The sequence below is a fragment of the Alosa sapidissima genome, chromosome 9, assembly GCF_018492685.1.
Source record: "Alosa sapidissima isolate fAloSap1 chromosome 9, fAloSap1.pri, whole genome shotgun sequence".
Taxonomy (NCBI): domain Eukaryota; kingdom Metazoa; phylum Chordata; class Actinopteri; order Clupeiformes; family Clupeidae; genus Alosa; species Alosa sapidissima.
The window spans coordinates 2,796,923-2,939,444 of record NC_055965.1 but is presented as its reverse complement, the minus strand read 5'-3'; the positions used below and the strand labels follow the sequence as shown (position 1 = coordinate 2,939,444).

At 43.1% G+C, this 142,522-nt stretch overlaps 9 protein-coding genes and 1 long non-coding RNA gene across 23 annotated transcripts in view; 4 read left to right on the top strand and 6 right to left on the bottom strand.

Annotated features, from left to right (window-relative positions):
* nfil3-3 (nuclear factor, interleukin 3 regulated, member 3) overlaps nt 1–8,044 on the top strand; it is an 8,981-nt gene extending 937 nt beyond the window's left edge. The window contains exons 1-2 of one of the 4 annotated variants that reach the window (XM_042103889.1): nt 4,810–4,973; nt 5,902–8,044. In XM_042103889.1, coding sequence (XP_041959823.1) covers nt 5,958–7,229 — 1,272 coding nt within the window. In that variant the 5' untranslated portion in view covers nt 4,810–4,973; nt 5,902–5,957 and the 3' untranslated portion in view covers nt 7,230–8,044. Of the gene's footprint in view, nt 1–4,809; nt 5,224–5,901 lie in introns of those variants that run through there. The other 3 variants (XM_042103888.1, XM_042103887.1, XM_042103891.1) reach the window with 3 other exon arrangements.
* A 6,045-nt stretch (nt 8,045–14,089) lies between these two features.
* nfil3-5 (nuclear factor, interleukin 3 regulated, member 5) lies at nt 14,090–24,330 on the top strand. Its single transcript, XM_042103835.1, has 2 exons — nt 14,090–14,482; nt 19,974–24,330. Exon 2 carries the CDS (start codon nt 20,562–20,564, stop codon nt 22,356–22,358), a length of 1,797 nt encoding a protein of 598 aa, XP_041959769.1. The 5' UTR covers nt 14,090–14,482; nt 19,974–20,561; the 3' UTR covers nt 22,359–24,330.
* A 10,045-nt stretch (nt 24,331–34,375) lies between these two features.
* LOC121718786 lies at nt 34,376–35,742 on the top strand. Its single transcript, XR_006034015.1, has 3 exons — nt 34,376–34,618; nt 34,723–34,833; nt 35,674–35,742. It is a non-coding gene; the product is annotated as an uncharacterized LOC121718786 (long non-coding RNA).
* Nucleotides 35,743–39,288: 3,546 nt separating this feature from the next.
* On the bottom strand, nt 39,289–53,548 carry rgl3a (ral guanine nucleotide dissociation stimulator-like 3a). Of its 5 annotated transcripts, XM_042103819.1 has the most exons (19): nt 53,406–53,548; nt 52,731–52,842; nt 51,730–51,916; nt 48,094–48,383; nt 47,442–47,486; nt 47,035–47,204; nt 46,690–46,853; nt 46,331–46,579; nt 45,792–45,895; nt 45,472–45,556; nt 44,654–44,728; nt 44,049–44,135; nt 43,779–43,811; nt 43,458–43,579; nt 42,968–43,060; nt 42,672–42,807; nt 41,907–42,206; nt 41,524–41,638; nt 39,289–41,277 (listed from the first exon to the last, which is right to left on the bottom strand). In XM_042103819.1, exons 3-19 carry the CDS (start codon nt 51,898–51,900, stop codon nt 41,123–41,125), a joined length of 2,394 nt encoding a protein of 797 aa, XP_041959753.1. In that variant the 5' UTR covers nt 51,901–51,916; nt 52,731–52,842; nt 53,406–53,548; the 3' UTR covers nt 39,289–41,122. The 5 variants fall into 5 exon arrangements, with proteins under 5 accessions (XP_041959753.1, XP_041959754.1, XP_041959751.1 ...); XM_042103820.1 differs by lacking the exon at nt 53,406–53,548 and having other exon boundaries at nt 51,730–51,920; nt 52,729–52,977; XM_042103817.1 differs by lacking the exon at nt 53,406–53,548 and having other exon boundaries at nt 52,731–52,977.
* A 3,286-nt stretch (nt 53,549–56,834) lies between these two features.
* On the bottom strand, nt 56,835–69,505 carry odad3 (outer dynein arm docking complex subunit 3). 2 transcript variants are annotated; one of them, XM_042103851.1, is made up of 14 exons: nt 69,291–69,505; nt 68,723–68,844; nt 68,528–68,605; nt 68,197–68,379; nt 67,809–67,844; nt 67,514–67,615; nt 66,976–67,101; nt 66,647–66,769; nt 65,917–66,063; nt 65,608–65,768; nt 64,679–64,835; nt 62,238–62,387; nt 60,970–61,054; nt 56,835–57,307 (listed from the first exon to the last, which is right to left on the bottom strand). In XM_042103851.1, the coding sequence occupies exons 1-14, from the start codon at nt 69,367–69,369 to the stop codon at nt 57,177–57,179; spliced, it is 1,680 nt and encodes a 559-aa protein (XP_041959785.1). In that variant the 5' UTR covers nt 69,370–69,505; the 3' UTR covers nt 56,835–57,176. The 2 variants fall into 2 exon arrangements, with proteins under 2 accessions (XP_041959785.1, XP_041959786.1); XM_042103852.1 differs by lacking the exon at nt 67,809–67,844.
* Nucleotides 69,506–72,437: 2,932 nt separating this feature from the next.
* slc44a2 (solute carrier family 44 member 2) lies at nt 72,438–91,798 on the bottom strand. 5 transcript variants are annotated; one of them, XM_042103805.1, is made up of 23 exons: nt 91,710–91,798; nt 91,399–91,462; nt 83,006–83,054; nt 82,796–82,869; nt 82,536–82,620; nt 82,233–82,317; nt 81,792–81,905; nt 81,073–81,133; nt 80,773–80,902; nt 80,506–80,589; nt 80,111–80,223; nt 79,647–79,778; nt 79,268–79,367; nt 79,074–79,166; nt 78,807–78,891; nt 77,597–77,859; nt 76,857–76,951; nt 76,503–76,606; nt 76,182–76,255; nt 75,972–76,042; nt 75,743–75,831; nt 75,448–75,532; nt 72,438–73,229 (listed from the first exon to the last, which is right to left on the bottom strand). In XM_042103805.1, the coding sequence occupies exons 1-23, from the start codon at nt 91,761–91,763 to the stop codon at nt 73,129–73,131; spliced, it is 2,205 nt and encodes a 734-aa protein (XP_041959739.1). In that variant the 5' UTR covers nt 91,764–91,798; the 3' UTR covers nt 72,438–73,128. The 5 variants fall into 5 exon arrangements, with proteins under 5 accessions (XP_041959739.1, XP_041959740.1, XP_041959735.1 ...); XM_042103801.1 differs by lacking the exon at nt 72,438–73,229 and adding an exon at nt 73,514–75,007; XM_042103806.1 differs by lacking the exons at nt 91,399–91,462; nt 91,710–91,798 and adding an exon at nt 90,672–90,860.
* A 3,835-nt stretch (nt 91,799–95,633) lies between these two features.
* gcdha (glutaryl-CoA dehydrogenase a) lies at nt 95,634–100,732 on the top strand. Its single transcript, XM_042103876.1, has 12 exons — nt 95,634–95,753; nt 96,284–96,398; nt 96,586–96,618; nt 96,721–96,861; nt 97,014–97,076; nt 97,370–97,540; nt 97,833–97,962; nt 98,886–99,102; nt 99,295–99,398; nt 99,520–99,645; nt 99,797–99,957; nt 100,173–100,732. Exons 2-12 carry the CDS (start codon nt 96,296–96,298, stop codon nt 100,244–100,246), a joined length of 1,323 nt encoding a protein of 440 aa, XP_041959810.1. The 5' UTR covers nt 95,634–95,753; nt 96,284–96,295; the 3' UTR covers nt 100,247–100,732.
* Nucleotides 100,733–108,477: 7,745 nt separating this feature from the next.
* On the bottom strand, nt 108,478–110,401 carry acp5a (acid phosphatase 5a, tartrate resistant). Its single transcript, XM_042103919.1, has 5 exons — nt 110,203–110,401; nt 109,699–109,898; nt 109,482–109,606; nt 109,038–109,380; nt 108,478–108,909 (listed from the first exon to the last, which is right to left on the bottom strand). Exons 1-5 carry the CDS (start codon nt 110,291–110,293, stop codon nt 108,646–108,648), a joined length of 1,023 nt encoding a protein of 340 aa, XP_041959853.1. The 5' UTR covers nt 110,294–110,401; the 3' UTR covers nt 108,478–108,645.
* A 2,049-nt stretch (nt 110,402–112,450) lies between these two features.
* Nucleotides 112,451–129,428, bottom strand: ilf3a (interleukin enhancer binding factor 3a). Of its 2 annotated transcripts, none has more exons than XM_042103815.1 (20): nt 129,306–129,428; nt 128,383–128,538; nt 127,999–128,119; nt 126,210–126,394; nt 125,126–125,288; nt 124,862–125,000; nt 122,899–122,990; nt 121,302–121,397; nt 120,937–121,048; nt 120,754–120,851; nt 119,931–120,039; nt 118,871–118,984; nt 118,543–118,751; nt 118,186–118,350; nt 116,532–116,675; nt 116,140–116,268; nt 115,777–115,870; nt 114,716–114,778; nt 114,272–114,614; nt 112,451–113,268 (listed from the first exon to the last, which is right to left on the bottom strand). In XM_042103815.1, the coding sequence occupies exons 2-19, from the start codon at nt 128,493–128,495 to the stop codon at nt 114,337–114,339; spliced, it is 2,424 nt and encodes an 807-aa protein (XP_041959749.1). In that variant the 5' UTR covers nt 128,496–128,538; nt 129,306–129,428; the 3' UTR covers nt 112,451–113,268; nt 114,272–114,336. The 2 variants fall into 2 exon arrangements, with proteins under 2 accessions (XP_041959749.1, XP_041959750.1); XM_042103816.1 differs by having other exon boundaries at nt 118,543–118,748.
* A 1,449-nt stretch (nt 129,429–130,877) lies between these two features.
* ptger1a (prostaglandin E receptor 1a (subtype EP1)) lies at nt 130,878–134,237 on the bottom strand. The gene is made up of 3 exons (XM_042103906.1): nt 133,927–134,237; nt 132,407–133,314; nt 130,878–132,074 (listed from the first exon to the last, which is right to left on the bottom strand). Exons 2-3 carry the CDS (start codon nt 133,271–133,273, stop codon nt 131,805–131,807), a joined length of 1,137 nt encoding a protein of 378 aa, XP_041959840.1. The 5' UTR covers nt 133,274–133,314; nt 133,927–134,237; the 3' UTR covers nt 130,878–131,804.
* Between the last annotated feature and the right edge of the window lie 8,285 nt (nt 134,238–142,522).

Sequence of the window (142,522 nt, the reverse complement as noted above, 5' to 3'; positions counted from 1 at the left end):
TAATGCACATGCATCCATACTGGTAAACACGAGGCAAAAATTAAATAGAAATAGACATACGCGTGCCATTGATTAAACACAACCACTCAAAATTGATTTCACTTGTTTCAAATGATGTGACAAAACCAATATAAGCCAGTTCAGAGATCAAACAGGTTGTTGAAGGTGGGAATGAGAATGGATAGAAGAAACTGTGAGAGGACGAGGACGAGTGCATATGCGAGGTGGGGGACGAGGAGGAAGGGGACGATGGCAAAAAAGAGGATTTTTATTGGACACTGTAGTACAGTGCATTGCAGGTAGTTTACTGTACAATACTGTAAACAAATCGTATGGCCCTGAACATTGTGCTTTGTTTACAGTACTGACTGCTCAATAGATTTTGACTGGTTGCAAGTTCATATCAACAAAGAACAAGAATCAAAGGACAAGTCTGTGAGATGCAGGTAGTGCTGGGCGGTATACCGGTTCACACCGTATACCGGTGTATATTTTCGTTATGATATGAATTTTTAATATACCGCCATACCGGTGTATTTGATTACACAACGTTTGGAACGCTGCGCCGCGCGACAGTGTTTCAGACGGGACTTTTTTCACATGCACGCATGATGCCACTGCGAGGCATAGTGAGGGTAAACACAAAACACCTGAAGTATGACCCTTAAGGCTTAATTTCTCCTTAGATAAGAGGTTTATTTAAGGGTGTTGCACAGAATACCTTAAATTGTTTCTTTAGTTAAAGGGACACCAGGCAAGCCTGATGCTTTTTCTCTACGAAACTCCCCCTCGCTCGGTCTGAAGCTCTTTTCCTTTTCTTTGCATCTTCCGTCAAGGGTTTTCGCTGCTTCTTCGCCGGCTCTGCCATTATACACACGTTTGCAACAATCGCTAGCGTTTCGTTAGCCTCCCTCTGTGCTGTGGATGCAGGATGGAAACTGAAACTGCTTCGGTCGCCGGGTACGATACACTGAACTTGCAAGCGGGATATTCTTCCTACAGGCAGTAGGGGCGGGCGAGAGAGTCTTCATTCGCCCTGTAATGAGTCATTTAACCATATACCGACTTACGAAGATGAGTAATTAACACGAAAACGTTGCCTGGTGTCCCTTTAAGGAAAAACGTTAAGGGATACTGCGCATTGAAAGGGATTTACCGTCACGAAAATTCTATTGAGATTGTTCAACAGCTGGAGCTAGCTGGCTAGTAGGTGATGTCGTTAGTTAGCAACCCACCGAACACAGTGAAGTTTAATGAGCTTATCATTCATCTCACCTTAAGAATATTCGCTGAAATTATCCAGGTATCAAGTAAAGCATGTGATAGACATGCACTGAGCAATACTAGCTGGCTAGTTAGAAATGATCCTGACTGTCATCTAGGCACCAAAACGAACTTTTTTGTTAATGTTTTGCCTAGTGAACCGAACCGAAGCTCATGGCAGGCTAACAAGACATCCACATCCACATGAAGTTAACGTTAGCCTACCACTAACGTCATGTAAACCACACAATAACAATAAGGCATGTTTCTGATAGGCCTATTTGACAGAGTAAGCATATTAGCAGAGAGGTTTCATTTTAAATTGTATAATTTTCAAAAAAGTATAAAGTTGCACTACTTTTTGTATTGGTTTTATAGGCTACAAGATGTTTGTGAAATTTGCACAGTTCTGTAAAAAAAGTTCTGTATTTGACTGCAATTGTCTTTGCATTCTGATTAGATTCTTCATTAGAATCATGAGTGGCTCTGTAAACAGCATCATTTTCTGGGGCCATGCAAATCTGCTTTACCACTAGTGTGGAGTTATTCTACATCATGACAGTAAAATAGACCATCCTTAGTCAATGTACTGCAGCAATTCCTCTCTCAACCTGTAGAAAATGCTGAACATCTGATTATGCATGGAAAAAAAAATACCGTAATATACCGTGAAACCATAAGAATTTAGAAAAATACCGTGATATACATTTTTGGTCATACTGCCCAGCACTAGATGCAGGGTACTGTAAAAATAGGGGTACAAGGAGGAGGAAGAACAAAACGTGCAAAGAGCAAAGCAAAGTAGTATTTTCTACTTGATGTTTTCGTTCATCAAAAGACAATGGCGGAAAAATATGACATTTGTTTTGAGATTAAAAATGTACTTCTCCCTGAAAACTATATGTTTTGAACAATGTGTTTTCTATTTTCTGGTGTATTGTTTACTGACTGCTTGATAGTGTATATTATTTTGATCACTTTGTTTATGATTTGAGAGCAGTGTTTGATTTTGAGCACAAGTAAAACTGTTTTGAAGCGAAAGTTTGATTTTGAGCACAGGTAAATCTGTTTTATATAACTATAAGTATATACTCTTTTGATCCCGTGAGGCAAATTTGGTCTCGCATTTATCCCAATCCGTGAATTAGTGAGCACACAGTGAACACACAGTGAGGTGAAGCACACACTAATTCCGACGCAGTGAGCTGCCTGCTACAACAGCGGTGCTCGAGGAGCAGTGAGGGGTTAGGTGCCTTGCTCAAGGGCACTTTAGCCGCTTCCTACTGGTCGGGGTTCGAACCAGCAACCCTCCAAGTCCGAAGTGCTAACCAGTAGGTGGAATAGTTTTGAGGTGAAAGTTTCATTTTGAGCACAGGTAAAACTGTTTTGAGGCAAAAGTTTGATTTTGCAAGAGGAGTCAGAGGTTTTGTAAATAGTGCTTGAAGCTGAGGTTTTGTGTTTAATGTTTTAAGAAAATGGAGCAAGGTTTCAGAAATTGTGTTTTAGCAATTGAGAAAAACTGTATTTTTGAAAATTGTGTTATCAATATGCCAGGGTAAATGCAAAGGGGTGCAAATAGCATACATTGATATTTGTACCAGACAGGGTATTCATAGAAGACATTGCTGTGTGCACTGGGGTACGAATAGCATTTACTTCTACTGTAATTGCACCAGGGTACGAATAGCATACACTGCTAATTGCACCAGGGTATGAATAGCATACACTGCTAATTGTACACGTGGTGCAAATAGCCTCAACGTTATCCACTGGTTCATGTGTAGTTTATTTGACATGTCCTGACATTTAAAAAATCTTGACAACTTTATTGTGTCCGTGCACTGCGTGTGTTTTAGCAGAGAGGAACATGTGTTGACTATTCTTGGCTTTTCTCTCATGATAAGTTGTCTGAATTTCAGCTGTGAGGGTACAAAAAAGCTAACCTGACTCTCGCCAGATGAGTCTGGGATCGATCCATTGGAGTGGTGTTTCAGAAGGCTGGGCCTTATCAAAAATCTTTGCATATGATTGGATAAGCCACTTGTCCATCATCTATTAATGTGCTACTTCAACCACTTACATCAAAGCCAACCCGTGACACTGAGAACAGTCTCACAGTCGCTTCTACGCTACGTCACATCTATGAAACTCCCGCCCTGTGTCCTGATTGCCTCTATCATAAAATCTGGTGCCGAAATCACTCTCAACGGAAGCGATCCCAGATGGATGTGAGTGGAGCTAGGCGGAACAAAATTCATCTGGCGAGAGTCAGGTTACAAAAAAGCCACCATATAAGTACATTCTCAAATACTTTCCTTTAGCTTCAGCTTGGCAGACCTGGGAGATGATAGGCTGCCATGACATAATTGTGACTCATAACATAGCATTCTATCAATCTACTTGACTAAACTTGGTAGCCCCACCAATTTCTCTAGTTACAGCCACCCATTACTACATATCCACATGTTACAGATCCAGACAGAATATATACTGAAATATCGTATAGAATGCAGTAGGCCATTAGGCATCTGTAGGCCTACAGGTATCGGTTCAAATGTGAAAGGTGGGAATAGGTGATTTTTTAAAAATGGAAACCTTCTCGGCGAACGTTTGCGAACACTTGCAACACATTATTGCATCACAACTTAACAACCAGATAGGCTGCCACTATGTGCTGCCAGGCCATGACTTCACTGTGACCCGGAACACAGCATTCTATCAATCTATTTGATTGATCTTGGTAGCCTAGTTGACTGAACTTAGCAGTGGTAGGTGATGATTTTTTTCCACACTTTTGAAACGGTTTGTTCTCCCCTGCATAAACCTTATTGTGAGAACATAGAAACATTCTAGGAATAATGAAGCCATGGCTTACACTTAAGCTGTACAATAAAGCTGCCTAAGTAATCTCATATAATTTAACAGTATTAGGGGATTAGAAACTGTAAACAAGAATCATGTGTTAAGAAGCATGCAAGAATCATGTGTTAAGAAGTAGCCTACAGCAAAATCTAAAGACAATTATTCTTTACAACTTTAAACCACAAACAGCTCAGAGTCGTACCTGTGGAGGTGTGTGTGTGTCTTATTGCAGTGCAGTGTTGTAAGGTACATTATTACATTATCACAATGGTGTTGTGAGATGATGTGAGAACATACATGTTGACTTCGCTTGCTCTTGAATGGCGCTTAAGCTGCAAAGCGATGAATAAATTCAAAAACACCCTTCTGTTCTGTTCACCCTTCTCTTTCTCTCAGGGGTAAGAAGTGTCAGCTGCATAGTCCTTTTTATGTTCGCTAATGCAGCATTAGCAGACTTACTATGTCTGGTATCATATCATAACACTGTTGCTCTAGGACTACAACACACGCATTTGCAGCAATACAATAGTGTTCCGACACTGTGTCTGAATTCAGGCGTGGGCTAGGCTGTTGAAGATTTCAAAATACTCAAAATGCCTATAGGACTATGACATCCTGTGTATGCGGCTGTGGAGAGTTTGTTAATTACATTCACACATATAAAAGCTAGTCGGAGTTCATGCGGTGGGTTGTTTTGGCCGAAACCGACTGTAGCCTATAAGAAGCGTGAAACAAAATAATTTGTGACGCAACTACTGGAAAGGATTTGAGCTTTACCGTGACTGGGTGGTGCTTTTGAACTGCGAGGCTGTCTCCAACAGTGTTCGCTCTGGCCCAGTTCGCATAAGGTGAATGTGCGACCCTAACTGAACCTGCCGGAAGAATAAAACACAGAGCCTGGCGATGCGATAGAGCCCACGACTAGCAGAAACCAGTACGGTCGCACTGAGAGAGCAGCAGACAACGGTCGTCTACAGATCGTGGACTTTTAGGTTAGCTTTTTAATACGTATTTTTTTCTTGATGCGCAACAGTTTAAAACTAATACAACGTGATGTTGTAAATAATATAACACCATAAAGGCAACGGATCTCTAAAGGTAAGAGAGGCTTTGGTGTAGCATTTTGGAATGCATTTAAATTATGAGCTACTGTAACATTGACTTTTCAGTTACTGTCATTACCCAAGATTTAAAACTTTCGTTATGTCACAGACACTTAAACTAAGACACTTCTAGGTCAATTCGTGTGTCTCCATTTTCATTAATTGTCAGACTATGATTAGACCAATTATAAACTACCTGCCCGAATGTTTAAATTGCATGTGAATGCGCAACATTAATGTTGTAGAAAGGAGTTGTAAACTGACTAATTCACGCACAGACGTGGGACCGCTTCGCTGAACGAAGTCTGCACTTCACATTGGCGTCCCGCATTCGTCACTGACTGTATAAATCACTTGACTCTTGAGTGAAAAAAAAAAAGCCCAGAGCGGGTTTTAGCTTTATACACAAGTCTTTACATTCGTTCTTTCTCTGGAAAAGTAGATTTCATGCGCAAGCAATCTTCAACTTCATAGCCTGCTTTTTTACTATTACTGTCGCGTAAAGACGGGTTTCCTTATATTCTGATATTTCTTACCAGTCCATGAGACCAGACAGCTGAAATACGTGAAGCTGTTTCATAGCATTATGTTGTTATCTTACATAATCTTAAGGCTAAACAAATTTTTATGACCAGCTCTCTCCCTCACTGTCTTTTAAATTTTCTGTCACTAGGTGGAGCTATTGTCAAAAAGAAGGCGCATCAGCAGTAAACAGAGGTTGCAGTATCCATGAATATGACATTGACCGGACCACCGGTGATGGGAGAGCAGGGTGGTGTGCTCCAAGAGCTTAGAGGGAACTGCTCCTCTCCTTTGAGTAGAGGCATGCTGGAATCAGCTGGGGAAGTGGAGGGAGCTTTGTCTTTTACAGAGGAGGCCGTGTCCATCCTCACGTCCAGCAGCATGCTGGTCCGTTCCTTACTGGGCCGCTCGTCCGGGCTGAAGCGCAAAGACAGTCCAAGCCCCAACAGCCTGCGGCGCAAGCGCGAGTTCATCCCGGACGATAGTAAAGACGACAGCTACTGGGACAAGCGCAAGAAGAACAACGAGGCGGCCAAGCGCTCGCGCGAGAAGCGCCGCGTCAGCGACATGGTGCTGGAGAACCGGGTCATTGCGCTGCTGGAGGAGAATGCGCGTCTGCGGGCCGAGCTCCTCGCACTCAAGTACCGCTTCGGACTGGTCAAGGACCACAGCGACGGGCCCGTCATGCCTCTCACAGCCACCCCCTGTGCCCAAGTTCCCACGACGCCCGCCACCACCCAACGTTACTACCATCACTATCCAACACAGCAGCACCACCACCACCAGGCCCTGGCCCCTCAGCACATGGGTGCCTGCAGCACGCGAGGGGCCCGCGACAGCATCAGTGCGGCCGAGGACTCGGGCTTCTCCACGCCCGGCAGCTCCAGCGTCGGCAGCCCCGTGTTCTTCGACCACGGCTCCGGCGACACGAGCAAGGCGTCGCCGCGCGCGGCCGGGGAGGAGCGGAGCTACGAGCCGCCGCCGCCGCCCTGCCCCCCGGCGGTGCCCGACGGAGACGTGCTGGCGGGGGGCCACTGCCTCGGCGAGCCGGGCCGGCGGGGCGACTGCGGAGCGGAGTACATGAAGAGCCTCCCGCACAAGCTGCGCTTCAAGATGCCCGGCGCCAGCGAGGGCCCGGAGACGGCGCAGGGAGACGCCTGGACCGGCCCCGCGCCGACCACACACAGGGACTCCGTCGGTGAGCAGCCAAAGGGTCAGTACGGCTACGGGGCATCCGAGGGGCACGCAGTCTGGCAGCAACATCCGCAGCAGCAGCAGCAGCATTACCCCTGTGAGCAGCCTCAGCCAGGTCTCTTCCCCAGCGGGTACCACCCCACAGCCCCACAGCCACAGACAGACTCCCAGCAGCAGCAGCAGCAGGATAACAGCGGCCTGCGCGCGCAGCTCAGCTCCCTGAGTATGGAGGTGGCCCAGCTGAAGAAGCTCCTCTCCCACCAGCTGCTCACCAAGCTGAGCTGAAGCATTATGGGTGTAGGGCGCTGTGGCCACAAAGAGCACCTCAGGACAGTAATCAGGAACAGACAGGAAAGCTGAGCACTTCTTCGACACCACAACACCCCATCTGTCCTCAGACATGCTTATTTCCACTCTGAACTCTCGCACTGTGTTTCAATTCACCCTGGACCCTCTGCCCACAAGTATCTATAACTGTGATCAGTTTTTAAATCAGCTGTAAATCACGTTCACGTTGTAAACAGATGTACTGAGCACTGTAACTGTTCCCCTGGGTAGGGTCTCAGTATTGGTTTCCATCACTGTGATTTCACTGACCACGATAACTGTGCATTCCATGAAACTCTGTGTTGCCATCAACATTAAACTGAAGCCTTACTGAATCTGTACATGGTCACATGAGTATATTACTGAAGTATTTTCTTTTTCAGTATCTTCGATACATATTTGGTTCATTGCCAGCAAGCCCATAGAAGAAAATATTACTTTAAATTGCTTTAAAATTCATATCAGTTTACTTTTTGTGCAATGTGCATGAACCTCATCAATATGTAAAAAAGCTTGAGATGTAATATTTGGGCAAATCTCAGCCTGAACAGGTTAATTTGAAACACTGAACCCTATTCTCATGCATAGTGGTGAATCCATAGCAACATCATCTTCTTTATCAGCTTTTTGTGAGACATAGCTTGGATACAAGCCCATTCACACTGCTAAACAAGTAATTTGTCTGCACTGTTTTTCTATATATTTAACACATTCTGTAAATTGTGATACTGTTTCATGTGACATTTTGTTTTAAATAAATGTTAAATATGAAATGGTTGTCCTATTTTATTTTAAGGTAATCATGAGTATAGGCCTATAAACTTATTGATATGCATTATGATATGAAAAAGCTTTGACTTTTTAGCCTAAGTTTTGCTGTCATAGGCTACTGATTTAAGAGTAAAGGTAGTCTATTTAGGCTACATTGTGTTAAGGGAGCCTATTGAATCACTTCGGTTTAATTATAACATTGAACTACAGTATGGTATTTTGCTAGTTTGATGACAGTAAACTGTCTTTCAACAGTTAGGTGGTTTTTACTCCCTTGCTCATCCAATGTTGAGCAAGAAGAGCCATTCACAAAGTCAGCGTTTCAAGAGCTATTTTAGGCTGCACAGTTAAGGTTATCGATTCACAACCCTACTCCTGCTGATCAAGTGAAATGTTTCAGCTCCAGTCAGAGACAAAGAGAAGACGACTAGAAACCAGAATTACCTCTTGTTATCGAAAAATCTCCTGTGATTGCTCTATTTTCCTCCATGTGTGCAATATTTAGCCTAGGGGAGAGTCGGGACGATTGAAACGGGACGAATGAAACAATCCAGTTTTCTCCGAGTGTAATGATGATAGACCGACGTCCTTCGGTCAAAACATAGAGCATGTTAACCTCCTTCTATCAGCCAAATATCTTCCTGCTGTCATTTTATCACAGAGTTACTGGCGATAAACGAGTTTTGATGCGCAAAAGTAAACTTCATTAGCGGTTACATTTTTTCGATTATCAATGAGTGTTTTTCATTTAAAGGTTCGACTTAATGCTTATTCAGTAGACCATTTAGTGTTCTCCACAATCCCAGACTTTCATATCGCATGCTTGTTTACATTGAAAGCAAAACAAGCTATAGAGACATAATGTCTGTGTCGGGACGATTGAAACACGTGTTGAGACATGGAAAAACAGTTTTAGGAAGATGAAAATACATTTGGGCCCACTAGGCAGGGGGTCGAGTTGTTATCCGGAGACTGACGGCCGGTGGGTCGTTAAGCCTACTTATTTGGATGTGCAGTGGCCTAACTCACGTAAAAACCTAGTGAAACGACATTTTCAACAATATAAACATGATATAAATGGGAAAGCTTACCGTTCTAGCTATAAACATGGTAAAATCATCCACAGGGCATGATATTTCAAAAACCGCTTCATACACGCTTCACGATGATGGCTATGAGTTGTTAACAGACATGCAAGACGTATAGCCCTGCAACAATCTATCTAAAATAAAACCTTTTGGGAGTAGGCTACCATTCATGATAGCCTATGTAGTAAAATGGCGAAGTTGTTTGACGTTTATATGGCTTAAACTGTATGTTGCATTCGTCCCCTTATTAGTAGGGCATATGTGTCTAATTTGGGGGCTTGTGGGATTCGCATGTTAATTTTTAGAGTATTATATCTTTGTTCTAGGGGTTCTTAAGAATAGAAAAAAACATGTCTCCGTTTTTTTTTAAGGTTTTGAAGGACCCAAATCAAAGGTCAAATTTGTTGTTTTGTCCATAAAGCTCACATTGCTGGTATTATAGCATAGGGTTTGGTGCCAAAAAGCAAAGATATTGTACAAGGTAGTGTGCAAAAGTGGACCACGTAAACAATACAACATTATAAAACTTTTTTTAGGCTGATAATTGATCTCTTTAACAAGAAATTGTGCCTAAAAATTGTCCGCTTAAAAAAATAATACTTCAATATCAATTCATGCCTATTAGTGTGCTTGAGTGTAGGCCTAGACTGCTCTGCCAGTTCTTGTCTACACCCATTCAGAGCACAAAGTGCAGAAATCTCTGTTAAATCAAGTTTAATAGACTTTGCTAGTATCAGCTGAAGTCTGTAAGGCCTTCAGTAGCCTATTTAAGTGTGAAGAAAAGAAAGGGTAAAAGGATCAGATAGACAAACAGACATGTGAGTGTGTGTGTGTGTGTGTAAGAGAGAGAAAGAGAAAGAGAGACACTAGTGACAGTTGGCTGTTTAGCTGGCAGTTATAGAATTTAGAATATCGAATAACCTGAAGCACATAGTGCTCTGTTCTTCATGGTTGGTGATATTAGTGACCTTCTAGCCTTCTACATTTGAGCAAGCACATTTTCATAATTCATGCATGGTGGCACAGTCTAGTTAGGTTATATTCTGAGGTGTGTCTTTCTGTTAGTCAGGTGATGGCACACATATTCTAAAAGAAACAGATTTTGGGCTATGTATCCAGTGGCAGAATGACCCATCACTAGAGACATATGCCAAATTTCTTGTTTTTGTCCATGAGAGAGTATGGAGATTGGTGATCACAGATCAGCCAACGATTACAATGTTACAGTGCAGTTATTTTACAACAGAACAAAGCAGTTTGGCACAGGAACTGCTACAAATCCACCTGGAACAGTGAGAATCTGCAGCATGCTAAGATTCACTACTAGAAATCATGTGAAGCAGGTAGGACTCAGTGTCTTCAGAAAAAAGATGGTAGACCATCTTTTGAACCTGCAGCAACACCTTCAACTGCATCAAGTCCATCTAGAGGGACTTTGTACACTTGTTCAGCAGCAGCTGCTACCAGCATAGATAAGTGCTTCTTCTGTCAGAAGCAGACAAAAGAGTGTCTTCATGAGGTGTCCTCTTTCAATGCAGGCAACCAACCAAGAGATATAAGTAATATTTTGAAGTCAATGACTTTTAACAGGTAGCCAGTGTAGAGATGCTAGGATGGGGGAAATATGTTCATATTTTTTGTGTGTGTGTGAGCGGCTGCATTTTGTATAAGCTGTAAGCTCTTTAGACAGGTATTATTACAGCCAGCGTAATAGCATTGCAATAGTCTATCCTTGAGGTGACAAAAGCATGGATTAATTTCCCGGCATCTGGTAAGGATAAGGACTTCCTTATCTTTGAAATGTTCCTTAAATGGTAAAATTAAGTTTTGGTGATCTGTTTTATGTGATTATTTAGTTATAGGTCCTGGTCAATTATAACTCCTAGGTTTTTAACACTTGTGGATGAGGTCAGTGGAAGATCACTATATGTAGCCTGTGATGTGGATAGGATATCCCTCATATTTTTAGAACCTAAAACCTTGACTTCTTTTTTATCTGAGTTAAAAAGCAGGAAATTATTCGTCATCCATGTCTTTATATCTCTTATTCATGTGTCAAGTTTGGCTAACGGGGTTAATTCATCAGGTTTTATGGAAAGGTATAGTTGTGTATCAACTGCTAAACAACAGGGGCCCCAGTACTGAGCCTTGAGGCACTCCATATTTTACCATAATCTTTGATGATGGTAAAGAAGGTATGATCTAAACCAAGCAAGTGCTGAGTCTGATGCCTATCAAATTTTCAAGGCTAAGTAGTATGTCATGGTCTATGGTGTCAAAGGCAGCGCTGAGGTCCAGAAGGACCAGTATTGATACAAGGCTAGGTTTTTTGAGGGTGGGCTTAATAACAGATGTCTTAAACGACTGCGGTACATGCCCTGATAGCATTGAATTATTTATAATCAAGAGCAAAACATTATCCAGGAAGGGGAGAGCAGTCTTAAGAAGGTGTGTAGGAATAGGGTCTAGTAGACTAGTTGTAGATTTTGATTAGCAAATTGTGGAAGTGAGATCTAATATGTTGTGTATATGTAAATGAATTAAATGTTGTTCGAAGTCTCATCTGTGATTCTGTTATGTTTTTGCTATCTTTCAGCAAGCATGTGTATTTGGTGAAACTGATTGGTTATTGATCTTATCTCTAATTGTTTGACATACAATCATAATACTGACATCATACTGTTGAAAATAACTGTTTTGTGAACTTTATTCAACATAGCCAGTGATTTAGGCGAAATGTATGGTGTTAATTACAGTGAAATATACAATTATACAAAATAGGGTTGAAACAGGTAAAAAAAAATGGAGACATCATTTTTCTCCATGTTCAATGATCTCTAAAGACAGTCCAACCACTCTCCAAAAATTAACATTTCAAACCCACAGAAACCATATAGGCCTGACTATATGTTGTTTCAACTGTCCCGACCAGGAGGGACGAATGAAACATTACGCACGTCCCACTTTTGTTGTAATAATTCCTGAACGGTTTTGTTCAAAGCTGAAAATGCATCTGTATTTGACAGAGGACAGATGTAGGTTACTAGTGACCAAATGTTAGCTTTCAGTGTGGTACGATCGCTTTGTAAATTACGTTTAATTAAAAAGTGGTTCAACTGTCCCGGCTCTCCCCTACTGTCACTTTGGACGTTTCACCGCAATTTCACCTTTGTCCACAACACGCCTTTCCAATTGCAAATAGTAAACACTAGAGGGCGCTGAAATATCTGTACATATTGAGACCCCTTCCTCCAGAAAACAAACAATGGGTGGAGTGATTTTATGTTTGTCACTATATTTCACTTTTTCTGTCTCTAGTAAACATGCATTTCTGTACATTTTGCATCATTCAGAGCCAACATTAAATTGCTAAAAGAAAATCCCTCAAAATCCCTTTGAGAAAATCAAAATAAACATTTGTGAATGTACTTAAAGCATACAGATAGGCGCATTTCTTCTGGAAAAGTGTGTGGCTTCCCCTGTAGGTACTTAAATAATGAACCCCAATGCAAGGGCCTGCCTAAACATCTCAGCACAGCAGCAGAGGCTGCCTTCAGTCCTGCTGGTGGTGTCTATGATAATCCATGTTAAATAAACACACATTGGGTCCTTTGTGTGCCCCACTACCCCATTTCCACCCCCATCTCTAGGAAGGGAGAGGGGGGCAGTTGCTAGGCAGGCAGCACAACGGTTGCCAAGGGAACCCTTGCAGATGCAGACAGGGGAGGGAGTGTTGGGGGAAAGAGGGAGGGGGAGGGGTGGCCAAGTTCAAGGCCAAGGCTTTCAATCTGCGCTGTGTCCATCAGCATGGAGACAAAAGGGGAAGGAGAGAGACAGACAGACATCACATCACTGCCTATGTTTTGTTTGAGATTTGGTCTCCCAGTAAAGGGCTTCTCCTTGTGTAACAGGAAACCATGTCTGTGTGAAGAAATGGGTATTCACAGTCTTGAGTGCAGTCACGTGATAGATCCATATGAGGCCACTGACAGCAGAAAATGCACCCCGTCTATGAATGGCTCAGAATGGGGTCTGACTACCACAGCAGGGGGTACAACTAAAGCTAGTGGCCTCTGTGTGATGTCTGAGAGAGAGCCAAAGAGCTCAAGCTAGAGAGGGAGAAAGAGAGAGAGGAGAATCAGCCACAAACTAAATCAAAATTCTGAGATATGGCTACTGATACAAAATATATGTGTATATAAAAAAAAAGTAGTCTCCTCTAAGCTGCATCTTTATGATTTGGAAATGGTATTTGGCAGACACTTTTGTCCAAAGCAACAGTAGGCTATACGAACACATAGTTAAAATAAATATCACTATAATGTCAATATTTTTACAAAAAACTTTATTGCTGTAAGGAGGGCTGAGGACCTTTTGTTTTCTACCCTTGACTTTGTATGGAAGACATTTTTGCTCAAGGTCAAAAAATGAATATGCTACCAAAAATGAAATGTAAAAGTAGGCTACTTTATTTTTTTTTTTTTTTTTAATGTCCTGTGAACACAGATTACATTATTACGTAATAACCAAATATTGTATCCCCACATATTGTTTATCTATTTCCATCCAGATATTGTATGATTAATGTCCTGTGCTGACTTAGATTACATTATTGCGTAATAACCAAATATTGTGTTCCCACATGTTGTTTATCTAACATAGTGTTCAAATACTAGTTTTGAAAGGTGTAGTGGCTTCAGAAAATCGGAAGCACTTTGTTGTAAATAATGTGTTACGTAAATAACCTACGCCAATAATGCATCATCTACTTAGTCTACTGAATATGCGTGCGCAAAAGCGATATTAATGATCTAGAGTTTATGTTTAGGTTCAACTCATTCATGCTCAATTTAGTTCTATTCTATAACGTGTGCCCTAGTAGCCTTCCCTATGTCTGGAGCTGACGTAACATTAATACCTACTACTCCGTAACTCCGTCTCTCCTCCTCTCCCCTACACTACCTCCTCACGTCTCATCTCATTTCAACAGGGAGGGGTAAAGACGAACGGTGGGGGCAAACTGAGAGCGCGCGGAGAGAGAACAAAAACGTGACTAGGCACCTAAAGCGTTCTGTTATGCAACTACTGACCTACTAACACACATTCAACGACCGAGAGATAGAGGCGTAGGAAACTAGAGCAAGACTCCGACATAACATGAGGACTCAGACCAAAACTGGGAGACACGACAAGCACTAGAGCCAGCATCACTGACTGAGCCGGTGAGAGAGGAACACGCAGCGTGTAACGTTTCCAGCCGGAATCTGAATAAGATCGCAGGATATAACAACTTCAACTCTGGAGCAAACTCTTCTTGAAGGATTTTCTTTGGAATCATCTATTTACACCGAGGTGGGTTTTTATATTATTAACGAAACTTCAATCCATTGTGCTTGCATGATCTGATCCTTTCTGTTCCTTGCCTATTAGGTGAAAAATCGCATCACCTTGCGGCGCACACAGACAAGGCAGCGTGTCTAGGTTATTGTTCATTTGGCAACTGACTTCAGACAGTAGAATCGTGTGTAGCGTGTCTTAGCCTATGTCAGCATAAGCGCATCTCATACACAACATAGAAAGTAGACAAATGTCGGTGTCTATTTGTTTAATAAAATGTTGTTATACAGTATTTCATTGAGCGCTGTTGAATCTTGGCAAATCGCTATACTCTCATTGTCAAGGCGAGGCATTTCCCCCCACATTTCAGCCGCGTTTTCCGGCGGGTGGGGGTAGAATTCCTTGCGAAATCAAAAACGTTTTAGGGGGGTTGGGGTCGGCTGACGGTTGATGGTCGCAGGATGAAGCTAAGTCCATATTTGGAAAGGAACCTGTTCTTTACATCTCCAATTGCATTACTAACCTACTTCATGTCGGTAACCTACTGACCCATATTAGACCGCTTAATTGCATTAGGCTTATAGCTAACCTTTGGGAAAGGGTTGTGACCTAGTTCTAAATAATCATACAACTTATTTTTATTATTATTTATTATTATTATTATTATTATTATATTCGTTATTATTATGTATCTTACATGTAGTCTATGTCGATAATTAGGCTACCTTTGTCTTTGTTAAGTTTTGAATTGGCTTAAAGTTTACTATGAGACATGGACCTAGCCTACTGGGAGTTTGGCCAGGCCTGAAGGCGGGGAGTTTTGTGTTATGTTGCAAGTCAAACAACTGGACACATTCCATGGGTTTCCTTGAGACACTTGCCCGGCTTGTCACGTGTAGCCCTATGTAGCCGTTAACTTAAGTGGCCAGGAAAGGAAACGTCCTACATCATGCCTCCCTATGATTTGCTCTTTACCACGTTGTCCTCACCACACATCACTTCTCTTGAAAGTTTCATATGATATTGTTGCGGTTGAGTCTCCGTTGTAATTTTGTTGCATTTGACAAACTATATCTGGCACACATCGGACCTTCGGCTTCAGTGTTACTTGGCGTTTGACTTCTAAACGTGGTGAGGATTCAGCCCGTAATCCTTGCTTTATAGATGTTAAAATGCTCTGCTTAGCATGCTTTTGGCGTGGGGCATACGAAACTTGGGTGCGGTGGCGGTGAGTCACTGTGGACTTCAATTTGATTTCAGCGGAGCGATGGGGAGTTGCAGAACATAAGTTTAGCCTACTACATAGACACGTAGGAAACCATTTGAATCTGGTATGTCCTATTCATTTTAACAAGGGTAGGCTATGTTTGGCTTGATCTTGACAGACATTTCACCTTAAGTTCTTAGGAGACAAAATTCATATAATCATTTGATAGTGGTGAAAACGTGAAGAGAACCAGTGTCATGAAGTTATGTCGTGTATGTAATTTCCAAGTAAAGTCAACTACACAAAAAAATGCCTTTTCACTTTAAAGAGCAAAGAGAAAAGATGCCTTTTCGTTTAAAGAGCAACATTTTGCACACATTCTGGAGTACAAAAATATTTGAGAGATATTTAAGAGACAGATAGGCTAAGAGAAAGAGCATGCAGTCATCAGGTAGTTTTTTTTTTTTAAGTTTGAAAAGTATTTATTTGATTTTACTAACATTCAGAAAGGTTGCCAGGGGTTGCATAATAAACATGATACTGTTTTGGAGATGATGCATGCAGCTGTTTGGGACCCCAAATCAGCTCCAACTATTTGCCTGAAGGAGGGCAGGCTTGAGGGGGGGGCGGGGGGGGGGGGGGGGGGGGGGTAAGCTCTGCTTGTCTGAAAATGTAGGTCAAATCTGTAAGCACCATGAGGTATTAGGCAAGAGTTTTTAACTTGTCTCTCAGATGCCACACCTGTACATTAAGCCTATAGCAAAGATTACTAACCAATTATAGTTTATGCCTTCATGTCGTGATATATCAGTTATGGAAAGAAATGGAGGACGCAATGTGAAGAAGGTGACTGCGTGCAGAGCTCTGTATATGTATATGTTAAGGTGAACAACTCCAATGGAAATAACTCGCCACTCCTTGAATAAGCATGTCAGGAATGTGAACAAACTTTTTGACCAACTTCATCCAGTGAGAGAAAGTAGCAGGACCCCTTTAATTAAAATTCAAATCATATAGTCTGGTTGGTCTGGCACTGTGTTTGATAAATATTGCAGAGTGACTTCATAGAATCTTAATTATAGTGTGCTTTGCATTTGCTGGTTTTGATGCTTGGGAATGTGTTGACAGTTTGACACTTCTTCTTAAATACTTACATACTCTACTGCATTTATCCTTGAGCGTCAGCGGTAATAGGAGTCACAATTGAATCTTGTTTGACCTTAAATTAATTTGGTGCCCTTACTTGGCCTGGAGAGAGGTTACACCCTGTGGTCCCGACCCTGTGACTGGGCCAACACATGTGGAATGGTCTCTGTTTGTGTATACTGACGGAGAACTGAGCGTTACTTTCACTGGCCCTGAGCCTGGGTTTTCCTGGACTGCGGTCCCCCTTTCTGAGAAGATAAAGCTTGCTGTGGAGTGCAGCGCTGCCACGTGCAGGGGAGCGGAGCATGTCTGCTGACATTCCACAGACCAAGCATCACGCTGTGGGAAGACGGTTATAGAACAAACAGCAGTCAACGGCACCTCCATTTGCCTGTGTCACCTGATAGCCCAGACCCAGAGATGCTGAAATGCGTCTGTTTGTCTGTGTCAAGCACTCAGGGGGTCTTGATAAAGAGCTCATGAAAATGAACTCCGATGGGTATGGCCTTCTCTTTTAAGTGTGAAGAATTTGTCGGTTAGTTAACTGAGAACATTGCTATTGCACCAGAATTTGTCAATGTGATTCTTAATGACTCAAGATACGTGATGGGGCTGATAGTGCTTCGTCTGAATTAGGAAGCCGTTGAGGTCCGAAGCCTGTGAGTTCTAGCCGTTTGGTGTTACACAACAGTGAACTTGGCCTCGTGGCCGTTCACAGAGACACACAATGTGCCGGAGCATCTCAGACACTGCAGAGTCTTTGGCTCACAGCTTGAATTGGGCAATGAGGTGACGTCAGCTCTGCTGCACCCCACCCCCCACTAACACCATCACTAGCGTTAACGTACGTTTTCATTTTTTTTATCACGGCATAAAATGGAAATAAAACAGAGCATTTGTTTGTGTCCAGGGATTAATAGATGGTATGATTCATCGCTTTGTAGAATCCGATATCTCTTGCTGACGTTCTCCGTCTTTGACTTTGTGTTTTTTCCCCCAGCACTGCAGTGCTGGTAAAATTCCTCCCCTCTCCACCAATTGAAAACCTCCACTCTTTCCCCAACCCCCTCCCTCTGTCTTTCGCACACGCACACGCACTCCCTCCCTCCCTCCCGCTCTTTCTCTCTCTCTCCCTCACTCCCTCTATTTTTAGAGCACACTCTAATTCTCTCTCCACCTAGCCTGCTCCCTCTCTTGCAGTAACACTGACCTAGTTTTCGGCGCAGCATCAAGACTGAGTGCAGTGTTTACTGTGCAGCCCTAGTTTCTAGGTCAGTGGGACATAGCGCCATACTTTCCCTCTCTCTTTCTCTCTCTCTCTCCCTCTCTCCCTCTCTCGTACCATGTTGCTTTAGTGCTGTGGAAACTGGCATCAAATGCAGCGCTTTGTTTCCCACGTTTGTGGGCTTCACGTGTAAATCCTTCCCCTTGTGTTGTGGATTGGTAAAAATAAACAGGCACAAACAACACAAATAGCTTGAATAGAGATTTGTGATTGGAAGGCCGGTGATGAGACAGGAAGCTCTTTCCATGCTTACTTATGTTACTAAAAGGCTTTCCAGAGCATGGGAATAAAACCTATTCTTCCCAGCCCCCCACCCCACCCCACCCTACACAACACATTCAGTGAAGAAAGGAAGGCTTTGTGGTGGTAAGAATAGGCTGAATTAAAAGGAAGGCAACACAGATGTGCCATGGCTGTCTGTGAGGTTATGTAACTGTGTGTCATACTCCCAGGCTGAGGGGAACATAGTCCTGATAAGACTATTCTGGACTATGGGGTAAACAGCAGAATCTCTATCGTACACTTACACACAGAGAAAAAGGTATAGGGTTGGAGCACATGGTGGTCATGGAAAAGGAATTTTATATTTGGTGTCTAAATTTATGTTTATCATATGATATGATGTTTATCATAATTTCTCATTTAGGTAAATGTTTCAGAATTGCTTTATTTTTGGACCTGTTTGCATTCTGGTGTAATAGTTACATAAATAATACCAAAAACCCTGTCTGAATGAGGGGCTGTTGTTAAATAACAGAGCCTTATTGAAATTTGTCTTAGTTAACTCAGATATATGGATTCATTTTCTTTTAATAATAGAAAGACAAAAAGGATTTTGTGCTTGAACCATGGAAAGGCAAGTGCTGCCAGGTGGAAATGAGATCCCAGCCCCTGATAGAGATAGATAGATAGATAGATAGATAGATAGATAGATAGATAGATACTTTATTGATCCCCAGGGGAGTGCTGATTGTGTAACACCTCTCTGACATAACAAGACGGACTACAGTACTTGGCTTCAGCTGCAGAGTGCTCAGGAGGATTTGGAGTTAAATCACACTGGAAAAAAAGTTAGAGACAGGCCAGCCTGCGTCCTATCCAAAGGGCAGTGTGAATTAGAGTCAGTATATTACAACAGAGTGGACTGAGCTAGTGGCCAGCTCAGACAGAAGAGGGCAATAGTTTAATGTGATAGGTAGAGTGGCGTCGTTCAGTTTTTTATGGAGGGGAATAGACTGCATAGAGGGTTGGAGGATTTAGATCCCAAAAAGGAGACACCGGGATGCCCTACTGTCCTACCCTTTCTCTCTCTCTCTCTCTCTCTCAGTCTCTCTCACCCTTTCTCTCTCTCTCTCTCTCTCTCTCTCTCACTCTCCTCTGCTTGGCGCTGCAGCTCTGGCGCTTGGTCAGGTGCCTCTGGTTATGTGACAGTGCGGTGTCTTACACAAGAGTGGCCCAGCACAGCACATTCCCTGCCCTCCCTCTCTCTCCCCTGTGCTGGCGCCGGTGACCTATATTCCTCTAAAGCCCCTACACCAGAATGAAAAGTAAAACACAGAGTACTACTCCTACTTCAACAACCAATTGTCTGAACTTCCTTTCAGAGTTGTTTTGTCAGTACATGATTATTACACAAGCAGTCTTTTTTTTCATAATAGCATTTTGCTCTGTTTTAATGTTGACACTGAAGTTTTATGGGGCTACGACTTTAACTCTTTACAGTTGCACCAAAGTGTTATATACTGTTTGTTTTACCATGTAACTAATAGATACCACCAAAGGAGATCTGTGGTTGTCCTTGTTGACTTTTAAGCCATCGGCATAATTTCTTATAATGACCAGATTTTCTCCTTTTTTTGTGTTTACAGGCTTACTCCTAGTGAGCGAGAGGGTGGTGTTGGCCCGGGAGACTGATAAGCTGTGGAAAAATCCTCATCCAGACACACTGACCTACTTCCTGTTGAAGACACCTGAAGCCTTAGGTCACCAGCCTTGACAGCACGTCTCTCAAGATTTGCAAACAAACAGAAACCTGCTTCAGCCGGAGTCCAGGAATTCCTGCAGACTTGACTTGACCCAGTTGTAGTGGTGGGAAAACGGAAGAGGATTCACATCAGCTCACCCTGAGGGGAGAAGAGCTCTTTGTTTTCGAAGCTTGGACTCTTAAGATTTGATAAATGAGGGAGGTTTATGTTGAGTTCCACCTCTTCCTCATCTTCTTGGCCAGTTTGGACACTTGAAGAATCTGAACTGAACTGTAACAAAAGAACCCAAAAGGAGCACTCATATCATTGAGGGTCCTCCCCAGAGGAACATAAGGACCTCAAAGTAATTGATTGATTCTACCTTGAAGAAAATAATACCAACCACAAGACCTGATCAATTTACCACTGATATAAGTTTATTTCAATGCCAGCTGAGAGCTACAATTCCCAACTGGCCTATATTGGAAGACAATGGAAAGCCTGAATCTACACGTCCAAAACACCAGTGAAAATTTGGAATCTTTAGAAACATTTTCAACGTTCAGTGAGAGCAGTATACCGTCATCCGAAACAACCCCAGGCCGGCGCGGGGCCAAACCCAAACCGAACATGACTTGCAGAAGAAAGCGTGAGTTCATCTCCGATGAGAAAAAGGACGCCTCCTACTGGGAGAAGCGGCGCAAGAACAACGAGGCGGCCAAGCGCTCCCGGGAAAAGCGGCGCCTCAACGACATGGTGCTGGAGAACCGCGTGATGGCCCTCAACGAGGAGAACGTGCGCCTGAAGACGGAGCTCCTGCAGCTCAAGCTGCGCTTTGGCCTCATCAGCACGGCCTCCTACATGGAGAAGACGCAGCAGATCAGCACCTCAGCCGCCGCCGCGGCCGCCGCAGTGGCCAACGCGCTGGCCAACAACGGCACGTCCACGGGCTCCAGCACGCCCTCGGCCAAGCCCTACTTCTCCAGCAGCGGCTACTCCAGCGCCTCCCAGATGATGATGAACTCCGACTCTTCTGAGGCCGAGCAGTCCAGCCGGGGCGACCGGCAGGTCCTGAAGTACTCCCCCCGCGGCTCCCTGTCCGACATGTCCGACGGGTCGTCTCGCAACAGCCCCGAGCCTGCCGCTTACGAGGTCAAGCACGAGAGCACGGGCATGGACATCAGCAGACTCGAGGCCAGTGTCATCAACGGCATGTTCAACGGCCATCATGGCCTGAGCGGCATGCACTCCCACCACCCGCAGGACATGGAGCAGCAGGACGCAGTGGCCCCTCCGGCCCAGAGGAGCGTGATCCTGTACCGCTCCAGCAGCGGCTCCTACTCAGCGGACGGCCAGAGGGCCGAGGAGATGGAGCAGCAGCCGGACGGCCAGGCCCACCACGCCGCTCAGCTCCGGGCCAACGCGGAGAGCCTGGAGACCATCACGGAGGTGGCCAAGCAACTGGCGAGGAAGTCTTTGGACTCCCCGACGTACGGCGAGTACGGCAGTAGCCAGATGGAAGGGGTCTCCGAGCAGGGGCCGCAAACGCATCATCAGCAAGTGAGCAGTACTCAAGGGCAGTACGGGGCTCAAAGCCAAGATCACAACCCAAACACCTTCGCCCCCAACCTTCTCCCCAGCAGCGAGGAGGGCAAGACCCACCTGTACCACCGCCAACAATCCTACCTCAACACCCAGGACGAGGAGCCACCAGTGCTAACGTACGAAGGCGGCCCGAGGGCCGAGGCGCACTACCCTGAGAACTCCTCAGGCAAAGACACTTCCTCCAGTGACGGAGACCCCCGGAGCTCAGACAGAGAGGGCTCCACGGACGACGAGTCTCCGTCCTCGTCCTCCTCCGACACGGGCGGCTATCAGTGCATGACCACAGCCCACCAGTCCACCCTGTCTCCCACCTGCTCCAGCGCGGCAGGCCAGAACGGGGAGTGTCAGTCGGAGGTGAGGACCACCGCCCTGCCTCACAAGCTGCGACTCAAGTACAGAGGGTTTTCCAGCTGTGGAGCGCAAGCCCAGTTGGACATCGCCTCCGCCAACTCTCCCAACCCCACCTCGGCGTCATCGCCGAGCCCTGCCCTGCCCCAGCACCCATACCTGGCCCTGGCCCAAATGGGTCACCCGCAAGGGCCAGTCGCCACCAACGGTAGCCAAGAGGCAGACAATGGCTTCCCGGAGATGGTGAGCACAACGGAATCTCCCAGCCGAGAGGCGGAGGAGAAAGGGAAGAAGAGCTCTGGTGGCCGAGGAGGGAGGAGCAAGAGGCGCGAGTGAAGGAGGAGAACTCTGGGACAGTCACTTGTGACTTCCTACCATTACCAGACTATTCAACCAATCCACACTCAACACCAATGTATAATAGTCCATCACTCATCCTCCCATAACTGAGGACAGACATTACTGACTAGTTCCTGGACTGTGATTTTGGATGCACTGTGTCATGTTTGGTCCAGACCCTATACTTCTCTATTTCTGACAGAGACGTTCAATAGCACTTATTGGGTCAGACAAGGTATTTTCATTAAAGAATGGGAGAGATGGAACTCTTTTCAGTTTAATCTGAGATTCATGGTCTGAAAAGCTCAAAGCTAGACAGGAAGGTTTCTCCTCCTGCTCTGCAGTGATGACCTGAGGCCAGCAGGACTCCAGTTAAATCTGGGATGAACTCTAAAACTGCTGTGGTCTCAGCTCTCTCAATAGGTGGCACTTAATATTTCTCAATGAGCATCATTGGGGGACCAAGTCCTGACGAGTTCCATTTTAGAGGGAAACAAAAACATCTCTTCCATTTCTGATTCACTTTCCTCCTCAACCCCACCCTTTGCCATTTTCAAGCACTTGGATTGTATATTACTGTGACATATAAATTTACAAATATTTAAAATATATTTTAAGAAGAAAATGAAAAATCAAAAACTACCAAAAAAGAAGAAAACACAGGAGTAAAAGAGAGGGAGCAAAGTTAAAAAGGTTGTCCATTTGTTCGTGCTGGAGTTCTTGTACAGTCCTAACCTGTTTATTGTAAAAATGTATGCTTCCAGTTTATTTTTTTTATTTTTATTTTTTCAAAACACACACAAAGGTTTTACAAGGTATTTGAATGTGCCCATGTTCTGGCCATATATAGGACAAACCAAACTGATTAGATGTCAGCTGCTCAAGTCCCCGATTAAAGTGAGAGGGCTTTTTGAATTTGCTCCGTCACCATTGACGAGATATGAATACAAATAAGTACATGAATCAGGAACATTTGCCACTCATCTTCTTACAAGTGAAGGCGTGAAGACACACTTGACACTGATTCTCGAGTGATTCTTCACAGTTTGGTTGTGGCTGCCGACACAGGAATATGGCCTGTGTAAAAAAAATAAAAACATATCAAGATGTTTCTCTTTCTCAGAGATCCGGTTTCAGAAAAACCTTGATACTACCTCAGTAGAGCAGAGTTGTGGAGGCGCGGAAGGTACTCAAGTGTCTTATGTGGTTCACACATGGCATATGGAGTTTGGCTCTCCATGCCACCAAATTTGATTGGCCCAGATTTATTACATGGGTGTTTTTATTATAACAAGGTCACTTATTCGTACATATATAAATATATGTATGTTATCTGGTGTTTGCCATTATTGACCATTATTGGGTCACTTACTCTTTTAATTCTCAAAAGGTGCCTCTCTGTCTGTTGGACAATTGACACCTCTGTGTAGCGCCCTAGTCCCACTGTAGTGTTTTATCACACCGGGATGCTAAGTGCTAATCCTGCACTGTATCATTCGGTTTGTACAATCTGTGTTTTAATGTTTCGCTTTCAGGTGCCTGCCACTGGCCATTGTGTATAAATGTAAAGTTTTCTCTCTTGGATGATGTTATAAGGTTTATTTTATTCTATTATTATTATTGTTATTATTATTATTATTATTATTATTATTATTTTTATTTTATATTTCATATTTCACCATTATAATTTTTGTTAATGTATTTTCTGTCCCTTTGTCTTTACCATCCACCTATTTCTAGAATGTGATTTTTTATGTCTGTACACCCCGACCCCGAGCCCTCTATGTACACCAGTGTACTCCCATGTAATGTGTGTTTGCCGAGTTTCAAGAAAAATGGAAAAGAGCTGAACGTGTGTTTGGGTTTTTACCCTGCACAGATGTGTTTGGAAGGACACTAATGTTCAAAATGAAAGATAGATGACAGAAAAAGAAGAAAAAAAACAAAAATAAAACATTGAATTTCTCTATCTGTGTGTCATAGATTTCTTTCATACGCTTCCCTGAGTCTGATTATGTCACAATAAAATCAGCACAGAAACTTCTCAAGAATCACTTCAATAAATAAGCAGCACATTGTGTCCAGAAGTCAAAGCACAGCATCAGGTCTCTCCTGATGGCCGAGCCGGCCGGCTCCTCCTGGCATGCAGGATTAATTGAAATGTGAGGAGCATCAGAATGACACATGGGTACATAGAATCCCAGCAGGGCTCCGGAATCTTCTGTCCCTGACATAACACTGCCCTACTTACCCACATCACACAAGCAGCCCAGGAGCATGAATGATGGCATACATAACTTTGCACGCACTCACTTCACTTTTTTTTATTATAATAATCCCCTGTGGGTCAGAAGCCAAAACAGAACTGATGTTTTGGAGAGGTCAAGATGTCCGTGTTACTTCATGTGCGTGTGTGTGTGTGTGTGAGACATGGTGTTATAGAAATATTCAGTGTGCAGACGTGCCATGGAACGTCGTGTATGTGAACACCTTGCTCCTAATGAAATAACAGCCCCACCAGAGAGGGAACAGGGCGCTCCAGCCTGTGAGCTAGTGAACATGCCCGTGCAATAAATCCCATTGGCAGCGTGTGAGGGGAAACGGAAAACTTCAAAACAAAATTGCCAACTCCATTTCATAAGGCTGTCCAAACGAGTCATACCACAGCACTGGGGCCGTGTTATGTAACCACCACAGCACTGGGGCCGTGTTATGTAACTGAGCTCACAGAAGGGGGGGAGGGGGGGAAACAAAACAAAGGCAACATAGTTGGTAGAGAGACCTTGGGTCAGGTTCTTTCATTGTAGATTAATAATTTACTTAATTTGGCATGCATGAAAGTGTAACTTCGTCATTATATATGCAACACCGCGGTAAGGGAGCAGGAAGGTCTCTCTTATCTAATTGTTTTCATCTCTGCGCTACAGTGTGCATGTTATCTAACAGTGTGGTTGTATCACTCTTGCGCTGGGTTCATAATTATTCCTTAAAATAGAGCCGATTAATTGATGGAATTCACTGGAACTGACATCACTTTATGTCAGCATGTTTTCATTAGCACCGGTGGAGCTCTGGTCTCGGCAGGAACAAAGGGCTGCTTGTTGTCGCCACTGCCTGTAGCATGTGGACACGACCGCAGCACCAGTTGCCGTGGCACCCACAGAACAATGGCAAGGTGACATTCAGTGACAGCCGCAGTGCTTCCTGAGCAGTGCTTTACTTCTCTCTCTCTCTCTCTCTCTCTCTCTCTCTCTCTCTCTCTCTCTCGCTTTCTCTCGTTCTTTGTCTTTCTCTCCTTCTCCCTCCCTTTCTCTCTTTCTTTTCATGCGTTTTTCATCTGTTTGGATCCTACAGAAGCCTGCGAAAGCAGGTCAGGGGAAAAGTAGGTCAATGCGGAGGGGAGGAGAGAGAGATGAGGAGCGGTGAAGAGTGAGGGGTAGAGGAAGAGGGAGGGGAGGGGGCCAGGGGATGTACGTCACAAATCTGCCACTGCAGACAAACGCAGGCATGTGCTGCTGTAGTCACGCTCAGGTTAGCATGCCATCCATCCTGCAGCCTGAGAGAGACTCCGCAGCACAACAAACACACCTTTCCCTTCCCAAGGAACATGATCAAATGACCTTCAAATGTCCTTTAGATTCCGAGATATTTTACAATCCATAAGCATAACATAGCCTAATAATATTATACATACTCATTGGAGTGACGGTGAGTCGTCCAGTAGCTGGAAGATTGCTGGTTTAAGCCTGACTCCTCCTGACCTTGTCGAAGTTTCCTTGAGCAAGACACTGAACACCAAATCCTGATGTGCTGACTGGAACCTTGCGTGGCAACCTCTGTGAATTTGTGAGTGATGGGGTGAATGTATAAATGCAGCCAGGTGGGTGAGTGATGGGCTGAATATATAAATGTATGAATGTGTGAGTGATGGGGTGAATATATAAATGCAGCTAGGTGGGTGAGTGATGGGGTGAATATATAAATGCAGCTAGGTGGGTGAGTGATGGGGTGAATATATAAATGTATGAATGTGTGAGTGATGGGGTGAATATATAAATGCAGCTAGGTGGGTGAGTGATGGGGTGAATATATAAATGTATGAATGTGTGAGTGATGGGGTGAATATATAAATGCAGCTAGGTGGGTGAGTGATGGGGTGAATATATAAATGCAGCTAGGTGGGTGAGTGATGGGGTGAATATATAAATGTATGAATGTGTGAGTGATGGGGTGAATATATAAATGCAGCCAGGTGGGGGAGTCGGCTATATAAACACAGTCCACTTACCATTTTGTTGTTATAACCTACACAAATATGGATCATTTGGCCAAAGCAACCACACCTTACACATTTTCCTATTACAACCTGTCTATGGGTGTAGTGCACTATCATGTCAGAGGAGGATGTTTCCTGCATTCCTTAGTCCACGCCCCATCCATTGTGTTTACATGCTAGTGCTGCCAATGATGTAACACAACCAAAACACACAATCTGCTCAGGCAGAAAAACAGGCTGCTCTGCCCATTCTGCGCTGGCTGGCTGTGAGCTTTGTCTTACGAGCCTGCATGATTGAAACGCCACAAAATCCAGCCAGTTCACTCGACTTCTGTTTCCATCTGGATGATCAAAGAGCAGCCAACAACTGCTTCTTGTCTCACGGTGTGCTTTCCAAAACATGGCTTGTTTCGACCTCACTCTCGCCTGGCCGCCAGTCTCCTGTTTGTACTGTATGTGATCAGCGTGATCAGCTGAGAGTGTGGTGTGTGATGAGATGACAGCCGGTGCCGAGCACAGCACAGCACAGCACAGCACAGCACAGCACAGCACAGCACAGCACAGCAGAGCAGAGCAGAGCAGAGCAGAGCACAGCACAGCAGAGCAGAGCAGAGCAGAGCAGAGCAGCAGCACCAGGCTTCCTGATCAACAACACGGCAGCCGCCTGGGTTACGTAACCATGCTGCTGCAAATGTAGGTCAGGGGGGAGTGGGAGCAGATGCAAGACTCTGTGTGTGTGTGTGTGTGTGTGTGTGTGTGTGTGTGTGTGTGTGTGTGTGTGTGTCAGAGAGAGAGAGAGAAGGAGATGAAAAGAGAGAGAAAATAAGAGGGAGAGATAGAAACGGTGTCATAACAGGCTGAGTGTACATGTTATGCAGCAGAAGTTTGGAGCAAGAGGGACATCAATTCTAATGGGAACAGTTGGAGCCCTGTCTTGTATGCCTTTCGCCCCTTCCACAAACTCTGGTTTGTTCTGGTTTCTCGGTGTGGTCCTCTGTAGCCGTGCTGTTTCACGTCTATGGTGCTGGTCTCACGAACACAATGTAAGGCTGCTCTCCAAGCACCCAAGTGACTCCTTTAGTCCCAATTCATCACCAAACACGGCATAGTAATACTTCTCACCGCCTGGGAAAGAGAATTTGATCTCAATAATCCTGATAACTCTGTTGATATTACTGAGATAGACACCCAGTCAAGAAGATTGACATTCAAGACATTCATAGACCTTTTGTTGTAGAGATGAGATTACCAACCTCAATAATAAAAAGTTATCAAGCCCTTTAGCGAGCACAAAGCCACAATGAGACTTGATAATGACATGGCGAGTTCCTCATTTAGCTTCTTATATAATGCAAATTTCTCCAAACTGACATAAGCTGAGGTTCACTGAGCAACAGGCCTGAGTGTCATGCGTTGTGTGACGTTGTTGTGCAAGCAGCATTGCTTATTCATACTGGTGATGCGCAGGGCAGAGCACAGCCTGTGTGTTTTCCTGAGACTCCGCGCGAGTGTTATGTAAGTGCAGTTGATTCACTCACTCTATTTTCTGTCCCACACGGAGGTGATCGCCACAACAAAATGGAATTAGCATGCAGTTCAAAAGGTGCTCGGCCAGGTTGCCGATAAGACGATATCAAGAAGACAATAACAGATTAATTACTGACCACCGATTGCTAATAATTAACTCTACAAATGATCTCAACTAATGATTTAAGCATTACAATGCCAGGGAGCTGTTTGAACTGAATTTGAGAGTGGTAAATAAACCTCTGTTGACATCAGAAATGTGAGCACACCAGGAGAAAGAAAAGTGAAGAAAACTGTCAGTCACTGACAAACACACACACACACACACACACACACACACACACACACACACACACACACACTAATATCGTTAATACACTCTGTCTGGAAATGCGATAGTGGAGGAGCGGCGATATGGAGGCCGTCAGGTTAGCCTGTCTGCTTTCTGAGCTGCAGGTTTGGGGCTGATGGAGCTGTCTGGCAGGCTGTCCCTGAACTGGGCCTGTCCCGCTCTGCTGAGTGGGTCAGTCGCACCCTCGGCCCCTCGCACAGAGAAAATTAGGTCAATCTGAGACAGAGGGCACTGGAAAGGAGGGCGGCAGGGGGGGTAAGGTGTGTGTCTGTGTGTTTGGCGCGGGTGGAGGGTAAAAGGTGATGCCAAAAAGGAAGATAAAGAGAGAGAGAGAGAGAGAGAGAGAGAGAGAGAGAGATGGAGCAAGCAGACAAAGAAAGTTGACCATGAGGAGGGGCGTGTGGAGTTGAGTATTGCAGGGGCAGAAGTAATGTCTGAGCAACGCTCTGCTACAGAGCCCCGGCGCTGACCACAGCCCAGTGAGGTCAGGCCAGAGGCATGCAGCCTGGCATCTGTGATGAGAGAGGGCCAGTGGACAACCTCAGACTATTGGGCTCAAACTCCCACCCGCATTGCACTCTGAGAACAAAAGAGACGCAGACAGAGAATAATCTGCACAAGTTAATGTGGAGGTGCCCTGATCCCATTACAGTGCCTGAGGCTTGTGCATTTCCATCGACCCAACCTTAAGTAATGAGTGTGATTTGTAAGTTGTAGGGGGGGGGGGATCAGAGTCAGGTCACAGCAAAATGTAGGTCAGCCCATCCCCTCGCCTCACCCAGCCGCCCACACAGCTCTGTGGCTGTCAGCAGTCGAAGAGCCTGCTCCCTCTCCCCTCTCTCTCTCTCTCTCCCTCTCTCTCTCTCTCTCTTAAAACCTCACATAACCTCTTTTTCTTTCTCTGTCTTTCTCTCTCTCTCTCTCTCTCTGTCTTGGTAACCAGTCCACAGACTTCAATAACACCCCATCTCGTATGTCAAACTTGTGGGTTGGAACTGTAAAGATTCCATCACTGTTTGACAGAAGTAGTGCAGTCTTGGCAGTTTGTTTGCCCCCCCCCCCCCCCACACACACACACAAACACACACACACAAACACACACAAACACACACAAACACATACACACACACACACACACACACACTCCCCCAGCTCCAAACCCTTTCCTCATGTTTAAGAGGTCGAACCATGCCCAAGAGAAGGAATGTCAGCCATATAAAACCACTCACTCTTCAAGTTTGGATATCTTTAAGCTCAACAGGGAGAGTTTCCAGTCAGCCTGTTGCCCCATTTATTGTGCATCTTACTCAGAGCATGACTGTCTGATGCATCGGAGGAATGTGGACCTGCTGACCGATGAGATGTGGGGCAATTTCAAAAAGGAGCCCTGGGGGTGGGTGGGAGGGGGGTTGGGGGCCTTCCAGGGGGGGGGGGGGGACGTTGGTGGATGGGGTAGCAGAGGAGCTGTGTGTGTGTGGCCAAAGGAATGTGTTTCCCATCATCATTGGATTTCAACACTCAGTCAGTTGAGCGGTAATGTAAGCTGAGCAGCTTGTGATGCCCTGCGTTTATTTTTACATGCCACAAGTGCCCAGCATTCACATATGAGGCCTCCCAACAGACACCAGCCTCAGCCTGCCGCACATCCACCTTCAGCCTGCCACACATCCACCTTTACTGCCTCCCAACAGACACCAGCCTCAGCCTGCCGCACATCCACCTTCAGCCTGCCGCACATCCACCTTCAGCCTGCCACACATCCACCTTTACTGCCTCCCAACAGACACCGGCCTCAGCCTGCCACACATCCACCTTTACTGCCTTCATACCACTTGGAATTCATCATGGATCTATTCCATTCTATTGCTGATATTAGTCACGTGGTCCATTACGGTGAATATGGAGACACGTGACCTTAAATTGTAGTGTGGCAGTTACTGTGACACAACACACACAAACACGACAGTGCAAACGCACATGCACACACACAGGGGCAACTTTTATTCCACATTACGTCAAAACAAGGTCAGCTTTTCGCTTTAGAAAAAAAAAGGCAAACATGCTCGCTTGCCCTGCCCCAACAGGAGGATATGAATAACATCACATGCACAGGGATAAAAAATGACGCAGGTGTTACGTGATGAGCCAGCCGGTGGAGGGCTCGTCCATGCAGAGTGGCCACTCCGACTGGATTCATGCAGAGTGAGATTTGGGCCAATGGCGCAGTGAGTGGAGTAAAAATCAGTAAAGTAGGGCACCCAGTGGCTTAGGATGCCTCATCTGCTCATCTGTCCCATGTGAATATGAAGTAGGCCACTGGAGTACCAGCGCCTCTATGAGTCAGCATCCAGTTATGCAATACAAAACAGCCTCCAGTGGTGCTACATCCTGTGTGTGTGTGTGTGTGTGTGTGTGTGTGTGTGTATGTGTGTGTGTGTGTGTGTGTGTGTGTGTGTGTGTGTGCCTGCCTGCACACGTGTGTGCATGTATGTGTGGTCTGTGGTCTTGTATGTGTGACTTTTAGTGTGCGTGTATGAAAATATTGCCATGTGAGTGTATTGGGGGGACAGTGAGAGAGAGATAGGGAGAGAGAGAGATTGAAAGAGAGATAAAGAGAGAGAGAGAGGTTGAGAGAGAGGAGGCTTGTGGCAATAAACATACTTATAGACATCAGCAGTTCCTTCCTCCTATTGCACCAAATTTAAAAGAGAACAGGAGCTTTCATAATAATAATAATAGTAGTAGTAATAATAATAATAATAATATAATTTACTGTTGCAACATGAATTACAGTACATAATGCTTATTATGTTGTGTTCAATATAATACATACCACAACACAGCAGAAAAAGTGCCAATATTGCTGTTGGGGTCAAATCCTTAACATCAGTATCTCAAAGAGTGAAGGGTCAACTGCAGTGCTCAGAAGCATGATTAATGTCTCATAAGTAATTAAATGATGCCTTTTGTGTACAGATGGTAGTCAGACTTTCATCCACGGGGTACAAAATATGTTGTCGCTCAGTGAGTGCTTTGTATTTTTCAATAAACTTCATATTCATTTTGACATACCTTGATATAAAAGAAAGAAAATGCGGCTACAATTTACTTGACAGTATCAACATAAGAGTCACATAATGTTTCTGTTCTTAAGTGATATTTGTTTTTTTGTCATAACAAGTTAGGATTAGGATTAGGGTTAGGTTTAGGATTAGGGTTAGAGTTAGGTTAGGGGAACAAGCTAGGGTTAGGGTTAGTGTCATGACAGTATCATATGAATGTCATGTCACTCTTATGTCGATACTGTCAAGTACAGTGTTACCGAAAATGATGTTTGCTGACCCTATTTTCCATCTGTTCCATTGATATTTGTATGATTTAGACCCAAAAAGCCTTTTTATTTTCATGATTTCTTGATGTCACACTAAATGATATGGTGTCACACCATGTGATAAATCACACCACAGAACAATCTGTTAATGCAAATGTGTAGCCTATTATGTATTTCACAAACAACAAAAGACAGTTTAAGACAGGTATATCACGTAACCCTTTTTAGGGTTTTCTCTTCTCGATGGGGAGCTTCAATCTGAATGTTTTGTAGTTCCCCTTTGAGTTTATTCTGTTCATATCTGTTTGAAAAAATCTATTTGCCTTCGACCTTTCTCCTCGGACCTCCAGCTCGAAATTGTTCAAAGCTTGACGTCATCGAGGATGTCTCATTTATCTAATTGCATTTATCTAATTGGCCGATACGCTAGGAGATATGAGAGCATCCTATGCGGAAGCATTATGAGTCAGAATTGTGCGATCATTGGCCCAAGCTGAAGGTGAAAAGTTCCCTCCCACGTCTATCAACTTTCGGTTTCAAAAATTCGTAGGGATTTATTAGCGACAATAAAATAGTAGATAGTCAAAGAAAATATCTGCTGGAGTTATCATCAACTACCATGCAAACTTTAAAAATAAAAAAGTTTGTTTTGTTCACACATATAAGCTATAGTTTATAAACAATTATAAACAACTTTAACCCCTGTTGGTTGTTGAGAGAAGGATGTTGCAAAACCTCCTTAACATTATGGACAACACCTCACATCCACTGAATGAACTACTGGTCAGACAACAAAGTGTTTTCAGCTGGAGGTTGCTTCAACTTCGCTGTAACAAGAACCATTATAAATCATTCCTGCCCACTGCCATAACTATTTACAATAACTCCATTTGATTTCTCATATAGTCTCCTTTATTCCTCCATCCTCCTATCGTTCCTTCCTCGTTTCCTTCACAACAATAATTAGAAGGAGGGGTTAGGACAGGAGGAAGGAAGGAAGGAAGGAAGAATGGACAAAAAGACAAATGATCTGCAGCCCTGGTAAACTTTCAGTGTCCTGAGATGTTATTATACTTCCTGAATGAAAAAAGACCCCCCTATACCAGACAAATGCCACACCATATGATATTGATTTTTGGGACAAAATCTTTTTGTTCAGGGCTGATTCAAAATATCATGCGCGGACTTTTAAAACTGCAGACTTACAAGTAGACATCTGTGGTATTAATATGTACTTAAATAAGGGGAAAATATATTCATTTTATTGGTTTTATTCAAAATAAAACTTTGTGAAATGGGCTTAGGACAGTCACCCCATATGGGCTTTTCTTGGTTTGGCTGAAAATTATGAAAAACAGGAATATGACTTGCATGAATGGTATATATAAAACAGTTTTTTTTCTGAACAATATCACCACATTTATTTGTAGATTCAGAGCTGCCAGCCCTCACGCATTGGATTGGCGGGAGAGCGCGTGGAGCCAATCAAATGAATGATCATGAACAGCCGATGCACGAGAGTTGGCAGCTCTGCAGATTAGTCATTTTTTTACTTTGACACTCAGGACCACAAAAAGCCATGTCACGTCAACCGGCCATATGTGTGTGAGGTATGTGGCCCATAAACTAGCAGCAACTCAGCACGGCCCATTAACCCGATTACCACTCCCAGATTAGCATTAGCTAGTCCCCTTCCATCTGTTCCCCTGGGGATACAGATACAGTTACCTGTTGTCAACAACCTGTGACCCTCCACACACATGCACATACACGCACGCACGCACGCACGCACACACGTACACACACACTCTCTCTCTATCTGTCTCAGGGTGCAGTTAACATATTTTAGCACTGAGCAAACACAACAGCCTGAAGTGTCTCTGTGAAAAAAAATGACTCAAACCATATTATATCCTAATCATACACTAAACATACCGTCAGTAAACACCATAAACATGGCCTCTAGTCCCTTGTCATGAACTACCACTAGTTTTCAATCATCCTTGAATCAATAGGATTCATTTAGCAGAGATGACTTTTTAGCTATGCTGTCCAAAAGGGTGATGCACAAACCTCTGTAGCAGCTGTTTCTGCTGAACAAAAAACTCCTGTTCTCCAGCCTTACACACACACAAACACACAGCAAGACAGACAGACTCACACATACACACATGCACGCACGCACGCACACACACACACACACACGATGGCCAATGGGTCTTTCAGTTGAATGTTTATTGGACACTTATTTACCCTTCAGTGTTGCTCCAAATCCTTGATTGAACAGTTGTCAAAAAGGTCAACTTTCTGACTGCAAAACAAACAAACAAAACAAAAACAATAACATTGTGACACCTCAGGCCACATCATCTGATGCTGGCCTTTGACCCCGCAGCCTTCTTGGAAGCGTCCCTCCTCCCTCGGCGGCAGGGAACAGGGCCCATGTGCCGGGCTGCTCACATGTGCTCGCACTGGGGGAGGGTTTGTCACCGGAGCGACTCCTTGCCTGACGACCGGGGCCAGTTATGTAAAGCAGCGCGATCCTCGCGCAGGACGCCTAAGGACAAGTCCCCACACCGGCCAGCTCATGTTTCAGCCCTATTCCCTCCCAACTAGTCGCTATGGCACAGGGACAAAGTGGGCTTCTTACCGGGGGATAAGCGCTTTGGAAAATGAGATGAAATGGAAAAGAAGATTGAACAAAGAAAGTAATGCGAAATGGGTTCAATCACAAATACCAAGAAAAAAAAACCTCCCCCAACCAACAAATTGTGAGCAGTGTGGTTTCCTTTGACTTTTTTTATCCATGCAGTATTGTTGGTTACTCATCTGCGTTAGCTACATCAACAGATGTGCATTGCGTTTGTTTTTCCAGCTCTCCAACCACATTTAGAGCATACACATGATGGCCTGCATCCACCCTGACCGCAGAGAGCAGACTTTGTAGAGGAGCTCGGAGAGCTGCACATCAATCCAGTGACCCCGGGTAAGGCCACATTAACTCATTTTACAGCCACTCAGGGACCCAACCACACACAATAAGCAATAAAGAGACTTGGCTTGACATATCCATTTGGAGGAGTGGCCACAAAACGTACAAAAAAACATATTAGGACATATTTCACAACAAAACACAAAAAACAACAACAAAAGACAGAAACAGTTAACAATCAATGGATTGGAACATACCTCATAACCTATTAGATGCATTGCTCTTTCAAAATACACTGACAGACCTAAGTTAGGTTATTAGGTCACCGCTGAAGCGGGGAGGGAGGAGGGGAGAGTGATGCCACGTGAAGGAGGAGAGTGTGTTTCGAGAGCTCATGTGCCAGGGGCCAGCGTGGAATTGGATGCATGTTTTCAGTTAAGAAGGATCACTGTGGTCTCCCTCTCTGCCTCATACACACGCGTGCACACACACACACACACACACACGCACACGCACGCACACGCACGCGCACGCGCACGCGCACGCGCACGCGCACGCGCACGCACACGCACACGCACACGCACACGCACACGCACACGCACACGCACACGCACACGCACACACACACACACACACACACACACACACACACACACAGAGGGAGAGAGAGAGAGAGGGAGAGAGAGAGAGAGAGAGAGAGAGAGAGAGAGAAAGGCTATACAATATACAATCACACCCTCTCTCTCTCTCTCACACACACACACACTTCAAACTTTAAAACGAGGCCTCCACATGACCCATGCTAATAGCCTCTCTCAGTGATTAATTCCATCTTACTGTAAAAGACTTTATCTTCCCACTCTTTGTAATTGGCTCTCCCTCTCTCTCTCTCAGCCTTGTCAGCATCTCACTGCATGCTCAGCAGCTTCTGGGAACACTCTCCCTCTCCTGCCCCGACCTGACGGAGCTGTGATCTACTCCACACCGTCACCGCTGCCACCCCCCGCCCCCCCCTTCACCCGCCCCACCGCACTGTGGTTTCTAACACTTCCCCTGCAGACGGAGGATGGTGCGATGCCCGTGGCGCGTTCCAGACAGCCGATGTCTCGCAGGGTGCAGCAGGAGGCCGGCCGCCTGGTAGGCGCGTGGGGACGGTGTGGAGACACGGCCACTTTCACTCACACCACCAGCGTCACGGCCTTTGGCTGGCATTATGAGAAGCCTCGAATGGATTCATGTAAATTATGTTTTTTTTTTCTCAAAATAAACACACACACCATTCCTGGGGGCGAATACGAGTAATTTCACCTGTGGTGGTTTAAAATGGTGATTTATAAATGCCGTCTGTCTTTCTCCCACCTTCAGCCCACAGCAGATGAATGTGTGTTCGTCTGCTACAGCATCCAGCTACGAACATTAAAGGCTGCGTTTTCTGGCCAAGCCATTTTAAATTCTAAATTATATTCCACCTTCTCTAATCAGGTAAAGAGTTGTTTTCTCTCTCGCTTCCAGCTGCAACCCTCCTGAAATAGCACAGTAGGTACTCATGACAGGTTCCTGGAAAGTGCTTGTGTGTGTGTGTGTAATGTGTGTAATGAGAGAAGACACTGCTGTTCACAACAGGAGGTTGTTTGTGAAAGGCCAGGGTCAGCGCCACCGTGCCCAACTGATTAAGTATCCATTACAGGAGGCAGACGCAGAGCTGACCCCTGCCACTGGCACCTGACCCAGGATCAGCTCGCACAGGGATTGGGTTTGTCTAACGCGCGCACGCCAAGTGCGTCAGTCGGCCGGCCGGCCCCCCCTCCGAGGCGGAAGGGCACACGGCACCGTTCCTCCGTGTCAGGTCAAAGCGTCTGGGTCAGCGGTGTTTGTACATCCCCCACATCCGCCGTACTGACCTTTACTGACATTCCGTATTTGTCACCGGGCAGACGGAGCCTGACAGTCTCCAGGAGTTTTGCTGTCACTGGGGTTTCATAGAAAACAGACACCTTTCCACGATGACCACAGTTGCACCAGCCATGGCTCCAGAATAGGGGTGTGCAGAGTTTCTGCCCATTTCTGTGCAAGGCTCGTTTAAGAGCATCACTTTGTAGTGCCGCACAACTCTGCTGAGACATGCTCCATCTGTTCTGAGAGGCGCTAAAGTATCCAGTGCTTGTACATACTGTTCAAGACTGCTGTCCAGAAGGATATTGGAGCTGGAGCTAGAAATTATATTTAGAATTAAACAGAAATATCAAGGCACAGATGGCATTTTGCTCGTCCGTCACCTTCAGCAAGTCCATCATGACTTTATTAGATAAGTAAGACAAGGACAAAGGAAAGGAGCAGACAAAGAGCATTACATACTAGTCTCATAACACACAGCTGCCCTGACCTCTATGGGTGAACAGTGGAATTACTGTCCTCTGTACTGGAATATTGTACAAGGCTGGCCTCTTGTGGTGACAATGACAGACACCACTCTTCAGCTTGGCAAATAACTAAAATGTATCATATGAAATCTCTTGTAGCCTACAGAAGGAAGAAGGATGGCAGTAATAATAATGATGGGGACACTGGATATTTGGCCATTGAGATTGTCAAATTGTGGGGAAAAAAGCTGAGGAAGAGTAGAAGCAGAATTGTGGGAAAAATGAGGAGTCAGTGCATCACCCTATAGTAGTAGTAGTAGCCTAGTAGTAGAAGTAGTAGTAGCAAAGTCCTTTTAGGCAAGTCCCTCCACTCGGCGGCCATATTGCAACGCTTTTTGGGCACTTATCGGCATCTATTTCGGGCCAAACTTCTCAAGGCTTCACAACACCAAATTCCCTCCAGTGGCGAGATCACAACACATTATTGACACAATGTATTCACAACACACCACATGATTGGCATGATGCAGAGCCATATAAAGCTTACCTTTATATGGCTCTGGCATGATGTATTCACATTTCGGCTTTTGGCGGCGGAAGGGGCGGGATATGTGTATGTAGACAAATGGCCATATTAGCGTTACAAAACGAACCCCATGCATTTCTATGGAGGATTTTTTGAGTGCTGTGTTTCCTCATTAGAAAGTCTGTGGTAGTAATAGTAGGTGCTATTACATATGTCAAACCACCTAGATATAGTGGGGGCGGCACAAAATGGGGCCGGGGGGGGGGGTGCTTCATGAACTGGAACGGTTTGGGGGGCCTAAACGAACGTGCTGAAAATAACACAACTTTGTGTGTTGTTTTTTAACACATCTCTATGTCCAAATAGGGACAACACCAGTTTGCATAGGCATGTTTTTTTTTCAAAATAAAAGTAAATATTTGAAATACATGCACATTTTTGTAGGTTTGGCTCATATATTTTGGTCTGTTATTTACATAGGAATATATGTAGGAATATATGCATATTTTTCTATACCTGCCAAACGTAGCATTGTTTAATATATCCTGGGAGCACAAGGCAACCAAATGGACATGTTGCAGTATCCTTGGGATTTATTGCTTTCCCCATCTTGCTGACCACTTAAAGACGTATGGTACACTTAAATGTGTTATGAGCTGTTAACTGTGGATTGGCTGTGCAGTGATGGAACACATCAATGCTGGTATTAATATCGGCCGTGTTTTAATATTTTTTATTTAAAATAAGGGCTCAACACACCATCTACAGTTCAAAATCAAGGTCAGTGAGGACTCAACTGGTTGATACATATCAACATGTTGACATTTATAGCTCCTGTATTGTATCCTCTCCCCCCTCGGCTCTTGGGCACTTCGGTCATTTTTTTAAATCACGTTAAGCTCAGGGCTACTGGTGAACTTAGACTTTGATATATAAGCACTTGCATGTTCACACACACACATACACACACACAAGCTTTTTTTGTATGCATGAATTCTGTGTTAACAATAAATCTTGTCCATGCTACACTCTCATATGCAGGGCTGGGAAGATCACAGACAATACAATAAATTGGGTCAATCATTATGAAATCCCTTAAATTCTGAAAATATATCCTGGTTGATAATCTAATACCATTACCAACATATTTCTTGCCGTCAAGGAAACATAAAAGAAACTCCTAACTGGTGAAATGATCCTTTAACAGTTTAGATAACATCAAAAATACTCACAATGTGCAGGTGCTCGGCATGAAGTAAGGGTTCTAAATTCCAGAACAAATATTTTTGTTGTAGTCTTCAATACAGTAACACACGTGTCTGCCCTGAAATTGTCAAAACAATTGTAGTCCATCGTTTTTCTTGTGTGTGTTGTTTATCATGTTAGTTACTAATGTATTGTAAGAGCTGCAACTTGCAATTGAATAGTCCTTTATAGGCATATAGCCTACTTCTCCTATATGCAAATTAACACACACACACACACACACATAACAGGTTAGGACATGATGGTTTGAACTTGTGATTTGCAATTTCAGAATTAAGAATTTCAACAACAGAACCCATTGTATAACCAATATATTGTACCTAAACTATGTTGAATACAAAAGGCATGAGAAAAAGATGTTATATTAACTTTTATTTAATATTTCATAGTTTAAAATATAGGCAAGAGTGCTTGAAATAATTTAACCTTACACACAAACCATTCAGACATACAGTTACTACATACAGTACACAAAGCCTTGCTGGCATCCTGCTGGCATTTGAAGTAGAAGTCCTTTGTGCATTTGAGAGACTTTAACCGTTTTAACCATGTTTGCACGTCACTTGCGCGAATTTGCTTCACCACCGCTGTTCTATATCTGACCACACGGAGCTCTATTACACAATCATCTGGCTGACCTCATTCATGATTCCAGCGACCAAACATGAACACTCAAAACACATGTCCAGTATCGCTCAGACACATTCCTATGGTCACTCTGCTTCTCCGAGTCACATAACTTTAGATAAACTCATTATGGTCACTCTGCTTCTCCGAATCACATTACTCTTTAGATAAGCTCATTATGAGGCATCAGAGAACATACATTTCTAGCTTGTGTTGGCTTTTTGTCTGAAAACAAAAAAATCCTTCATTAAACACAAAATCCTTCATTAAACACAAAATCCTTCATTAAACACAAAATCCTTCCTTAAACACAAATGGAATGAACTTGAACACACACAGGACAGTGCTGCTACCTCGTTAGTTATAGGTTAGTCCACCCTGTGTTAAGAACCTCCACTCGTTCACTACAGAGTGCACAAGTAATGGTGGATGTCCCAAACATAGGTGTGCATGTCCTGCTCATTTATACTCATGTTATAATTAAAGTTTAAAAAAGGTCCTCAAAGCATGAATTTCATTAGCTGACAGACATAAACAAAAACATCACATTCGCAAAAACGATCGCATTCACATTTCGCAAACATACTTCTGAAAAATTAACACTGAAATGTAATGCCATTAAAATGAATTAAGACTGAAAAAAAATCTAGTCTCAAACATTTTTCGATACTTATAAATTTCTCTTCAATTAACCGTATATTTATAATTCTCAGTAATAATTATTAGCCTAAAAGCAGTAGCATATTGCAGGTTTGTGTTAGAGAAAGGATCAAAACATTTTAGTCCCTCACTGGACCATCAGTCTGGTCACACAAGCAGTTCCCATGATTCCTTTGCTGGTCTGCTTGTTTGCACTCTCTCCGGCCGACGGTTGTGTGGCCAAACTCACTCCAACATTTGCCCAGTTGCACCAGAGTTCACTGCTCATTTCTTTGTCCTTTGAGGTCTTTGTCTGTGTCCCATCGCTAAGGTCCGTCGCATTGCCTATTACAAAGTGGCAATGTGCCTGCTGCTTGGACCACACTGTGGGAATCACTGCAGAGTAAAACAGTTCTCTATAAACTAGACCTCGCTTCACCAGAATGCTCTTTTCACTTCAGATCACGAGCCACTCCTTCACACCATCCACTGAGCAAACTGCAGAATGAGAGCAGCTAGTGCAGTGGTCTGCCAGCAGTGTACTAAAGTGCTGAGATGTTTATGGGGATCATTGCTGAACAGAGCCTTGTCCTTTTTAATAAGAACCATTCCGACTTGTATCCTTTTCTGTCGAATTCCAAAGTTAGTTCCCAAGAGACTTGTGCCTTCTTCTTTTTCTATTCTTGTCATTGCACGTTTCCCATGTCCTTTCCTTTCCTTCTTTGTGAGTGTGAGATCTGAGCATTATCTGATCCCTTACCTGATGTTTTACACTAAACGTTTCTAACTATGCACAGTGTGCACACAGCTGCTCAGGTAGACAGATGCGTGCGCTCCTTCACCACATGTAGTTGCACAAACGAGCAGCAGGGGGTGCTCCTGAGCTATAGTGACCACTAACGGCCGCCCTGACAAGCAGTGGCGTTCACTTGCCGTGCCGCCATCGGCCCACAGCGCCGGGGCTAGAGGAGGACCCCAGAGTTCTGCTGTGGCTCCGCCAGCGCTGCCTGAGCACAAAGTCGTAGTTGGCCGACGTGCACATGGCGTAGAACACGTTGGCTTTGTCTGGGATCAGCAACTCTGGAGAAAAGAAAAACAGGAGGCCGTCAGAGGGAGCAGAGCTGAGCTGTTAATCAGAGCTATCAGAATGCCTCTGGGTGAACACAGAGTTTCTGATTACATATTAATGATTTCCTTTTCTTCTCAACGCATGCTGACTTCTAGTTGGCCAAGAGAACCAGTTCCACTGGATTGGTTTGCACTCACTTCCTCTATCAAAGGACTGCTGGGACACAGAGCTGTTGTTCTCTGGTCGAGTGTGCTCACCTTTGTCCTGGGACAGCACCTGACTAAGGCTGAAGTCATGGCAACTCATCCCCTCCAGGTTGTGCTTCTCCAGAGCCCTCTGGACGACCTGTGCCGTCTTATCCTGACTGGTCAGCTGGGGACAAAAACATAGCCATAGATTTAGTCCAGGAAAACTACCTCACTACGGGGACAGCAGGAAGGTCAACGCTAAAATTCAAATCAACGTCAATCCACAGATATTTATGAAGCCTATTGAGGACACCATTGTTCTGAGAGTAGAAACAATGTATTGTAGAACCATTCTGACCTCAGGAGGCTTTATAAATATAATGTACGTTTATATACAAACAGCTCACCATTCCTACAGAGAATGTAAACACGACATTCCACACTGGACTCACCAGGATGCTCTTGTAGACGTTGCAATTGGTGCTAAACTCCACGCTGACCCTGACGATGCAGGAGTCGGCCACCTGCTTGTTGTAGACCGGATGGGTGGAGGCGCATGGCGGTGGGGAGGCAGAGGAGGAGGAGGAGGAGGAGGTGGAGATGGAGGAGGAGATGGAGGAGGAGGAGCTGTCGGGGCTGAGGGGGGTCAGCTCGGCCTGGGAGGAGCTGCAGGAGGAGGTGGACGGAGTGGGGGACGCAGATGAGCACGGGGTGAAGTCCTCAGCCACATTCTGACAGGAGCTGGACAGAGACTGGACAAAGGGACACACGCAGGATGAGCACCTGGTGCTACCTGAACCTGATGTGTCATGTTCCAGAACATCTAGTGTGAGCACCTGGTGCTACCTGAACCTGATGTGTCATGTTCCAGAACATCTAGTTACTCATACATGATACAAACACTGTTTTAAATGGGTTTTACTCCCTGTATTAGCTAATGTGCCATCTGGTTGTACTACCCTTTGCCCTACAGTACATCTGGTTGTACTACCCTTTGCCCTACAGTACATCAGCTGCTGCACACGGCACAGAGCAGTCCTATCAGGCCAGAGTCTCAGCAGAACAGCAAACACTCTCTCAGAAACATGCCAAGGACATCAAGATTCTACTGGCGCCACTCAGGAGCAGGTCAAGACCCAGTTCATGAAACTTTACGAAACAGAAGTCTACTCTGGGAGCTTCACATCAGTTGTGAAAAAGCTGTTCTAGACACATGCCTGGAGTTTGAGTTGGAGCGGCGTGGAGCTAGGGCTGGACAGGTCCTCCATCTCCGAGCCGCTGGAGCCGGACGAGGACACGCTGATCTGGTCGGCATGAGTCTTCCTGCCCGAGCCCTCACTGTGGCTCAGGAACCTGGAACAGCAACACAAACCCTACAGTTACTCACAGAGCACACACACACACACACACACAGCTACAGTACACTGAGTGAGGGGATGTCTTATTTGTTTTATCAGTTGCATCCTCCAATGCAGGTGAGGTGGCAGCGCAAGCATCTGCTTGGGACACTTACGAGGAGATCTTCTTGGTGAGGAGGCGGTGACTCCATCTGGGAGAACCAGGACAGGGGTCCACTGGGGGCTCCAGGCCTCGAGACAGCTCATAGCTACCAACAACAGAGGAGAGTGCCATCATTAAACTATCAAGCTGTTAAGCAGCGCCAGATTATGGAGCAGAATGAGAACATACAGAGGTGTATTAATAATAAATAATAAGTTTATTTTATATAGCGCCTTTCTCAAACCCAAGGTCGCTTTACATAGTAGGAAGGCAAGGAAACACAATAACAAACAAATAAAACAATACAACAAAGACAAGTTATCTGTATGGAGCTATGTGTTGGGTATTAGAAGTGCTGCCTTGATTTACAGCAGTGTTTCATGGAGAAAAGTTGTATGACTAACAACAGTATATAATGGGACACAACACTCTGACATGACACACGGGTAGAGTAGGTCATCATAGCAGTGGTGTCCCTCATCCCTTCCTGCCAGTAGCCGTACCTCTGTTGGTCAGTGAGTAGACTACCCTCGGTCAGCCAGGAGCAGATGTGGGGGTGCGGCTTCAACCTGTAGTTGGAGCAGGAGGCCTGCAGCTGCCTGATCTGGGCGAGGATCTCAAACTCCTGTGGACACACACACACACACCAGCGGAGACCGCTATAAACATGGCTGACAGCATGTGAGCCTAGAACTAATAACTTGCTAACTGCTCTTGTAAATGCCATAGTGACTGACTGCTGTATGATTTGTTAGGGCTGCGTGACGCACTGGGTCTTTTCTGTTCTACAGCCATGAAGGTGAAACACACAGAACAGCACTTACCCTTCTCCGCTTCTCAAAGTTGATGAGTCCGCTCTGTCAATAACAGACACCCAGAGATGAGATTAAATACACAAATAAGTAAATATCTATTAATTTTTAATATATATATATATATTCCATTTGGCCTCTCTGCTCACTTTGTCCATGACCATGACTCAACACATCATGGGGTGATGTAAGTGTGACAGATCAGATAGGTGACAGCAGAGATCATGAGGAAGGCTGCTGTACATGTGGGCACTGACAACAAAGACGTCATGCTGCGCTCACCTCGACTGTGTCCATCAGCGCCGTGTCCAGCATGGTGAGGACGGTTAGGTAAGTGCCCAGGTAAGGGATGATTCCGCTGCTGGTGCCCTGTTCCAAGGGTCAAACAATAACACATTAGCACGATCACCAGACACTATTGATACGCAACACCACAGATGGGTTATTTACCACTACACATACCCTCTCGATACAATTAATTTAGTATGGCCTGAACTAATACAACTTCCTAAGACACTCATAACGTGAATGTGAGGGTAGTAAAAACTGATTATTTGCGGTCATGGTGTCATTAGAGGACACTGGACTTTGGGAATGTCTGCATGTGACTTTTAGAGAAGCCGAAACTCTGTCCAGGACTGAAATAAATCACTTCTTTTCAGAGTTCCTCTTTCTTCTCCCAGAAGAGCCTCCATAAACCTGCGGATTCTGCTTAACTGGCATAATCACTTTTTCTCATTTCCCTTTGGCTGCTCTGGCTTCAGTCCAATAAGGAACTCTGTGGGCTGGTTTTATTATGGGTCTAAAGTCTATACTTGTGCTTAATATTAGACAGTAATATAGATGATAAACGTTTCACATGAACGCATATGAAAATAAGTACTCACAAGCTGCCTGGACAGAGGACAGAGTTTGGGGGACTTGGGAGCAGCAGGGTTCTCCTCTGGAGACTGGCTGCCCTCCTGAGGGAAGGAAAGTGATTGGTTATTTATTTTCATGTCCAAACAACTCTGACCTCTGACCTTGGCAGCATGACAGTCTCAGGACTACGTATCCACACGTCGGAAATTACCTGTCAAGTAGTGTTATAATCTGACATGTAGTCAAGTAATTGTGTTGGGTGTGAGAGGAACCTCTGGTCTGGACACAAAGAATAAACTCCCTCTGCACAATAAACTCAAGCTCATTACACTCCTTTTTATGTAGTGCGTTATGCTTAAGTACTTAAAGAGGACCTCATGTTTACTCAGGGCTCGAGCAGCAGGTGGTACGGCCTGAGGTTGGTCCCATGTGAAAGTTGCACTGTAAATAAAAATCAATCTGAAGCTGCACCCATTCAGCTGCAGGTGCCTATTGAAACAGGCCCTCCTTCACAGGTGTGCGTGACTGTAATTTACTCCCTTGGTGTCTCCCACACAAACTGCATGAGACATTGATGTTTGATTGCCTCGGATATACAATGAGGCTTTTATGGTGGGATAAAGTATGGACCGGGCTGCATGTGAGAACAAGCTTATCGTTGTTCAAACACTGATACCGGTCCTGCGGCATCGGAAAAAAGCAACGCTAGGCCATTAGCTCCGGCCGATGACGTTAGCGCTACGCCGATGCGGTAGACAATGGAAAGTGCTCGGCCAGAGAGTTGTGGTTCCTCTCGAGCTCTGCTTTGTGCACACATTAAGATGAACATGTGGGGCATACTGACCTCGACCAAGATCTCCCTGCTGGTCAGCACACAGTTCTCATCAGGGAACGTCTCACACAGCTGATCAAAGGCTTCAAGGCTCTCCCTGCAATGACAAGTGGACACAGCACTCATTACAACTTTGAAACTTTTTTTTAGTTCTGCCATCAATCAAATTATCTTTATATAATTGAAAGGAACTTTAAAAGAGCCTTTTTGGGAAATAAGCGTATTAGCCGTCTATCCCAGAGTTAGGTAAGAGGATGGCATGTACTCTGGGCTAATGCGCTAATTTCCCCAAAAGCTCATTGCCTTTGCCACACCGAGGTGACCTACAGTACCTGCTGACCGCTGCCCAGGTCCTCTTGAGCCTGTAGACTGCATTAGACTGCAGTGCAGATAGGATCGCTCGCAAGGAGGAGAAGTTCCTCAGCTGCCTGCACTCCTGAAGTTCCAGAGAAACACAGACACACATCAGCCACTGGTCACACAGGCAGCTCACACATCTGCACCACTCAGATGGATCTTTCAGATCAATCAGTCATGGTGATGTCCAAAATATCAATCACACAGTATGTAACATAGCAACCAGTCATGGTGAAGTCCAAAAGATCAATCACACAGTATGGAACATAGCAACTAGTCATGGTGATGTCCAAAAGATCAATCACACAGTATGTAACATAGAAACTAGTCATGGTGATGTCCAAAAGATCAATCACACAGTATGTAACATAGCAACTAGTAATGGTGATGTCCAAAAGCTACAACCTCTATGGAACCATAACTCATTTCCACCCTGGGATCTTCTCAAGCTATCAAACATTGCCTTTTCTTTTTTCTGGGGTAAAACCAGACAGCACTGGCGGACGGTACTGACCTGCGCCACAGAGATCCACTTCTCGATGACCCTGGCCCTCTGTGTGGGGCTGCTGGACGAGCAGCGGGGAGAGGCGCCGGGCGGCGCAGGGGGGTGGCACAGCAGCGAGGTGATCACCCGGTTGGTGACGGCGTTGAACTGGGCAATGGTGGCACGCACCGTTGGGGCGATGTGGCGGTTCTCCTTCTTGTCTCGCTGGGACCACACGCACCCCACACAGTGGAATGGCACCACTTTGACAAAGAGCTTCTAGAGGAGGAAGAGAATGGGGCAGAGGTCAGCAAGAAGGAGAAACAGAGGTCCAGCCCAATGAGAAAAGGAAGAATAAGACTGATTAGCTTGAAGGCAAAACCACTCACGGCGTCCAGTTGTGTTAGCTGCATTGCGATGTCCTGTGCTGTGAAGTCCATGAAGTTAAGTGGTAGATCAGTGGCTCTGACCTCGCTGCTCAGAACCCCCGATCCCTCGTCTGGTGTGGCTGCGCTGGGTTCAGCTGCAGTGGCAGCAGTGCCGGTCTGGCGATCTGTTAACAACAATCACAAGCTAAAATCAATCACAGTCCAACCGTGTTAAAACAACCCACTTAATCCTGCACATGCAGGTCAGAAACTCAGCAGTAAAAGGCTCATCTCTATAGACGTAGGAAGAATCACTCCCTATATAAGAGGAACCTACTGACTCCAGATCAGTTTCAGGCCACATACCTTCCTCTAGGAACTTCTTGAGGAGGGCCTTAGCCTGGCAGGCGAGGCGGCGGAAGCAGAGGCGGTGGCGGAGGTGGCTGACCAGCAGCCTGAGGGTGGGGTGCTGCGGAGGCTCCCGCAGGTCCTCGTGGAGCTCCTCCAGCCACATGTGGATCAGGGGCAGCAGGGGACTGTTGGGCAGGAAGCAGACCAGTGACCAAACGTCTCAAGACAGATACTGATTAGGGTCAACTTGATCTGAATCACACTACAGAGTCGCTGTTCTTATTTTCAGACTGTTGGGGAGGAAGCAGACCAGTGACCAAACGTCTCAAGACAGATACTGATTAGGGTCAACTTGATCTGCATTACACGACAGAGTCGCTGTTCTTATTTTCAGACAGTTGGCCAACATGGCTTCCACTCACCTCCGGAGGCAGACGGTGTTGTCCAGATTAACAACCATATCATCCCTGCAGAGACACACATAGAGAGGTTTCGGTTGACTTTTGCAGATGTGGTTTTGTGATTCTATGAGAGCTGACTGGTATGAGGATGCTTAAGGCTGCTTGACTGGTTTCTAGCAATGTGACCGCTGACATACCAGCCAGCCATCTGTAACAGAGGAGACCTGGCAAGTGCTCTTGTGGTGGTTCTGTGCGATCAGAATACTTCTGAAAAGCCGGTCATGTGATTAAAAACCTGTTGAGTACCTTTGTCTTCCCTTCCACGGAATTCCAAATATTAGTGGGGTGACTAATTTCCTCCTCCTTCAGATAAATATCTTTCGCAATAATATGGATGTTCCCACACATCATTAAAAATAAAGTCTTCATTATTTCTGTGATATTATCAGGTTTCTATTTTGAAGGTTTTGCGTTCTACTTAAAAGTAGGGTAACTTCTTTTTTTTTTTTGCTAAACAGTCACAAGTACAACATTATACTGAAAAGCACATACCGGTATGTATTAAGGTCTCAAGTGCACCCTTAATAGTTTTCCATTAAAGTAATATTATGTTGATAAATCAGCACTGGATTGTGTCCAGATCATAAATGTTAACTCTTCCTTATGTTCTCACCTCTGGAAAAGCACCTGGATGAGGGTGCTGGGCTCGGTGAAGGCTCGGTAAGTGGATAGGAAGATGCGGCTGTAGTCGGGGTCCTGGCATTCTGGATATAGTAGTTGGTCCACCAGGCGGTCTAAGGTGGCCGCCTTGACCCTGCGGACCTTATGGGTGCGGTACTGAACACAGCTGAACACGGGCTGGTCCTCTGCTGGTTCCGTGGGTGACTGGACAGGCTCACGGCGCAGAGTGACCCCATATACAACGTTGTCTTCCACCTCATCAGCCCACTCCTGCACAGGATCCTGAGGATGAAGACAAGGAAGGAAGGATAAACATTACTCATCCCACACTCCCACGATACCTGGTCCAGGACATCTTCTAGGCTGCACCTTTGACCTATATGGTCATATGATCATTAACTGATTTCACACATAATCATTTTAATATGGTTGATAGACTGTAGGTGTGTTATCATAACAGCACCCATCGTCATATTTATGGTTCAAGACCTTTAGCCCTCCTATTGATACCTTTTCGTGCTACACTGACAGGGTCCACAATTTGTCCATATGAATGGAGTGACTGAGAGCTTTTAATTTTATAGCATAACCAAGACCTAGAGAATCGCTTCAAGTGACTCACTGAGGTCCAATGTATGTTTTTTTCATATTCCAATAAAAACAGAAGAAAAACACCTGATGCTATTTGATAGGGGTGTGGTATATAAAAATATTTTACAGTTCTGGTAAAAACCAAAGCCTTTCCGCAATAGTGCTGGATGAAACAGATTCCTGTATGGAGGCCATTTCCTTCTTATTATTTCCAGTCATATTGTCCATGAGGACACTCAGAGCAAAGTATTTGGATTACAGCTATGGAGAGGTAAGACTTATGCCTGGCTTTCAGCAGGTACCGGATACATGATCACACTTCAAATATCAGATTGCCAGACCCTATTTCCAGAAGTCCATGAAGAACTAGCACTGGGGCTTTCAAATACATGAACAAAAATTCTCCAAAATTATGAAAAATAATTAAAAAAAAAAAAACAACCTTATACTTTCCATGAACAAACACTGATATCTATCAGTCCATCAATCAATGTACAAGTTAAAGCCAACCAGGAAAGGAAACTCTGTTAAGCAAGAGGACAGGGCAATGGAATTTCCAAGCCAGATAAAAGAATGCTTCTTCTTTTGAGACATTGTCTTCCATGGAATCAGCAGAGAGGAAAATCCCCCTTCATTAAAATACACAGAGAAGATCTTCACAAGACTGCACACTCTCTGGAAGGTGCATTATTTGAATTATATTCAGCTAAACATCATCCCAAAAATTCCAATGCCATTCCCAGTTCAAAACATCACCACTTTCATTAAGGCCAGTTGAGAACTGCGCCTCAGGCGAGTAGATCAGGTTTTACAGTTTCAGTCAGCTGAAAAGCTACCGACTCCATTTCCCCAATGGCTACTGCACACATACAGTACACTACTTATGGCCAACTGTGATATTGGTAATAGTAATATATATAATACACATAATATTATGCAGGAAAGTCCTACAATTTGTTCTACAATATGTTTGATTTTAACAATACTGTCTGGAGACAATAATACAAGGTCTAGATGGATGCACAAAGTAGCCTAATTTCCTAAAGTGAGCCAATGAGCTTTGTTAGAATATAATACTCTGCAAATAGCTGCTATCTGCTGCAAATAGATGTTAAAGTTACACAGATAACAGTCTATTGATTGTGCACTTAAGCTGTACTATGCCTACATAATACTGTAATTTTAGATTAATCTAAAATTAAATCATGCACGCATCTAAAGTTTTGCTGAAAATACCCAAATGACAAAAGGGTAGCCTAGGCTATAGGGGAGCGCATATTTCCCTGAATCTTGTAGGATCACTTCATGCAGGCCTCTACAATCACTTTTATTACATTTAAAGGTGCCCACGACATTACATCAACTAGCCTATATTAGTTGATAAACTAATTATATGGCTACGTAAATATTCACCATCGTAAGTTGACATTTCCCCATAATATCTTCGGGCACCTGGAAATGCCTTTAAATACAGGTGAGTTGTTTACGGATTCATGTTTGCAATGTAGTGTATCCAAAATGAAGTTCTTTTGCAGTTCAGTTTAATCCACGTTAATGAAATCTTGAATTACAAGTTGTTCGCTGATGTCAACTGACGCACGGCGAAACCGAAATCCCGTTCCGAAAATTAGCGGCGTTCCATTGCATTTTGACCAGAAAAGCGCTACTGTCAGTGTAATTCTTCTAAAGTTAACGGGGTCCTGTTTCTTTGGCAGTCCTTGTACACAACACTCTTGCCCAATGCTGAGACACACTTAACAGTTTCACACTTGTTCACCTGCTCAATGACTGAGACGCCAGGTGGGAGGGACTGGAAACCCGACGAAGTCGACGTTAAACGACGATTCAATAGAATGGGTGGATAAGGCGTGGTAGCCAATTCAACTGAAGTTTCATCCAGGGTAAATACTCCAAATAGACCAAACTATCGACGCTCCCGTTGTCAGGGAATTTAAGTTCCTTAAAACACCAAGACATCTGTGTGCATCTGCTTAAACATGTTAAAGATAGGATTGCACAAAAGAATGTGCAGTGACCTGCCCTTGTCGGCTATGCGACAAAAAACCTGAGTTTAAATGTATTTATCACGTATGTAAGACTACCATGAAACTCAGATAAGAGTGATGTCAGGAGAGAAGAGCTCTATGATGTCCTCTGATGGACACAGGTGTCAACCTACATTTGCCTATAGTGATTGTGCAGGTGACAGCTGACAGGGGCGTGTTGTTTTAAGGATCACCCCACTGATGTCATCATGAAGATATGTGCTCATCATGGGTCTATTGTTAGCAGGAAAAATGAAAACAGTTCATTCACGCTTCAGACAAATGTAAGGTTACTGGATGAATTTATAGGATTAATAAATAATGTATTAATAGTGCTAATAATGTTATGCATTAGCACTGTTTTTTTTTATTCACCACAGGCTCTCTTTACACAGATGTAGTATCTTTTGGTTGATTGATGGTTTACCACATGCTTGATCTGAGTAGCCTATCTTATTTTAGGTCACATTCTTCTTTTTTCAGTAATAATTTCTCCGACACACAATAGAAAACACAGCAAAGCCACAAGATGCAGGTGCCTGTCTTGGGTAAATTTCTCCTTCCTGGAACGTTACTTCCTTAGTGACAGTGTATAGCTTTCTCCAGTCTATTTTAGCCTGTCAGGCATCACTGAGTGTACAGTCTGGGTGAACTAAGTTCAAAGGTAAAACCATTTCCCATAAATTGTCAATTACTTTCCAGTAACATACTTTCAATAGCCTATATAACCATCACATGAGAAATAAATAAATATGTCTATTGATTTCAAGAGAAAGCATGACATAGTAGCTTGATTAAGATAAATTATATAATTTCTGAGGAGATGCTTTGAATACTGATTGTGAAAATAAGAAGTGATCCAACTCAAACAACAACACAACAGCAACAGGTGAAAGATGCAAGAAAACACTGTCATCAATATGAGTCATTATGGCAGAAATGTTGCAAGTCTACTAACCCAGACAGGAGGACACTTGTCAGGAAGGACACACCTGGTCATTTTGTTCGGTGTCCAGCAGCTGGAAGCTCTGGAGCCACACCCCAGAGTTGACATCCACTGGCTCCTCCATGTGGGGCCCACCCAGACACAGCAGCCTTCTCATCTGGCCCACGCGAGACCGCCGAGCCTTCTCCCCACCAGACACGACCAGGACGGACCTCATGCTTCACCACCAACACCTAGTGCCAGAGCACACGAGCATGATGATCTAACAGACACCGTATACCATCTCGAGTTGTACTGAGCTATATAGCTATATATTTATATGTATATAGCATACAGTACTGAGTATATAGAACAAAACGTATCCATACATTCACTTCATTCATCTTTCATTAATTCTTAATGCATTTCTCCACTCCTATTTTTCCTTCTGATATGTGATCAATTATTTATTCTGTGTATGTGTTTACGGCACACGGCTAGCACGTCTTCCTCAGAAACACCCAATATGATAACAGTGTGTGACTCTCCCATTAAAACAACACCATCTCTACAGTACACAACCTGCTGAAGGTGTTTACAGCAAACTAATGATACGTTGCTGACTTAAGAGACAGAGTAAATGGTCACCACAATGATTTGCAGGTAGACCTCAAGTGAAATTAGTTGACTGTGGAGGGGCCATCAGCATGAAAAGAGTTTTCCAAGCACCGACACAAAAGTTTACCCAAGCAGAATAAACATTTAGTTCTGACTCAATCACATTTATTAGTCTTGCCCAGATAAGATATGCTTGCATGATAATTGCATAAGGGCGTCATGTTTGTTGATTATGATAAATATTGAATTAAAAAAAGAAATTAATTCCAATGGTTTTACACTAAGTCAATCCCAGATTTTCAGACATTATTTATGTTCTTAATTCTTATGGTTGAAAAAATATACTTTGTCCTCATATTCTGTAACACAAAAAAACATTGGTGTTTTTTTAATACAGAACACAACAAGCAACAAAAAGTCATGAATAAGACATGTAGTCAGTCTACTTACAGTGATGGATTTGGTTTTCTCATGAAAAAAGTCAATGCCCCTCTGCAGTAACGTCTAGTCCACCGCTTTCCATATCGTTTGGGTTCATTCCTTGAGCAAGACAGCAAGGCATCTGAGGAGGCACAATCCAGAGCATAACAAAGTGACACTGTGATTGACTGAATGTGGCATTGACTGTTTCTTGTCCTGTTGTGTTATGGGGGTTCAGTCCTGTGGAACCCCTGCCTCTCTTGTTCGCGCTCTATGCAGCCCCTCTGTTGTGTAATGGCAGAAATTAGTAAATTATCTCCACAAATGTAATGGCTGTCACAAAACATTATTCCGCCTTGCACTGAGAATTCATTAACCTCGAATAACCCCCGCCCCTCTGTCCCTACACCCATCTATCCTGTTTTCCCCTTTGATACACTACAATGTTAACAAAGCAGTGTGATAAACATGCGCTTAGACTAAAACAATTCATTACTTTCAATACTGTCATAAAAGTATTTGGGTTTTAACTCTATTTCAACAATACTACAATAGTAATAGATTGTTCATTTTTTGTAGTTACTTCCAAAAGGGCTGTTTGTGTGAAGGCTAGGCCTCAATTAGGCCTAGTTCTGTCTGTAGTGAGGAACTGGATTGCAGTAACGCAGGAATGGTAGACTTGGAATGCATATGACTTCTTCTTACCCTTAACTCTGTTTACTGGTTTGCGCTGGCCTTCTTCAGATATGTCATCCTAATCACTCATCGTACAGGCTACCTCTCACTCTGGTAGCTGAGGCAGCTAGTGTAGCTAAACAACTGACCCGCCATGATTCAGTGTTACATGGCAATAGACGACTGCGCACAATGAAGCTACAATTAACCTAGGCTACGCATTGTAGTCACTTTAATGGCCAACAATATCCATATCTGGATAGAGAACTTGATACAATGTGGCCTTTCATGTCCAACAGTTTTAATGTGAACTTGGGAATTTGCCGTTTTTGTCACTTGAAAGCTGCATATATTTCTTTCATAAGCGTCTTACACTATATTTTAAGAAAATACAGTTGTTTATTTAGGATTAGTGAATGTATGTTTTAACCTTTGCTGTGGCATCCGTGTTTGTCACACATTCCGACGGCAAAGCACATGAACAGTTGCTGTGGGAAAAACAAAGTAGCCACGGGGGCGGTCCTTGTCATTCCAAAGTGCCTTGAATGCACCCTTAGACTACAGGAAGTTGTGAGTTAATGAAGACTTTCCAGACCCACTCTCAAAATTGAGACACGGTCTGGTGTCAAAGAGGCTATCCTCAGATTCCTCACAGCCAAACTTGGTGCAGACTATTGTGTTGATCCAGGGAAATCAATACAATAGCAATCTGACTAGTCGGACAGGTAAGCTATTTTTGTCAAACTCACGTCAGTGCACCGTGCGGTATGACGTGTGTTGCAGACGCACAGGAGAGCTAAAAAGGTCATGTCAGGATTACCCAATTAAGGCCCGCCCAATGAAGTATGTTAATTAGACTAATGGAAATATTTTGTGTCCACACAATTTTGGGAAGTGAACAGCGTTGCTAGGTTACAGGAATTGTTTTATATTTAAGACCATGGCCTACTGAAATTAAATCCCCTCAATGATTCCACTATTTGGTTCAGATTGAGTGAATATGATGTTTTTATATGATGACTCACTCATCATATCACTCATCGCCCTATATTTAAATAGGCAATTTATATGTATCCTTGGACAGTGCAACCAAATAACTGAGCCCTTTGTATATTTGACTGTACAGTTATAGGCTACTTGCCTTTGTTTCACCTGCTCACTTTTTTACCCTCCATTTATCCCTCTACTGGGAAGGTTAAAGGCAAATGAGGCCCTATTGAGGACAGGGCCCAGCTCAAATTTTTTTCCGTCACCTGTGTAGTGTGTTAAAGGGTCAGAAATGGGCTCAACCTTGAGACAAAGTAAAACAAGTTAATAGTGCAAGTTATATAAACGGACAAATGAAGTCTGTGAATGGTGTATGCCCACAAAACACACACACACACACACGCACACAAAAAATGTGTACTTCCTGCATCAGAGGAATGCTCTTCTTGATCTTGACCTTCAGCTGGTTGTGTAACGTCTTTTGTATTTGAGCCAAAAATACCACCCTTCCACCTGCTTATCAAAAGTAAACACCCAACAAACTGCACTCATTCACCTCTTCCTAGACAACACAGACGGTTCACTCCAGAAATTTGCATGGTTATTAAACATGTGGTTATAAAAGACTACATGAGACTCACAATGGAAACTCAAGTTTGAGTTTGGCCTACGGGTATACTCATCACAATAGTCTTTGTACATTCATTGCAGTTTCTCATACTTATTTAAGTCTTAGAGACAATCTGTGGATACCTTTCCCTTCACACTAAATAAACACTTTGGTTGTCAGGGCATAAGTTAAAATGCTGTTAGGTTGCTATGGCACCAACACCCTGACACTCCTGCCACTTGAGCCCATGGTCTGCACTCCCAACTACTCAATGGCATAAACAGCACACACTCCTTCAAACATACACACACCCACACATACTCACTCAAAGACTCACACACCCATACTCATGAAACACAGAACATCTTATCCCAGTGACTCAGAGCTGACAGAAAACCCCTTTGTCTCTGATCAGGCAGCTTATGTAACTGTGTCAGTCAGAGTCACCAGCTACCATCCTGTGCATGCGAGAACACCAGTCATTGGGCTCAAAGAGGAACACCAGGTTCTGTTCAGTAGATGAGGACACAATAAACCAATGCAACTGTTATGTTTTACATCTTCAACATGTGCATATGGATTGCATGAACTTCTAGAAACAATTACCAAACCAATTACCATATAAAGGCCATTAAATTCAAGAAAGATTCTTATTTTCCCTAATATGCATTATGCATATTAGGGAAAATAAGGATCTTAATAATCATAATCCCACATCATCACATACCTAGAGATTGGCATGGGTGTTATTTCAGTTAGCCTATTAGCTGGTTTGATGCTCATTGAGCTCAATGCAAATCAAACCAGCTAATAGGCTAACTGAAATAACACCCATGCCAATCTCTAGGTATGGTGATGGGTATGTGATGATGTGGGGCTATTTTAATTCCAAAGGCCAAGGTAACTTTATCAGGATGCACAGTATTCTGGATCCATGAAATAACTGGCCTTTAAAAATAACTGCCTGTCTCTATGGGAATTTAACATAGGGGTGCCAATACTTATGACCCCTGTATTTTAAGGAAGAACATTTATTTATTTATGATACATTATTCATTCACTAAGAAAATTGGTGTCCTTATAGATATTTCCTCATTTTTCACTTAAGGCATTAAGATCAATTTCCAAAAGATGATTTTATATTCCTCTTTTCAGTCAACTTTAGCATGGGTGCCAATACTTTTGGCCAGCACTGTATATATATATATATATATAAACACATAGATGAATACCAATCAATGCTTTTGTTAATGATTAATCATAAGACAGACTAAAATCAAAACACATGAACAGAACATTTGTGTTGTGCCACTATAGCTGGAGACCTTCTGTTGTCAAAATACAGTCAGTACTCTGGAGTGCATTGGACTTGAGTGACGCGGCCTACAGAGGAGTTGAAGTGAAGTGGAACAGAGCAGAATGTTTAACAGGTTCCAGGTATAGTGAGGTGCAGGTGCTGAGGGAGTCTCTTTGTCCTTCTCAGCTGCTCACTGCATAATGTTGGACGGCCTCAGGCGACAACAGTCAGTGGACTGCTGCGAAAGCATGCAACTCTCAAGCCAGTCAGAATGACATGGAGCCACACTGTGGTAACACACAGCGTTCTGAACAGGGCACAAGACCCATCTCAGTTTTTATTATGTGTGTGTGATGCCACAGTGAAATACAAGTTGAATACATGTACGCCATCTTCTCTCTCTCTCTCTCTCTCTCTCTCTCTCTCTCTCTCTCTCTCTCTCTCTCTCTCTCTCTCTCTCTCCTGCCTGCCCCCATCCCACATCGACCATGTTTAGACTCAAAAGACTCGGTGATCATACTTAGAACTCCTCCAGTCAGAACAGAATGATCTCACCTGAGTGTTGTCATTTTCTCACTGTCATTTATTCAGCTGTGTCATGTGCAGGTGATAATGAGGAGGTAGCATACAGTGGTTTATGGAGATACAAGCAATCGGTGCGTACAAAAGACTGTGTCATGACACTGCAGTGGAAATATTACATGTCTAGGTCTAGACCCAGCATACAGACATCTGTTCTAAGGAAACAAAATTACGTTATACTTCATTGCATCACACTCGGTGGAGTTACTACAGCTAGTTGAAATAAAGAGCCTTCTGTGTAGAGGAGGAAGGGACGTGAGATCAGATCTGTCTCTGAGCGTTGGTCGAGCCATCATGCAAACCATCAGGCCGTAAAAACCTGGGATCATAGCTTGCCCTTCTTCTTCTTGGGACGTGGCTTCCTCTTGGTCTTGGAGTCAACGATCAGCTGAGACTGGCGCTTGAGGGTGGTCCGCGTGATGATGTCACTCTCGTCATTCCCGCTGTCCTCCTCTTCTGTTTGTAGCGACAATAAAAGAGAAAGAACAAACAAGTGAGGGTTTTCAGGAGAAGCAGTTAGAATGGCAGATATGCTAAAGGCACATGGAGGGTTTTCAGGAGAAGCAGTTAGAATGGCAGATATGCTAAAGGCACATGGAGGGTTTTCAGTAGAAGCAGTTAGAATGGCAGATATGCTAAAGGCACATGGAGGGTTTTCAGGAGAAGCAGTTAGAATGGCAGATATGCTAAAGGCACATGGAGGGTTTTCAGGAGAAGCAGTTAGAATGGCAGATATGCTAAAGGCACATGGAGGGTTTTCAGTAGAAGCAGTTAGAATGGCAGCTATGCTAAAGGAACATGGAGGGTTTTCAGGAAAAGCAGTTAGTATGGCAGCTATACTAAAGGCACATGGAGGGTTTTCAGGAGAAGCACTTAGTATGGCAGCTATGCTAAAGGCACATGGAGGGTTCAAAACTCCACTTGGAACAGCTTGTACATGGTGTGCGGAGGTAGAGATTAACATTAACAGCATTCTGTGACCGGGCAACATTCCACAAGGCATCCAGCCCTCACTCACCGTCAACACGCTACACTCACTTTGACTTTTGACTTTTGACTTTGTGATTGCACATGAATGCTTTTAGACCCATGTGCAACAGCCCTCTGAAGGCTCTGGCATGGTCCTGCGTCACATTTGCGCGTGTCCAAGACGTGCGTCATTTTTGCCGTGGACGTGAAGCATACTCCAATTTCTGCTGTCCTGAATGCGCGTTAAATTGTTACGGTTAGCGCCTGCGCACTACGGATTAACTGTGATACTCTGCCCCACCAACTGGGGGCGGTACGTCGAGCCTGAAAGTAGGACACAACCAGCAAAAAAAGCCTGAAACGCCTGAAGAAAAGAAGAACTTGGGATGTGCGAGCACTAAACGAAGGAAGAGCTGATGAAGGAAAAAGCACCACGAGTACGTTCGCCTGTCTGCTGGGAAGTTTGATAAGCTGGCCCATCGCATCGCTCCATTTATCATCCACCAGAACACACACAGCACACCTGTTGGTATAGCTGAGAGACTAGCTTAGCCTACTTGCTTATTAGGCTACTTAGCCTGTAGCTTAGTGACTCGGTGCTGCGAGGGCAGCAATATTGGTGCGATACAAAGTAAAGACATTTTTCTGAACACATGCAGCAGTGTCATGGTAAGAAAGAGTTGTGCGTACAGATGTCCTCAATTAAATTTGTATTGAGTCTTCACACCTGCCTCATACCAAAAAGTATGAACCAAAAACCTGTAAATATGACGTGTCAATAAAAGTTTTGAAGTAACTATTTGTGTTCATAATGTATGTCTCACTGTGATAATGGGTGTATTTAGAGCGAGCGGTAGCCTAGGTTATTCCTTCAATTATTATTATGATAACATTATCCGGTGTTGACAGGCGAGTTTCGAGATTGAGTTCAGCATTGTTCAGGAGTAGGCTAGGAGATAATGATTGCACCTGGGAGAGGTAGGCTACATTCCCTTTATTATTATAATCACTATTGATAATGCATTATATAAGGAACAGGCGAGAATGCATCTCGATCAGCAAGTGTTACATGGGTTTCGCCTGAGCGTTGTAGATAGATACCTTTAATTGGCTCTGGGTTTTGCGATTTGATTTCAGCATACGCTCATTTTTAAAAGATGCATTTAATCCGAAGTCATGTCAGCTCTCTATGCAGGGAGTAGGGCTGTCACTTTTATTCGAACATGACGTGAAATATCCGTAGTCGAACTATAAATAAACTATTCGGTTTTTAGTGCTGTGTAGCGCATTTCCCGGTGTTGACAGGCGAGTTTCGAGATTTGAGTTCAGCATTGTTCAGGAGTAGGCTAGGTGATAATGATTGCACCAGGGAGAGGTAGGCTACATTCCCTTTATTATTATAATCACTATTGATAACGCATTATATAAGGAACAGGCGAGAATGCATCTCGATCAGCAAGTGTTACATGGGTTTCGCCTGAGCGTTGTAGATAGATACCTTTAATTGGCTCTGGGTTTTGCGATTTGATTTCAGCATACGCTCATTTTTAAAAGATGCATTTAATCCGAAGTCATGTCAGCTCTCCATGCATGGAGTAAAGGCTGTCACTGTCTATGATTAGTTTTATTTTATTGTTTACCATCTCATTCAGTGCTATATGATCCAGGGCTCATGACCAAATCAAGCCAATATAATAGCCAGTAGCCACAATGAGCCCATGCAGCCACCCTGTTTCGACAATCAAAGGTAACGCACAGAACGGCCAGCAGACAGATAATTACGTCCCCAACTCATCTAAAATGTGGTGTCTTGAAATACTTTGGGTTCTACACCATAGATGGTAAAGTGACCGTTAAATATAATGTTAAAGAATGTATCTGTGGATTGTGGCTTTACATCGGTCGAAGTTGACTCCATGTCGTGGTGTCTCACGTAACTCAAAGCCAGGCAAGCTGAGGACAGGCGCTCTGTTCCATCGTCGTTATGGTAACCAAACAAGTCTTCTTCTGTCTAGGTTTGTTTCTACGTTTAAGTGTTGTTCTTCTATGTGGTCCACCTACTGGAGGGGAGTGTTTACAGCAGTTCCGTTTCACACATGCGCAGTCTACGCGTCACTTTGACGCGCGGTCTTAAATTTCGGTCGACTCAAAGACGCGACACATGCTGTAAAAATGACGCAATTCTCGTCACGCGCTCACCAGTGCCGCGTGCGCGGGACGCAGACGCGGGACCATACTTTAGGCTTGAGAACATCTGACATCTTGGCATCTGGTGTTTTGTCGAGTGAAAGCCTCGTCGTTTGCATACTCACATAGTTCACACCTGATGTGCGACAGACTGGCTGAGAGACACGTGAGACACTCCTACAGCCACATTAATCACCGTACCTAATTAGCACCTGCGCTGGGCTGGGAACACTCTACCAACACTGAATCACTCAACATGTGCATAGCACAACAAAACAGGCGGCTTCAATTTGATGTCTGTTTCACGGTCAATTACAGCAAATGGTCTCAGGGGATTCAGTAGAAACCAATGCCTTACAAGCAAAGTTGTACTTTAGAAAGAAACATGTTGAGGGCTTGAATTTGTCCACTATTCGTTTGCTATGACTGGAGAATACAGATGTTTGTCAGGCCAAAGAGGGAACCTGGAGTTGTATGTGTGCGTGATGAACAAGGTCAAGGCATAAGGCTGCATTGAGTACTGAGAGCCCTGATTCAGTCGCACCCATACATTTTACAATCAAAAAAACTGCATTTGTTGTGCAGTTTGAGCAAGAATTTAACATTCCACCTTCTGACCAGGCCCAGGTTGGATTTCTGGCATTCCACCTCCAACCAATCAGGTTGGACGTCTGGCATGTTGGAAATGTTTCAACAGAATGCTTGAATTTCCCCTGGGGATCAATAAAGTATCTATCTATCTATCTATCTATCTATCTATCTATCTATGTGTTGTCTTGCAGTGTGAGCACTTTGAACTTGCAGCATGAGCACAGCACTCACAACCGACTGAAACGTGTGGCGTTTCAAGTGAGGAGTCGTGTCTGTCTTTGTGTTTCAGAGAACAGCAGAATGTGGCTAATGACCCCAGTGAGTGTGTGCACATTTGTGAGTGAGCAGAAGGTGTGCTGGGGGCCACTGACCGTCATAAGGATCCTGTCTCTGGGTTTCAGGCAGCTGGATGCGGGTGTTGTAGTTGGGGAGCTTCCCTTCAATGCTCGCATAAAACTGCAAAGATTAAGAGCAAAGGCAAAACACATTTGATGCAATGGACCAAAACATTGGGTGAACAGATTAGACACAAACTTACATTTCAAAGCACATATCATGATTCTGGCAAATGTTTGTTGTGATTTGAGCTCAATTAAATTGTGCAATGTGTTGATTAGAACAGCATATAGCTAGTCCAATGTGTTGATTAGAACAGCATATAGCTAGTCCAATGTGTTGATTAGAACAGCATATAGCTAGTCCAATGTGTTGATTAGAACAGTATATGTCTAGTCCAAGCCACGTAGTTTCCCAGTTACAGAGCCTGGACTGCACAAATAGAATGGACAACTAGTGGACAAAAATACACTGCCCAATCTCTATTTAATCTAGTAAAGATATTTTTAGCCAACAGTTTTTTATGATTTCATACAGCACATATGCAAATGAAAAATACATTGGCAAAGATACTGACAAAGATATGTTGGAGTAAATACACAAGGTGGAACAGCCTTCTGCTCACAATGAAAACAATAACATTTGCTATCATATCAGGAACCTCTGTTGAGGTCTATAAAAGACCTAAATGCCCACACCTTGTTGGTCTGATAATCTGAACATAATACCTGATTAGCCTGCTTTGCACACAAATTAAACTGAAACTAAAACAAACTGAAACTGCAGGTAAGATGTACAATACAGTACAGCTCAAAACTTGTAGAAACCAGTATAACGTTTACAGAAGAGACACAAAGGATTAAAGGACAAAGGACTAGATTAAACTGGTTCCAGTTCTCTGAGATGTTTGAGACATCCTTGCCAAGGTCACTGACGTTTTTAAGATCTGAGAAAGCTGAGCAGTTCCTCAACAATAAGACCTGCACATTCACATGTCAGTCTGCAGTCTGCCACTAAAGAAAGCACATTATGATACAGGGCGCTAATGAGGCATTCATGGTGTGACCAACATGCAGAAACAAGCCCAGTGAAAGTTATCTGTATCCTGCTTAGTTGAAACATAGCCCAGACCTGTACCAATAATGCAAATTGTACACACACGCACACGCATGCACGTACACATGCAGGCATGCAGGCACACACACACACATACACACACAAATGCACATACACGCATGTACACACACACACACACACACACACAAACGTGTACATTCGCATGTACATGCACACACACACGTACGTCTTCCTCCTCCATCTCTTTGGTGAGGGTCGCCAGGTCTTTGCCCTGCAGCTCCTCCTGTAGCAGCTGAAGCTTCTGCTCTGCCTGGGTCAGCAGCTCCAGCACGTAGTCCTCTGAGCTGGCGTCCAGCAGCGGCCGCTCGCCCTCCGCCTACAGCAGCAGTGCAGAGCATGAGCACAAGGGACACGTGGCCCCAGGGAGCTATTAGATACCACTGAATCAGCTACTGAATCAGCTAATGAATCAGCTACTAAACCAGCTACTAAATCAGCTATGCTACTAAATCAGCTACTGAATCAGCTATGCTACTGAATCAGCTACTAAATCAGCTATGCTACTAAATCAGCTATGCTACTAAATCAGCTACTGAATCAGCTACGCTACTAAATCAGCTACTGAATCATCTGATGGATGATTTGAAAAACGCTAGAATAAGAGAACGACCTGACAAGTCCATATAGACCTTCACAATAAGCAGGGGATGTTTTGTGGGTTGTATGTTTAAACTGGATGCTTAAAAAAACATATCTTCCAGTCATGCAGGTAGACTTAGATAGGTATGGATAGTGTATGTTGAACTCTGATGGTGTATGTTGAACTCTGATGGTGAGTCACCAACTCTATCACTTATAGATTTAAACAATCCAAAAATGTGTGTTCAATGTGAGTGCCAAAAACGTAATATTACGTTTTTAGGTTTTTTTTTTAATTACGAAACTAGACACTCTAACACACCTTATATGTGATTTTGGGAACTCTGTGATGAATGGAAATGAAATATATGATGATCGAAAACTCATGAAAACGCAAGATCTGGACATTTTATCTGGACGTTTGATCTTAACTCGGCTTTTGATGGTTGCCGCTTTGTTTCGAATCAGTCACTGATTAGCAGAGCCAGACAGTAACGGAATACATTTACTTGAGTACAGTACTTGAGTACAATTTTGAGGGATAAAAAAAAAGGAAAAAAGAAAAATCTCGGAAACCCTCAATTTGTCGCTTCAAGTGTTTCAATTACAAAATAGTATTTTGTATTTGAAATACGTATTTTAAATACATGTATTACAAATACTGCCCATCCCTGGCAACATGGTAAAAAGATGAAAATGACTTTTACTGATTTTACTTCCAATTCGTTTTACATTCTCCAAGGTATTAACATTAACATTTTTCATAACTCTATGTAGGACGTTTCTGTACATAAATGTAAGCACTGTGGCAGTAGTAATGCAATATTTAGAAAATGTAGGCTACTCTTGTACTCTTGATACTCAAGTACTTTTAAAAACAAGTACTTCAGTACTTTTACTTAAGTAGACATCTGACTGTTGTACTTTTACTTGTACTTGAGTAAAATTTAGCAAAGGGTATCTGTACTTTTACTCAAGTAATAAAGCTGTGTACTCTGTCCGCCTCTGCTGATTAGCCTATCAGTGACATGCAGGCCAGGTCAAAATCAGGTCATTTATTTTCGTGGGTTTATCACTAGGTGGCAGGTCTCGTTAGATCTCTTCCCAGAAACTTTGCAGGCAACACTTCTCAGGTCATAAAAGATGCAATATCTCCATTTCTAAAAAAAAAAAACAGGGATTTTGATGAAAACTAGCCACTGTTTAGCTTGGGATTTCTCAGGAACAGAGGCGTGTAGAAATACACGGTTTGCACAGAATATGCTGTGGCTGTACAAAAATCATCAACAATGGTCTAGATTGCTGGCACTCTAGGACAAAGCTTCCGAAAACAGCTTGGCATTCAGTTAAAGGAGAATTCCGGTGTGATATTGACCTAAAGTGTATTGAAACATGATACCGAGTGTGAACGTCTCATAGCCCATCTCGGCTTGTCCCCTGCACTCCAAAATCTGGCGCTAGTTAGCCGATGCTACCAACAGCTTTTTCAATAGTGGTGCTTCGGCATCGGGCTAGCCATACAAATAAATCACTGTTTTACACCCATTTACGAGGCTCAATGTATCTCCACACTTCATTGGTAGACTTCCGAGGGGCCTGACATTTAAAACGAGACATTGAGAATTTTTAAAAAGCACTGGTAGTTTACTTACAAGACGATTTATACAGACAGTATCTTCACGAAGTTTAGCGTTTGCAGCCTTGAATTTAGTCACGATAAGTCGAGCAACGAGTAAGAATGAACAGGTATGATAAGGGATCAGATTCCAAAAATAATTCAGTGGAAATGCATGGATTCCAGTTGCTGCTACTGGAAGAAACTGGAATCCATGCATTTCCACTGAATTATTTTTGGAATCTGATCCCTTATCATACCTGTTCATTCTTACTCGTTGCTCACCGGAATTCTCCTTTAAGGTGAAATTATTATTACTGTGACAGTGATAGACTATGACTGTTATCACTGGTACGCTACGCCTGCTAGTCTGAATGGGTGTAGAGAGGAGGTACGGGGGATGTGTGAGGTACCAGGTGGATGTGCTGCAGCTTGTCACTGAGGTGCTCCACACCAGCATGCACCGTGTTGAGGGTGCGGTTGAGCCAATCCAGGTGTTCTTTGGCCACGTTGCGCCGCTGCTCCTCCTCCTCTAGGTGGCGCTGACACTCCTCCAGCAGCTGCTGCTCACTGCCAGGGGGAGAACATAGAACACATCAGCAGGGACCAGCCAGATCCCATCAGCCTATACAGCAGTGACAAATAAACAACAAAATCCCTGCAAATCTTCTCTCTGTCTGTACATGTCATTCTATTCAGCATTCATGTCTCACTATCTGGACTCACTGTGCTGTCTTCATGTCTTTCCAGATACCCTAAAGCTACAGACTACACTGGTGGCTTGAGGAGGTATTTTGAATGTGGAAAGCCCTGACCCAGTGAAACTAACTGGAGCTCAATCAGGGCTGCTGGAACCCTGTAAAAACCTTTGATGCCAGACACTTGTTTATACGGTCTATGGACACGACCTCTATGTGTATCGGAGGCGAACTGAGCTAGCGTGCTAGTTGCCCATGTAAATCCTCACAGCCCTAACCTTAAGAATGTTTCTAACCGCTGAGTTGGGAGCCTGGGCTTTTAGCTCAGTGGTTAGAACGTTCGACTCCCATGCCGGTGTGTGTTGAGGTGGCGGGTTCGAGGGCTGTGAGCAGTGGACGAATTACGATCTCTGTTACAGTGGTGCTGTAACCCGGATCATGCGAGTGAGGATTTAGGGAGGTGAGTGTAACGGAGGCGAACTGAGTTAGCGTGCTAGTTGCCCATGTAAATTCTCACAGCCCTAACCTTAAGAACGCTTATAACCGCTGAGTTGGGAGCCTGGGTTTAACGCCTGGACGAATTACGACCTCTGTTACATATGGACCCAACACTTTTGTGTTATTGTTTGAGTGTGAGCCCTGACCTGGACAGCTTGGCCTCTCCAGAGTACTTGGTGTCCTGGAAGTGCTTCTGGAGCTGGTCCCTCTGCTGCTTGAGCTGCAGCAGCGCACTCTCATTCTCCTCCTTCAGCTCCTGCAGGTGCCTCTGGGTGTCTCCCTGGGTGATGAACCTCTCCACCACCTCCTGCACACACACACACACACACATACACACACACACACACACACACACACACACACACACACACACACACAGTTTCAACACTGTCTCACACACACTGACATCTGACGTGTGACATGATCAACTTAGTCCACTTGAGGAGAGTCCTCACCCGAGTGTCGGTGACCCCGGTGGCCTCTCTGATGCGGCGAAAGGCCTCCTCGAACGTGGAGATGGCGTGCTCCTCCTCCCCGATCCCTGTGGTGCTGCGCTGGGCCTCACTGCTCAGCTCGTCTGGCTGCATGGCTGTGCGCTGGGCCTGAGAGGTGAAAGGTTAAAGGTGAGGTCACATTTTCAGCAACATATCAGTGGCAGAGGCAGCATCAACATATATCATCATATCTGTAGCAGAGGCGGTTTCCCAATGGCCTATGGCAGTGTTTCTCAAACTTTTTCAGACCAAGGACCACTTAACCAATAATAATTTTTTAAAAATAATGGACAACCTAGCTAAAAAAAAAAACAGTAGACCTACTTCAGTATTACACAATAGGCCTACTCACTGAACCACCTTAAAACTTGTCTTTGCACCATGCTTATTGTGTCAGAAGATTCATATGATTTAAAGTGGCATAGCTTACATAGGCTGCAGCTTACAGTGTTGCAGAACTGTTTGGATTTATATACAAGTTGGTTCAATATTGTAAACAACTCATCTATTATATTTTACCACGTCTGCTCGCGGACCACTTGGGATAGCTTGCGGACCACCAGTGATCCCTGGACCACACTTTGAGAAACACTGGCCTTCGGCATCTCTAAAGTAAGGTGTGACTGAGGCAGTGCGGGTGATGTTCAGTAGCGCTGCGTTAGTGGTGTTGGTGTCCAGTGTGCTGCCTCACCCTCCTCTCAACTCGCTCAGCCTGGGCCCTGCGCTCCTCCGCCTGTTTCTTGAAGAAGGACAGGATGCGCTCCCTCTCCCTGCGCTCCCGATACACCTGCTCCTCCTGACGCTGCAGCTCCTCCTGGAGAACACACACACACACACGTGCACATTAGGCGGGGACCACACGTCAACCTAAGACCTTGGCTCCACAATCAAGTGAGCCAGTTTAGTTTGCCACCATTCTTCTTTTTGTCCATTGTTCGATAATGACCGGACTCAATTTCCTCTGTTTGCTACGGATGTTTGCTCAAGCCAACATTAAATGAGATGCTGCAGGTGACCTACCTTAGCGGTCTCCTTGGACAGGACTGCATCGTTGTTCATGACCTGCAGATCCTGCAGCTCCTGCTTCTGTCTCCTGATCTCGGCCTCCAGACCGTCCAGCTGGGACTGGAAGGTCAGACTCTCCTCCTGAAGAGAGAATGGGAGATCCAGGAATGGGGGGCACATATTCATTCCTAATGAAGCATGCCAGTAGATCACACAAAAGATGCATTCTGTTGTAAAAAAATGTCCTTGTTTTTTTACATAAACAATGACCTGTTACCTAAAATAGAGACATTGCATCGCGACCTACCCTTTGCCCATAAAAAGGAGATTTCATATGTGTTTCAACTTATTTCACAGTGCACTTACTCTGTGACTTAAATCATTACAATAAAGAAACAAATCATTTCACAAAATGTTTAGCCAAAATGTTTAGCCAATTACAGTCTATACTGTCTCCATGCTAGGATGGGATAGCATCACCAATAGGCTCAGCTTCTAGTCTCGTTTTGCCCTGCAGTGCATTCATCTGCATGAGCAGCCCATGTCAAATTACCTGCAGATGGGTTTTGAGTTTCAGGTAGCCCCGCATGATATATTCAGCTTCCTGACACTTCAGCTGGGCTTTCTCCAGACGGTTCTCAAGCATCCGCAAGTTCTGGACAACACAAATGAGCATGAATGCATACACACATCCACACTCTCATGACCTCCCCCACCAATCCATCCACACACACACACAAGGGACATCATGCAATCATCTAATGAAACTTCTACATGCAACAGGAGGCTAGCTAGCTAATGATAGGTGGTGAGCATTGCAGACCATTTGGGAAAAGGGGAAAGATAACCTTTTGGGGATGTATCTCAACGGAATCCCCTTCATTCTGTTGGATGAGGGTAACATGTCAATGACAGTTTCTAGCACAGAAATAACACATAAAACAGTCCTTCAGGTAAATGTGTATAATGGAAGTCGACGTGTGGTGTTAGTCACTGGTCTGAAGAATAACTATTTTACAATATGAGAGTAAACAAGTTTGGGTCAACCAGCAAGATAAGGGATTTGCGCATACACATGTATTATGCAGCTGATTTTCTCTCTGCGTTTCATGGCATGTGTATGTGTGTGACAGTGAGGGAGACAGAGAGAGAGAGAGAGAGGAGAGAGAGAGAGAGGAGAGAGAGAGAGAGGGAGAGGTCATAGCCTGGGAGTAGGTGAGCAAGCCCACATGCTACCTTCTCCTCTTCCTCTTTCTTGCTCTGTGCTCCACTCTGCGAGCGCTTGTTCTCTGGCTTCAGGCTCTGGTACTGCAGACGCAGGTCCTCCAGGCGCTTGAGCTGTGTTTGTGTGGTGTGTTTCAACGCATTCAGCTTCTTCATCCTATCACACACTTTCTGGTCCAGAACTTTGAGTGCCTCCTGTCAGTCAAGACAAATATACAGTATATCCATCAAATGCAGTATATTTATGGGGAACATTGCGGAACTCATGGTTCTCATTTAAAATCGCTACAGTAGCATTTTTAGAGCAATTTCACTGTTGAAAAAACAAAAATCTACAGATCACCTTCCCAGACATATTGCGGTAGGCAGCTCTCTCCGTTCCTCGGGTTTGGAAAGCTTCTTTTATTACTTGCTCATCTCCCTGGGGGAAACAAACCAGGTGTGTAATCAGAATGGTCACACTTTTTAAAACGTTCGGCCTAAGTTATGTGTTTTTGTTGAACATTGAGTGCTGAAGAAGTGCCATTGACCAACATACTGCAAGGGCTTCTGCAAGTTTCCTGTGAAGCCTTTTGTTGTCCTGCCTTAACTGGAGAACGGTTTCCTTGTTCTTTCTGATGGAGGACTGAGAACTTTCATAGTATGCACTTCTGTCTCCCTCTGCAGGAAGAAAGAGACAAAACAATTTCCAGCTGTTCCAAAAATGACAAATCCTCTATCTATCAGTTTATTTACTTGTATTAATTACAAATTAAAAGGCAAGTCACCTTCTTTCAACAATAGCTAAGAAGACCAAATATGGCCTAACATAACTGCATTAATTTGAGCTATTTAGACTGCTGGCAATACGAAAACATCAGCCAAAGGACAGGCCTGCGATAATGTTAACGTCATCTTATTCAACGTGGAGAGGCAATTTAACTGCAAATGTGTGCAAAACTTGAAAGTCAGATAGAGCTAACTAACATTCAATTAATGATAACATACAGTTATAACATAATATGTAATATTTCTGTGAAATTAGTAAAACGCCTTGGCTAATGTTTGCCAGCACATAGAACGACAGGTACACATGACATAGAACTAGCAGCTAGAGTCTAACTTACCAAGCAGTTGAATTTTCCTCTGGAGTTCAGCGATTTGGTCGTGGATTGGAAGTTTAATAGCATCATAAGAACCTGGCATTTTCGAAAAAAATCTTAAAGCACAACGTAGATATAAGCCAAACGAAAGACTTTACAAAAGTAATGTTAATTTAGCAAATTGCTAACGTCTGTGTACGTCTCCTGGAGTGTTTGCTGTTCACACATAGTAATTGTGTGTTACCTAGCAACCGATGCAAAGATATCTGAGCATGCTCTGTGTGGTTTGCTGGTTCAGTGGAAGGCGACGCGTCATGGGGATTTAGGGCTACACCGGGAGCGCAACTGAAGTTCCACAGTATTTACTTATTCGAAACATGTGTAGAGCACACCATTTTACATATTTTTATATCAGATTTTTTTTTTGTTCTTACTTGTTTAGTGTGGAAGTAGCTATGTGAGATCATTTATAGCAGCGGTCCCCAACCACCGGGTACCGGGCGGGACATTCCTAACCGGGCCGTAGCCTACGACAAGAGTTTTTAAAAAAAATGCAAACTCAAATAAACTCAATTTAATTCGCAATAATGTCACATTCGCAATAATACCCACTGACGATGGTGAGCCAGATACCTCAAAGAAAAAGAAAGGGTCATTCAACACGAAATATGACGAGTCATATTTAAAATATGGTTTCGCAGAGACCGGTGACTCGCATGCACCAAGTCCTTTATGTGTGGTATTTGGCGATAGGTTGTCAAACGAAGCAATGAAACCATCAAAGCTAATTCGACATCTAGAGTCCAAGCATCCTACACTTAAAGTGTACTTAGGCTACATTTAAACTATACAATGCTCAACTGACAGCAGCACCAAACAGTTACTGAATTTGCCTATGTGTAAAGAGCTAAATTACCTAGATTGTAGTAGACAATCACTGTATAGGGCAACTGAAACAACACAAAATAAATAGGGCTGTTGCTGGAAATATTTTATTCCTGTAGGCTATACTACATTGCTGGTACATTTTGGAACATTATAGCTACATTAACTAATTATCTTTAATGTCTTCCAGTAGCCTATCGTATAGGTTACCGTATATTAGTTGGCTTGTGCATGAATATGACTTGATGTTTTGTAGCCTACATTTCCGTCAGTCTACAGTCTTTTAGCACATCTTCACCATGATAATTAACCCTTCCAAGATAGAACACTTTCGACGCTCAACTTTGAGAGACCAACCACCACTCATGCCATCGATGTTGAATTTTGGGCGTCTGACGGAAATTGATCAATCTGACCAACAATTAACATCGATTTGACACTCTTTTGCTGTCCGGGGTTGCAAATCATTCATTTAGAACATTTAAGTTACGCTGTTTCGAATCGTATCGTCTTTTACATGAGAGATTCACACCCCTAATGTTCACACATGATAGATGTAGCGTCAAGTTCACGTTTTTCACATTTTTAAGAGATCGTTACCTTCACTGTTCATACATAACTGGAGCTAGTTCTTTTCAAGTAATGCATGCACAACACGGAACACGGAACCCCCGACCCCCCCCCCCACCGGTCCGTGAAAAAAAAAATGGGAATCAAACCGGATACATAAAAGGTTGGGGACCCCTGACTTAGGTTATGCTTAGGCCTAGCTTAATTTTTTCATTGTGTCTCTTCAATACCTTAACTATAATTGACACTTTGAATAGGCTGTAACATATGCTTAGGCAAGACTTACCTTACCTTGCCTACTAATGAAAAAGCCAGAGCCATGTATAAACATTTACCACAGACAGACAGAATACTCTTGAAAGAGTATGATGTTTGCCAGGCTGGGAGATTACTGAACCTCTCACCACCCCACCCCTCAACATCAGCCCTGGCATTTCTTTTGTTCAGTCAGTACCACATAATCTAGTAAATCTAGTAACCTAGAACATGAGTCATGACTCTCTGGTAAGGCTTCAGTAGGCCAACTGCTCAGTGGTTGTCCATAGGCCCAGACAAAAATATCCCGGCATATTATCATATGATAACCTCTGCAAAGTGGTATTTACCATGGCTTTTATATCTATACCCTATTAAGTCATGTCATATTGTAGGCTACAGGTCATGCAGCAATGCATCCAAGTGTGTAGGAAAATGGGACATGTCTTAATTAATGTTCTATCATAGAAGCTATAGACCTTTGGAAAAGAAAAGGTTTGTGCTGTTTAATGTTTTCCCTTAATGGCACAGGGCCGTAATAGCTGAACTCTACAAGGAGTGGAGGTGAGACCTGTGAGTATGGCATTGCAGTAGTCCAGACAGGTAGAGATGAAGCAGTGGATGAGTGAAGTAAAGTATACTTTGTCCCCAAGAGGAAATGTTGTCTTGGGCTTCACGATAACTGCATCACAGACATACACAGCTCATGCATAAGGCAATTACAAAAACAACAGTTACACATACAGCCCCACACCACCACAGTTACAACAAAAGACAACTCAGTCAGAGCTGCACACTGGATAACATATAGGTAGCCAGCTATCTATCATTGAACATCTTTATGGCAGTTGGAATAAAGGAGTTTTTGTATTTATTTAATCTGCAGTTTAGTACTCTAAAGTACTACCTGATGGTAGGAGGGCAAACTCCTCGTACAGGACGTGTGTGGGGTCTTCTACAATTTTCAGTGCCTCCCTGAGGACTGACTTGTCATAGAGTGTCTGCATGTAGCCCTGGTCTGGATGACCTACAATCTTCAGTGCAGTTTTGACCAGATGCCCCAACTTCGACTTTAACTTGAGGATGGATAAGGATTTCGGTTACTGAGTCTGATAGCGAGGATCATAGTTTTGAGATGTTTCTCAGGTAGAATGCTGATTTTGTGATGTTTTTAATGTTTTAATGTGGGACTGGAATGGCGCCCAGGTCCAGGATGATATTTAAAAAGTAACAAAAAGACAGGAAAAACTGACAGAAAAAGAAAATGAGTGATTATATATACAATATATATATATATATATATATATATATATATATATATATACACACACACAGAGAGAGAAAGAGAGAGAGCAGCAAAGGAGGCATGACAAAATGTTGAAATCATGAAGATTCCATTTGTTTGAATGTGAATAAAAAAAAAACAGGTTTTCTGCCAAAAAAAATTTAGATGGCTACTCATTTTATCAGACATTGTTTTTTTACTTCTGTTGGTGTAACAACCACCTTGGGGGGTATCACTATTTGGTCTGGTTCATGGACAACTGGGCTCAGATAAGAACAGAACATTTCCTGACAATTCAACAAACACTTTATGAAAACAGTGGATACATTGCACTAGTATGTATATAACTATTTCCCAACACTGTACACTTCCACTTTCACACACACACTTGCATCATATATACAATACGCTGAACATGTAATCTCTTTGTTGTAAATTGGAACATGGCTTACGAATATAACAGAATAGTCTTATACAAATAAACAATACTATGACAATACTGCATGAGCAAGTGTAAAAAAACAGATCAATTGTGTTGAAATTTAAAAAGATGTTACCTCAAAAATTAAAAAGTGACAAAAAGCAATATTGAACATTATTTTTTAAATGATATTGAAAAACAAAACAATATTCACATAGCCCCAGAATTGCATGCATATGTGCAGAATTGGAAAGCATGCCAACAGTTAAGCTATGAAATATACATTTCTACAGTATAGCTTTCTGCATGGTAGGAGTGGTATAGTGTGTGTCAGGGTCACACTGTGGTCAGAGATATAACAAATGATCTGAAATGTTTCCAATCAGTGCAAGGATGAAGGAGGAATTGTAATTGATCAATCCCTGAGCGAAGTCTATGGCTAATGTCTATTTGGCCTTCTCATTCTTCTTCTGCAGAGTCCCGAGCAGTTTCTCCGACATGAAGTAAGGCCTCTCTGCAGTGCCATCGTTGCGTTCCAGGTCCTCCACTGGGAATATAACACACACCAAATAAGACACAAACTTCTTCCCAGCGTACTGTATTCATACGGAATCTCACTCACTCACACACACACACACACACAAATACAGACAGACCTACTGATTCTCACTGCTCCCGCAGAACTTACCTTTGATATTACATTTGGCGAAGGTACAGCATAGTCTAGATCTAATCTCAAAACGCAATCTGCATTTCCACTTTAGCTACAGACAACAGAACAAGAAGGCCATAGGAGAGTTATGTGTATAAAGGAAAGCCAGAGAGAGTATGTTACAGTAGAAGAAAGATGCGTTTTAATAGAGCACTAATAGACCATGTGACTAACATGCAATAAAGAGCAAAAAAGACAGAGGTAGAAAGAGACAGATAAAGGCAGACGAGTGTCCAATTTCAGTGGTCAACGCCATCTATGATCCCAAGGCAAAAAAGTGGTGTTTTCTTCAGATCATTACTTGATTGGAGCAACAATAAGCACAATACTTAATCCATACATTTATATATACAAACCAACAGGCTTTGTTAGTGTATATACCACAATTTCATACAAAAGGACTACACCATTTGGCGTCAGCTGGTTTCAGTGTAAACACAGGAGAACTGGATTATGCCTTTTTTTTGTACCTTTTGTAAACGTAGCGTCATTAGATTAGTGCACTCTAGAACACAATTAAGACATCCATCAACCTTTCACAGAGAGTAGGCACAGATCCAGCACCAGAAGTAAAAATGTACATCCTTCACATAAAACACTCTCACATGTGTACGAGTGCACACACACACACACACAAAATGTTAACAAACAATACAAGTTGGTTTTGTACCAACTGTTCTATAACTTAGCATGTGGTTTTCGGGTCTGTTCTTTTATTTAAAAAGGCTCGTCATCATGCCTCCCCAAATGCCACAGTTTTAGAGTCACGAGATTGTAACAAGGCTGCATACTGTCATATACCTAATAGTGTACTTAACATAGGAACAAGCTCAATTCTGCAATTCCCAGTAACCAGACTAGACTAGAAGACAATGCTATTCTGGTCCTACAGCTACTCAGAGTGGCAAGCTTATGGCGTTTTTACCTTACCCATACAAGAAGTGTTGATAGCTGGACATCTTTTTACATTTGGCTGATACAGTACATACCAGTCTACACAAACAGCATACGACAGCAAGCCATTTAAATAAGATATATCCAGACTTTTCCCTACGCGCCTGATAGTGTCATATCCCTTTGAAAGTCAATGACTCACGACCGATTCTGAATTCATTCCTGAGGCGTAAGTGGGGTGTCCATTTCTTGCGGGCCATTTTCCTTGGGCTTCTCCTCTTCATCCTGCTCCTCCTCCTCCACGGCCGCCGCTGCCACCGCTTGAGGCGCCGTCTCCGTCTCCTTGTTCTCCTCGGACTCTGCGTCCAGAATCCCGTTCTGCAGAGGAGCGGCCTGCGGCACGGCGGTCTGCGTCTCGGGCTCCGACGACAGCGTCTGTGGCGGCGGCGTGGTCTCCTCGGCCGGCGCCTCCTCCTGGGTGAGCGGCTGCTGCTCCTCCTCCTCGTGCGTCGTCCTCACGGTGGCCTCCTGCTTCACCTGCACCTCCCCGTCTTGCTCCACCTGCTGCAGCGGGGTCTCCTCCTCCTCCATCGGCACCGCCGTCGCCGCCGAGCCCTCGTCTGGCTCGTCCGGTTTGGTCTTGGACAGAATCTCGTGGAGTTCGGGAGACATGAAATACGGCCGCTCCGTGGAGCCGTCGTTTCGCTCCAAGTCCTCGCCTGATGAAGCGTTTTCAATCGCCGCCATTGGAAGCGGGTGCACGCATGCATTGGGGTGTGTGAATGAGTTAGGGATCGGGTTAGTAGAAAAACATTGAGGGAACAAGACAACGGAGGGATAATTATAACAAAGGAGGTAAGGAGTGAAGGAAACAGAAAGGGAGAGAAAGAAAGCAGAGTCAGAGACACAGCAACCGGGCTGTTAGGGGACAGACTAAGCACTGCAGTGGGGCAAAGTCACAGTGCCCTCATTTTGGGCTCTCAAGTGAAACGCATCAATGCTAAAACAACTGCTAGCTTGCTACGCTAAATATGTTTCACTTCTCTTTATTACTTTTAGCTGTCTAAGATATTCTGTGTATGTTTTTCATATGATATTGTTTCATATGACTAATAACAGGTCAAGCACCCAGACAGACAAATGCGAGTGCATTACTTACAGAAGCACAGGAATAGTGTGTCCACACACATGGCATACACACTGAAGAAGCCATGGGCAATCAGATAGGAGCCGAATACTATGGTCTACAATAACAAAAACAACAACAACATGAAAACATCATTACACAACACTGTTGGAAAATCACATCAGCTTGTAAGAGCCAAATACATTTGGACTTTTGGGATGAACTATCTGATGAATGTGATGAAGGTTTCTGGTTTTCCTTGCAATGGGAATTCAAGAAACATTTAGGCCAATCTAGCCATCAAACCAGATCGACTCTAAAGCCTTACCATGATTGGGACCCAGTAATAGTTAAGGTTGGGGGCTGCATCCTCGATGCCCTTAATTCTCCCAGAGAAAAAGAAGAATGAGCAGATGCCTGGACACAAAGGACAGGAAACAGAGCAATGCGTTACATGACAGCAAGCACCTTACATTTTTTGCAGATTAATCAGATTAATCCACCTGGATTATGTGTGTCATTTGTCATTCATTTTATTCAATGCATGTGCCACTTACCCACAATTCCAACAATGAGCAGCTTGCCCAAGAAGAGGAGGAAATCTGTAACCTTATCAAGCACTGCCACTCTGCAAGGGACAAGATTCATGTTTTAGTTATGGGTGCATTCTTTACAGCAGACATAGCTCTATAAACCTGCATGATAACTCAAAATTGAGAGAACTTATAATTAAAAATTCACTATAATTCAATAATACCATAATTCACCTGACAATGTTCCTCATTAGAAGGAAGAAAGCATCCTTTGCTGCTGTGCAGAAGTTCTTGCCATATATTGCCACCTAGTGGAGAAAAAAACAACAACTGCAACCATGTGCACCAAAGGCCTGATGGAAACACTGACCATTCCTTCCAAATGTCATGCACGCACACACGGCATGTTCTCTGAGGACAGCACTACAATAGTTCCGTTTGTAAAGCACCAGAACATAGAGGGAGGAGGTGACGTCTAAAACTAGAACTCAGCAAGGACTCAGCAAAGAACTCAGCTGTTCTCCAAATGTGCACAGTCAAGGGTGTTCCACTTACCATGATGTAGGCATTTCTGTTCAGGAACTTGATGAACTTCTCCAGGCACCAGAAGCAGCACTTCATACAGCTCAGCAGGAATTTGGCAAACCTATTTTGAGCTCCTATTGGGGAGAGTTATAAAAAATAAGATGAGTATGAACTACTGATAAAAAAATCCTCCTCCTAGTCACTCGATATACTGATTTACATTCACAGTTACTGTGGCTAATAATTTTTGTCTGATGCAATTAACAATGGTATATATATATATATATATATATATATATGTATGTATATATTTTATTAGTACATTGAGCTGAACTTCATGCATGTATCACAGAAATCCTCTCAGCCCATCCATGGCCCCCTGACCTTTCAGTTTCTGGTCCAGATACTCCAGGATGACCCTGATGACCTGCACGATGGCCAGAATGAGGGAGCCGAACGCCAGAGAGCCTGTGTGGTACCTGCACGGGGGAGGGAGGGGGGTAACTGTCATGAGTGTCAGTTTTCCTGGCTCTTTTTCTGACCACACCCTTTACCAGCTGTGATGCTGGTGGTGCTGGCCATAGCGTCAATTATTCATGTCCATATGATCTCTGCTAATGTTTCATTGATGACTCTTTTGTTCTGAGTGGCCAAACCCCATTTCTCTTACAGAGACAAAAAGATTGCCTTCACAGTCCAACAAGCAGCGACACGTCCACACGGTAGCTGACTCCCGGAGCACCATGCTTGTTGTAAAGCTAGCCGCCACAGTTTTGGGTTGGGCTCATGATTTCCTCTAAACCATTCCCTTCTCTCTTCTCTGAAGTTGCTCTGCTCTCATAACACATCTGTACAGCATACGATGCATAACGACGCACACACACACATACACACATGCTCTGCTCTCATAACACATCTGTGATGCATACTGTATACACGCACACACACACACACACACACACACACACACACACACACACACACACATGCACTCAGGCACAAACACACACAATCACACACGCACACACGCACACATACACACAATCACACACACATGCATGCACAAACACACACACACACACACAAACACACACACACACACAGTACGGTATGAGAGTTGGTACCTGAGAGCCCTTCCCAGTGAGGCGCATATGGGGAAGGCAGGGATGTCCTCTGGCTTCTTAAAGGCCCAGTAGTACGAAGCGAAAGCCCCTGCTAGGGTCACTTGCCCCAGTGCCGTTACAAAGTTGGCACACCAGAAGAAGAGGAAGAGGTTGTAGAACTGGAACACGATCAGGTACTTGTGGTAGAGGGTCTCTCCGCCGTAGAAGGCAAACTGGCACTCAGCATCTCGACACACATCTGTGATGTTGGAGTCCTTGAAGGTCTGGAAAGGGTCGGGTGGAGACACGAGGAAGTGTTTAGTTATTGTGTTAGTCTGACCAAATCCAAACTTTTTAAATGCATGTAAACATGTTAGTCCGGCAGAAATCAGAGCTTTTTCAGGGTCAGGTGGAGGTTTTTCAGGTAATCAGAAAGGAGACACAGAGAGGACTTCACCCAAACAAGACAAGCAAATGTTGACTAGACCTTAAATACCTGACTTGAGCCACACAAGCAATTACACTAATTAGAGTTTACTACTAAGACTTTCAGGATCAATACAGATGTGCTGTCCCTTCATGCCTTCAAGATATATAGCCAATTGTGAAACACCTCTTTGAGGGAACTGGCAATAGTGAAGCAAACTCTGAGGACGGACTTGCTTACTCTATTCACTTTATACAACTGTGTAAAAACAATACAATAGTTGGGGTTGTGGGTCATAACAAATAACATCACAACTGCTGATCTACCATCTGTGAATATGCATTGATGCAAAACAGGAGAACCGCACTGGATAAGATACTGAATTACCCAACTTTATCCAGCCAGGAGAAGCGCACTGGATAAGATACTGAATTACCCAACTTTATCCAGCCAGGAGAAGCGCACTGGATAAGATACTGAATTACCCAACTTTATCCAGCCAGGAAGAGAAGCAAAAAAAGGTAGCAACAAAAAAATGCCAACCAATTTCCATAACCAATAATTAACTCCAAATAGAAAACAAAACAAATTTGTCACAGATAAAATCAATTATTAACTCAAAGTCACAATACACAAATCACAGTATCATAGATGTGGCATTACATTGTGGCACGGCAATGCAGCCTCTGTGTTATTTTATTCTGAATAAAATGTCAAAATAGAAAATGCTGAGTGGCCTGGTCTTCAAAAATGCTCCATGCAAGCGGCTGAAGGGAGTGGGGTTTGGGGGGGGGGGGGGCTTACCTTTGGGTCACAACGCTCCAGAGAGTGCGAACACTCACTGGTGTTGAACACTTTATACACGGCCTCGTTGGAGGTGGACAAGAAGCTGAAGGAGTGTGTCAAGGAGTTTTGCCACAAGTGACCGCGACCAGAACAGAGCGCTTCAGAGCCCTTATTTATTTCCTTGTTCCTGAATAAAGTGCAAATGAGCGGTCAGTGGGAAAACCCCCTTAGACTCATACCCCAACAGTATGGGAGGGAGGGAGTCGGACAGGCTGAAAAGGATACACAGCAGTGACCGCCCAGTACGCAATCACCAGGGACAGCAGGAAGAAGGTCAACAGAGGGTAGACCAGCGAGGACATCACATGACCGACGGCCCTGGAGGAAAGGCGGCGGGAGATAATGAGTGACCCATCTGTGAGAGACACGCTGAAATGAATGAAACGGCAGTTTCCGTGTAGTTTGCATTCAGCGCTCACCTGCTCGCTTCCTTAATGAGAGCGATGGCGATGAGAATTCTCTTCCTGAGGAAGATGAGGAGGATGATGATGACCAGCTCCACGATGGCCAGGATGATCACTGAGACATAAGGAAGGAGACGGAGAGAGGGAGAGAGAGAAATAATAATAATAATTATTATTATTATTATTATCATAGGGAAATGAGATTGGGTTGAATGGAAAAATGCAACCAACAAGTATTATATTGGTTGAAATGTTAAGAACCAGACAACATTGGATGTACTATCCGTAAGTAAGCAAGCGAGAGTAAAGTGCTCACTAAATGCTAGCCAGGTCTGCCGGAGATATTAAGTAGTGTAAGTATAAGTATTATACTATAAGAAAGTAAAGTGCTCACTGAATGCTAGCCAGGTCTGCCGGAGATGCAGATACACAGAGAAGTCTGTCTGCAGGCCGAGGTCGCGGATGGTGACATCAGCACCAGGAGTTCCTTTTAGAGCAGCGTATTCCAGGTAGCAATGGATAATCCCTGGGAGAAGGATGGGAAGGTCATTTGTGATGCACTGACATGCACATTTATTCATTTAGCAGTCATCCAACGTGACTTACAGTACATAGGTCAATTCTATTACAAGGGACCACATTGTCCCCAGAGCAATTTGCATTGGTCAAGGGCACAACGCTGGAAGCCGGGAATTGAACCCACAACTTTTTTTCAGGCTACTGCATGCTAGCCCAGCTCCTTAACCACACTACCACCGCCCATGCTTGGATGTTTACGTTGTCCACATTGTCTTGCACTTTAACACAGTTACAATACTCTCTCTCTTTCTGATATGTTTGATGTGGACTTCAGTTTACCGTAAAAAATGACGACGATGACCATGGCCATCATGACCCAGACCATGATGCCTGCCAGGAAGCGCAGCAGCACGATGAAGATCAGACTGACGACCATTGCGATAACGAGACCGCTGCAAGGAAAAGGGCTCAACATTATGAGTAATATCTACAGCAATATAAGCAATACAACGCCACATAGTAAGATGAAATGTATGTATGCAATCGTATGTGATTCCTACAGTGTAAAAAATATACTAGAAACGTAAATTGTTTTAACAGATTTTTAAGAAAGTCACCACTAAGGTTAAATTGGTTTGTTTAGATCCTGTGAAATTGCTACCTTGGCAACGCCACGTCATGGCTTCAGAACTCTATTCTCTCGTTTTGTGCTATGCATAAAAAAAAATGCTTACATCAGGATCCAGTGCCAGGACTGAGTGTAGTCTTCAAAGACCCTCATGAAAACCTGTCGTGTTTCCGTAGCAATGTTTGACTTCCTGTAAAACACAATTTTGCTTTACTGTAATATGGATAAAGTGAATTTGGTAGTTCAATGCCTGAACCATACTGTAACTCAGCAGTGGGCTGGACAGGTTCTGTGACATGATGGAGACTGACTGGCACAAACTGGCTTGGTAGACAATCCTAAGGTAATACTGGGACTTGGGAGCAACACTTACTTTGTAGCATCCAAGAGATCATTAGCATTGTGGGTTACATCGTTCTCATCCATGTAGCTGGTTGTATTCTCACCGATGACGACGACTCCTCCCATCTTCGTCCCCAGGTCTGGCAGGCAGCGGCGAGAGACTGAAGCAGGGCAATCAATTTGTCATCCAAAGTATTTAAATCTTGACAAATATGTTACACACATAATCTACCATGCTTGCTATATAAATGCAGAAGACACAAAAGGCACATTGTTTGAATGAACACGTCACACTTGTTAAGTGCTCAAGAAAATGCACACGTAAACGTACAGTTTTTACTTGGAAAGATCATCCCAGGACAGAGGCGATCCCTCAGAATCTCTGTGACACTCTGAAAACAAGAAGGAGAACATCTAGTGAGTTACGTTGAGATTCTGTCCTTGAATATTACAATAATATATTATTCATTTTTTTCGATTGTTTACACATAAAAAACTGGTACTTGAGACACAATGACCACAACATGTAGCTCATGCACCAACCCCCTGAACCAATTCTGCTAAACTACAAGCCGCTTCCTGCTTTACACTCAAATTGCACTTCTAAAACACACTTTTTTCACAACACTACACACAATTCTCTGCATTTGGCACAATTTTCATGAAGAAAATATCAAATATCTTGTTTTCACAAGGAACACACTGCCACACTGTTTTCCATTCATCATAGTGTTTTACATTGAGCACGTCAGTGTTCAACTGGTTCTTATAAATGTCTATTCATTTGATGGTTTGTGTGTGTCATTTGAAAACAAAATACCATCTTGAGAAGAAATAACATTGTTTTGAATGTACAGTTTCATTTTGCAGGAGAATTGAGGGGTTTTGCCCATTGTGTGTGTGTGTGTGTGTGTTTTTTGATTTGTGTGTAAAGTTCTGAGAGTATTGAGGCATGCTTTCAGAAAATGTGTGTAAACAATCGAGAAAAACTGTAACATTAAAAGGATAGTACAGCTCAGTGAGAAGGGAATATCATTTCAAAATACAAACCAGCATGGACAACTCTGTATTCTTGCAGAACTTCGTGTAATAGGCCATGTCGTCAGGTTTAAGACGTGCATTCGCCAGCGTCAGGAACTTATTCGGACATGATTCCACACAAATCTGTCCAAATACAAAGAACTTCATTTTTATTTCAGGGTACAAATACACAGTGTCACACTGTATACACACTGAAGCCAGTTAAGAAAAGGATATTTTAGAATGACTAAATTGTTTGTTGACAACAAACATTAGTTTAGCAATGGCAAACAAACATAACAGTGCTCTTTTTCTCTAAACACTAACTCAATTCAAACTGACTTTAATAGGACTACTTTCATTTAGATTGGCACACAAAAGTGTTTTTATTCCCTGTGGAACCCTCTTGGTGCATTGGGGGAAATGCATGGCGGGGTGGGAGTTAGTGGTCAGTGTGTGGTGGGAGCTGACCTGTGTGGTAGGGCACTGGAACTCCAGGAGCGTCAGTGGGCTGGCACACTTCAAGATGTTGAAGTAGAACAGAAAAGGCTTCTTCCTGCAGGAGCAACACAGAGGGACATGTCAGAAGAGGGTCCTCACCAGTCTATTCAAGCACACACATTACGCACTGCAACAGTCCAGAAGCAAAAGAGTAAGAGTTTCGTTGTGAGAGAAATATGTGAGAGCTTGAATATATATATATATTAAAAAAAAAAGAATCAAAGGCAATATGACATATGCTGCATACATGGAGGGCATGAAGAGTGAACTTACTCCAGGTCAGTCCCTGCCTGCCCACAGAACTGCCCTGTGCTGTCGGTGGGGTATATGACTTTACGAGGGTCACCCCTCGACCAAGCTACAAGGAGAGAGAGAGAGACGTAAGTATGTGCAGTGTGCTTGTAATCTGGCCCTCTACAGGACAGTGTAAGAAAAGCACTCACACATACAGTATAATTCGTCATGGCCATTTGTCCATCTTGGCCACTGATTAAATGTCTCATTTACATCTAGACATAAGAGTGAAACCTTACCCAGAATTCCCACGCCAAAGTAGCCCAAAATGGCCAAGATGAAAAGGATGCAGCACAAGACGTCTGTGCAACCCCTGTCAAGGAGGAAAAGTTCATTGTTTGTTAAAAATATACAGAAGAATGCAGAAGACAGCAAAATGGTTGGATAGGCTACATATGGTATACAGTAATATGAGTAACACACGCAAAACAGAAAAGTCTCTTCAGTACCTGTTATGAATAGGGCCTTTAAAAGTGGGGTCAAACTTCCGTGGGTCCCCTATGGAAGCAAAATGATGAACATTGTTTACATGGTCTTGTCCTGTGTATGTGGGTGTGTTTGTTTGTGAGAATATGAGCACGGGTGTTTATGCTTTCACATCGTGAGAGCTTTTGGCATACCATTCATTTTCTCCTGCCAAGACAGACATGCCTAGCAACCCACCATATTGCAGCCTAACAATCAGTATCGCTGCCTAAGCTTATTGGACGTTCATCCAGCTCTATGCAGTTACAAGGTCAGACACCATTTGCTTAGCAGATGAGTGATGATTAAAAAAGCCAAGTTTATATTTAAAAGTAACAGTTAATTTTTAATTGGGGGCCGAGCAGCGAAGCTGCGAAGGCACCCATTGTGTTTCTTAGTTTTCTTATTATTATAAATCCTCTGCCATTGAAGTCTATGGCAGCCCATAGAACCGTCTGGTGAAAAGTTGTGAAATTTGGCACACTAATTAGGCAGTACCCCATGATTAATTTCAGCAAGTTTTAAGTCCGCACCCCGAGCGCTCTAGCGCCACCAACAGGCCAAAGTTGGACATGCTTTCACGCACGTAACTTCTGACCCGTTGGCTCGATTTTGAAAAATGAGCTATCCTTGGAATCCTTGGACCAAGCTGAGTTCAACACACCCTATGATGTCAATTGTTGACCTCTATGTTTAAATCACAGCAAGTGTGATCATATCTCAGTCAATCTTTTATTTTTGATGTGAAACTGATGACAGCAAGTTCCATCTAGTTCATTCTAATGTGTGCGTGCAAGGGTGGGACGGGGTGGGATGGGCAGAGGCGGTTGCGGCGGTGGGCTGGCTGGGGGAGGGGGCGGCGACACTCAGCCCTGGTTCAGCCCCACAAAATCAGTTATGTTTTGATGTGAAACTTGACCTTGTAACTCAGCCAATCTTGGGTTGTATGGCATGGAACTTGCTGTGACTGCTTAACCCTTAAGAACGTACCGTCACACTGGTGTGACGGCCGTTAACTATCCTTAAAAGCGTACCGTCACACTTTTGTGTTTGGAATGTTGCTACATAAGTATTCTAATTGCTGCTTAACAATGGGCTACCACTGGTTGGCTAACATGGGCTGACATTGTACATTCTCAAAGTCAAAGATGGTCTCTCGCAAATCACTTTGCCACTACCATTTTGTTATGTCCACATTTTGCAGATCTAGTTTATATTATGATTGTGTGGTTGGGCTATACATGACAAAATCCACTGAAGTGGCAAGTATTGGGAAGACGTTTATTTACAGGAGGCTACAAATGTTGCTAACTTCACTGCCATTTATTGCCATATTTCTGAATGTCAGTCATTACACCAAGCACAATAAAACAAGCAAAATTAGTGATTTTTCTAAATTAAATGATGATGTTATTCAGTGTTTAGTCAAATCTCATGGCCACTGATAAGATGAAAATCAAAATGACCGCGAAATGTACGGAATGCTGGAAACAAACATCGTTCATTCACGAGCTATGTAGCTTTCAGTAACGCACGGCTCAGGAAACATAGTTTGCTACATTCATGACATTAAAACTCGCACAAGAAATGCGCATACATCTTTATCTTGTCCCATTATAATCACAGCTTTATTTGCGCAATAGCAGTGCATCCATCTAGTCCGTCAATGCAAAACATTACAGCAACCGGCATCTCGAAGTTCATTCATCGTTCATTCATCGTAGTATTTACAGACGCTATACAATTTCATCGATAATATTAGTCATGGCACATTTGAAAAGGCGTCAGCTTACTGATGAAGAGATCAGGGTTATTTTTACATCTAATGACGACTCTGATGTGGACATTGAACATCCGTCTGAGGTAAGAGCAGAGATATTCGCGTGTCCTGTTATCCTCGTGACAATTGTAACACATTGTCAGCGCGACTTAATTTGCGAAATCACGTGCATGCATGCAACACATGTGATCACATGATGAAAGCATGTGTGGTACTTTGCAATATTCACGGGAAATAAAACAGACCAGGGGCCTCATGTACAAAGCTTGCATACGCACAAAAATGCTGCGTACGTCACTTCTCACGCTCACGTCCGGATGTACGAAGGCTGACTTGAACGTGAGAATGTGAGGTCCTCCACGCAAACTTCATGTCTGGCGTAGGCCTACGCACATTTCCAATGTGTATCGTCAGTTGGCGACACTTAGAGGCAATGCAGCGCAACAACATTAGTTGATCGCGAGTCTAGGCCTTTATTTGCACAGTATATTGTGAAACGTGGGTTATTAAAAATGATAACACTTCGAAAGTAGGCCTTTGTGTCTATATTTAAATGGACATACAACATGCGCAAATTGTACTAAGTTATGCAACAACCTATCTAATGACAACTGTAGACTTATTAGAGGATCAGAATTAAAAGGGAATGTGAAACCTAGCCTACACAGAGGCGATATTTGGTTACACGATTGTTGATGACTGGCTTATCAAACATTTCAGATTTTGAAGAGCTTTCCACAAAACAAATGGGGTCGGCTTCACGCATTTGCCCATGCCTTAAAATGTGCCGAGTGTTTTCCCTTCATATATCCGATAGTTTTTATTTGAAAGAAATACATATGGGACAGGATCATGCATGTGAATAGATAGGCTGACTATAATAAGCGTGAATATAAGCTATTTCCCTTAGTGTGATTGACTGCATAGGATACTTTGACTTTCCTCGAGTAAGCATTCGCATTATTGTTGTCACACTTGTGTGCAAATATAGGGATATGATCCAGAAATCGTAATGTTGTGGCGATGTGGCCTGGATCGACTTTGTTTATTCCACCTCGAGTGCGCGATGCGTGGTAGCCTACTTGGACACGATTCATTTAATGTTTTTTTTAATTAATGCAGTTGTAATGGTTCAAATGCATCAAACCCAGTTATGCGAACCCTGTCACCTACTTGCAGACAGAACAATAATTCTGCCACAGTCTCTGACCCTATAGCTGCCACTGCTAGTGCTACGCTCTGCCACTACTGTTTTTTGTTTGTTATTAATTACAGATGATAAAGACGTAAGTTTCTTGCCATTTCGTCGGATAAACACTTCTATCTCGCATCCGCACTTTTTTTTTTATTATTAATTTGATGATTTTAATTATTAAACTTTGGAGCAGGTTCGAGTATGGATCCACAAATTAGTTTTCATTGTTATTAATATTGCGGGATAGGCCATTTTGTCTTTGCGGAGGTCTGCGCTCTCGAGTGGCCTTCTAGTTAGCATATTAAAATGAGTGTGATTGAGGGAGGAGAGAGGGTGGAGCGTAATGCTTGTGCATGTACGCTTAATTTCACGTTAATTGGGATGTACAAAGAAAAGCTGCGTGGAATGCTGCGTACGCACAGTTTCATACATCAGGATTTTGTTGTGCGTACGCTACTTTTCAGGTTTGCACGTACGCAATGTTTTAGTATGAAATCCACACAAGTCTTTGTACATTAGGCCCCAGGCCATGCTAACACTGCATAGATTGTAGGCCACCTAATAATGACTATAGAATGTCAGTGTAGAACGCTAGTGACGCAGCCCAAAAAACTCACCCAGTGGAGTACGTTGGTTTAAATAAAACCTACGTTCTTAAGGGTTAAGGCTATATGTCTGATGCAACGGCATTGACTTACACGGCAAATCTGGCCTGCTGAACCTTCTGCTTGGCCCCCTCATTGCTGCTTGCAGCTATATTTGATTCTGTAGTTTGTTCTTTATAGAATACTGAACTGAGTGATACATTTTAGAGCGGAAATGGACTTCATCTCATTTCCTGTGTCAACATCTCCAAACCCTTCTACCGTGTCTATTCACACAGGAAGGAGGCACTTTTAGATCTTCTATTATACGTCACAAGGCCATAAATAACAGCCCAAGTGAGAAATAAGATATTTTTTTTACCATAGTACATTTTCCTCTTAACCTTAAATGGTATGGAATTGTATGTTAGCTTAAGTCTGACACTGTCACTGTAGTCAGACGTGGCCCGACTTGATTTGAATATCATAACTCATGAGAACAAAACTCATTTTGCATTTTGAAGAAGAATCCTACCTTTCTCTCCATAGGGCGCGTCTTTTGCCATGTCTTGTCCTCCTTGAATACAGACACTGCTTCTATCTGCCCTATTTCCTGCCTTTGTCTCTTCACGAACACATATGCCTACTCTAACCAGTCATCCCCTCTCTGCCCTCGTTCATCTCAGACTTCACTGAGCGTCACAGAGTGTTCTCTGGGGGACGGTCCACCTGAGACCAGCCAAAGTGAGACAAAACAACACCTCCACCAGCATCCCTCTGCAGACGTCTCTAATGGTCCCCTCACAGGTTGTTGATCTTGTGTGGAGTTTCTGCGTTACTTTCACTTTCACTCCCCCTGGTCATAACATCCTCCGTGTGACTAAACAGGTTGAACACGCACATGAACAGAACCTCTGCATGTCCTTCGCTTCCTTCAGACACTATTATGAGCTCATTTACATAATGTCCGTTGGAAATACTAGGAGGGGAGTCGTGTATCAGCCGGCTAAGTTCGGAATTCCAAATGGCCAGTTATGTTGTTATAGATATAAGACCCAACCGCTTGACATCCGCAGAACATGCAGACTTACACGTAGGTCTGAAAGCAGCTAATATCTAAGACTAAGGCACACTACACAATTTAACAAAGCACTGCCTATATTACAGAGTACCACCTCCATGTGGAACTCATCATATTCAGCTGGGGGCAGAAATGTAACAGGTAACTTGGCTGTAAACCATTAACTTATGGCCTACTGTTTTCACTTTTCAATTCATTATATAGTGTTACACTGAAACAAAATAATAAAATCCAAAATGTATTCTTCATATTCCACATGCCAAAACTTCACTTCACACACTTCCAAAAATTAAAAATGGTATGGTATGACTATCACGGTTCACTACAGTTACAGTTGGTGATAAACCTGAGAAAAAACATGGGTTTTTTTTGCCCGAAAATTAACCATGGTTCTTTAAAGGCCCCCTAAAGAGTTTTTTTTTACCAAAATCATTTTGATGGCACATAAACTCTCAATAAGGTGAACGGCACTTCTGCTCTAAGTGCCGTTCACCCTATAGGAAGATATAGGAATTATCTTCGTTCACCCTTTAGGAAGCCATAGGAAGATGCTGTTCGGGTAGGAACATTGCCCCCCGCCTCCAAAATCGAAATGGAAAAGAGCTGCTGTGCTACAGGAATTCAGATCTCTTTTTCTACAGACTGCTGTGGGTGGAGTTATGTTTGTTGCAACTGTAGGAGGACCCTCAGTGCTACTTTAAGCATGCTTTTTATGGTTAACCAGGGAAATAACGGTTCATGCCTATGGTTTTATCATGGTTTCACTACGGCACCTTGGTCATCAACCTGAGTAGTAGTAGTGAGGTGTGGTGAGGCAGCGGTAACGTAGTGGCTAAGGAGCTGGGCTAGCATGCAGTAGCCTGAAAAGTTGTGGGTTCAATCCAAAATGGAGTTGTGCATAGAGTGCATTCCTGGCTTCCACCATTCAGCAAGGCACTTAACCATGGTTATTTACCATTGTAAAACCATGTTTCATTTTCATAACGGATGTTAAAACAATAGTAGTACCACAACTACTATGAAGTGCTATGGATAAACCATGGTTAGTGATCATAAAACCATGGTTCCTGTATAACAAACAGAGCAAACCATATTGAATTTTCATAAGGGATGTTTAAACCCTAGTAGTACCACAGTTACTAAGAAGTGCTATGGATAAACCATGGAGCATAGCAATTATCATCACCATGATTTACCATAGTAAAACCATGGTTACTGTATAAAAAAATATAGGAAAAGCATTGTGAATTTGCCTTCAGAATTTGCAAATTCAGAAAGAGAAACTACACTGCTTCACTCCCACTGGCTGTGTGCACCTCACATTTACTTGAGTGATCAGTCACTGAAGAATGCTATTAAAATTGTCTCCTTAATCCCAAATGGATCCCCATCTGGCTAATTATAATACCAGAATATACATTTATGTCTGGGGTCAAATTGGAGGGGGGGGGGGGGACGGGTGATATAGCCTTATTCAATTAAGATGTCTCTTGTGGGGAACAATTAGTTAGGTACACCATTTGCTATTGTAAAGTGACAACATTCTGTCTGCTTACAATAAACGTCCTGTCCCCACAGTTTCTGCAGTATCTTAAACAAAGAACCAAAAGAATGACATACAGTACAGAAAACCACTAAAATCTAACAGTCAGATCTGATATGTCTCGCCTACCAGTGCATAGCCCAAGGCTGAATTACAATAGGTTATTTGTGGCCAGCTGAGTGTCCAGCTCAGACAATGAGACTGGACATTAGCTCTGCTCCCTGGCAGCCCACATCCCTGAAAGTGGGGAATGGGCTGTTGACAGGCTGTTGCCTGCCTGGCTCTCAGCTCACAGCCTTGCCAGATCTGTCGGGTGGGTGGTGGGGGTTTACTAGTAGCCAGACCTTCCTAAGAAGTTTAGACAACTCAGGACGACTGGTGCAGGCAACGTTGGACTGTTCTTTTAACAGTTAACAGCTGTGCAAGACACAACTTTCCAGGAGTCAAAAGGCGAGGGTTAGTAAAAGGCTGTAGGATTTTATGACCCTCCAGAGAAAAGAGGGATGGCAGGTAGTTCACATGGAAACGGGACATAGAAATTCAGGATTTAAGAAATAAACGTTGAATCTATTGACTGAAAATAAATGTTAAGGGCTGAGCTAGTGTGCTATGCTTTTATTACAGAGATGACACAGGCAGCCTTGTCATGTTTCTAGTAAACTAAGCATTTCAACGCAAGGTCTAATCAACAGTAAAACAACAGTACAGCATGGTCTAATCAAACAGTAAAACAACCCCCCACACACCCATGCAAACATACAGTCAGTTGCCAGCCAGTGTTGGGGGAGATTAAAGAGAGACAGGCAGACAGTGTGTGTGTGTGTGAGTGAGTGAGTGAGTGAGTGTGTGTGTGTGTGTGTGTGTGTGTGTGAGTGAGAGAGAGAGAGAGAGAGAGAGAAAGAGAGAGAGACAGAGGGAAAGAGAGTTTAGTTTCCAGTTTGTTTCTTAAAAACAACATCCCATCTGTATTATTATCATAAGCCTAATAAATTCATTAAGTCACCAATTGAAGAGTGAATTGAACGATGATGTCACACTTAAGAAAACAGGATAACAAAACGCCGCTGACTACCGTTTACTACTGTCTTAGTCAGACCGACCAATGCCTTTTGACCAATGCTGCTAGGGAATTAGCCCGTGTTGATTTTCAGCATCAGGAAACGGTCTCCTTATTTTGCAATTTTTCGTTCAAATCGAAACTGGGCTACACCCAGTCCATTCGATTCGAAGGCTGTTCTTCAACAAACGTCGCAAGCACAGTCAACGGTAACCAATGCCTAGCCTACATTTAGATTATGTGTTATTATGGTGAGTCTGAATGCTGAAAAGCAAAAGACTATTAGCCTACCTATATGATAGCCTACATGCTGTCCACACCCATTTTATTATTAGCTTGCACTAGTCATTGTTTCCAATTTGTTGTCATTCTGATAACATTTGTAAAGAAAGAGGGATATGATAACTAACCATATTTGGAATCGCCATTTTTCTCTTCCATCTCCATGTCGGAAGGTTCAATTTTTCTAACAAGCCAGTTTGTTGGTGAAATCTCGGAGGGCTGAGTACTTGAAGAAAGCATAGACTAAGATGTTCGCCAAAACCCCGCTAACGGTATGTTGTGCAGAACAACCCCTGGTGAATTCCAGTTTGGGCCACTTCACCAATAGTAAGAGTGCATAGCTGAAGGACATGCCTACTAGCCTATATCGTAAAGAGGCGGGATTTGTAGGGGGACACGAAAGAAAATAAGCTCATTCGACTTCGTGCAGCGCTGCGCAGATCTGGCTGAACGTGATGCATGCGCATGCTGCACTTTTTGCAACATGCCAGCCAGCACTGGTCCATGCATCACGTTCGGTCAGATCTGCATTCTGCATGCGGCATGTAACGGGCGTGAAATCGAGCGTCCCTGTTAGTTTTCCGGTACTTAAATGGAACGTGACAAACGAAGGCAAAAGGTTCGAAGTCACCACAGGCCAAAGATTTAAGATAAGAACTGAAAATGAAATCTTAAGATTTTCTTTTTTCAAATTAGAGAAGTTCCTAATGATCTTTGCCTCATTAATTGCACGCGACTTCTTGAGTTCCTGCTGTAGCCTATTATGGAAAAGATCAGGGCTGTAGTGGAAGCTAAGTAGGCTAGCCTAAACACAATTTATCCATCTCTGAAATTTCAGAAATAGAGTTTACCCACCTCTCAAAAAAGTGTACACGATTGTTGATGACTGACTGAAGAGCTTGAGGTCGGCTTCACGCACCTATTCACCAAATGCAACTTTTACAAATAACACTGCATTATCCACATTCACAAATACAGTATGTAGCCTACACTCATCTCTAGGAACCATTTAATATTTAATATAACATTGGACAATTTCCTCCACCATCATCAAACATGTTCTGAATACCTTAATTTAAAAAAAAAATCTGATAGCCTACCTGCATGGCGCAGTCCACCTTATCATTAACAATCGTGTACCATCACAGAATTTATAGTTTACCCACCTCTGAGTGTGTATATGGGCGCAAATTGCTATTTAATAGGTCAAATATTGACATTGTTTCTCAGTGTTTGAGTAATCAGCCAATGAGTCATTGATTAATCTGTGGCGGGGCGCCACGAAATAAAAATCGGCCACAGATGAATATTCTATGTTTAATTTAGTTTAATTTAATTTAATTTAATTTAAATTAAATATAAGGTCAAATCCTTGCATTGCCATTGAGCTGCGCTTTTTATGGACGCAGCCTTTCCTTGCCCCTGCCCGCACTCTCTCGTAGCCCGCTGCCACTCCTCTGCATGTGCATTTAACAAAATATTCACGATTGTTGAAGGATTGTTGTTGCCACATAGAAGCATTGCATAGAAGACATCTGGCTAAATTGCTATTAAATCCGCTTAGCATCGTGACCATGCTGCGCAAATTTGTTATTAGTCAAAACTGCTGCATTGAAGTGAACTCTGCTAAGGTCTTATCACAACATAGTAGCCTATGCTACATTGAAGAGACTGAACTAAGTTTTATGAAATCAAGCAGTATCTCAAAGCTAACGTTAGAATACTGTTTGGATGTCGAATTTAGCATGCTTAGCCTACTTACAGCTGCTTGTCAATTTCGTTGAAGGGCTTATTTTATTGACTCTGACACTGAATGTTTGCAAAATCCAGATGTAATTGGCCAAGACGATCTTAATACCCCCCCCCTTGTCAAAGTCAGCTACCGCCACAAATTGAATCCAGTTCTGTGGGAAACACTGTGTCTTCTACATTCTGTGTCCAAATTGGGTCTATCTATCTTAATTTTCTGTATATTGACTGCATGATTTAAAGCTATGTTATGAGTTCAGGGATGGGCAGTATTTCTGATACATGTATTTCAAATATAAAAATACTAGGCTATTTTATCATTTGTATTTTATTGGGTTGAAGAAAATGACTATTTTGTATCAAAATACTATTGTACTTTTATATTTTAAAAATACTGCAAAGTGAGACATCATGATGTCATTAAAGCTCAGAACGATGCATGAAAGCTAACTGGTGCTGACTTATGCCAAGCAGACACTGTGATGTTGACCTGATTTTAGTCCAGAATCCGACAAACTTTGGAATCAAGTCTGTCCATATTGTTGTGTAGTTTGAGCAGGCTCACAACAAGAGCCGGACCGATGAATTGCTGTGCTGATATTATCTGCTGATATTAGCTATTTGCCGATCTATCAGTATCTGCATTAAATAGTCCGCTAATTATTTTAAAATTAAGTAAAATAAAAAGGCAAATATTGATCCTTCATTTAAATTTCCAGTATTGTCTTTCCAACTTAACATTACACCCAACAGTAAAATAATGTTAGCTGCTGACAGTAGTAGTTAGCCACAATGATAACATTGTTTGTCTAGGATGACCATTTATACAGCTTTATGGACTTTTACAGCTTGATGGACTTTTGGGCCCCCAGGCAGCGCTGCCATACCTAACCCTAATTGTAATCCTATACCTAAACCTAACCCTTGCCTAGCCTTAGTGCCTTCCAGGCAGCGCTGCCTTGAAGTCGACGGTGGGGGCCCAAAAGACCATATAGACCTATCAATCATAAGCCCTCTATGCGGACCTTGTGTGTTCCACAAGTGCTCCACAGCAATGAGGCTTATTAGTAGTGATCGATGATAAAAAAAAGAGCATATTCTCTGCGGTCGCAGATAAGGGGGGCTTACAGATAGCGAGGTTGAGCGAATGGCCCAAAGATTTGTGTTGTGGTAATGCTATTTCTGCTACTTTATGGTACACATATAGCCCCCACTTGCCCTTTTCAACACAAATTGCATGTTCATGTCTAAACCTCACTGCTGATCTGGGTCATGGCACCAATGCCTTGTGCTGATTTGCACGGCTCAGCCCTGCACTCGCCCGGACTCGAACCCACAAACAGCAGCAGCTTGTATTCGGGAGTCAAGCGTGCTAACATTGAGCTAAAAGCCCGGTCTGCTGGCTCTCTTACTAGCACAACTCTTAAGGTGTTGGGAAGGAAGTTCACACAGCATACACACTACACAGATATGTACCAGCTAGCTACAGGTACTCAACTGGAATAGGTAGGACTATGAGCAGACATTCGGGGGTGTCCTCATTTTGGCCAATTTGTCCTCACTTTATAGGTAACTTGTCCTCCTTTTCAGAGTCTGGTTGGTGGTCACTCTAGTTCTGCTACATTATAGCACACATGTAGCCTTATACTTCCCCTTTTAAACACAAATTATGACTATCAACTGGTCTTGTATTTCTGCACAGAACCACTCACATGAAGTGGAAAAAATAGGCGGCCATTTTATTCTCTAGCTGGGTCGCAGTTGGGTGTGCTAAAAGGCAATAACCCCTTAACCAAATGACTTCTGGTAAGTTTTGTCAAATAAATGACAGATTGAGACTTATAATATAACCATCAACACATTTAAGGCATCTTGCTGTGAAAAAAGATGCCAATTGCAAAGCATAATTATCACATATACAGTAGCGTGATCCGTGTTATTTAAATGAGGGGCCTTATTTACTGTAGATATCAGGGTGAATAATATAACCTATGTTATATGATTGAGGGGCCCTGTGAAGACATATCACATAACATAACCTATGTATGACCGAGGGGCTCTATTCCTATATCAGGTCTGGAGAACATAGTAGTGACTTCACACAGAGGTTTGGGCTTCAGGGATCCCTGAACACTTGGGCCCCTGGGCCTGGGTCCATTAGGCCCGTTCAGTAATCCATCCCTGCTCATAAGTTTGCCTGTTTAGAACTTTTGAACCGTTTTGGAATTCCTGGTGTGTGATATTCCATATGTAGTCTTATTCGAGTTTTAATAGACTAAATGTTTGGGATAAAAAAGTTGATTTAGAAAGTGTTCCATTGAAAAAAGTATTTTGAGTATTTTCAAAATACAAAAATACAATATTTTATTTTGATACATTATGGCTACAGTATTTTGTAGTTTATTTTGATACATTTAAAAAGAGGGTTTTTGGTACCTTTGTACCTTTGCCCATCCTTGTATGTATTGAAACACTTAAACAAAATGTTATCAACTCAAGTAATCTCTGACAATGTAACTATAACCTGATTACACATTTTCTTATGTAATCTGGTCTGATTATAGTTACTTGTTTTTTTGTAATCTGATTACGTAATCCAGATGACTTGTAATCTGTTACTACCCAACCCTGATCCTACATTTGATTTGCATTCTTGTTAGGCTACTTCACAAATGAATGTGTTATTGGCAGCAACACTGTACGTGGTAATAAAGCAACACTGAATTTAAAATTTTTGCAATGTCTAGGACTAGTGTTTCACAATAGAAAATTAGATAGTTGAATGACCGAGTCCTATTTTTTCCAAGGTTTGGGTGGCTGAAAAACAAATGTATTAATGTATAATGTATTCTATTCTGAATACAAATAAATTATAGGCCATTATAATTCAATAGCCTATTTGCGATCAACATTGAGGCACCATCGCCAAGCCTATCATAATAACGTGCATCTTATGTAGCCTATTGACATTCCACTGCTGCCACGTTTTCATTAGCATGCACCTCACTGTACAAACCTCGCTGTCATAACATACGCCCCCACCAGGGATCCAACTGTGGATCGGTTCCTCCCATAGGGTTCCTCCTACAGCAAGAAAGTTTGACCCCCCTGCTCTTTTGAATGTGTCACCCTGAAGTTTAATGGAATTTGAATAGGCTAGACCAAATAAACGTAGGGTATTTGCACCAAGTCTATAGAGAAACAATAACAATCAAAAGTCCCATCAACTGACCAATGTGATTATTAGCAAACATTGTTACAGATTGACTTCCGTTCCATATCGATTTTGTAACGCAATGACGCAAACACATGCCACACAAAATATGGCCGTGCTCATCGTCCATTTGCTGTAATGGTGATGTCACTAGAGTTACAAAACTTTCTTGCGGTGAAGGGTAGACTATAAAGAAGGGTTGCAAAAGCGCATGTGAACGCAACGAAATCATAACTCTGAACTACTGGTAAGCCAATATTTCATTACAATTTTGTAATCTGTTGCATGCTGTCTCAAGGGGAAAAAATATAAGCCTGCAACGTTCTAGGTTGAGGTCTCATTCGTTGGTTAAGATAGTTTGAGCCTAATATCAGTCTAATTTACCCTACGCTCTACATTATTTTAAAAAGCAGGCTTTATTGTTTCAGAATGTTTAAATGACACTGAATGATGTCCATGTCTTCTAAGTGAAACATATCTGTAACATGCTATTTCAAGGGGGAAAAAATATATGGCAACATTTCTCTCATGACTACTGTACATGTTGTACTAGGTTGAAGTCTCATTCGTTGGTTAAGATAGTTTGAGCCTAATATCAGTCTAATTTACCCTACACTCTACATTATTTTAAAAAGCAGTCTTTATTGTTTCAGAATGTTTAAATGACACTGAATGATGTTTATGTCTTCTAAGTGAAACATAAATAAAATGTTCCTTTATTAAGTGAAAAATATTCTTCTTGACAATTCATACATGTGTTTTCTTAATTATGTTCAGACCCCCTGCACCATGGCTCTAAGAACAGCTGCCTCCCGTCTCTTCATTGGTTCTCAAAGATGTGCTCTTGCCACTGCATCCAGAGCTCAAGGGACAGCAGCTGCAACCCAGGAGGGTATGCATCTAGTTCATAATCACAAAATCACAAAAAGACCTTAACTGTGGTAGACCGTTGTGGATGCGTTGTACAGTATTTCTTCTAAAATGCATCCCATTGTTGTACAGGTATGCAAGCCTACTTGTACTTTGCTACGTCACTGTCTGAATTCTGAAGCATTCATTTTGAACTTTCCATTTTTTAGAGACGGTCAAGGCCCAGAAACCTGCAAAGGCCCGTAAGTCTCCATTCAAAGCCACCTCAATACCATGCACTATTTCAGCCATTGTTTTTGAATGCTATGTCTTTTCATACTGATTGTGTGTCCTCTCCACTTCAGCCAAGGTGCAGTTTAACTGGCGGGATGCCTTGGACCTGGAAGGCCAGCTTACAGAGGAGGAGGTGATGATTCGGGACTCGTTTCGTGACTACTGCCAGGACAAGCTCATGCCCCGCATCCTGATGGCCAACAGACATGAGCGTAAGGGTTTGCTTTTGGCCATCAGAAGCCATCATCAAACAAATGTCCTCCTTTACAGTAACATGAACAACCATCATTCATAACCATGAGAAACACTTGTCCTCCCTCACAGTGAAACTGATCACCTTTGTATGTGTGGTGTGTGTGAACAGATTTCCACAGAGAGATTGTGAGTGAGATGGGAGAGCTTGGTGTCCTGGGCCCCACTATTAAAGGTACGCTCATATTTGTTAACAATTCATGGAATACATTTTTTTTTTCAGCAGAAACAAGACTGCAAAGTTCTCCTGATAAATAAATTAATAATCAAGTAACTACATTGATGAACAAGATACAGTAATTACTTCTACAAAATGGTTACTTTAACAACATTACTTGAACAAATGGTTTTGCACTGTACACGTTGTGATTAATGTATGATTCCTGCCTTTTTGCTAAGACTGTATTTACACCTATATATTTAACAGGGAACATTGAGACTATCTTCTTCTGTTACTGTTGGTTTCAGGATATGGCTGTGCTGGGACTAGCTATGTGGCCTACGGTCTCATTGCTAGAGAAGTGGAGCGTGTAGACAGTGGATACCGTTCTGTCATGAGCGTACAGTCGTCCCTGGTCATGCACCCAATCAATGCCTATGGCACAGAGGCACAGAAGGAGAAGTACCTACCACGACTCGGTAAGCACTCAATGAATCACTGAATTTCCTACTTCTGCCAATGTTGTATCTGATGTTGTTTTTTGTGATTTGAGATAAATACACCAAAGTACAAGTTGAAAAACAAGCATGTTCACATGTAAACGGATGAAAACACATGAGAGCATCTTATCAATGAGTTAGCGAGCCAGAATGTGTATAAATGTGATGGCTTTGCTGTGCTCCAGAATGTGTATAAAATGTGATGGCTTTGCTGTGCTCCAGAATGTGTATAAAATGTGATGGCTTTGCTGTGCTTTGTCATCTTGCTCAGCTCGAGGAGAGATACTGGGCTGCTTTGGCCTGACAGAGCCCAACCATGGCAGCGATCCCAGCAGTATGGAGACCAGGGCCAAATACAACCCTTCCAGCGGCACTTTCACCATCAGTGGAGCCAAGACATGGTGAGTCCGGCTTTCACTGCCTGTCTTTGTCATAGCATAGGAAATGAAAATGAATGAATGACTAGTTGAACTGATACATATTGTACACAAAGTCAAAGATCTCAGCGTCTTGATGACACTGTAGTTCCTAAGTAGGACACTGGATATGGGCAAGTGCGTCTGAACATTGCACAATATTTGTGTAACCAGACAGCCAACGTCAAGGTTAGCTATAGGACAGACTACTTATGTAAGAAATGGCATCTGAGGTCCACACCATGCCCCCATATTTAGACATTGCAACTGCACACCCATGCCTGCCTCCACCACCAACACTGTCTCCCATGTGCCTGAGTTACGTTCTGAGACTAGTCACAAGGTCTCAACCAGTGAAACTGGAAAGGACACGTTGTGTGGTGGTTACGAACCTGACAGACCTGACTTGAAATGGAAGCCTCTCGCTCTTAAATATTAGAAAAATTGAGCCCTGAACATTTCACTGTAGTGCACACCTCACCGAGAATACCAGCAGCTCTGATATTTTAGTGTTTATTATGTAATTTAAGCGAGAGGCATATCATTCTCACTTTCCTTTACATTCATTTAATTCCAAGTAAACTGTCCTTTCACACCATATCCTAACTGCACGCAATGCTAGCAAGCAGTAGAAATAATATCTTTTTAATGACATTGTTTTCACAGTGCTGCGCAGCGCGAGGTTTTGAGCAGAACTTTTGTCAGACTCTATTTTCTTCCTGTCATTCAGGTGGTTCTGAATAAGAAAGATGATGCAATAGAAGGTTGTATTTAACAGAGAGCATTCAATGCTACACGACAGTCTCACCTAGATGCAGTTAGGATATGCTGTTAGGTGTGAACTCCCAAAGGCTTTTGCACCATGTCTATCTGTCTCTGATCTGAACATCTGGTCCTTGTCAATCCAGGATCACTAACTCCCCGGTGGCTGACATCTGCGTTGTGTGGGCCAAGTGTGAGGATGGGAAGGTGCGGGGCTTCATCCTGGAGCGTGGAATGAAGGGCTTGGCCACACCCAAGATAGAGGGCAAGTTCTCGCTGCGGGCCTCCGCCACAGGCATGATCCTGATGGATGAGGTGGAGGTGCCCGAGGAGAACCTTCTGCCCAACGTCTCTGGCCTGGGGGTGAGTATTTATGGCCATTTACCCCGAAATATCAGACCTCTAACTCCTCAGTCTGGTATGCACTAGAGTAGAGACTGACATACACACATAGAACATTTTACATTATATATAGAATTATTCAATTATTTGAACTAATAATAAATTAGTGTTGTGCTGACTACTTGTGTTGACTATGTACGATGTGCTTCTAAGGGTCCTTTTGGCTGCCTAAACAACGCCCGCTATGGCATTGCCTGGGGAGCACTGGGAGCTGCAGAGTTCTGTTTCCATGCTGCCCGCCAGTACACCTTGGACAGGTAAAGAACATTTATGGCACTTTTTCATATAACCACTCTTATACGTTCTTCTGGCCAAAAAACAATTACTAAATGAAAACATTTACACATTAAACAGTTTTTCTTGTTTTCTTGCGAACAGAATCCAGTTTGGTGTACCACTGGCCAGAAACCAGCTGATGCAAAAGAAGATGGCAGACATGTTGACAGAAATCACCATTGGGCTACAGTCCTGTCTCACCCTGGGCCGACTCATTGATGGAAAAAAGTAAGACTCACCAAGTTACATTTCCATGTTTGCTTGCCTATTGATTTGACTGTATTATCGATTAATAATTAAAGAGAAATTGACATTATAGAGCAATTATCAGACAGGTCGTGAGTGGAGTTTGATGCACTCCTTCCTTTGTGAACTGCAGGGCAGCACCGGATATGATCTCCATGCTGAAGCGGAACAGTTGTGGCAAAGCACTGGACATTGCTCGGCAAGCTAGAGATATGCTGGGAGGCAACGGGATTGCTGATGAGTACCACATCATCCGTCATGTCATGAATCTGGAGGCTGTCAACACATATGAGGGTGAGGAAATTACTAACAAAGTGATCAGACAGAGAAACTAGGGGTAATACACATGGCATCTTGTGCAATTCACCAGTAGGGGGCAGTATAGTACAGCTTAAGCTGTGCAATTTAGTGGCCTCAGATGCCTGTGGTTACCTGTCTGCTCTCTTCAGTATCACTAACGAAATAATTGGGCCCTGTTAATCAGTGTCACGCGCGTCTGTTCTCTTTAGGTACCCATGATATCCATGCTTTAATTCTGGGAAGAGCCATCACCGGACTGCAGTCATTCACTGTTGAAAAGTGAACTAAAGCATCAAGTCTTCTTTCTCCTAAAGTTACAACAGAACCTCAGTAACAAATGAACTCCATTTCTTTGAAGTGCCTTTGTATGTTGTGCATTTCACATTAAATGCCTATTCATGTTTTAAGGAAAACTGGGTCCAAGCTTTGAGATGGGTATCTCAACTTGAAGTTCAATGTAAATATTGTTTTATTTTTGTGTCAACAGACACAATGTGTTGAGTTTACATGTGCATAAGAAATGTCTTTAGTGTCAGGAAGACACTTCTAAAGATATTTAGCATGACTGTTATCTATAATATCATTTGTGAGATGAAAGCTGAGAACTGTTGCTGAAACAGGAAAGTAAATATATTATAACGTGATAAACCTAGTGTCATGGTTTCAAAACTCCCCGTATGTTTTACCGTTTTCAGTGTTTTTACTGTAAGCTTTAAGGTCAGACTTATTTATGTGTTATGCTCTGTTAATAAACTGTCTTACGAATGTCTGTTAGGGCTATGCTTTCGTTGGTCGACTGTTGTAGCATTACTTGGCCTTATGTGCCTTCAATCACAGAGAACCCATATACCAAAGAAAACATGAGCGGGAATAATAATCCCCACAGTAATCTGCTCACTGCAGCCAATCATCACCAGATGAAAGACCCAGAAGGCACATTACAGAATGTTGAACTGAAGTTGTCTGGTTTCACAACCTACTCTGTTTCACAGAGTGAAATGTCTTTAAACAAATACCATAGGGTATAATGGGACAAAGTAAGTGTCTATGATGTCTAAGTATAATATTTTAATAAGTATGTTACACACTGTCACAACACCACCGGTGTATTCTCTAAACTATGTACCTGAAGAACACAGCAGATGCCTCTGCATATATGACTACACAGTTGAAAGTAAAAATAACTATGATTTCATTAAGGTGCTCTTGGGTCAAATATGTATTGAGGACTCCAGCTGGCTCAGTCCTCTGCCTGACGTAAACCTGTGTTGAGGGCTGACAGGTCTTGGCTGACTCCCTGCAGCTCAGCCAGCAGCCGACTGCAGTTCTGCAGCACCTGTGAGAGTTCTGTAAGCCTGGCCTCCATGGCCTGACTGTTCTCCTCGTACACACTGAACATGTGGTCCTTCATTTGCTGGCAGACCACGCTCACCTGGAAGATCACCACATAGAGAGAGATGAGGGCCAACACACTTCAGAACCAGCAGGCCTTCCTTCCTAGTGTTCTGTAAACCAACTCTATGAACCAGCAGGCCTTCCTAGTGTTCTGTAAACCAACTCTATTTTACTCACTATACCGCAACATACATCACAATATTGCACTTCATGTGTTGGCAACCCACGATCGCCTGAGGGATCACCAGATTCATCACTATACCATGACATAAAACGCAATATTGCATGACACAAAGAACTGCTACAAAACGTGGAAAAGAGTACCTCGCTTGAAAGTTTTTCCTGAAAGTTAATCATCATTTCTTGGTCATTGGAACGGTTCTCATTGATCTGGCCTAACACGCCCTGGACCCTTTTCTCCAGTTCATCGATCCTTGAGCTGAGAATGACATAAACGAAAATAAAACACATTCTTCTTCAATACAATAATGAAATAAACATGTTAAAGCCTAAATCAATAGGTTACAACTTCAATTAACACTTAGTTTTTCTTTTTCTTTGTTTTTGTGCTGCCACTGCATTTGACATACAGGGAATCATGGACTTGCAGCTGTGGTAGCATATTGCAACTCACAACCTGCTTCTTATCAATTTCCACTTACTCCTTAGGAAAAGTCTCTGAAGGAGAGCAGAAAGATTATATTTACATTCATTCTCACACCTTATCTTTTGATCAGGACAGTCATCCAGACCCGCAGCCAATGCAGACTTTTCAGCTGTGGTTTCATGGTCTGTATCTAATCCTTCATCTGCATCCTACAGGTTCAGCAGACAAATACAATTATTGCCATACAAACCATATAGAAGGTTTCTGGAAGTATTCAAAATGTATTGGCTACCCTGTAGCCTACACTAAGAAGCCAAGAATACCTCCAGTTGATGTGGGTTGTGGCATCTGGATTTGGGGGATGACTGTAAAGATGAAGGCAGACTCTCAAAGAAATAGTCCTCCATTTGGTTGACCTGAAACAGGATAAACAAGGGATCACAAGCCTGAGTCCAGGCAAAACCAACCAGATAACATTCGTTTACCATATCAATTAACAACTTTTGTTATGTTGGTTGTTAGCCTAACCTAGCCTCAATGTCAAGTTGACAATATAGTAGTAGTAACGTTAACTTAAAACCCATCAACATCATTAGCTGTGGTACGATTAAATAGTTATGTTGATACGAATTTACGTTCAGCTTTGTATTACTTACAACACCATATAAGACATAATGTTAGTTGCTAATCCGCATGTTAGCCGATTTCAAGACCATTGCTAGTTAGCATAGCCGAAATGAGCTAACCTTCGTCTTGTTAAATGTTCTTAGTAACAGTTGACGGTTATTTATCTTCAATCTCACATGTTAACTCTTAATAGTCATATACTGACCAGATACCTTGTATTGTATTACATTTAGATTAGCTAACATTAGCTATCTAACTTACCTAGGTCCTAGAGCAAAATAATTGAAGCTAACCTTTCCTTGCAGTAACAACAAACTCACTAAGGCAGCAGGTGCACACAAGTGCAAGATTTAGAAAGTGACGTGCACGAGCCAAGACCTAGAGACACAAATGCTTGCAACAAAGTAACCCTCAGTATGCAGTGGCGAAAACAAAGTATCACTGTTGGCCTGGCAGTCTGTAGGTTGTCCAAATAGACAGGTTGCCTATGGATTAAATAGGTCTTGCAGGATTTGGATGAAGGGGCGTGAATATTTCATAATATTGTTACGTTATCAGAAAATCTTGAAAATAGGAGGATGGTTCAGCCACAGGTAGGCTAAACTAGATTATTCAGCAACACACATGCATGCAAGGCAGGTGATGGGACTGCATGCCTCCTTCTGTGTGGCAGACTGTTGAAAGCTGAGCTCTAAAGCTGATTGGATTCATTGTCCATGCATTATGTAAGAATCTATCAAACTAAGTATTTTTTGTCTCCAAAGCAGCATTTTTTTTCAGTCTCAGGACAATGTTAAATTACATGAGAAATAGTTTAATGTCAGTTAAGCTTATAGCCTAATTTAACCGATTCAGATAACATGTTGTAAATGTAGGATTTATTATTTTAGTAGACTAAATGACATTTATTTCACATTGGTTTGACTTGTTAACGGCCCTAGGTGCAAGTGCAATGAGCATGACTATGAGTCCTCTAAATCAGGTTGGACCAGGGCCCATGCTGTAACATCCGACCAATCCCTGTGCTTAGGATAATGACGATTGCTGGGGTTGAAATCCCTGCCAACGCAAGTGTCTCTCGCAGCGCACCACACCAGAGCGGAAAAGTGTTGGTTTCAGACCATGCAAAGAAACTTAAATGTGCTGCAAAATGAATTTCAACAAGTAAGAAAAACAGCATTTATCATACCAGGTAGGCCTAGTATATATTTCTGCTCTTTTATACTTTTCTCGATTCTTTAGGATAAATGGTAATTGGCTATATCATATTCTAGGCAGTGTAAAAGTGCAGTAGAATCTAGTTGAACAGTCTTTTAAATATATTTTTTTAAATATGAAATGTTTTTCTTTTATTATTTATTATAAATCTCTTTGTAGCAAACGCTGTCACATGGAGGAGGTCAAAGTCAGTATGACGAAGCAACTGGACGACTAACCTGTGGATTATTTGACATTTGGATTTTTTCAACCTCACGTATTTTATTTTATTGGTTGTTTTCTTCAATTTTGTGCAGCAATGGACCCTGCTGTGATTGGTAGTTTCAATCGCTCTTACGATGGCGTACATTCTTACCAGTATGGTGCATACGAAACACCAGTCTACAAGGAGTACAAGCCGCCCCCGAGGGACCTCATCCAACTTCCTAAAGCAGTGTTGTACTTAGTGATGGCTGCTTTGGTGGTCGCCGCCGTCGCTTATGCTATAGTTGGTCATCTAATCAAGGATCTATTGCTTGACATTTTAGGTAGTATCTAAGACAGGGCTATGATCATTTAAAATCAATACCATTTTCAACGTTCAATTCTTTTGCATTGAAAACACCAGTTTAGTAATTAAGCAATAAGCATATTATTTAAAGATGTTTGAACAAACAGTAACTAGGCCTAGCCTAGGAAATGAGTATCTAGCCTAGGAAAATATTGTATATGGTACCAAACTGTATATTCTTTTAAGCAAAACCCCAAAAGCATCTTGACTTTGCCCTCACTTTATTTGCCTGTCTGTCCCTCTCCAGACTGTCTTCTGGGCCCTATCGATGATGACACCAAGGGAGGTGATGACCCCAGCTCCAGTCCAGCTCACATGCCCCCCATCCTCACCCATTCACACCCCAACGCTTTCCACGTCTGGGACCAGGATGATGTGGTCATTCCCCTCTCCCCTGATTTTAGTCCCCAGGCCAGTCCGCTGCTAGGAGTGGTCCCTTACATCTCTCATTTCTTCCCCCACGCCTCTCACACCAACAGCCCAGCATTTCCCCAGTCGCAGTCGCTACCAGGAGATGCCCTTACCCCAAGGGAGGCAGTCTATGCCTACCCGTGACCAACACATCCTGTTACGCCGAGAAGAATGCTGTCATAATGAGATTTCCAGACACACTCATGGATGCTCACTGTGGAATGATTGCATATGAATTGTTCAGTATTGTATCCAGAATGAAGGATTGGGACAAACATGGCAGGTTTTTTGACATGCTTTTTGGAATTTACTGAGAAATCCATTTTTCCTTAATGTTGATAATGCCCTGCATTGAAGATCTAGGTTTCTTGGAGTCTTTGTTTCATATAAGCGTAACGAGTTTAACCACTGGAACCGTTTATTTGAATGACATGGGTCAGAACATTTTGTAAAGAATCATAATCAAAATGTGTGGACATTGTTCAACAGATACATCATCAAAGGCATCCAAGTACGTGCCACTGACTATTAAAGGACCCCAGTAAGAGGACTGCCTACATGTGCGGAAATACCTTGTCCTTAGCCATACCCTGATGAACGGCCAAACCAGGCATGGGACTTGAATGAACATGACGAGAACCCCTTGTCATCTGTTTGGTTTCAACATGCTCCAGCAAGAGCTGAATTCTCTTTTGTCAAAGTAATGTTTGTAAATATCATGGCATAATCTCCTAAAGCAGCAAGACTTCATTTGGATTGTCTGAAGAGTTTCTCAGTTAAGTAAAGTTAAGAGCTATGTGGCAACAAGGCTTCTTTTCTATAGGACAAGAGAACACTTTGGGTTGAATGTGAACGTTGATAGAGCTCCACACAGCTGTCCTAACTCTGTCTTTGACACTCTCCAGGCCTCCGTAGCCTCTGTGAGTGTTAATAAAAAAGAATAATCCTTTCTTTGTGGTCTGATTTTGGTTCCCACAAGCACAATCTGACATTGAGGGTATTTCAGGCACTAGCCGATTGGCTTAAGTGGTAGGGGATGTTGTAGGGTTGAGTTAACAGACTTACTTAGGGTGACATGGGGCTAAGGTGCGCTGCTGTGGCTCCAAATTAGCCACCCAAAAGCCATTTGATAGTAAATATTAATTTACACTTCAGTACTTAAAATAATGTAAGTTGATTAGCCTACTCCATGACTGGCATGGTCCCCTTTCACAGATTGGCAAAAAGGTTTGTTGTCGTCAGATTTGGATAAATGCTCAAAAAGATGGCGTTCTCTTATAGCTGACCATGGCTACCTTGTGTCTGAGTGGAATTACAGCATATTAGTGGTAATATTCTATTGTGCTGTTACACAACCACAGGGTTTAGGGTAGCCTTGTAGGCCAGATGTCACACTGTTGGTAAATCCTGGATTTGAGAGAACAAGTAATGTCAATTGCTTTGGAATGTAAGTTCAGCTGTAAGTTTACATGCTAATACCTGCATTCATACACACACACACACATACATACACTCACGCACACACTCACTCACACACACACACTCTCACACACACACACACACACTGAAGAAGGGATATAATCTGATGTCTTAAATGGCATTTTCTATATCCTTTGATCCAGGGTCAGATGATCTTTGAGGCTCAAATTCTTCCTGTGCATGCAGAGATTAAGGGGGTGGAGGGGATTACAGTGCATGCAGCTTATCCTAATGCTGCTGCATCCTAATCATAATTTCTGAATGGGTGATACGTCTCACAGTGGACTGTCTGCTTCTTAAACTGCAGGCCAAATCCACATCAAAAAATCATTAATGGGAATGTTGCATCCACAATCAATACACAAGACAATAATGTTGTCTTCTGCAACCTTACATGCTTTAGGGGGGATGTGAATGTTGATATTTGAAATATCTGCTGAATGTGCACATTTTATTCTGTAACCAATTAACTTTTCGATTTAGAGGATTAACCTAAAGAGTCAAGGATATGTTGTGGGCGGTGTGAGGTAATCAACTTAGCCACTCCTGACGCTCCTGTCCCCTCTTCCTCTGGGTCAGATGGGAATCACAGATTAGCTTCTACAGATAGCTTCTTTGTTTCCTTTATTTTCAATTGGATTACAGCTTGCAACCATTCCTCCAGATCACAAGCCTGTTCTCTCAGCTTCACATTTGCAACCATTCCTCCACATCACAAGCCTGTTCTCTCAGCCTCACATTTGCATTGCTTTTGGATGATTATTACAGACACAAGAGAAACCATTCTGAGCAGGATAAGGCCCCTGCTCCTCACAGTAACAATTTACTGTAATGTACATGATAATATACACATCCTTACCCAATGGTCTCATGATTAGGAGTACAGGAGTAATTATACCTGCAAAACAATGTTGCAAAAAATGTTAAATACTTACAAAATGTTGAAGTACAGCGTAAGCACAGTGCTAACTCCTATCAATAGCTGTGCACTCTGAAATTTGCACTTGACCGTAACCTCAGAGTAATCAGCATGAGCTTTTTCGCTTAAATCAAAAAGATTATATGGCTGATTGTTTGATGCACAGACCTTAACTCTGTTTGACATGCTTCATTGCCCAACTGAAAACCAACCACCAATGACAGTGTCACTCCATTAGCCTTGAAATCAAAAGGCTGCTAACTGGCACACAGCACTGAGGATGATTTTGGATAATCCTAAATTGAATGAGAGTGAGGCACATGTGAAGGCTGGATTAGGGCTCGGAAATGCAGTCAGGGTCAATTTGAGGAGAGCCAGGTTTGCATAAAATATCATGCACATAATCATTTGTCAAGTTTGCATAAAATACCATCACGCACATAGACATTTTTTGTCAGAAAGAATGCAGGACACAGAAGGAACGGTCATAGAGAACAGTGAGTGAAAATGGTGCAGGAAGAAAGGTAGTTAATCACAGTGGAACATTCAAAGTTGGGAAAAGAAAGGCATACAGAAAAATGTTCTACATTAACAAGGAAATGACATGATGCACACATGGTCACAAACATAAATGGTCAGATTTGCCCGTCTAGACGGCAGTGTGACCTCATGAGCGCTCCAGCACATCAATGGAAATGGTGCGTGACTGCAGCCATCTGGCAGCCGGTACTAAACCGTGGCAGCCTGAGACGCCCTCATCTCACCCTGACAGAGGACAAGGCTCTCTAGCCCAGAGAACATACACTGGGATATCCATGTGCTTTCTGAGTGACGCATGGCCAGATATTTCATTGGCAAATACCAACTTGTTGCCTCAAAGCAAGGAGCAGATCACAAGTCTTTAGTGCATTTGGCAGAGTACGATTATACAAATAGAAATGAACTTCTACAGCTGAAAAAAGGTCATTCAGCAAGTGTCAAGTTCAGGGCAAACAGAGGCTGCTGAGACATGGGAAATCAGCTCACCTAGTCTAATACCGGAGCCATGTGACTGACGAGTAACGCCGCAGTCAGCATGCCTCAAATAGCTTATAGCCAGCCACCAGTGCACACAAGGAGAGAGAAAAAAAAGCTTGTTTAACATTAACACATTTGAATGTAGTTATATTTTGATATTCACCACAATTAATCCTGCACACTTTCTCTTGAATCGGCAAAGATGGAATACTTCATGATTGCCATCCTGTGGCCAAAAACTAAGACAAGCACAAGACAACCACCAATAGGAAGAAAAGGTCAAGACAGAAGTTTAAGTTTGACATTTTAATAGCCTCTTAAAATATTTATAAAAAATTAAATCAATTTATTACAAATGTTCTAAAATATTTAAACACAGATTAGGCATTATCCTGTGGATTTGTCTACAAATCATTCAAAACTGATAATTACATTAAAGATCCTTCCAAAATATTGCTGCTACTCGGAATCAGGCATGCTATCAAAGTTCAGATCCCGTTTAGAAAGGACAGCCTGATACAAAGACGTGCCCCTGGCTTGTATAAAGGTGATGGTCATTTTCTTCTTGTCAATCTCAATGTGTGTAAAGCCACCCAGGGTAGAGGCCTTGCCAGTGAAGAACTTGAGGGAGTTGTGGGGAACGTGCTTGCGATGGCGAGTGTCTGGATCCATGAAGTTCCCAGCTCCACTGACAATGTAACCCACTCCAGACTCCTTGAGATACTAACCAAGCAGAGGGAGTCACATAAAAACCAAGTTCAGTACACAGCATTAAGTACCTCAAAATAAAATAGCCATTATGCAAAATATAAGGGAATCAATATATTTTGTGAGGAAAAAAACCCACCAACCTGTAGGTTGTGGTCATGGCCACAGAGGTAAGCTGTAGCCTTATACTTGACCAGTAGAGGGCGCAGCTTCTTCAGTAGGCAGTCAGTGGGGCCATGCTCAGAGATGGACCACACAGGGTAGTGGCCAGCGACCAGGAGGAAATCGGCCTTAGAGCGGGCCATGCGCTCCTGCAGCCAGACCAGCTGTCGGTTGGCATGGACGCTGTGGGGGCCGTGGGGTTTCTGGTTCAGGAAGTCGTCGGTCTTCCCACACAACAGAACAGTGTCCAGCATCAGGATGGTCACAGTGCTGTATGTCTGGGGGATGCGCAAGTTCAGCTCGTAGTAGTAGTATGGGTATTGCCTGAGGATGGGAGTGAAAGTCAGCATCAGACAAATATGAGTAGTCCTCACTCCAAATTAAACATTACATTACGAGAATTACAGACAAGATAAAGGGCTCACCATCTCTTGGACACCTTTGAGTACTCAATTTGAGCCATGACATTTCCTGCATGGTCGTGGTTGCCAGCAACAACATACCATGGGACATTCAGAGACTTGGCAGTATACACCCTCTCAAAGGTCTCCTGAAAGGGCCAAAATCAAAAGTAAATCCACATCATGGCAAACGTTGCAATGACAAAACAGGGACGGATTTAGCAAAGCAACATGCACAAACCTCAAACCTGGGGTCATTAACATCAGTCACCCCTTTGTAATAAAAGTTGTCTCCCAGGGCCAGGATAAAATCAGCTCCCATCTGCTCAGCAATTCGGCCCATCTCAACGGCAGTAGCCTTCTCAATGGGCGTGATGTAAGGAGGATAGGGGAGTCCACCCCAGTCTCCAATGGCCAAGAAGCGAATAGATGACCTGTTACCTGAATGCAACAAAGAAGATTTAGTGCTAGAAATCCACAAGTTACTTTCCAACAAAAAAATAAAATTTTTTATATATATATATATATATATATATATATATATGGCAATGTAGCTTAAGCTATTGGCATCTATACAACATGACTTGTCCAGTTACATTTACATGTATTCATTAAGCAACCTAAAGTGATGTCAGTAAAGTTAGTGAAGAATCAACAGCAATAGCACCAACTTAACTAATGATGCTTGGTGAAGGAAAAAAAAAAAAAAAAAAAAAAAAAAAAAAAAAGGTAAAATGGTACTTACTGCCTTGGCCTTCAAGGTCAACATATGAGGTTGGGTAGCAAAGGATCACTGGTAGAAGAGCAAGCAGGACAGTTACTAGTGGTGCAGCCATCTGTTCAAAAGAAAGAGCACTTCAAGTAACACAAACACTCAGCAAGTCCACACTGCTAACTTCTGCCAAATCCTATCTCCACCACTCTCTACCTGACAAGGGCCAGCATGCCCTTTAAAGCATCCTAGCTACCTGCTAATCAGCAACACCTGAGTCTACAACACACAAGCTGAGTGCCTATTGGTTAACACTGATTGATCATCAGGATAATTGAACTGAGGCAAAGAGGAGCGGGCAGGAAGTAATTACAGGGACATTTGGCGAGAGGAAATTGATCAGAAGTGAGAGAAAACAATATGTGAAACTAATGGCCTCCTTACACCAAACAACTTCTTGAAAGATTGGAGTCTTTTAACTAATGCCACCCATTAAAGCTTTACTCAAAAGACTACAATCTTTCAAGAATCTTTCCCAAATCTTGTCAAAGTTGTTTGGTGTAAGGATGTGGAGGCCATAACTAATCAGAATGGAATACTGTCTATATGAGGGGTCACTGTGGTAATGCTCCAGACACGCATATCAACAGTCCTGTCAGATAAAACAGACAGGTAGCAATGCATCCTAGTGACAAATACACATACCACAGAGGTAAACCAAAACACAACAGCAGAGCTTATTCAGCTGAGCAGTACCAGACAAAATGTTGAAGGCAGATGTGCATGATTGCAGGCATCAATAGGCTACATATCCGCAGAATCATTTTGACACATGAGCCACCATTCAATTTTAAGTGTCAATTCATTTTGCAATCAAGAATAAAGACAAATAAATGCACATGGCCAAAATGCACAGAGTACATACAGAAGGACATTTAGTATCTACAACTGCATCTGTATCTACAACTGACTGAAATGGATATACTTATATGACTAAACATGTTCAAAGTCATTTCCTGAACATAGCAGTTTACAGTTTGACTCACATTGAGTGATTGAGGTCCCCAGTGGTAGTCCTCAGAGGAGGCTGAGGTCTTTATAGTGGTCACTCTCCAACAAACTCCTACTGAGTGCTCCCTCTCCAGCAGCACTTATATCAGCCTCCGTCAAAGGGTGTGTGTGTGTGTGTGTGTGTGTGTGTGAGCGCTCCTTCGAGATCAGTTGGGACATGAGAATGCCATGCGGGCAAAGCGTGTTCACACTGACTCAGTGTCTTGTCTCGACGCGTCACTCCAGATACATGTGACAATGCCACCAGCAAGCGGCTGGAGGGAAGAGGGAGATCGGTTCACTCTGGTGCTACTTTGAGTTGGTGTCACAGGGGGATATCCATCTCCCTCTCTGGGTCAACCCTGGACTGGAACTAGATACCTTAAAAGGGTGGTCAATATGATAATGATGATTAGAGAACACACAAAGCAAAAGACCCAGTTCTACTTAATTGTTAAGTCCATATATGTTCCTTAGGCATTATTATTGTTGTTATAGTTTAGGAATGTAGAGTAAAATTATATATATATATATATATATATATATATATATATACACACACATACACAATTATTTAGTGATACAACTGCAGAAATGCAAATTCTAGAACGCTCAAATCAGAGCTTTGGATAACAAACATGCATATAGGGAAAGCATGGCCACCTTTCCCTCTGGACATGTCTTCACTGGACGTCTCTATGGGATATGATGCAAAATGACAGCCAATAATGGCCGGTATCCATGCTAGGAAATGTGAACCCTGGTTACTGGATCCATGAGCAATATAGATCAGTAGGAGAAGCTTTTCAACTGATTGGTCCAAAACAAATTCACTAGTTGGAGGAAGAACAAAAAGACAAGAGAATGTTTCTTGTCAACACAATGTGCCTAACTGTACCCTCTAAAATGTGCCCTCCAACAGTGTTTGAACTGATGCCTTCAACTGAATGTTTTTTGGTCATTGCTTCAACCTCGTTTATAACGACTAATGAATACAGTAGTAACAAATGCACGTGGAGAATCCAAGGTATTTCTGCACCCATCACTGCATGAGTAATCTTCATCTCAATGTGACAGCTGCAGCATTTTAGCAAATAAGTGCAAATTTAAAGTTTAGAAGTTTAAAACCGTAAAGTTTAAACCTGGTCACCCACTGCTGACTGGATCACAGCCCTGTGAGGAGGGCCACTTTTTTTTATTTCGTAAATGAGACAATGTTAAAAAGACAAAATGAAAATACAAAATGTTTTATTCATTAGAAACAGGTTTCATTAAGTTGGAAAACAAGAGCAACCTATCCATTTTATTAAGAAAAATCTGATCATTCAGTACTTAGTTTGGAAAGATATCGCCACTCGGCTACATTCACAAAACTCAAACTGATAATGAGAGAACATTACGGTACTCTGATTGATAAAAAATAAAGTTAGCAGCAGTGGTTCAAACCACTACACCTTCTTATGTACAACAGCTTCAGTTTCCCGTCTACCAACACACTGATCAAAAAAGAAGGAGGAACATGGCTGACACTTTTTTTTCCATGCTAAAAAAAAAGAATTAAGATCATGACACATGCCGACTTCCTCTTCCCAGGTAGGAACAGATTCCTGACCAGTCACACGTTACAATTAGTTTCCAATCACACATATTATAAATATCAACAGGTGACGGGGATATGGAACAGCTGGAAATAAAAACCCAAGACAGACCTGCAGTCAAGCGTCACTGAGACAGCGCATCAAAACACTGCCAAAAACAAACAACGCATGGGCCTTGACCAAACCTAAACAAACAAACAAAAACTAAAAAACAGAGAGAGAGAAAGAAAGAGAAAGCCATGCTTGATTTTGAGATGCTGTGCATTTCAGTTGATGCAAGCAAGCTCCCCCACAGACAAGCAGAGTGAGGCTGGATCATGGCTGAAGTGGATCTATTTGTAGGTGGGGTAGGTAGCTCCAGTGGAGTAGCCTCCTATGTTGGGATAGGCTGACTGGGTGTAGCTGTAGCCCTGAGCTCCTGGCATGCCATAGGACATCTGGCTGGCATAGGCTGTAGGTGGAAATGACATAGGAGAACGACACAAGGAATTAAAAGGCTGCACATTTCAGTCATGTCTACATTAGTGGATATACAAAGTCTACATGTTTACACACACACACACGCACAGCTTGATAAAGTCCGTAAGCATGTCTTGTCTGTGAGCTAAGTATGGTCTGGTACTACTAGGGTTGCAAAGGGGCGGAACATTTCTGGTAAATTTACGGAAACTTTCCGGAAACTTACCATGGGAAGTTAAGCTGGGGAATTTTGGAAATATTCCAAATTGGAAACCATCATGGAATTAAAGGAAATTATGGGAATTAATGGGAATTTACGGGAATTAACTGGGAATTTTGGGTAATTCATACAAACTGTTTCATATACAAACATTAACATTTTGTTTCGTAATAAGCAATATGATTTGTATGTTCGTATTTTTGCTTAGCTTAGCATACAAAGCTGGCTAGCATGCTAGCGGGAATCCTATTCTCTGCCTATGGTTTACTAGCGTGCTAAACTAGCAGCACTGAACTGCCCAAGATACACCACACCACACCACTCAACAAAATCTGATTGGTTGGAACATTTTCCACCATGCATATAAACGCACCATAGGTTTCCTTTATGTCTAGCAGCCTATGCCGATTGCTGTGTGCATGTGATTGACATATGTGCAGGGTAGAAATTCGACTGAAATTGCATTAAATCAGGTTGTTTTAACTAATATTAGACTGCAAGATCTAGGTTTTGTCCACTACATTTAAGTTCCCTGTTATAGACTAACTTGCCATATTAAAAATTCCCAGTTTATTCCCATTAATTCCCGTTTATTCCTGTTAATTCCCATATATTCCCATTAATTCCCATGGAAAGTTTCCAACTTTGAAAATTCCCGGAATTTTGCAACCCTAGGTACTACTAACTTCATTTACAATTCTTCCACTGACTCCAACATAAGCTGGCAGCATCATTGTCAGAAAGCCCTTTACTACGTGTGCAGTGCAGCACTCACCCCCATAGCTGTAGTCTGTGGTGGCGGTGGCTTCAGGGGTGTGCCTGGCGTAACCGTACCCGTAGTCAGGGCCCACTAGTGGAGTCTGGCTGGGCGGGGGCTTCTTGTAGGGGGTGTAGCCCTGGCTGTAAGACACTGGGTAGGTGGTGGTGGGGGGTGGCGGCGGCAGCAGCAGCAGGGGCGGTGGTCTTGGGGCCAGGGGCAGCAGGGGCAGCTGTGCTGCTGGGGTAGCTGCTGTAGGGGGCCACGTAGGGGGGCACACTGGAGGCGGCGGCGGGGGTGGAGGGGGCCGCTTTGCTCTCGGGGACCCCGGGCGGCGCTCCAGCGCTGGGGGAGGAGGTTTCTGGTGAAGAGGTGGCACAACGGCGCCACGTTAGCCAAATAAATAAAAGACTCAAATGCTATCAAAACAAATGATTGGAGCACGACAGGAAGGGGACCTACCATAAGAGCCGCTGTAGAAGGACGTGGAGGTGCTGCCGTAGCCATACGTTCCCATGCCACCAGCTGAAACAGACCATCAAGTTAACACCACACATACGCTAACACAGGCTTTTATACGTCACACTTGTGTGAGAAGGCATGAAGAGACGAGTGGCCTCTTCTCGATGCCAGTCAGACAGGAGTGCTGTCTATGGTCTCAGTCAGACAGGAGTGCTGTCTATGGTCTCAGTCAGACAGGAGTGCTGTCTCAGGGTATATACAGAAATTCTTAAGTTGAATTTAATACCTTTTAATACCTTTTTTAATACCTTCACAATATTTTTTAATACCAACATAAATACAATTATTATAATAAATAAAAAAAATATTTTAGTTCATTCATTTTCAAAATGTAATATTGTAAGTCTATCTGAGTAATTTAGCCTATATAACTTTCCACCTCACTTGACCCCGTAACCGTAGCTGCACAATATTGTTACCAAAGATCCTTGATTACTCCGCTTTAACCCTCTCTGTTGTTACATTCGCGGTTCGTTGCCATGTCAATATCAAACAAAATCACCGGTTTCCCTCCATTTCAACAAGAACACTTTAATTGTTATTGTTGATGTGTGCGCTTGCTGTAGGCTAGATAAGGAAAACTGCTCTTTAATTGTTATTGTTGATGTGTGCGCTTGCTGTAGGCTAGAGATGTGTGCGCTTGCTGTAGGCTAGAGATGTGTGCGCTTGCTGTAGGCACATTAAAACTAGAAAATGTAGGCTCAAAATCCTCTGTTGAAGTAAATGTACGTTAAATATCCAAACTTTTTCTTGTTACCGTCTTTATGTGGCTCTTCTGAGATTAAAAAAATAATACATTTGGTCAAAGTGGCTCTCCAGGCAAAAAAGGTTGCCGACCCCTGGTCTATGGCCTCAGTCAGACAGGAGTGCTGTGTACGGTCTCAACCAGACAGGAGTGCTGTGTACGGTCTCACCCAGACAGGAGTGCTGTGTACGGTCTCAACCAGACAGGAGTGCTGTGTACGGTCTCACCCAGACAGGAGTGCTGTGTACGGTCTCACCTGTGTAGCTGCTGGTGTTGTGGTTCAGGCCTCGTCCTCGCCCCCGGCCTCTGCCACGAACAGCGCCTGCTGGAGCAATGTATCCCAAGCCGTACTGGTGGGGCACACGGACAACACACTCATGTTAGGGGCCACGTTCAAACCCAACCTTCAGGTGTGACACCACCAAAACAGAGTGGGATTTCTCATATAGATATTTTAAGGCAAAATATGGTTTTAGTGGTACATCATCATCATGATACACCGTTGTTTATTTAGAAAAGACTGACTGAGCATTAAGCTCTTTTACAGCATCGGCCTGAGTTTACAACCATGCAACAACCATGTGAGCGCTCAGAGAGTCCTAAAGCCCGGGCTGCTTACTGCGGGCTTCTTCTTCTTGAACGGCACACTGGCCTGCATGACCTTCTCTAGGGCGGCCATGGCTGCGTTGGCTTTGGCCAGTTTCTTACTGGACCCAGTGCCCTGGAACTTCTGCCCATCAACCTCCACCTGAGAGGGCAGACAGACAAGAGTACAAACTGTTGGTGCACCATGAATCTGAAAGTGTGGAAGTCATCAAAAAAAACAAAAAAAAACCAACAAAAAGTACAACAAACTCAGCAGTCCTCACGTATTCCTTCATATAATTATTGGGTAGTATTTCTTCAAACTATTGCCTACTTGAAAGAGAACCGCATCCTAACGCTCTAGATGTCCAACTGCTGCGTGTGTTAATGAATGGTTATAGCACTGGAGTTGGTACGTCGACTGACCTCGATAACAAAACTCTTGATGTGACTGCTGCCGGTCTCAGACACCAGGTCATACTTCAGGCCTCGGCGTAGCTCGTTGAGCTCCATCACGGGGTTCTTGCCGTGTTTGGTGAGGATGGGACCCGCCTGGAAGGCAGACTGCGCCTGGTTTATGGGTGAAATGAAGACAATGAACAAAGGTGTATTGTTTCTATTATGTCATGGTTAAAAGCCATATCCCCCTTGGGGATCAATAAAGTATCTATCTATTAGGGGTGTAACGGTACATGTATTCGTATTGAACCGAAACGGTACGGGCGTCACGGTTCGGTGCACGAATTTACACGAAGAATACACGGTATAAAAATACATAAAACTTGTGTGCGGATTAATTCATGTAATGCGGAATTACTGTTAAGTACGAGAGTTCTTTAGCGACACCTAACGCTAATCTGTAGCCTCGCCTTAGCTCTGAAGCTCTGATTGGCGCCGATGTTATTTTTTGTCAGGTCGTCGGTCGAGTCAGTCAGTCAGAGATAGCAGCACTAAGCGAGTGGTGGCGACCCACAAGAGTTAGAGGACCCGCTGGTCTCTTTATCGGAAGTTTGAGAACTTCAGTTACAGTAGTAAAGACGAGAGAGTGGTGGATAAGACGAAACTGTGTGTCGGCGTTGTTCAGCAGTTGTTGGGTATGTGAGTGGAAATATATCGCACATGCTACACATATTCGAAGCCATCACCCAGATGATGTATGCTACCAATCACTGAAAGGAGAAAAAAAAAAAACTTTCCCTGCGCTTCACTAGCCTTTGGATACACATACAAATAGGGCCAAAACCTATGGCTTAAATTAAATGATTTCGTAATGACAGAAAGCCATGTAAATCGCGTGGTAATTACCTTTATGTTAGGGTAACTTCTCGCATGAGGAGCTGGCAGTGTTAAGTGCATAGACAGTAAAAGAAAGTGTCAACGCTAACCAGGCTAATAAACAAACCATGCTACGGTGAGTTAACGTCGAAGGGTAAAATCAAGTGACTTCTAGTTGTAGTCTGTTTTTTGAAATGAAAGGAGAAATTTCGTTTTGTTAAAAGAAGGCAAAATAGTGTGATATTTTCACAGTTAGTAGATTTTTACTGTACACACACTGAAAAATATTGAGGCAAATTGTAGACCCTTCCATATACAACTAATCACGGATGTTCACGGTCTTGCTTAAGTGGATTTTTAAAAATCATTATTCTATGTAATTTGCACTTTCAGATATAAGAGATGCTGTAGGCCTATTTTCAGTTTTATAGCTGATTGTCTTATTTTGTTTACAAGTTACAGGTGGAGTCTGGGTACTTATTGTTTAGCCTACATCTTACACACTTCAGGCTGTTGCAGATAGCTCAGGGAAGAGACTGTATGACACTAGGTGGTACAGCCTGAGACATGCACAATAAAAAAAAAAATAGCTTTCTGCATTTTTGTTTTGCTTTTCCCTCCATTGTACCGAACTCGTACCGAAACGTGATGTCCAAACCGAGGTATGAACCGAACTGTGACTTCTGTGTACCGTTACACCCCTACTATTTATCTATGTATAAGGGTTTCAAACTGACTGATTTCCACTCTATAGTGATTGAGGAGATGATGACTGAGCTGTGGGGGGGTTCTCTGCTCGCCTCACCTCGGCGTTCTCCTCTGGCTCTGCGACTGAGACTGAGACTGGAGTTGCTGTCGTGGTCGTGGCAGCTGCTTCCTCCTGCTCTTCACTCTTCACAGGGTTTGCTGGCGTCGGCACTGCCGCCGCTCTCTTCTCTGGGTTCAAACGGACACCCAACCCCTCAAGAGCCTGAGGACAGAGCCCCAACATCAGACACCCAACCCCTCAAGAGCCTGAGGACAGAGCCCCAACATCAGACACCCAAGAGTAAAAAAGAGACCTCCATACTGATGAACTCCATATTGGACTGGGCTCCTTTTCAGACCCAACAGTAAGGTAGCGTATAGTGTACAGTGCAGTCTCAAGCAATCGCAAACTCACTTTTTGGGCCACTTGCAGCTTGGCCAAGCGCTTGGACGGCCCTGAGGCCTCGTACGTCTCCCCGTCGATGTCCACGGCCATGGTGAAGATGGGCATGTGCACGGGGCCCGTCTGCGAGACCAGCCGGTACAGGAGACCCGGACGCATCTTGTTCAGCTTCAGCATGACCACCGAGCTCTGGGGGAGGCCGCTCTGCTCCGAGGGGGCTGCTGGGAGACGGGAATCACACAGGCACGCATCATCAGCATAAACACCTGGATGACAACAGTAACAACAACAACGACGAAACTTTGAGGACAACTAAGCCCGAATCTGGCTATTTACATACGTTTCTTCAGTGGCTTCTGAAATTTCTTCCTCTTGTTTGCGACGCTGCTATTGGCTCCATCCTCCATGGGTCTCTTAGATGGAGGAGCCGGCAGTGCATCCACTGGTTTAACAGCTAAACAGCAGACACAGATGACAAATGCATATTTATATATCTTTGCATGCAACCTATCAATGTTTGAATGTACATACAGATTTTAGGAACACAGTGCATATTCTTAATGAATAAATCTCTTGGGCTACATTATCCTACCCCTTTCTGTTGAGGTCAAACAAACAGTTCATACCTGGTATACCAAGTGGCTTAGCGAATGTAACCACAAGTGGACAACTCACACCTTAGTGTACTTAGTTTACATCTGGCATTAGAATGTGTCGCCATGCCACAAGTGTCCTCTTGTGACCGGATCCCACTTCTCAACACTGGGTTGATTCTGTAGCGCAATCGCCGCAGATGTTTGTATAGTATAGTAAAAAGTATAAATACTTTTTTGATCCTGTGAGGGTAAATTGGTCTCTGCATTTATCCCAATTCGTGAATTAGTGAAACACACTCAGCACACAGTGAACACACAGTGAGGTGAAGCACACACTAATCCCGGCGCAGTGAGCTGCCTGCTAAAGCGGCGCTCGAGGAGCAGTGAGGGGTTAGGTGCCTTGCTCAAGGACACTTCAGCCGTGCCTACTGGTCGGGGTTCGAACCAGCAACCCTCCGGTTGCAAGTCCGATATGCTAACCAGTAGGCCACGGCTGCCCCCTAATGCACTCGTAAAGAGTTTTTTTTTTTTTGGAGATATGTCCCTGTTGGCATCTCTATACGTAAATGAGTATATGCAATTCCAGTGACACAGCGGACATCAGTTGAGTAGGCAGTCCCTCAATGTGGCCCAGGACACATTGGTGAAAAGAATGTGGCCATGTGCATCCTACAGCACCTCAATGTGGCTTGAGTGCCATACACACCCGTAGTAGTGCCAAACAGTTACCCACACATCAGCTACATTTGTGTATGGCTACTACTGTGATTTCTGAGTTATGACTGGAGCTAGGTCTGTCCATACCTCCTCCTGGACCAGGGAATCTCCCTCGGTTAGACTTGGGCGTGTAATTGAGTCGATCCATACCCAGAACTGTGTGATACTGTCCAAAGGCAAACAGCCTCAAGGCTTTCTGTAAGGTGAGAGAGAGAGAGAGAGAGAGAGAGAGAGAGAGAGAGAGAGAGAGAGAGAGAGAGAGAGACAAAAACACACACACTGAGTATAATGCCAAACTCTAGGTTACCTCCTACTGACTATGGACATGTATTCATTCAGTAGGAACTTTGTAGTGGAGTTAGCCTCAGTCAGGTCCAGGGCTTAAAGGAACACGGCAACTTTGTGGGAAATTAGTTTACTTGCCGTCTACCCCAGAGTTGGATCAAATGGTACATACCCTAATCTCTGTGTGTGCAACAACCCAGTCTGACACAGTTCGCCTGGAGCTGCACTATAGGTAAGCCCTGTAGGTCTGACACAGTTCGCCTGGAGCTGCACTATAGGTAAGCCCTGTAGGTCTTCTTCAGGCTCCGTAAGGAGCTGTTTACGACTGTGACACTAAATTCTCCACAGGGGTGAAAACTCTGTTCGCAGTCCACTCCTCTGGCCAGTGAACTAACCTACTGACCCACATCTAAGCACACGGGACACGCATTTCCAATTTTAGCACCACACCCTCTCTATTGGGATTTCATCAGCTGGTCACCTATTATAGCCCCTCGTCAGCGCTGTAGGCAGTAGTCAACATCTCGTGCTAAAAATGGCTAACGGCAACTAATGGCTATGGACAGACATTGTACAAAAATGAGAAAAATGAGACTAGTCCCAGAACCCCCTACTCTTCACTCACTTGGGCACTTGCAGTGAGTTCCTCTCGCTCCTGAAGGGTCATATTACAGGTGGCGTCAGTTGGTTCTGACTCACAAGGGTCGGAGATGCCTGGGCCGTCTGAGAATGGAGACGGCAGGTTAGTTTAGAAAGCATTTCTTATCCTTCAATAGACGTCTCTCACAAGCACAGCAGAAACACCTGCCTTCCAGCAAGATTCCAGATGCTACACATTCAAGGACTCGGCGAAGGGCTTCGGCTACTCCCAAAGGTCTCTCGCATGTCTTGATAGCCTTCTCACATAGCAGCTCCAGGGCCTTGTGCGTGATAAAAACAAAGAAATCTGCATGTTAGTAAAAACCTCAACACATGTATGTATAAGATAACATAAGATAAGCCTTTAATGTCTCTAACAGAGAGAAATTTGTCTTGGGCATCGAGATAGTGTGGTCCCATATACAGCAGTACAGACGCTTTATAGACAATAGGGAACGCGGCTAGCTATCTTTATATCTTTAGTCTTCCTTAGAGATCAACAGCCTTGGCTAGTAAGGGCTCCCCTGCACTCACCCATCCCTTCAGTGGAAGCCAGGAAGGAACACAGGTGCAGAGATCCCTCATGATGCGGATGACCACCACACAGGACTTCAGCTCATTCACTCGGGCCTGGAAACCAAACCGTAAGTAACAGCACAGGTCAGCTTTGGGCAGTTAATACGTCATCAGTTAGCTTCTTACAGTCCTATGCTCTACTGCAAGTATCCTCTAACACGAAGCAAGCAAGTGGTGCTTAGTATTTTTATAAGCTTAAAGCCTTTAATCAGGGAATTGTAGGGATTGTTTTATAGGCCAAACAAAGTAAAGACCTGTTGTCAAATGTGTATTTCGAACGTTTTCAGACCCACGTTGCTTTTTGCATTTGAAGGCACGGTTCTGTTTATAACATTTGACATGCTGTTACGAACATTTCAAAACGATCTCCAATGCTTCAGAGAGTAGTTCACCCACACTTCACATGCTCATTTCAAGGATTCATTTGGTAAGGCTGTTTTCACACTTTTTGCTGATCTGAACTAAAGTGCAAACATTTCCCCCTCCCACTGGTTGCTTGCCACATTGCATCATTTAGTTGCCAACCACAGTCCATGTATATTCTCAACATGTAAGAAACACGCAGTTTCTACACACATACATACATTCAGCTATTTCCAGATAAACTTTCATGCGTCTTTTAGTCATTTAAAAAAAATAACTGAAAAAATGATGATTGAAAACATATGGGTACAAGAAACAAGTGCATAATAGCCTCAATGTCTCGTCAATTTACCTTATATTTACCTTACCATCTTGCCTTATAGAAACTCAATTCTCATGCTATAGAAACTTTTAATGGCTCAGTCATACTGACAACATGTTTGTCTTCCACCCTACAAAGCTTGTGCTGCCTATGAAAAATACTTTGTACAATAATATTTTAAAATCATTGCTTACCACAAAAAACAAAACAAAAACAAATTAAATACCGAGGGCTGAAAAATATATGAAGACATGTAGGATATGGACAGAAATACAGGCCTTAGTTTTGGGGCCCGTTCATAATCTAGACAAAGTTGAACAAAATCCGAGACGGTGCAGCAACAACTTTCTCTGATGTGACACTGAATGACCCAATACAGCCTTAAAATGAACTACAGAAACTGAACTTCAATTCTGACCCAAGTCCACACCAGCAGCTCGAGTGTGAACGCACCCTTAAATATGTCAACGGAAAGTAAGAGTGTTACCAATACTGACCATGTAAACAAAAACTAAAAGCCTTAATGCTCAAATGAATCTGACAGTGAGAAAGTCACACAACCACACAGAGACAGACACAGAGTGAAGCAACATAAAAAAACTTAATATCTCCCTACTGGGGTAACATTACAGCAAGGTTAATATTATCACTTACAAGCAATTGTATCAGAATGACCTGACCTACTGTTGTGAAATATAGTCTGCACAAACCCCACCACCACTCATGTATAGTTACTGCACCCCGAACACATGTACAGGGTTTCAGCATATGAAATGATGGGTGAACTACTCATGAAATACACATCTGACTCAGGTCTGGAAGGTACTGTCATTTAATCAAACAGCGTGACAATAAAGGCAGGGTGCAAACCTGAAACCACTTGGTGTGGCGTAGAGACGCCAAGGCATCCAGGCATTTCTGCCTGTCCAGGGCGTCCGGCGGAGGGCTGACCGATTGCATTTCTATTGGCGAGTGGAATGAGAAGATAAGGCACAGTTTGACCAAGCGGGGTTCTGTTACATGTCCCGGGGGGAAAGGGCAGTGTTGCCATGCCGACAGCATCCAGAGCGAGAGGAGGGGGGTCCCCGTACTAACGTCCTCTAACGTTCCCACCCACCCTCGGATCACATTCACTCTAATGTAGTTTAACAAGCAACTTACTGTGCCAAAGACACTAGCAAGCGTACCGAGAAGCCCCAATTATTTAAAGGCGGCACACCTCTGGTCATTATTCTATTAAACTGGACGTGACGCTGCATTCTGCTACAGGCAGAGCCCCTCCCCTCTCCCTCTTTTTAGGGTAAACTGCTTTTCCCCCTTCCAAGACAGACAGCATCCAGTTGGTCAAAGGTCCAGCATCCCTAAAAGTGGACAGACTTGAAGGTTTGGATGAAATAATCAGATTTTGAACACAGGCAACAATATTCAAATATGTAAAACGACTAAATAGCAAACAGGTCCTTACTGCAGCAAAACAACACTGATGTGTGGACTCACAGGGCTCACTATAGCAAAGGGACATTAAGGATTGTTTTCTCTTCTGAATCCAAAACCGAACCTCTTTTTTCATCATCATTATTATTGTTATTGTTTTGGTTACATGAGACTATAATAAACCACACAACACAGAAAAGGTAAAAAGAAAATATGAATGAGGTTTTTTGCTGTTGTTGGGGCTTGTTGACTGGGAATTTACAATGCAAACAAGACGCAGGCGTGATTGAAACATAATTTAGACTGCATCCATCTCAGATGTGAGGTAACAATGTGTTTTGTATGTCTACGCTTCACATATGCTCTAAATTAGAAGCGAAATGTAAAAAGACACTCTGATCGGACACAATACATGCGTAAAGCACTGCCGGTGTAAATTGCTACATTGATTCTAACGGATTCTCGGACAGACAACTGAAAAACTCTTGACTTCAAAAAACGGTTCTGGTGTAAATTGGCCTTGTTTAGACCAATAACAGTCAAAAGCATAAATGGCTCTGACACATTTTAAAATAAAGCCAAAATTGGAAGACTATATTGGCAAAGTTAGCAAAATTAGCAAGTCACAGCTAGGATGGAACTGTAGAGTAAAGCAAGTTTTAATTAGCTTTCCCAAAATAGCCCAATAGCTACACGGGGTGAGATGGAAGTTGCAAGGGAGAAGCAGAAAGGTTTGCATCAGCCCTGCAGACACATTAGGTTAGGGACTGAAGCTGGGCAACCTCAACCTCAAACGCCATCTACTTCCATGAGCTTAGCTGCCGACAAAGGTTCGTAACATCTGGATCATCAGTGTCAGTGTGATATACCATGATTGAATTACATCTGTATCAGCACCCGATACCGATACTGGACAGGATCAGTCAGGGAGTCCCAACTCTAAGTTTTACTACACGACACTGAAAAAGACAATGAACTTAATTAAAAGAGGAAATAAGCAACATTTAAAATGCCCTAATCAATTTTAAGCCAATTGGTGAGTCCACCTCATTGAATATATCTACAAATAAAAAAAAATGTATTTGCTGCAATACAAACCATGAACAACTATAAGGTAAAGCACACACGTGTATCCGCACTCTTGAAATTTTTATGTTTCGAAAAGCCTACCTATAAAGGCTAGGATTCAGCAACGAACGAGATTTGACTGAAAAGGCAACGAGGATGGGAACCCTTCACACATGAGTACACCACCACCTGAGTCAACGCTACAGGAGGGAAAGAAAAACTCCAAGAGCAGTGATCAACAACACAGAGACGCACCAGAGCTGTGGCTCTCTGTAGTACCGTTAGAGGCCAGGCACACATCACGAGCGAGGCTGGTCTGGGGCTACGTTACCTTCACTTGCCGCCTGCTGCCGGACTTCTGGGGAGGTCACGTGCACCGTGAGGGTCAGCGCAGGTTCTGCTGTGCTCTTGATTGTGATGCACGCTTCCTTCGGGTTTGGAGCGACTGTGTATTCCTCACCCGCAAGGCCCTGTCAGACGAAGACAAACCGGACTCACGTCTCTACATACTGTATGTTCATGCATGCACGTGTCAGAGAACTGTCCCAACGGACACATTTCAATGGCATGGTGGTGGTGGCATTGGTGGTGGTACCTTCAGCTGAATTGAGAGTTTGCCCGTCACCATCATGAGCAGTGAGTTGGTCGGGACGTCCTTGCAGAGCAGCACCAGCTCCACCTGCAGATCACCCTTCAGCAGCAGGCCCTTAGCCACCAGGCCCACTCGGAACACCCCACGCAGCGTGCGCGTAGGCTCACTTAGGGGACAACAAACAGGCACTTAACACCCTTTCAACATCCAACACTGTGCTGTTTCTTCACAGTACAGTTGTGCTCATAAGTTTACATAACTTTAGCATGTTTATGTACAGCGTGACTAAATAGAGGAATAAAAATAATCTTTTGGAAATTGATCTTAATGCCTTAATTTAAAAAAATTACGAAAACTCCAAACATTTAACGACACCAATTCTCTTTGTGAATGAATAATGTATCATAAATAAATAAATGTTCTTCCTTAAAATACAGGGGCTCATAAGTATACATACCCCTATATCAAATTCCAATAGAGGCAGGCAGATTTTTATTTTTAAAGGCCAGTTATTTCATGGATCCAGGATACTATGCATCCTGATAAAGTTACCTTGGCCTTTGGAATTAAAATAGCCCCACATCACATACTGTACCCTTGACCATATCTCACGATTGGATTTTCCATAAGATCATCTCTCAATGCAAATCAAACCAGCTATTAGGCTAAGATCTTGATTCCTTGATCATCAGACCCAAGTTAGGGCTGTGCCAAATCGTATTGTATATCGTGATCATTCTTCTATACAGTAATGCAATACTGAGAATATTGTTGTGTGATTTTTTCATATAGTTTTGTGAACAATTTGCCGGTTTCTCCATATGCAAAACGGTGCACGTTCATTTTTGATGAGTTGTGAGTGCAATTTCCTCTGGTTTTCTTAATTGTACACAACTATTAACTTTTATGTCAGTATGATGTGTTAACTTTGCATAAATGTAAACATTATTTATAAGATTTTATTATATTGTATCATACATCAGCATTTCTCCCTAGCATATTGAGATGGGCCATTTTTAGCCAGATCACTCAGCCCCAACCAAAGTCAGTAGAAGTAAACTTGAGCCTGAACCTGACTGACGCTCACCTCTCAGCAGACCGCAGCATGTCCTGCTCGTTCATCCAGTCAGAGACGGCCTTCAGGCCGCACTCCACATGCCCCACCATGGTCTGCACAGCCTCCAGGTCCTCTGCCGACGGGTAGACGTCGTTATGTTTCACCATCACATGGCGGTCTGCACTGGCAAACAGGCGGTTGGGTGGTGTGGGGGGCTGTCAAATAAGATGGTTGTGGGAGAGGAGAGGTGAGCAGCCATTAAACATGTCAGGTAGACAGACACTGCAATGCACAGTGGGAAAGAGCCATCCACGTTGTTTCACTTCATACATTAAAATTCCACAATTATGTAGGGATGCACGATATATCGGCAGCCGATATATTATTAGCCGATAAGTGAAAAAATGAAAATATTATTATCGGTCCGATAACAGAATTCTGGCAGATAATTTGCGCCTAATTTCCTAAAAGTCCTAATTTAGGCCTACGTAAGGTCCGTCTGGCTACACTGAGCTACTTGAGCTTGGTTGGCTATACTTTTTCCTCAATATAATGTCAGCGGTGTGAATGTATTTCACCACTCTAACAAAATCTGTGGATATGCGTTCATTTGGGAATCTGTGCATCTCAAAATCCTCTCGTGAATGATCCGCCATTTAACCCTAACAGAGCGGAGCTCAGCCCTATCTAGAGCCGTCTTGTGCTGGTGTGTTTGCACTTTACCGCGCTGGACGGGGAAAGAAATAAACAAACTCATTAGTGGGACGAGTACATAAGTAGGCCTAATTCTAAGTTGTGTTTTAGTATTATATTAGCATTACTTTAGCTTGGGTTTTGTATTATTACTTAGAAATATGCTAACCATTCGTGCTTCAGTTCCAGACAGGTCATCATAATAAGTTATTAAAACCTTCGGGGCTAACTCCTTTCATTTCTGCTGCAGCAGGTTATGCGCAACAGAGTAGACGGACATAAGATACAGTCTGAGGAGTTGCAGCTTTATTCAGTTACCCGCAGTTGAAACTAAACCTAAGTTTCCCTCACAAACTCTGATTTGGTCGCTATACTGTAGCTTATTCCAAGCTGAGCCGTTTAGTCCTAAATGAAAACGATTCAAACTCTCTAGCCACTCACTCGCAATTCACTGACGTCAGGTTCACTTAAAGGAGCCACACATACTGTAGGGCTAGGCTACTGTTATGTTGTTGACTGCTGTACTATTGAGGACTATTATGAGTTCTGTCCATCATTTGGTGGTAGGTAAAATTACTACAATAAAATTATGCTTATTAAATGCTTTCCCCAAATCACTTTTCACAATTTGTTTTCAAGAGTAATATTATCGGTTATCGTATCGGTATCGGCCACAACAAACCAATAAATATCGGTTATCGGCCCTAAAATTCCATATCGGTGCATCTCTACAATTATGTTACTAAAAATATTAGTTTCCTTCTTCTGAACAAATGAATATCTCCAGAATACACCTGGAGAATGTGCTCAGAGTTTTTATTTAGTTTGGAAAATATCTGGCACAGCTGAATATCTGTCTGGTAAAGTTCTTTCAACTGCCTTGTCGGACAAGATGTGATTCCAGACTTCCAGTACGACTGCATCTTGCCATTAATGAAAAAGCCATTATCAAAACAGAACTCTGAAAACCATTTGAGATGAGGGGGTAAAGACGTTTAAAATGTCACGTTCGAAATGTACATGGCAAAGATATACCACAGCTCAGCACAATAATGTTCACATATGTAAGCATAGTCAGTGTTCCATGTGTGTGTGTGTGTGTGTGTGTGTGTGTGGGGGTGCTTACCGCTTGTGGGGCATAAACATGCTGATTCTCTTGCTCATGAAGGGCTGCAATGTACTCATTGTACTTTCTGAGCTCCTCTTCATAGAACAGGCAGTCATACCAGTAACGCAGGTCCTCATACCTGACAAGAGTTTAAGACATTGGGACAGATAAGCACATGCATGACACTGCAGTCAATGCATCATTATGGTCTTCATATACAGCCTGAAATAAAACAGCCCAATTATCCTTTACACAGGTCAGAAGTTTACAGACTGCATTCAAGTGGGCATGTGCCTTATGGACACATATCCATAGGCTGTATACTCGAGGTGGAGAGGGGCATTGTTTGTTACACAGAACAATTAAGTGGACGAGTACCCACCAAAACAAAAGCATAATTACCTGTCAAAATCATGAGGGTGTAGTCGATGACCATCTTGAATCAAACTATCCCAGTATAAGAGTTCCTCATAGGCCTTCTGCTCATCCCACATGAGCGACGGTTCGGTCTGCATATTTTACTTATTTCGGCCAAAGCAACTCTTGCCAAGCTCTCTTCTAAAATTAGGGAGAACGTGCAAGGTCAAATCAGACGAGGAAGTAGGAGTAAACAAATTTGTCGGCTGAAGCTTTATGTGACGTTAACTTAACGGTTGGAAAGTTGTTCCTGATAATATGAGCTAGTTAACGTAGGCTAACAACACAGCCGTAACTTAAGCGTTAACGTTAGCAGCTAGCACTTTGAAAGACAGCCGCACATTGTAAGATTCCAATCCCTGCGACAAGGAGTTTATGAACTCCGCGATGTAATATTTGTCTAAATGTCTCGTGCATCTCAAATAACAGTTAGCAATAACTTACTTAGTGTTAACGTTAGCTAGTTATCTTGGCAAACTGTGCTAGGTGAAGTCAACGTTTAACGTTACAGATATGATAATGTCAGGCAGATCTGTTTATCAAAACAATTACAAATCACCCACTCGGTTACGAATTTTGAGACGAATGTCTTGGGACTAGCTGAAAACTGCAGGTTGGAGATAGATCTAACTAGTGCCTAAATTGCATGTTGCTAGCTATTTTACAAGCTAACATGTCAACCTGCATCCTAACGTTAGCTAGCAAGCTAATTCGGCCATTTAGATTAGCCTCGTCTTTGAAACGCTAACGTTACTCCGAGTAAAATCTGAGCCTAGGTCAATTTCTTGACCTACGCGAGCCAAACAGCCTACGACTCACATGGATTGAAGTGCATACAGACAATAGAATAGTTTTGTTGATTTCTTACATAATATGACATTGTTGGCCTCATGCAATGATACACTCACCTCAGCTCTTTCAGTAGCCTAGTAGCGCTTGCCCGCCTCCTCTGGCTCCTGCACACGTGAGAGTTCTCCGCGATCACAGGTAGGGGGCGCTGTGATACATGTTACGGCTCTGTGTTAGACATTGTTGAAGGCTACATTTCAACAGATTAAAAGTCAGATTAAGTCAGCGATTGCGCAGGAAGTAGCGTTTGTTAATGTTTACGTTCATATTTATATTTATATTTAAATTTAGTAGACGCCTTTGTCCAAAACAATGTGGCCTACATTATATTTTAACCAATGACCAAACGAAACACACCAGAGAGGTAGCTCACCCTTCCCATCAGTAGGCTATTCCTAGATCAGTGTTTCTCAAAGTGTGATCCATGGACCTCTGGTGGTCCGCAAGCTATCCCAAGTGGTCCGCGAGCAGACGAGGTAAAGTACAATATAGATGAGTTGAGTTGTTTGCAATATTGAACCAACTTAAATCCAAATAGTTCTGCAACACTGACTATGTAAGCTATAGGCTAAATCATATGAATCCTCTGACACAATGAGCAAGGTGCAAAGACAATAAGCAGTGGTTCAGTGAGTAGGCCTAGGCCGCCTACTATAGGCCTACTGTTGATTGTAGGTCTATTGTTTTTTAGCTAGATGGTCCGTAATTTTTTTTTTATTTGGTTAAAGGAACACCAAAGAACTTTCCCTCTGTCGCACGCACGTAATTTGTTTATCCAGCACCGGCTTTGCAAATAACGATGTCCACAGACAAGGTAGAATATGTTGCACGATTTATGAAAGTAGGCTACGATGTATTGCGACATCAGATGCAAGTCAAATTTGTAGTTTTTATGTCTCATTCCATCGGGTTCAGACCCGATCTGGCAATAGTGCGGTTAGCCGATAGAGGGCCGCAAAGCGAATGCAGAAGTGCCGTTCACCCTGTTACAAGTTGATGAACCACTGAAACGATTTTGGAAACATTATTTTAATGAACACAAAACTCTTTGGTGTTGCTTAAGTGGTCCTTAGTCTGAAAAAGTTTGATAAACAGATAAGTCCACGTAGGGTTTCGTTTTGTGTTTGGGGGTCAGGCTGCCCCCATGTTTTCGGAACCTGGGCTGCCTACACTCATGAGCAGCTATGGTCGTGAGGAGATAATTGAAATCATACAATTTCTGACTGTGCCTTTAACATTCTGTCTTCTATTAGACTTGTATCAGAACAATCCTCATGAGGGATGTCCTCTATGTGTGAAAAATAGATGTATAAATAGATTTGTCTCTATTTCCTACAGTCAGGCTAGTTTTAGCCCCTCAGGCTTACCTGCCACAGGTGTCAACACTTTTCTTAGAATCGTGGAAGTCGAAATTTGTTTTAAATAACTAACAGAACTCATTTAGTTCAAACATTTTGTCACTGAAATGTAATGCTAGGCAAAATATTTGATATTAGCCTGTGTAATGACTGAATGATCCACAGAATGAATTCTCATCTAAAATATTACTTCTTACATCCAAAAACTCATGACTACCTGACATAATTAGTTGAAGTTTATATTTTACTTTATTATACAATTTCCCCAGAGAATTGAGGAGATAAAACAGGCAATAAATATGCAATGGGTTCATACATTCTTACATACATATTAATGTACATTCAGAAACTTATACACATGTATAAGCAAAAGACAATACAAAACAGTTTCCTATTGTCCTTAATAAAATACTGCTCACAATACACACAGCTCAAGCTGCTAACAAACATGTATAATTTCAATGACATTATCATTGAAGTCTACTCTCCAAAAAAACTTGAAGCAACATTCATAATTGAATTTTATGATGATGATTATCCAGTCATTTAAAATGGATGCTGTGCAATTACATAATGCTAATCTCATGACCTTTGACCTTTCTGTTGACTGACAGGACAACCTGTCATACACTTGGCTCAGGAGCATGAGAAGACCATATCCATCTCTACATTCAAAATCCTTTTACTGACAAGGTCCTGGCAGATGTCCAAAAACTTGTGTGCTACAGATAATCTAGTTTCCATTCAATGTGTGAATTGCAGCCTAGATGCACTGTCCTAAAAGTGATATAGTGTCAGTAATGCTTACTATGGCATGATCCCTGTACTGACTGATTACAGATTCTTGCAGATTCTGATTACTGTGCAAAACTGCATGAAACAAATAAAGGACTGCACAGTTCAGTCAGTCTCCCTCTGTCGTTTAGAATGATGAACCAGTGATTACTTGTGTTAAGGAGGTGGTACAGAGGAGAATGGAGGACTCGAAAAGCTTAGTATGTAGAAATGCCTTACTCAGATTATTTCTGTACATAGTAAACTACAACTGATACTGTGCTTGAGCAGCGTTAACTTTGTTATACTTTAGTCAGTTCTTAACAAGTCAGCTCTGTTATTTTACTATTCCTCACAAAATGCATGGAGCACATGTGTATTCCCGCGGAGACACCAGGCATCAGAGCAAATGTTTTCCCAGCAGTCTCAGACCTTGTTGACAACGTTCTTCTCCGAGCTCGGGAAGGAGCCGATCTCCCAGCGGCGGAGTGTGCTGGCCTTCAGGTCGGCCTGGCGCTTTGTGATGATGTAAATCTTCCTGAGGACTGCCCGACGGAGGAGGATGTACACCCAGGGGTCCAGGATCTGGTTCCAGGAGGCCAGGCGGACACCCATGATCATTAAAGTCCTGTAGGTGGACAGGTCTTCTCCGATCATATCGCCGTAAGACCGAGTCACCGTGATGAGACCTAAGATCTGGTGAAGGAAAATGTAGCCAAGAGTGAGTCAGGCTACACATGATCTTACAGAGACCCACATTTTGATTGATACATACAAGTCTTTATTATACAAAACTTGATGTTGACTGCCGGATTACAATTTGTAAAACTCATTAATGTTATATGTAGAAAACCATAGACAAAAGTGTCACATTTCTTAAAGATTAACAGGGTAATCTAGAGACTCACAGTAAATGTTATTTTTTCTGTATATGATTTTTTCTGATTAATGTTATTATTAGCATTTATCTTGTCAAGAGACTTGGTCAAGAGATGAAGTCATTTCTCAGGCATGTTTCTCAGACCTACCAGCAGAGGGCTCCAACAGATACACGATGTCACCATGATCCCCACCAGTTGCACCACCATCTCAATGTCGTGCGACTTGGCCGAGCGGTGCTTGTAGGTCTTCCTCCTCATGCGGGCCCGTACCAACGTGAGCCCACTGATGGTGTTGCACACAAACGCAACAGCCAGCGACGCCAGTCCGAGCCCTGAAAAGAGCATGACAAATGCCACATCGGCCTGTTCAGTGTCCTCTAGCACATTGATGAAGCACCAGGTTCCCGGGTGTTGATAGGTGTAAGAGCCCAGCTGGAAGCAGGGCAGCAGAGCCACGCATAATGCTGCCAGCCAGATGACTGACAGGGACACCTTGGTGCGCGTGGTGGTGACCAGAGAGGCATGCAGCAGCGGCTGGGTGACCCCCAGGCAGCGCTCGGCTGCCATGGCGCAACCCAGGAAGAGTGGGCACAGGCCGAAGAACACCATGCTCCCGCCCAAGAACTGGCACAGAGGGTCCGCCGAGTCGTAGTCCTGCGGAGACGTCCCTTCGGACAGGTAGAGTCTCAAGACCAAGGCGCCAGGGATGATGTGGCCGGCGAAGTCCGTGGCCACCAGGGAAGTGGCAAACAGCAGGAAGGTGGCTTTGGAGCGCCTGCGGACGTGTTTGGTGGCGTTGGCGAGGATGATCAGGGCCACGATGTTGGACAGGACACCAAGGGTCATGGAGAGGCCAGCGACTATGATGCCACTGGCGGGCGGCTTGTCCAGAGAGAGGTTCCCGAGATGGCCGAGGGAGGCCATGGCCACCACCTCCTCCTGCTGGCTTTGGTTGGTGAGGGGATGGAGAGGCGCACAGCCGGAGGAGTTGCAGTGCTGTACAGATAACATCATGGGCCTGTTATACTCGGGGCGTCATTCACTGAGGGGGGATGCTGAGGACAAATAAAAGAGGGTAAAAAAGCGTCACATTTCACTTTTCATCTTTTATTAGTTATTTAATAGGGATTACTAGAAATTCGATGTCAGCACAAACATAAAACTCAAGTCAGGTTCGGTGCAAATATTGTCTTATCCATAATAACCAACCAAATCTAAAAAAGGAATGCATACATGTATGACTACAACTGGTGAGCTGAACCTTAAGCGTATTTGCAAACAGTAACATCAATTATGATATATGACATATGTGAAAGAAATGGAAGTTAAAACAGTTGGTAAGAATAGAAAAATGCTGGTGAGGCTCAGCTACAGTTAAATATAGTAAAATAAAGTAATTTATAATTACCTAAGAGAAGAGTGGTGAATGTTCTCTCTGAATGTGGTTAATTAAAATGTGTAGGCCTACCACTAAGTTTGAAATGTGTCTTTAAACTTAACCAAGCTATACCAATAATTGGCAACGTTTAACATTGCAGAAATGTGTCACAACGCCGCATTTCCGTGGACACCTCCATACAGACTAAAAAAGTCTGTGTCTGTGTGAAGACATCTAATGGCGAGTTTAATCTTAATTTACAGTTAAGATATTGAGTTGCTCAACTCACCATCATTTATTTGGATCCCAAAGGAAAACAATCCACATAGAAGAGTCAAACGTTTCTTCAGTGTCGTTGATTCCAAATGTAGATCAGCTCCCAATACTTAAAATAATCCAGAGGAGAACGCGCACGTCGAGAAACACTAATTACAAAACAACTGCAATTGCGCAACTGAACGGTTCTTCTAAACCAGGTATTTTCGAATATTTCAGAATTCTTGTTACTTAATCCAACTTCTTCTTAACGGGCTAACTAGTGTGTCATCGTGTTGCCGCATTGACACATGGAGATGTGCTCCATGCCGCTTTCTTGAAACTACCTTATGAAGTGTTCTGGGGTTTTATATACGCGTGACTTAATACAACCTCTAGGCGGCTCTCTGAGTCAGAATCTAACTTATTGATAGTCCATATTTCAAATGATTCACCTGCACCTCCTGACAGTTTGTACACAATAATGTTGATTTCAGTTCATCATGGATGTAAAGTACTTGAAATGTCCTCAGGGTAGACAGTGTATTTGCATGTTGTATATGAATACAGTCTAGATGTTGATGAGCCATTGGCTAGTCATTTTGAATGCTGGAAGAGGATGAGGAAGTTTTAACAGTAAATGAACTCAAACAAATTAATGAGTCTTCCTGACATGTATGTTTTGGATTTAAGCATCAAAGCGTTTTGTTCTCTTTAGTTTCATTGGAATTGTTCTATAGGCTACCGAATTGCACAGGTGTGATATACACTTATATTTAGTAAACATGAACAAAACTTGTATATATAAGCTGTAACAATTGCACCCTCAATTTGCAGTGTAAAAGAATATCTTAGATTCCATCTATCATAAAAGATAAGTGATGTTCTCTCGGCCTCAAAGCAGTAGCAACGGGAGCAAAAACTGCACTGTTGTTGATGGTGCGTGCGTCACTCGCCTACTGTCCCATGTCACCCACCTACTGTCCTGTGTCACTTGCCTACTGTCCTGTGTTACTTGCCTACTCTTCATGAGACAGTGTCACAGGACAGTAGGCGAGTGCAGCTGGACAGTAGCGAGGGCCATGTGACACCAACACCAGTACAGCACCGTTTTTGCTTCTACTGCCTGTACCCCAAAGAGTCCTTCATCTGCCAATCGCCTGCACTTTTTTGTAACAGTACAGATATGTGCTGCTCTCTGCTTTCTTGCTCTAGATCCTGATGCCAAAAAAACACTGATTGAGAAAAATGCTTCAAGATAACTTTCTCTTGCTTGGGATTTTAACGGCATGTCACTGAACTGCTCAGAATTTAAGTGGTATGTAGTAACTACAATTCTATGACCCTTTCTTTCTGGCTGAAAAACACATCTCCCCGTCTCTTTGACTGACAGTGCCACTGTGGAGGCGAGGGGCTGCTGTAATCAGCATTAAGCCAATGCTGGTGTTTCTGTATTGAAGACAGGTGCATGTGTTTGTTTAACTCCACCACCCCTTGGCAAACTCCCGAGCGAACTGAGACTTGTGGTCTGGAAGTGGACTAAGAGAAACATTTTAGAGTGGCTAGGTCTTCGCCATTCAGTAGAGGCAAAGACATAGGGGCACTATTGGTAGAGGGCCAACACTGTCACAAAAGCTGAATAGTCAACATTCCCACTGGCACAGAATTTCAACCGAACACCAAAACACAGAAGCGTGGAGCACTGCACAAAGAATAGTGTGGGATATTGTTTTAATGCTGCATAATTCTTTGACACCTGTATGTCAGCTGCGAGTATGCCAATCAAATGCACATTTACTACTTTTTCCATTTCAACAGGTTACTGAACATGACCAATGGTTCACAAAATCACAGCACTGGTAGCACTAGTTTATAATCATGTCATAAAAGTCATGCCATGTAGTTCCATTTGTAAATTGTATCTTTAAGGTAACCTATCTGCAGGGAAATACACCAAGTGGCAACGTGCCTATGTGCAAGCTCAGTACAGGTATGTTTCAGTTGGAGTTTGTGGGATGAGAGGCCACATATAAATCTGCCCATGAAAACACATCAGTACACCGTGAACATTTCAGAGGAAGAACATCTGAAGCGGCGGAGGAAGGTAAGCAGACCAAACTATTTTAACCTTGCGTATCAATGGGCTATTTATTGGGCGCCTAATGAAATCTGACAGCCAAAACACAGTCCCAGACACAGGAAGCAAACATGTTTGAATTAAAAACTCACAGATTCCATTTCATGGGCCCGTGTTTGGGTCCAGTGCCTGATAACATAGCGGAGAGTCACCTAACAACCGCACCCACTTGAAAAAACCCAAGAAGTGTTGGAGGAGCTCTAGCCCTCCCCATTAGATTCACACAAAGCCTTCTGAAGCTGAAGCCCACAGCTGAATGTATTGACCTTGGATCTGAAAACCAGAACAGAGACCAGAACATTCTTTTTTTCCCCCTCTCACTTTCAATTCTTTTTTTCGAGCGGTTGCGGTGTTCGTCTGCGGAGAACAGAAGTCAAGCACTCCTTGGCCCCAGGGGATGACGCCCGCTCCGTTGCTCTGAAGAGGAACCATCCTCCCATTTTCTCAGTCGCTCCCTTTGCCATTTGGCCCCTGTCACCTCGCAACCCTCCAAGACCAAGTCTGCTCCCCAAATTCTTCCTTTAGCTCCCAGCAACCACAAAACAATCGCAGAAACCACTGACTGCTTCCCCATCCTTCAAGTCAACCTGCAGGGCTTTGAAGCGCCTCTACCTGGACAATTAAGGCCCCTCATGAAAAGAGCACGCTGTTTGCCACTCTGATCCTTCTGCTGATAAAGTTGGACGTGTACCTCCATGGAAAGGCTGGAGGGTCCAGACCGAGTTGGCTATAGAATATCATTTGCGTGCAAAGTGTCCAAGCCAAGGCCTAGTCTCACCCTACTTTATGGTCTGTTCCCTTAATCGCCTCTCACCCACTCACTCATTCATACTTCACTAACTCTCTTGCATCAAATAATGAAGTGGACATATGTGACTGGGCTATGGCAAAGCCATTAAATAATATGTGATCACTTGTAATTAACTCATGGCATCAACATATTGCACCTTCTCAAATTGAGATTTCAGTTTCAAACCATATGGAAACGCTTCTTCAATCGCCAATTTCAAAACAATAATTCTGTATTGGCAGATTGCTATAACAGCAGAAAAATAAATTTTCAAGTGAAAAAACACACGCCATTTGTCTGAATGAAGGCTGGAATGTCGACATTAGATATGCATAAGAGTTGTAAACACATGACTCACAGTTGGAGTGAATCTTGTTTTCTTTGGAATTCTGAGACCTGGCCCTAAACTTGTCCACCCAGAGACAGTAGCTTATGATTTACCACAGACAAGGAACATAGCTCACTGCTGGCCAGGCATTTTTAAATCGACCCATGTTCACATAGTTCTAATCCAACCTGGGGAATGCAAAACTGCATGTTTATGCTGGCCTCTCTTAGGCCTCACCAGACGTCAACATGGATAGAGAGGGGTGAAAGGACTGCACTTAGCGGTAGAAACTGACCAGCAAAGATGACCTTGGGATACAAACCTTCTTTACCTTACTTTTTATCAGTGCAATGTCGTGGTCAAATGCATTTGATACAAACTGCTCTGCATAAATAATTAGACAAATGTAGTATTTTAGTGATGATCAATGAAATAACTGAAAAACAGTTATACAAGAAAATTGTCATGGTTGTGTCTTCACTTTGGAGAGCCAGCCTTTCCATCCAGATCAACTACCATTACAGTAAGTTCAGTTTAAGTACTGAAAGAGTTCAGTATAAGTACTAGTAATAAGTATAAGTAATATCTAGTTCATACAAGTGATATTATTTGTTGAAAAGGTGAAAAATCTCACAAAAATGTATTAACATCTGCCTCAAATTGTTAGTACATAATAAATCTTTCAAAACATTTTTACAGACAGGTACGGATCCAGATGTGCCTGAATTCTGAGGAGAAACTGATTTCTGAGTAGAAGGATATCTTGGCCTGGTTCGCCTTTAGGTCAGGGGTGCAGTTGCACGTACTTGAATATATTAAAGTTACAGATAAATAATGACCATTCAATGACACAAACTTTCACATTAGGGAGCTTCTCATGCACACCAGAAAGTATCCTTGAAGTGAAGATGTAGTTTTATATTTTGATTTAAATGGCAACGAAAATACACTCAATCTCTGTGTCTTACTGGTCTCATATACACAATAGGTGATACAAGAGCAAAAGGAGTGTATGTGTGCGTTGGTGGGTTATGAGGGGGATGGGTGGAGGTTCTTAAAAAGCATTTCATTTCTTTTTATGAGCAAGAGCTCCATGGCGTGTAACAATGAGAGTTTCTGGCAGCGCTGCAGCGTTTTGAGGAAAGCCATGAGTTGCTCTGGTGCTTTCTGGGGCTGTCGTAAACATCATTAGAACATCTGATGGATCTGATTTGTGTTCTTAGCACAAGTGTTTGTCTACACATGCCTGACACGCCGGTTTTCCTTTTTACTGCCTTTTTTGGCAGAAATCCTACATCTAACACATAAACACAGCACATAGTTGATTTATTGTGTAACTCTGGTTAGCAGATCACCAGCAAGTTCCCATACCCTTGATAAATACAGGGAAAAGTCACAAAAAAATATTTTTAATACAATCCAGTAATCCAAATTTACAAGTTCCTCTAAGAATGTTGAGAAAAATATATACAAACTATATTTAATTTGTCACTGTATGACAGCCATGATTTTGAACAAATATGAGTGTTTGAGTCTGTAGAAGCCTTTTTTTCCCTTTAATTTAGATGATCCTTCAAGAAGAGTCTGTAGATAATCTACACACTAAATTCCAGTATATGTTTGATTAAATATACATATTTCACAGCAATCAGGCTCAGGCCTTCAAATCGTCCATGTTCAATCAGCGTATAATTTCCCCCATCAGGATTAATTGAACAGGGTGTCTATTACACAAACACTAATGGCTCAAAGCGTTTGCTGTCGGCCGACCCTGTAGTATAATTTACAGACCTCTTTGAAAAATCAGCCCAACCTGTCAAATGTTCACCCTGGAGGTCTCCTAGAACATTCACAGAGTTTAACCTTTTTTCGCGTCTGACCACAAAGTGGGCCTCTGATTCCAAATGGGCTCAAGTCTGGAAGAAGGGGCACAGAAACCCCAAGTCATCCAGCATCCCAAAATTCCACTCCATACATCTCCCGGAAACCAAGGCTGGTTCACCACAGGCGCATAAAAATGTCAGGGCTTTGAAAACCCTCTCCCATCCACAACTTATTCCTCCAGATTGAAAGCCAATGTGGTTCTGTGGTTTGGACGGCCAGAGAAACAGGGGCCAGTGATTTAGAGGCTTGAAGCACCAAACCATGAAAGATATAGCTTGCAAGCTTGCATTCCATGACAGAAACAGTTTTATAGTGTCACGTTTGGGACTAATGCCAGACATATAGTGCCATACCACTTGGTGGAAACATCATAGAGCTGAATCTGGCCATCCCTCATGGCAGATACAAATGAACACTACGTCCTCATAACTGAGTTTTGCAGAATTGAGTCTGAAATAAGATACTTGGTCAAACTGTAGGTGTAGGTAGGTGAAGACGAAGTTGTCATTTAGAAATAACGAATCATAATATTTTATTTCCATCATTATATTTCTCTTGTTATTATTAAAAGTAAATTCAGATATCATGTGGGATTGTATAGTGACAGATAAAACAGGTTTGAAGTCAATACTTCAATGATCTCACATGCTGTATAATGTATTATTGTAAATGCTGGGAAAGGTGTTGATCACTTTCCCTTTGCATCGTGGATCATGTCAGTCATCAGTTTTGGGGATAAAATAATTCATCATATACAGCTAAGAACAAAATTATTCATACCCCTGGCAAATATTGATTCAATGTTAATTTTCTCTTTATCGATATTTTGTTCTGCCACTCTAAAATGTTGGTATTGTTCTCGGTTAACCATTTCTTGCCTTGTTTAGCTATATGTTTTGCATCATTGTGTGGTTTAATGGTCCAATGCAGCCTATGGGGGCAGGTCTCTCGGCAGACAGCCTGATCTTCTCCTCCAAAATTCTCAAATTTGCCCCTTGTTTTAGTGTACCGTTTACTTTTAGAAGTTCACCAAATTCTGCCCCAATAGGCATCATTGGACCATTAAACCATACAATACAGCCAAACAAGTCAAGAAATGGTTAACAGAGAACAATGTCATATTTTAGAGTGGCCCAGCCAGAGTCCAGACCTCAATCCGTCAAAAAAAGTGAGTACAAGGCCAGAGTGATGGCAAATAATCGTTCCTGCCTCAAAATCCGGATTGCAGCTAAAAAGGTGCGGTCTACAATTATTGTGGGGACATGGAGCGGCTTGGTACGTATTACAAGAACCATTTTGAGAGCTTATTACAAGAAACATTTTGAGAGCAAATAAAGATGTTTCCAGTGATTATTATAAAAGGGTATGAATTGTTGACACGCCATTTTTCATAAAAATGTTAAAAAAGATAAAAACGCTTATTTGTTTTATTCCATGTTTCTACCACATTGTCTGACAACCTATTGGCATGTGGCAGTGTCATTTTCAGTCAGAACAAACATATTGGTCAAGAGAAAATCAACATTAAATCAATATTTCCCATGAATATGAATAATTTTGTTCTTAACTGTATATATACCAGCTGCTTGTGCCTACCACATTATGCATACTCACACATGCACAACTAAGCAGGAGTGTTGGATATGAGGGGGGCATCCACGCTTAGCCTGGCCTTGGCCTGTCTACGTACTTCCGGTCGATTTCTTTTCCCTACAGTACTCCGTCTGGAATAGGTTGATTCACGCTCGTTTACTTCGGCAGTTGGGCAGCCGACCAACCAGCGAACAGTGGGCGTCCCTGAGAGCGATTACGTAGCCTACCCAGGCATGGTGTTTCAATTACTACGTCCCCGCCCCTGAAGCAGATCGCTTGGAATACATCAACGTAGGGAGCGAAAATGACTTATACTTATGAAATCTTTGAGCAAATGTAAATAATAGTTTAGCCTATTAACAGGAGTGTCACGAATGAAGTCACAGTGGAGTAGGATGTTATATCGTCAGCTAAACTTTAGTCATAGATTTTGTCACTAAAGGCTACGAACGTACCCGAGTCAAACTGTAGGCTAGTAGGCTACATGGTCGGGTCAAAATCGCTATTTTTCAAACACTAAGAAGGCTCGACATAACTTGAAACTTTGATCAAAGCATCATCAGTGTCTCTACATATGAACTCGAGCATTAAGAACATTGTTCGTGTACACATAGTTTACTAAAAAGAAAGATTTTGGACAACTCACTCCTTGCAAGATGGCAGCGAGCAGAAAAAACAAGGTGAGTTGTTCAAAACCTCTCTTTTAGTAAACTCTGTGTACACCAACAATGTTCTCAATGCTCTAGTTCATGTGTAGAGACACTGATGATACTTCGATCAAAGTCTCATGTTGTGTCGAGCCTTCATAGTATTTGAAAAATAGCGATTTTGACGCGATTGTATCAAAAAAGTAGTAGCCCTATAGGAATCCCATTCAAAAGGTCATTTCACCCGAAAACGACAACGCATACAAGATTAAAAGTGGCGCTTTGGACGTACTTATGCATTTATATGAAAGTTTGACTTGGGTACATTCACAAAACACTATATGATGCATTTTGGCGAGAGTTACGCAGATGAAACGTGTGATTGTTTGCTGATAAGATGCACCCGTGCTTGTTATGGGCGTGCTGCAGAGAAACTTCTCTGTATGACGAAACGCCGGTTGTTAGTGATTGGTTCAAAGCGGTTCAAAGGAACTCCAATGATTTTAAACCTCAAAACTGTGCCCTCCCACCCGGAAATAAACGAACGCCTATGGATCTAGGCCAGACTCTCTGCGAAGTCAGAGAGTCTGGTTTCCAGGCTAATCCACGCTTACTCCTTCCAACTCCTTTCCGATCACTTCCTGCTCCCCTGAAACAGACTGGGAACAGAGTGGAGAGAACAGATTTGATCCAATTTTTTTTTCAATTTATTTGTAAAGGACAGTGTGCAATTAAAACACAAATGTAAACATTTGATGCATTGCACCAGAGTTAGCCTTGGGCTAATTTACATCTGTAGTCCCACAGGAAGCACAAATACAATATACATGCACAAATACAAATACAACATTTTAAAAACAAAACATCGCTCAATAAGTAAAAAAAAAAACATGTAGCAAATATCAATAAGTTACATTTGTTCCACAGGTACACATACAGTATACGCACCACATGATCAGGGGTGTAGCGGCATGCGCCGCACACAACTCAACAGCCCCCATTCACACACACACACACACACACACACACACACACACACACACACACACACCCTGTCAACCCCATTGGAGAGAAGAGTGAAGCTAAAAGTATGAGGAGTGATTATACATTGTGTGTGCACTGTTGAGAGATTTTTAAGTATTTTTTTGAGATTAGTTTTAAAGCTACTGAACAAGCCACAGCATTTTATAGTGTCTGGGATGGTATTCCATTGGGTAATGGCATTGAGAAAGAAAGCTGCCTGTCCAAAGG

Bases quoted from the DNA above. Each gene is read 5' to 3' on its own strand.
- ptger1a (XM_042103906.1), bottom strand. From the start codon at position 133,273: ATGATGTTATCTGTACAGCACTGCAACTCCTCCGGCTGTGCGCCTCTC. The intron at 132,075-132,406 runs GTAGGTCTGAGA...TTCCTTCACCAG, and splicing joins TCTGTTGGAGCCCTCTGCTG to ATCTTAGGTCTCATCACGGT.
- slc44a2 (XM_042103801.1), bottom strand. From the start codon at position 91,763: ATGTCAATATTTGACCTATTAAATAGCAATTTGCGCCCATATACACAC. The intron at 82,870-83,005 runs GTACTGAAGAGA...CCTCCTTGACAG, and splicing joins AAAGGCCCTATTCATAACAG to GGGTTGCACAGACGTCTTGT. The intron at 79,779-80,110 runs GTAAACTGAAGT...TCCTTCTCCCAG, and splicing joins CATCGTCGTCATTTTTTACG to GGATTATCCATTGCTACCTG.
- nfil3-5 (XM_042103835.1), top strand. From the start codon at position 20,562: ATGGAAAGCCTGAATCTACACGTCCAAAACACCAGTGAAAATTTGGAA.
- rgl3a (XM_042103819.1), bottom strand. From the start codon at position 51,900: ATGAGGTCCGTCCTGGTCGTGTCTGGTGGGGAGAAGGCTCGGCGGTCT. The intron at 43,061-43,457 runs GTACGGCTACTG...TGTTGTTGGTAG, and splicing joins CTACTCACTGACCAACAGAG to CTATGAGCTGTCTCGAGGCC. The intron at 41,278-41,523 runs GTGAGCACACTC...TCTTTTCTCCAG, and splicing joins GGTGCTGTCCCAGGACAAAG to AGTTGCTGATCCCAGACAAA.
- acp5a (XM_042103919.1), bottom strand. From the start codon at position 110,293: ATGGCTGCACCACTAGTAACTGTCCTGCTTGCTCTTCTACCAGTGATC. The intron at 109,899-110,202 runs GTAAGTACCATT...TGTTGCATTCAG, and splicing joins TGACCTTGAAGGCCAAGGCA to GTAACAGGTCATCTATTCGC. The intron at 109,607-109,698 runs GTTTGTGCATGT...TGGCCCTTTCAG, and splicing joins TTAATGACCCCAGGTTTGAG to GAGACCTTTGAGAGGGTGTA.
- odad3 (XM_042103851.1), bottom strand. From the start codon at position 69,369: ATGCCAGGTTCTTATGATGCTATTAAACTTCCAATCCACGACCAAATC. The intron at 67,845-68,196 runs GTAGCATGTGGG...CTCATCCAACAG, and splicing joins AGAAAGAGGAAGAGGAGAAG to AATGAAGGGGATTCCGTTGA. The intron at 57,308-60,969 runs GTCAGTGGCCCC...CGCTACAAACAG, and splicing joins GAGACAGGATCCTTATGACG to AAGAGGAGGACAGCGGGAAT.
- ilf3a (XM_042103815.1), bottom strand. From the start codon at position 128,495: ATGCAGACCGAACCGTCGCTCATGTGGGATGAGCAGAAGGCCTATGAG. The intron at 118,752-118,870 runs GTATGTAAATAG...CCCGTCTCCCAG, and splicing joins TCAGAAGCCACTGAAGAAAC to CAGCCCCCTCGGAGCAGAGC. The intron at 114,615-114,715 runs GTAGGTCCCCTT...CCTCTTCACCAG, and splicing joins CTTCTACAGCGGCTCTTATG to AAACCTCCTCCCCCAGCGCT.
- gcdha (XM_042103876.1), top strand. From the start codon at position 96,296: ATGGCTCTAAGAACAGCTGCCTCCCGTCTCTTCATTGGTTCTCAAAGA. The intron at 96,399-96,585 runs GTATGCATCTAG...TCCATTTTTTAG, and splicing joins AGCAGCTGCAACCCAGGAGG to AGACGGTCAAGGCCCAGAAA. The intron at 99,103-99,294 runs GTGAGTATTTAT...TGTGCTTCTAAG, and splicing joins CCAACGTCTCTGGCCTGGGG to GGTCCTTTTGGCTGCCTAAA.